This window comes from Schistocerca americana, chromosome 2 (genome assembly GCF_021461395.2).
Source record: "Schistocerca americana isolate TAMUIC-IGC-003095 chromosome 2, iqSchAmer2.1, whole genome shotgun sequence".
Classification (NCBI taxonomy): Eukaryota; Metazoa; Arthropoda; class Insecta; order Orthoptera; family Acrididae; genus Schistocerca; species Schistocerca americana.
In genome coordinates this window covers 221,769,515-221,913,693 of record NC_060120.1, presented here as the reverse complement: position 1 = coordinate 221,913,693, position 144,179 = coordinate 221,769,515, and the positions used below count along the sequence as shown (strand labels likewise).

Genomic DNA, 144,179 nt, shown 5'->3' with positions numbered 1-144,179 from the left:
GTCCTCTTCCTGATTTGTTCCTGTGTGCGTTTGTCCTCTGAGAGCTTGACGCCGTTGCGCACAGTTACTCTCCACTTGACACGGTCATCTGCAATGCTTTCCCAGCGACTTGGATTGATTCTGCTCTTGGTCAGGTCTCTCTTGCAGACATCCTTGAAACGAAGATGCGGTCGTCCCACTGGCCTCACACCTTTCTGAAGTTCTCCGTACGGTATCCGTTCAGGATCCATGCGCCTGACATGTCCCAACCATCTTAGACGTCAAAGACTCAGGAGTGCAAAGATGCTGGTTGTGCTTGCACGATGAAAGACTTCGGTGTTGGGTACTCTATCTCTCCAAGAGATCTGAACGATCTTCCGCAGACAGCGGAGATGGAAGCTGTTGAGTCGAGATTCATGCCTAGAAAGAGTTGTCCATGTCCCACAGCTATAGAGAAGGGTGCTTGTAACACAAGCGTTGTAGACTTTTAATTTAGTTTTTGTGGTAAGCAGTCCGTTGTTCCATACTCTGTTTTTCAATCTAGCCATGACAGATGATGCCTTTGCGATTCTGTTAGTATTTTCAGTGTCCATGGACAAGTTGCTAGATATTGTTGATCCTAAGTAGGTAAAGTCATCAACTACCTGGAGAGGATTGCCATCAATGCTGATGGATGGAAGGTTGGTAGTGCTCTGCGCCATGATCTTAGTCTTTTGACGGCTGATGAGTAGACCAAATTTTCCACAGCCATTTGATAATTTGTTGATTATATACTGCAGCTCATCTTCTGTGTTCGCTACTAGAGCTGCATCGTCCGCATATAACAACTCACGGATAACAACTGTATTTACTTTGGTCTTGGCCTTGAGGCGAGTAATGTTGAAAAGATTTCCATCACACCTCGTATGTAGATACACTCCCTCCTCACAGTCTTCAAAGGCAAATTTGAGCAGAAGGGAAAAGAAAATCCCAAATAATGTGGGAGCTAACACACACCTCTGTTTCACACCGCTATTGACAGGGAATGCCTCTGATGTTTTACCGTTGAAGCAGATTGTTGCTTGTGTTTTCTCATGGAAAGAGACAATTATATGTAGTAGTTTAGGTGGGCATCCAATCTTCTGCAACAGTCTGAAAAGCCCATTTCTGCTCACTAAATCAAACGCTTTAACAAGGTCAATGAAAGCAATCTAAAGTGGCCTCTGCTGCTCACGACATTTCTCTCGTAGCTGTCTTAAGGAGAAGATCATATCTACGGTTGATCGGTCGGGCCTGAAGCCACACTGAGATTCAGGGTAGATTCGGGAAGCTAAGATTTGTAATCGCATTGGGATGACTCTTGCATAAGCTTTCCCGGCTACACTTAGTAATGAAATGCCTCGGTAATTGTTACAGTCACTTCCGTTCCCTTTCTGTTTATATAGAGTAACTATCTTCGAATTCCGCATACACATCGGGACATAACCTTCTTCCCAGCTGGTTGTGATAAGTGAATATAAATGTTTGAGAAGAGCAGACGTGTTATATTTAATAACCTCTGCAGGGATCCCATCTTCACCTGGGGCCTTTCCGTTAGCAAGAGAATCTATTTCTCTACTAAGTTCTTCCATAGTAGGCATTGCATCTAGTTCTTCCATAACTGGCATTTGTTTGATGGCGTCACACGCATCCTTGCTAACTTCATTCTCGGCTGCAGACAACTCGAGGTAGTGTTCAACCCAGCGTTCCATTTGTTTGCCTTCATCAGTGATGACTTCACCCGCCTTGGACTTCAGAGGAGCTGTATTTCTGACAGTTGGTCCAATTGCTTTCTTAATACCATCGTACATTCCCTTAGCATCCCCAGAATCTGCCGCTTTCTGTATAACTGCACATAAATTCAGCCAGTAGTTATTTGAACATCTCCTGGATGTTTGCTGTGCCCTGTTCTTTGCTTTTCGTAGGTTCAAATCTGTGTGTGAAATCTTATGGGACTTAACTGCTAAGGTCATCAGTCCCTAAGCTTACACACTACTTAACCTAAATTATCCTAAGGACAAACACACACAACCATGCCCGAGGGAGGACTCGAACCTCTGCCGGGACCAGCCGCACAGTCCGTGACTGCAGCGCCCGAGACCGCTCGGCTAATCCCGCGCGGCTTTTCGTAGGTCATCTCGAGTTCTTTCATTTGGGTTTCTTTTGTAAGCAAGCAGGGCTTTCCGTTTAGCCTCAGTGACTGGTTCCAGTTCTTCAAAATTTTGCTCGTACCAGTTCTTATTTCTTTTTCGTATCATTCCATAGGCCAATACTGCTGAGCTGTAGATTGCACCCGAGAGTTTTGCCCAATTCGTATCGACATTCCTTTCTGCTTGCACGTTTCCTGGGAAAGCACTTTCAAAATTACTGGCAGAATCCTGCTTTCTTGGTGTGTCATGAACATGATCTGTGTTGATACGGGGATGACCTCTCGGTTTAGCGTGGTGACATTTCTTAGGAGTGAGCCTCAATGTGCACGCCACCAGGGTGTGGTCAGTGTTGCAATCAGCACTATGATAACTTCGTGTCAGTAGCGCATTTTTGAGACCAGTACGCCTAGCTATGACTAAGTCTAGTTGATGCCATTGATGAGAGTGCGGGTGTCTCCAGGACACCTTGTGCTGATCCTTAAGCTGGAAATATGTGTTTGTAATACAGAGTCCATAAAAGCAGCAAACTTCAAGCAGTCTCTGGCCATTTTCATTCATTTTTCCCACCCCATGGTGTCCCAGGCAATTCGGCCATATGTCATTATCTGATCCAACTCTAGCATTAAAGTCCCCTAATACAGAATTTTCGTAGAACACATCAATTACTGGTCCGAAGATTTCGGTAGAAACTGCCTTCTGACCCTGGAAGAAATTTACTGAGGATTATGCAAACAGCATCACGTTGTCTAAATGTGCTAGCTGAAAAGTCGTTCTTATAAAATAGACAGCGATGCTGAATGCCAGACAACACATTACTGAATAGTATACGAATAATCAGATGGTTCGTGACACCTTCACAAAAACTAAGATGTTAATATATATTTTTAATTTAATCAAGGTACAGCAGTGAATAAATATTTCCTACCACTTTATAATTATTGAAACTCAAAATATACCGTCAGGTTACGTGAAACAATATAACTAATGTTACAAGAGCCACGTGGGGACTAGGCCACATTAAGACAAGGATTTAATTTGCAAAGCAATGAAAGTTATATGAATGAAGAATGCATTTACTCTGCTCGGTTATGAGTCACATACATCGTATAGAGATTTACTATAGAGAGAACACAATCTGGCATACTCTAGATATATTAAACTATCGTCAACGGCTTACCCTTCTACAACCGGAAAACGCCGGATATGTTCTTGCCCAGACACAAAAAGTGAAGTAAGTACCGCATAGAGACACCGAGAACTGCCCCACTATAATCAAAATTTGTGGTGCAACTTTGTTGGTCTCAACGGCTCGGTATTAACAAGACGTCCTCGCCTGCATATGGCTCGTCAAACACGCATTCCTAACAATCCTCATCCAAAGATAGATGCTTTTTGCAATTCTCATGACAATCTCTAACATACAAAACCACGGCTACTCTCCTGCATCACACTCCTTCTTCTCAGTATAATTCGTAGCAGCAACGGTTTCACGCACAAGATCCGATAACAACGAAACCCATAACTGAATAGGAATCATTATTCGTGTTCAAAACCAACCCAATGCTGTGTACCCAGCCGCCTCCACTTCTTACTGGTTGAGCAGCCGCTCGCCCCATGGACCTTAGTTAACACAAACGAGCCTAACTGAGCCAGGAATGAAAACGCAGATATCGACAAGTGCGCACAGACATTGCAGCACAGACCTCTCGCGAGCAACAGACGTCAAAAACACGATAACTGTGAAAATGACCATAATAATAGGCAACTCTCTTCCCTGGCGAAACTGTTACTGACTAAATACATTTTCTTTGGACTGATGTATCATTTAATGTGGAACAGAAATTTGCGATGAATATTTACGCAGTATCTGTTTCCACTCTTACCTCCGAAACCGACGTCTGCGTCCTGCAGTTACACTATAAATGCTACTACTTCTCCCTGTTTACTTTACACCATCTACTACACGTATTTTCTAACTTCTTCGGTATCACAGAGATCATAAGAATCATAATTATTTTGTAAAAGTAATTGTTTTGAGCATCAGAGTCCATCTAGATGCTGCACGCATTTTTTGCCTTACCCAGACTCATTTCAGCGAGATTAAAGATCGGCTTCAATTCCGAAAAACTCACAAAAAAGTAAAAATGTATTATGCGAAATTAACACTTTCCTGAATGTCACTTGGTTCTCTTTGTATGTGGATATATTTCATTACAACTCCCTTCACATGTCAAGGCGACATTAATTAACACTTATTATAAAGAGAATTCGAACTGACAACAGTGTATGACATTTAGACGTGCAAAGCGAACTTTAAATCTGTTGTTTGCTTCTCCGTTATTATTAGAAAAGCAGAGCTTCTAAACACTGATAACTGATGTTGTGTCGTGCCTGATGGTAAAACGCGTGCCGTGAAACCGAAAGACCTCGGGATCGAATTATGGTCGAAGCAAGGATTATTTTAGTCCGCCATTAACGTAGACTTACTCTCTCAATTATGTGAGAATTCGCCAGGAAAGATACGTGGTTCTTGTTTCATGTTTAACCGTAGGTCCTATTTCCCTGGTAGGATCAATTAGGCAGCTTAGGAACACACATGTCACCGACGTGGAGTCCAGTTGAAGGTCTTATACCCGACCATTGAGCCACATGGAATTATTATTATTATTATTATTACCATTAGTATACTGTCATTATCATTATTGTTGTGTGTTTCGGTCACCTGTATTCTGGTAATTATCGATTCTGAAAAACAGCCCATTTTGTTATTTTCTTCTAAACACCAAATCATGAAAGTTCTCTGTAATTAACCCATAACATGGTGGGTTTATGGATACGAATAGTATATTGAAAAGTGTAGTATCTGAAACTATTTCAACGTAAATCTATGTAACTTAGGTTGGCTAATTTATCTTTGTTATAACAACTATAGTACTTGTCAGAGGATGTTAAACCGCTGGTGTCATTATTGTGGGTCAGCAGGATTACGCTAAACGTTGAACCTGCAGTGCGGTGTGATTTAATTAAACTGAAACTCAGACTAAACGGAAATAAGAACAGTTTTTCTTTATAACGTAACTTAATTTACAACATAAATCTTTATTTTTAGCGCACTCTACATAGTTGACCACGAAAGGACGCGTAAAATTTATCGTACAAATACATGACCTTTTTCCGTAAACGTTATTGTATATCTGATATATAGGTTTTTATCGTTTTCATGCTGTATCATAATACAAAATTAAACGGTAGGAGAGAAGAAAAGAGGAAGGAAGTAAACCATGGGTTGACTAATATCGATAAATTGCAAATCAGGACGAGAGGAAAACAACGTGAACCGGTGGAACAAATAATAAGTGAGAACATTCCCTTTACAAAACTTTTGGTTTTCGCAGAAAGCGCTAGTATTTCTAGATTTCACCTGGAGACAATACTCAAAATTTATCAGGTCAAAACTGATTTGTCCCATATCACCTTCAGTATTCCGTCTAGTGGAGGAGAACAAGTGAAGTTTCTACAACGCGAGGTAGTCTGACATTCTTTGCTGTGCTTTGTCCTGTACGTCGCTGATGATAGAGTGAGACATACGCGTAATAAATGGTAAAAATCCCAAGAAAATTTCATTTCCATGTTGTATATAGTACTTGTAGTAGTCCAGAAATTGTTTCATTACTCGCTTCGAAACAGATAAAAGAGTTAATTGCCAACACGACACAGCAGTAACTACATTAGAAGTACTATAGTGCTGTACACAGCATTATTATTGTTATTACTATTAGTGGCTGTGGTCGGAAGAAACCATTATCAGCCTGAAGTATTCCAATTTCTCCTAGTTCAGAAGTAAGGAGCGTTGCAATCAAGTGATTTACGATGATTACGTATGGGGCACATATTTTAACTTGACCGATTTTAATGGGGTTGCAGTGTGCTGGTCAAGCAAGTGCCGCAATGTAGTGAAGTAATGCAGGGGAAGTTTGTTTTGTAACAGGTGTTTACCTCACTTTGGGTAGTTAGCTTTCTTATCTGAGAAGGAATTGCTCAATGCACCACGAATTCCTTTGTAATTCATTCTAACACACAAACACACACACAGATCCTGTAATATTTCTGGCTTTATAGCCATCGTTTTGAGCTACAAGAAGCTCTTCTTAGGGCAGTTGAGAAGGCAGATGTAGGAAGATGACGTAACGTGGTGTGAGGTACCGATGGCAGATGTTTTGTTCGGTACGGGTATCGTGAGAAAGACCGCCTATATAGCGGTCCTCCACCGCGATTGGCTATTGAGTTCGGAAACAGGGCTCCAAAATGATAAACTTCTGTTGTTAATATTAGCAAAACTAAACAATGAATTTACTTGCATTTCATGTAAAGTGCATATAACAGGCTACCTTCTCATTATTTCAAAAATGTTAATAACCGGCAGTATAAAAGACAATAGATAAACGAAAAGGCAGTTCAAGCACTTGGGATATCGTCGGATCGCGCCTAACTTGGATTCTGGGCGAAGTGTTCGGCTGTAAGATCACAGCTGGTTCTGCAGTCTCTGAGGACAGATATATTCTCTGCCTTCGTCGGTATTGGTTGAGAACTTAACTAGCAGTCTCTCATTAGTTGCTCATTTAATTTTTTGAGAAGAGTTTGATAGTATTTATGCTAATATGCAGTTCGTTATTTTGTTTATTTTCTATGAAAAATTGAAGAATGGAAATTATTTGTGATTCATAAAGTGGACTGTAATTGTGCACTTTCTCGTGTTCTCCTAAAAAAAAGCGAGTGGCATCCCTTTTAAAGAAATCAGTTCAAAATTTGTTTATTTTTAAAATACTAGTTTCTCGGTTACATTTTATTTCAGCTACGAGATAACGAATTCACGACCTAAATGTTGTTTTCTGTGCAGGGGCAACAAGTATAGAAGACTGCTGGTTGGTAAACATTATTCAGAACTTATCCGTTCCACTCAGAGCGATGGAAGCAACTAGGCACCTCGCGTGTTCTGCAATCTTAGTACAAATGAGATCAGTAACACGGCGTACGCAGAGGAGGTATGAAGGAGGAAAATTTTCCAAGGAAGGCATTTATCACATATACGTAAGACCCACTCACTCAATAAATCTCGCTCCCACTCTTCCACTTGCCGTAAAACATAAACGAAAGATCATTCATATTTCACCATTTAAAATATAAAAGTGTACCAAGAAAAATATTCCATTCTACAGTTTAGTTAGATGCTAAATGTGGTTATAATGTGGGGGAGGGGAGCGGCAACAGACAGTAGGAGGGGGTAGGGGGTACTAGCTAATGTCGAATTGCACTCTTGGGTGTCTAACAAAGGTGGGGAACCAGTGGCCTAGTCCCATGAAAGAAGCACCATGTCCTCAACGTGAGGGCATTCGTTAAATGTATCGATGGGTTGCGCACGGATTCATCGCAATTTTTTAATGATTTTCTGAATCCTAATTCGCTTACTGCTTGTAAGAGGGTCACGCGGTCATGGCACATCCTCCCAAAATGTTTTAGAACACACATACACACACACATTTTGCCATGTCACCTTGTGTCACTCAGAAAAGCAGAGCTAGAAAGGAAAATGTCTGCCTGTTCGAGCCCTAATATTCTCATATCGTACTTTGGTTGTGATGTCAGTTCTCAATAGCGTTTATACGAAAAGTGAGTAGTAGTTCGCTTTGAATTCACGCTATTCCTACGTGTTGACTAAATATACTAATAACAAGTACAGCATTGTGTTATTGGTTTTGGGAGAAAGGTCCTCTATTTATTAAGGGGTGTATCACAGAATTTCCACGAACAACAAAATATTCACTACTGCAAACTCCTGCCACAAGCCTGAAAAGCCACATTACGCAATTTGCAAGTCAGTCTGAGAGCCACACCTGCTTGGATTAATAGATGTGAGATATGATTCTCGTGCAACCTATCTTAAACGTGTGGTCCCCAAATAAATTAAGCAGCAGAGAGCTAAAGAGGAAAACGTCACCTGCTGTGTTTATGGGCATTTTACAAACCCATCGTCGCATTTATCACCGTAAAGGAGAACGAAAAAAAAAGGATTGATTAGTAATATGCTATTCACAGCGTTCTCCTCTCGGCAGCATATGGCTGTGAACTTGTCTCCAATATTACCTGACTTGCGCTTCGCCTTCAATGACAATTCCGTCAGTTGTGGTAAATGATTTCAAGAACAGAACAAGATTCGTGGTGAATTCTTTACGTCCAGGACTTTACACCTGATGATTTTGTTGTATCGAGTAAATATAGAAATATATCGATGTATTTTCGTTAGTAATAACATGTGGGTAAATCCAGCAACTCACAGACGTGCTCAACGACATACATGAGACGTTAATAAAAATGATTTTAGAAAATTTCACACGTGCCTGCATCTGCTGGTTGCCTGGCGTCTTTGGCATGCGACACACTGCCTTTCTAATCAAGCACCGGCTTGCTACCCTTACGGATGACGCCAGTACGTGGACGTATAACATTTCATTACTGGCTACAAAGCAGTCTCCCTGTTCCGTCCGTTGGGATGGAGATATGTGGTTAGAGGTGAAGGAATTTGACCTTTACCGCTAACAGCCGACAGGGCCGGGCTTCTATGACGCGGACGATGATTTCCCGTGGTTACCATTAACTAATGTCCATACGGCGAGGTCATGCTGAATCTTCCTCGGGGATTGGCGTTTCATTTACGTTAGGCGTGTAGTTGCGAGGACACCTCTGAACTACCTGGCGATTTGCGGTAGTGGCAAGAGCGTTAACTCCAGGAAGTTGCAGGAACGGACAAGCAATGATTGTCATTCAAGCCGTTTTCAGTCACTGAGCTGGTGTTGTCCACAATTTAATTCCTGTTTGCAGTTATGTGTATTGTTTGGAGATTTGGCTTATGGTCAGATGGAGCGCTAAATCTGAAGCGCTTTAAGGTCGTATTTCATCATATAACGAGGGAGGTTCCATTATCTCTGTGACTGGATAAGTTCGTGTATAGAAACATTTTGTTTTTGCTGCACTGTTGCCATTACTCAGTCTCAAATTTGGTGACGGGGGCTTATACATATAATCCATATCTATTTACGAGTCTCAAAGCGAAGTCACACAGTCATCACACAGTCAAACTTTATCCCACGTTACATATCATTTTGCTCTACCTGGGAGCACTGACAGATTTTACCCACTATCAGTGGCCTTGCAGGATTATATTTTGTCATTAATTTTTGTTTCTATGGTTCACGGAATATAGTAATTACTCCACTCCTGCCCACATTTGAAGGAAGCTCCTACAGATAGCCTTATGTAGTGAAAACGGAGAAGGATCTGCAGCTGTGCTACTGGGATACGCTATGTGTCTTCTGGCAATCTCACACACTCTATAGCAATGACAATAATAATGTAGTAGTTTATATCGTGTTATATGGTTTTTTATTCTGGCTGGAGGCACTGCCTGACCAAGACAGACATTGCACGTGCGTTGAAAGAGTCATTCTGACTGGTGCAGAGTGAAAGTGGGGAGCACGTGGTGATTATATGCAACGCAGCACACGTATTTCCACTAACGTGTTCGAACATGTTTGTCGTTATTACCGTGGATGGGAGGCCTCTCGCTTGATACAGCAGCGGTACTTTTTGCGCCAGCACGAAGGTCGAAGACGGATAAACCTAAAAAAATAAAAAATAAATTAAAAAAACACTGCAAATTTCTCGGTCATTGCTGAGTTTGCGCAACGTAAAGATGACAATGTTTCTGTGTTAGATGGGTGGGTACCGTGCAGGCGACGTGCTTTTTGCTGGGGATGGTTACGCATACTGGTCTGCTCTCTCTAGGCGAGTATTTTGTAGCACTGTGCTAATTTTTATGCTCACAGTATCTTTGCTTGGAAGCATCAGAATTTTGCTAAGAATTCACACAATCCATCATTGAATTAGCAGGGGTTTATCCATCATCGTGTATTGTTTCTGTGGTGTCACCGCCAGACACCAAACTTGCTAGGTGGTAGCCTTTAAATCGGCTGCGGTCCGTTAGTATACGTCGGACCCGCGTGTCGCCACTGTCAGTGATTGCACACCGAGCGCCGCCACACGGCAGGTCTAGAGAGACTTCCTAGCACTCGCCCCAGTTGTACAGCCGACTTTGCTAGCGATGGTTCATTGACAAATTACGCTCTCATTTTCCGAGACGGTAGTTAGCATAGCTTTCAGCTACGTCATTTGCTACGACCTAGCAAGGCGCCATTATCAATTGCTATTTATCTTGTGATGCATGTACCGTCAGACCGATGTTCACCAATTATGGATTAAAGTTAAGTATTCAAGAAGCAACATACTTTTTTTACTAGACTCAACTCCTTTAACTGTTCCAGACCTCACGCCAGCCTGCGTGAGCTTAAACGCGTGCCTTTCGGCTACCTCATAGTGGCTTGGCTGTCTCGCCAAGTCACAACAGTTTCCTTTGGATGGAATTCAGTAAATCTGTTGTGCTTATAGAATTTACTATGACGTCATTACTTCTACCAATCAACGCATTCGTTTCTAACACACACACACAGTATGAAGTCTCCTCCCTGCCCCCCCCCCCCCCTCTCTGCCGGCCATGGTGTTCTAGTGGTTCTAGGCGCACAGTCCGGAACCGCGGGGCTGCTACGGTCGCAGGTTCGAATCCTGCCTCAGGCATGGATGTGTGTGATGTCCTTAGGTTAGTTAGGTTTAAGTAGTTCTAAGTTCTAGGGGACTGATGACCACAGAAGTTAAGTCCCATAGTGCTCAGAGCCATTTGAACATTTGAACCCCCCCCCCCCCCCCTCTCTCTCTCTCTCTCTCTCTCTCTCTCTCTCACACACACACACACACACACACACACACACACACACACACACACACACACACAAAATTTGTGTGTTGCATTGCTATGTCGACGTAATGTGAAGAGCAGTGAGATGGAACTAAAATAATCGGATAAAATTGAGGAAAAATAGGAAAAATGTGGAAAATAACAAAACATTGGAAAATGTACAAAATTGTGGAAAACACGGAAAAATATGAAAAATACGGAAAATGAGTGAAAAACACGTAAAATATCTATATCGATGTGGTCTCTGCTGATGTCTCAAGATACGACTATGTATGTGGGTGTTGTCTCTGCTGATGCGTCGAATGATGAAAATCACATATATTTAATTTGTTATTAAAACGCAGACGTGGAGTGATGTGTCTTAATGTAATAACATTAACTAGTTATCAACAGACATAGCCTCATTTCCTTCCTATGACGTACAGTCTTGTTGTGGACCCCCTGCACTCACATGTAGTGACCTCAAACAGTTGCCGAGGTTTCCCCTGGGGGACCTTGAGTGACCTTGTGTGACATGACTCCAGAAATCCTTATCAATGACCATGAAACACTGATAATCTACTGCTTATCAGTGACAGCATTATCACATCAACAGAAGTGATGCATCACCAGACGTTTAGCTGCCATTGGTAAATACGAACTTGAAAAAGCGAATGTTCTAAATGAAGTACTTTGTCAAATAGGATATAATTAAAGTGACACAGCTAATCAAAGCTGATTTCTTATCTAAAATAGAGATGTTAACAATACAGCCAGTCTGAACAGTACTGTTCTACCATGAGCTGGACTAAGCCACAGTGTTCTGACGAACAATGGTTTAATATTCAGAGTAGGTAGCACTTCGTTGATTGGGAATACAATCATGGAAGAAAATATAATATGGCAACAGGTGTCAGATATTTCAGCTTTATTCATCTGATCATTTAAGGGAATTCCACCCCAGTTCTGGAACGAGGTACAGAAAATGCGATTCGTAATGGGATACATGCAGTGTGGAGCAACACACTGGACAACAGAGGCTACAAACAACTGCCAGAGACACAAGGAGTTCGAAAGGTCGTTTCTTACTAGATAAAGGTCATGACGAGTCCAAGAATGCCGTCAACAAAACCTTTTAAATTCATAACCCAACAGTAAGTGTCAGGCTAACTCTGCGATGCTTAGAAAAATATATTAATAAAATGCAATTTTGGGATGAGGCAACAACTAACTGTGATACGTTTCGTATCTTGAAAGCAAAGTACCTTGTCAAGTAAGGGTAAAGTTAAAAAAGTTGTCCGACAAAGATCTGGACAATTTTATGTCTATACTTGACAATAGTTCCTTGATCCATGAAGACGCAAGGACAGCACAAAATCTGCAAGCCCACAAAACAGAAAATCACAATTAATCGCACAACCAAGATAACCAAGACAAGAGCATGAAGGAGCACAGATCGAGTGGACGATTTTGTTCAGTCACAGCTTACAGAGCAAGAGACATAATTACAGTAATAACTGTTAAGACAACAGCAGGTGTGATGGCTATGGCTCTATTGCCCTGCGAACAGAAATTGACAGCACCTGCATGGAAACAGAATTGAAGAGAGAAACCATGAATCAAGAGTGACTAAAACTAAAGATCACTTCTCAAGTCGCAGTGTGTTGGAAAATTATATGAGTCTGGAAGTTGCCCCTCTGGCCGAATCTCTGTGAATGGTAGGGGTATGTGACATACGCTGCATGTAATATGGTGCAACACTGGAGTAATCATGTGGGACAAGTTGTGCCAAGAGTACAGCGATTGTATTGGAGAGGTAAAGTGCGGAGTGCAGTCATCAATTAATAGAACAGTTACAGGTTACCGGTAGTAGTAATTTTAGATACAGGTGCACAATTAAATACTGTCTCTGTTGCACTGGTAAGAATGATTTGTGTATAATAATAAGCACTTACACTTTCTGTGAGTGGGGTGGTTAGCCCCAAATTTAGGCACATAAAAATTCAGGTCCAGTTGAAAATCGTCTTCCGGGAAATGATATTTTCCTACACAACCCTCCATGTCGAAGATCTGACAACTGAGTGCATAGCAGGGAATGATTCTTAGAGTGACGCAGTAAACGACCTCCCTAATGACAAACTATGTGTTGCAGTAGATTATCGCGACACTAATGTAGACTTGTTTAAGGCACTAACGGGTCACTGAAAATCTTGACAGATGGTTAAAACAAGATTTGTTAGACAGTCCGTAAGTACTAGTCAGCCACATGACGACAAGAGTGTGAATGTATTGTGTGGCATAAATGATAAAGGTAAAATCTCATTGTTTCCATGCTGCAAAGAGAGTGGAAGTAAAAGAATTAGTAAAATTGTATGGTACTGCCTCTGAGAAACATACCAGTGTTATCGCTGTGATATGAATGTAAATTGGAATTGTATCCTCATGGGACCTACTCTGACATCTCCTACAGTGTTCCTGGAGCCAGAGATTAGAGAAATTCTAGACTGTGCCACAACTAAACATCCATGAATTCCGTATTGCAGTCTACTGATTTCATTCCCTAAGCCAAGTAGCATACGTCTAGTGACTGATGCAAGAGCCATAAACAGCACATTAGTTCGGGTCAAACTCCAAACACTAAAACTTGGAAGAAAAGATTCGAAGTTTCCATAGAGCAAAGAATTTGTCAAGTATTCGCTTACGAGCTTTCTACTGTCAGATCCTTCTTGCCAAGAAGTCAAGCAAATACAGTGTTTTCATATATTCTGACTGAAGCTACCAGTTTACAGTTCTTCCATCATTCTGGTGTTCTGAAAGTCAGAGGTTTGGTCTTCCTTGATGCGATGCTCTGCCATCACTTACTTGTATGTGTGTCCCAGTGCTTCATGCCTGATGTGCTCCTCAGAGAGTTCCGAAATGCAGTGATGTGATTGCCCAATGTATTGTGGGCCACATCCACTAGCCATGTTTTATATCCCAGGTACCTTCAGGGTTAGTGGCGTTTTCACCGAGCCAAGATACTCTTTCGTCCAAGAAGATGGTCATAAGAAGGTTTTTATGTTGTATTATTCATGTAGTCTTCCTGTTTCGGCTGAGAGTGATATCAAGTACGGAAGGAAAGCCGGCCGCTGTGACCGAGCTGTTCTCGGCGCTTCAGTCCGGAAACCAAGCGGATGCTACGGTCGCATGTTCGAATCCTGCCTCGGGTATGGATGGGTGTGATGTCCTTAGGTTAGTTAGGTTTAAGTAGTTCTAAGTCTAGGGGACTGATGACCACAGATGTTAAGTCCCATAGTGCGTAGAGCCATTGGAACGGAAGGAAAGCGAATATCTTGTCCTCTTCCTCATTTTTGCTGCATCTTTTCTCATTTTGAATGCACCACTAATCTGTGCTTAACTGTGCTCATTTCTGCTGAATACTTCCATCAGATGTAGTACTGAGTGTGGGAGTATATTCTATATTCAGATGATGTGCGCCCTACATACCAGGGTAGTTAGCACTGTTTGCCATTGCGGTGGATAGTATCAGCTCGTTGCATGCAGAAACAGGTCTGTGTTGGTCTTTTTCCTATATACTGCATGGCCAAGTGTGCCATGTGCCTCCTTCTATATTACTACTTTCAAGAAAGGAAGATATCACCCTCTTCTCTTTCCAAGGTAAAATCAGTGTTCTGAGGGATGCTGTTAAGCTGGTTCAGAAACTCATACAGCACCTGTCTGCCATGCTCCCATATTCAAGAAGAGAATAGGTGCTGTAAACTTGGAAGAAGACGAATGGTTTTCCTTCCATACTTTAAACCTGTCAGCCAGGATTAACAGGCCTCATGGAAAACTCAACATAAAAACTGTCTTGTCACCACGTCCAATGAAGAAACAGTATCTTGGCTTGGTGAAAAACGCAACACAAAAAGCCACTCCGACCACAATTTGAGACGAAATAGTATCTAGGCACAGCGAAAAACAAACTGAAACTGAATATATCAGCAATATACAGCACCACATGTAAAGGCAGCGATTTATTTCGAAATTCTGCAAGGAGCACATCAGGCTTTTATAACTGGGACAAACAGAGAAATTAGTGACAGATGAATATAGCATCAAGGAAGACCTTTGACATTCATATGCCGAGCAATTTGCTATTGGGAAGACATTATAAGGGAATTGATTAAAATAAGGATCCACCAGCAACTCTCAATAGAGACGAAGGATACCAGTTGAATGTGGCATGGAATACCGTGGCAGCGCCAATACGACAGTTAGTGTGCCCAGCATCATCCGGCACCCAAGAAGCATTCATAATCCACAGGCACGGACAATAATGGCACATCTGCTTCCCCCCCACTGGCTGGACAGCAAAAAACTGCCAGTAACCAAAGGCTGAGGGGGCACGCTGCTATTATAAATGTTACTTCTGCTATATCTCGATAGTTAACCATCTGTATGAAACTCTTCGAAACGTCTCGATATTTTAACAGTACAAGCACTACTGGGAGCCTAAGAGCTTGTCGTCGGTAGCATACTTTTCGTAACTAGTATACACTCAGAGCTACAGTCACACAAATGTATATTGTGACAATCAGGACCTCAGTTTTCTATTAAATTACAAGTTACTGCCTGCAAAAGTGACACAATTTGCACCAGACTTGCAGGGTTATAGTATTGAGATTGTATGTATTTATTGAAGGATGAGACCAATGGGAAGTACTTCTTCGAACTATGAAAAATCATGGTCTGTTGCAAGATACTGACCTAAACCGACCAAAAGCGAAACAGCACTTGCTAAACAATCCACTATAAAAAGGTAAGCTCTCATTACAAAACACATAATGGAGTGTTATTTTATTGGAGACATCCTGAATCTGATGGTTGGTGTGTCTGTATACCTACTGAGCCAGAAAGGAACTCGTCTGTTGTAGACCTCAGCAAGGGATCACTTTGGAGTAGTTAACTGTTCTGAAAGGTTTCGTGAGATCGAATCAACTCTTTCAGACAATGTTAGTTGTTTCATTGGTAGTAATTGGAAGTACTTTCTACAACATTAATATCTAAATAACATCCAGAAGCCATTCCTGCCATGACAAGGTATTTAGAAAAATAAATCAGTTCATCATAATTCACTGTCACCACGAACGCAGCACATGTTGTCAGTATCTAGGCCAGTTAAAAGAAATAATGGATGACTTACCTTATATCCCTACCAACTGCACAGCAGAAGTTACACTGGACCATCCAGAAAGATATAAATCATGTTGACCAGCTCCTAACCTTACCTGTAATGAATCAGCATTGGAGGTGAAAATTAGGTGATCTGTACATATGATTATTGACAAAGTGTATGTAGTGTACCATTTTCATGTTTCCTTACTATAGCAGAAATGTTTTTGTCAGTCTACGCAGATCTAGCACACGTATAAACAAAGTATATTTGAGGGGCCCAGTCCCAGAATCCTAGAGTCGTGTGGTGGGAGCCAGGTGGGATGCTGTTTGTGAGGACCTAATTACGCTCGAGAGGGCCAAGGAAACATCATTGACAGTAACACACTTGTTGGGTAGTAATACAGGATTGTCTTCCAAAACGCTTTGCCACAACCAGGCTGGTGGAGTGGCGCCTCATCAGCAACAGAAGGCTGGCTTGCACTCCCCTTGCAGTACAGCTTGCACAGAGAAGCATTTGGTGGCGGCTACTATGTCACTTGTGGCCGTTACCCATGAAAGCGGACGGCCTTCAGCTCTGTGTATCGATCAATAAAATGCTCTTGTGGACGTCGAAGATATGCAGTCAGGAATCTCGACCTATGTCCACCTGAAGTTGGCGCTGCTTGAAGGGGTCGGCCTTCAGCCCCTGTTTAGGAAACAGTAGCCAGCAGCATTGGTGTAGGCTTCATAATGAGGTATGCAAGAGCAGTGCTGCCTCTCTCAAAGGCAGATGACGGGCAGCAGCCAGGTCAAGCCGGTCAGGTATATAGCAGACGTGCAGGGTTATGGCGGCTTCTGTACTCTGTCAGTGTTACTTTGGAAGCTGGCAGTGTAGCTGGCAGCGGCAGCGTGGTTCCAGACAGATTCGTGATTCCACAAACGATCGGAGACTGTTAGGCACGCCGAGAGTCGACCTCCATAGCTTCTCTTTTCTCTGGATAGCTGCAATGGCACAAGAGCTGAGACTATGCCCTGGTCAGTTGGCAATCGACACTCAACAATGAGACATTTTTTGAGTTGGGTATCTATGTTGGCGCTTCCAGTGCGCTCTGCGGCGGTCGAGATAACTATGACCATCATGTGTCCTGGTTTTACCTCGCTGTCAGCTCTCTTAGTGAACTCAAACTTTCGCAGCTTCACCTTCCAGATTCTCTTTCCTGCTGTCTTTGCTCTTAAATACTTAAAGTTGGGTTGTACCCAGCCCACCTTACGAAACTCTGCTTTGCCATTAGTCTCTGCTTTCAAGATACTATGCTTCACTCGCAGACTTCGGCGCTCGGTCGCTCCCCTTATACTCCGATAGCTTCTATGTTTGCCGCAACTCGCTCAGTGTTGCCCCCTGACAGGTAGACTGTTGGTCGTTGACAGAGGTGGCTTGCCTTCCAGAGTTGCCAAGATAGAACATGGACGAAATTTCAGTGTCTGCTGGGGATACCATCCTGGGGAATACGTTCCAATTTATGTTAGCTGTAAGGATATTATGTATAGTGTGATTTGTGACTTGAGTAACAGCGATTGTAGTAACAGCTTAGAAGAAATTAATCCTGGGATTACTATGCTCTTGATTGCATTTCACATGTGGTTTAGAAGAGTGTGATGGTTTTTTGTTAGTTTTGCGAAATTTATTTGCTTTTGTTTGAAGAGGTTAGTGGATGTTATGAAATTTTCGTAGACTAATAGCTCTCCTGTTTCAAATGTCACAATAGTCTTCATACTTCCATATATATGTCTCCTGATAGATACACTTTCTGCAGAAAGTAGAACATAGTGATGAGAGGAAAAACTGAGTGCTTAATAAGTGGCAAAATGTCCAAATGTGTGTGAAATCTTATGGGACTTAACTGCTAAGGTCATCAGTCCCTAAGCTTACACAGTACTTAACCTAAAGTATCCTAAGGACAAACACACACATCTATGTCCGAGGGGGGACTCGAACCTCATCTGGGACCAGCCACACAGTCCAGGACTGCAGCGCCTTAGACCGCCCTGCTAATCCAGCGCGGCTTAATAAGTGATCCAGGACAAATATTCAACATATGTAAAAGCTCATTCAGCGATCGTGGGGCATGAATAATTTCTTTTAATAACCTTTTATTCAGACAGAGTGCAGATTTAATTACACTTAACTTAGTTACTTTCAAGTTTGCTTCATGTTTTATTTTGCTGTAATTAAGGAGGTGCAGTTTCTTCTCTCACGAAATTTGTTGGAAATTTATAAATAAAGTGAACGTTGTAGACAGCGATGTGGAGATAGTAAAAAAGAGTGCCGAGGCTGCTCCACTGAGTACTTCTGCAAACACTACTCCACCAGAGATAACTGACAGTACTGTAAGAAACCGAATGTTTCCTGTAGCCATGTGATGTTACGGACACTGCCTGCTACCGTCAAGATCTTGTGACAACGCAGTACCCTCCACTGCACTCCTGCTTCTTAGCCGATCTACTTTCTCGAGGCAATGACAGGATCCAGGAAAACTGACTGATCTTTGGGAAACTTTCTTATTAGTAAGGGATTTCGACGACAAGGAGCAAAAGAATGTGACAGTGATAATTTTTCCGCATGTTCAGCTTTCCAACGGAAGTATTTACACCACACAGGGCCAACCAGTCATCACTGGATATCTGAGCTACGTTACGATGGCCAGTCTGTGTCGTAAACCGCCGTGAAGACCACAATGTACTTACGATGGAGTCACCATCACCGTCGCCGGGCCTCGAACCCTCCACTATTACCTAACGTCCCAGGCACTTGGCAGCACTCACACGGAGGACTCCACAGCCCTGCACCGATGACGTCTGACGCAGCCACCCAACCTGCGGTACAGATTTTGGGGCGCTGTGGTGCCGTGACCTCTTCCATGAGGTGACATCAGACACCGCGGCTTGGCTGGCTTTGGGACCGGTTGCTCGAGATATCGTCAAGGTCCCAACGCAGCGGTGGTGGTGCTCATTAGGTGCTACCACTGACAAAGCCGGTGCTGTGAGGTCGATGCACCAGGAGACGTTGTGTCGGTGTATTTTCTGCGCTCGTCGAGATTCCAGAGACCAACACATGTAACACCCGAAGACCAAATCAATACAAATAATTAACAATAAATGGATTTTGTATCCAACGAGAGTGCCTTTCATCTTTATGAATCGTTACATTTTGATGTCAGAAGAGGGGTTCGGAGCCAAGCGCACAAGTTAGGCTGCCACCAGAAAAAAGTCCCAACATTTTGATGTTTCCCTCGACAAAGGTAGATGAAATAGCAAGTTTATTTGGCACCAGACCTGTTCACGTCACTAAGAGCTATTCTAAGACATAAATAACATTAATTTTAAAAATATTAGACAGCATAATTCTTCTTGGAAGATTGCAATTATCACATTCTGTTAGTATGTGCACAGTGCCATCACCAATGAGGATGGAATCACCGTTTGGAGAGAATATTTATGATAACAAATGTCTCGTTGTAACAGTATTCATGTGGCCAGTTCTTAGCCTGTTAATAGTAACAATTTCTTCTTTCGTGAACGCCGAATTGGGAAAACAAGTGTGGCTTGGCATCTCTTGCTTGATCGCCCTGTACCATGCGCCATTCTGTTTTTGTTTGGTTTGTGAGTCTATTACGAAAACCACTCTATGATAGTCAGAAACCTATTCATTCTTTTGATGAGTATCTTCAACACACTTGTTTCATCACCTATGATTTTCAGTGGTTGCCTATTTCGTACTTTATCTGTCCCACTAATTTGTAATTTTGTACTTTGTACCAGCACATTTCACATTCTTCCAGTCTCCTCATCTGCAGAATTCTGATATTTGCCATTTAATTTTCATAGAATCTTGTGCCCCAGTTGTACACTTTCATCAACTGCTTCCGCATTGTTACAACGATGTCTGATAGCATTACAGATACACGATGTGATCAAAAGTATTCGGACACCCCCAAAAACATACGTTTTTCATATTAGGTGTATTGTGCTGCCACCTACAGCCAGATACTCCATATCAGCGACCTCAGTAGTCATTAGACATTATGAGAAAGCAGAATGGGGCGCTCCGCGAAACTCACGGACTTCGAACGCGGTCAGGTGATTGAGTGTCACATGTGTCAACGTCTGTACGTGAGATTTCCACACTCCTAAACATCCCTAGGTCCACTGACTCCGATGTGACTGTGGAGTGGAAACGTGAAGAGACACGTACAGCACTAAAGCGCACAGGCCGTCTTCGTCTGCTGACTGACAGAGACCGCCGACAGTTGAAGAGTGTAGTAATGTGTAATAGGCAGACATCTATCCACACCATCACACAGGAATTCCAGACTTCATCAGGATCCACTGCAATACTATGACAGTTAGGTAGGAGGTAAGAAAACTTGATTTTTCATGGTCGAGCGGCTGCTCATAAACAACGCGTCACGCCAGTAAATGTCAAACGACGTCTCTCTTGGTGTAAGGAGCGTAAACACTGGACGACTGAACAGTGGAAAAACGTTGTGTAGAGTGACGAATCACGGTACACAATGTGCCGATCCGATGGCGGGGTGTGGATAAGGCGAATACCCAGTGAACGCCATCTGCCAGCTTGTGTTGTGCCAACAGTAAAATTCGGAAGCGGTGGTGTTATATTGTGATCGAGTTGCACCCTTTGTTGTTTTGCTTGGCACTGTCACAGCACAGGCCTACATTGATGTTTTAAGCATCATCTTGCTTCCCACCGTTGAAGAGCAATTCAGGGGTGGCGACTGCATCTTTCAACACGATCGAGCACCTGTTCATAATGCACGGCCTGTGGCGGAGCCTTTACACGACGATAACATTCCTGTAATGTGCTGGCCTCCACAGAGTCCTGACCTGAATCCTATTGAATACCTCTGGGATGTTTTGGAACGCCGACTTCGTGCCAGGTCTCAGTGACTGACGTCGATACCTCTTCTCAGTACAGCATTCCTTGAAGAATGGGCTCCCATTCCCCAAGAAACGTTCCAGCACCTGATTGAACGTATGGCTGCGAAATAGAAAGCTGTCATCAAGGCTGAGGGTGGCCCCAGTCCATATTGAATTCCTGCATTACCGATGGAGGGCTCACGAACTTACAAGTTCGTAAGTCATTTTCAGCCAGGTGTCCGGATACTTTTGATCACATAGTGTATTTTACTGAAGAAGGGCTTCTATTCCAATGCTCTATCCTCCGTATTCAGCTATTATTTTATAACTGATCGTTTATTTCAAAGTTATGATTTACTGCCAGCAGTTACTGATTTCGGTGGTTATCGACCATCTTCAGGTCTACTCGGTTTAATTTCAGTGCATATGTCTCGGTTTCGTCAACATAAATATACTATGTTACTCACGAGAAAGGTTAATTGTTCAGCTAGTATCAGTTCTGTGACGTTTTGATATTAATCGCGTCTCTATTATCCTTTCTGCTACTCATCGTCACCCCCTAGTCTTTGTTTCATCATTAATCAGTATTCAGAGGCAGATACTCTGACCAGTCTTTGCAGCATATCTTTCCAATTTTTCTTACATCTAACCTGAAAGTCTGTATAATGTACAAGCCACGGAGGGCCTCGTGACCTACAATATATTATTTTCTACATTTATAAAATGCAGGGAGAAGACAACCATACGGAAATTCTGAAAGCACAACACTTCATCGCTCCCAATAGGGAAACCAATGGCACTGAAAACAGCTTCCAGTCCTCCCGGAATCAATAAATACAGGTCACGTGTGGTTTTCAAGGGTATTATACCTTTTTCTTCCTGTGAAACAATAGTGAGTTCAAATGATGGAAGTAGATAGCGATCATGCACCCTTCTCTCCAAAATACCACAAATGCTAAATAGTACTGAGATCCGATGACTGTGATGGCCGTGCTCACAAGATCATTCCTGAACGATGCGACCTTTGTGAACAGGGGACATATCGTCTTGGATAATGGCATCAACAGTGACTAAAAGTAATGTACCATAGGACAGAGTTATCAGGCAAAATGATCATTTGATACTTAGCAGTAGTGCGACCTTGTAGTGTAACCATGGGCCCGATGGATTATCGGTATATGGCACTCTCGGATAGTAAACTTTCCCAGAAACTGGAAGCAAGAGTCATCCTACCAAAACACTGCTTTCTATTACTCCTTAGTCCAGGATTGTGGCTTCGACACCGCGTTTTCATGTTACTGATATCTGCATATTGGTGAGTAGTTCTGGAATTCCAGCTCGCCCTGCATTTCTTTGTTTTCGGTGCTCGCTTCCTGTTATTTTGGTGCTAGCAATAGTAGCAAGTGCGACGGTCAGTTGCACAGTGAGTATTACAGTTCTCGTCCCCTTTATTATTCATCACAGTCGTCTTTAATAATCGTCTGCAGTGGTCACTCGACACACACTTTTTTCCGCGCTGTGACTTAGTGACTGATGTTTTTTCTGCTTTTCCTGTGTACGGTGTAAGTCTGTGATGCGCTATCTCCTGGTTACTGAAGCACTCACCATACAAGCACCAATAATCTGGCCACATTAGAATTCACTTAGCACCGACAGAATGCTCTCACAAGTACACAGAACACTGTTCTGAACACGACTGATATTTGTAACAGGACACTGCACAGGTACCGCTCGTAGTTGAATACAACAGCGCAAACTTGGAACTTGACTATCGTCTGCAAGTTCAACAAAAGCGTTACCGCACCGTGCTTCTCAGAGGCGAAATCGATAAGTAATGCAACACTTTTTTCTGAAAACGGGTTGGTTTTATTCAGTATTTCCCACTATTTTGGCTGTAAAGCCCTATTTTTCAACATAATCTCCGTTCAAGACGACGGCCTTACGCCATCTTATTGGGAAGGTCTGTATGCCTGCAAGGTACCACTTTACTAGTTAACGTCGTAGGCAGCATCTGGCTGCACATAATCCACGTACTGCTTCCCGCCAAGTGCATCTCCCCTTGGGCCAACGAAACGGAAGTCAAAAGGTGTAGGATCTAAGCTGTAGGATGAATGACAAAGAGCGGTGCAAAGAAGCTTCGTAGCTCCTCTCGAGTGCATAAACGTACGTGAGGCCTACCGTTGTCATGGGGAAAGAGTTCGTTTGCTTTTTGATAGCGACCAACACACTGAAGTCCGTCCTCCGATTTCCTGAGTGTTACGACGTAAAGACAAGCGCCGGCACGCCAATCGGGAAAGATAGAGAAGAGATGGCTGTGAGGAGAGGTCAGCCAATAGTACGCTGACCAACCCCTCTGCAGGACGACAACGCAACAGCAGCGGCTCCTAGGTGAAGAGAAAATTAGCGCCACGCTCGACTGGTCGCGGCCCAGTTCTACAGAAGCTTCAAGGCTGGCGACCTGAATAGGAGAGTCAACTGTATTAATTCTCGTGTATTAGGATTGTTTATTCTGAAGAAACTTGCTTATTTTGTCTGTCGGCCTTTGCTTGCGACACGCATGTGTAATGAACAGAATTAATTATTATAATCTTTACCATTCGTAATAACACTCATTAATACGATTTGTTTGCCACAATGCGATTTTCACTCTGCAGTGGAGTGTGCGCTGATATGAAACTTCCTGGCAGATTAAAACACTGTGCCGGACCAAGACTCAAACTCGGGATCTTTGCCTTCCTCTACTATCTGAGCTAACCTAGCACGACTCACGATCGGTACTCACAGGTTCAATCTGCCATTACCTCGTCTCCTACCTTCCAGAAGCTCTTCTGCGAACCTTGAGGAACTACCACTCCTGGAAGAGAGGATATTGGGGAGACATGGCTTAGCCACACAGTTTTAGCCTGCCAGGAAGTTTCACGATTTTTTGGAATTGTGGTCCAACGATCCATTCATAATAAGAGTCATTAATACGGTTTGTTTGACTCGTTATCTAGAGGTCCGAGAAAGCAGGTTTCTTGGACACCCGATACTCGACGAGAAGGCAGAATTCAACACTGAGGGTACCACAACATTCTTCACAGTTAAACGTGTTCCATAAGGGAGGACATCAAACAGAACGACCCTTTCAGACTCCCAGAAGACCGTCCCCAGACTTTACCGGCTGAAAGTGCTAACTTTTTCTTCGGGAGAGAGGTAGTGTGACGCCACTCAGTGGATTGCCGTTTTGTTTCCCACGTTCCATCACCTGTGACGATCTTCGACAGTAAATAGTTACGATCTGCCTGGTAGCACGCATGCCATTCCGCACACGTGTCCTTCGTTGCTCTTTATGGTCTTCTGTTAGGCAGCGAAGAACACACCCGGCTCACATCTCTGAGTCCCCCAACTGTTAAACGAGTTTGTCCGCGCTGCCAACAGAGACGCCCTGTTGATTGTTCAGGTGTTCCATTGTGATCCATCGATAACCTAGAGTGAGAGTGTCCGCACGTTCTGACACTGGAGGAGTCACACCTGCGTGCGGTCGGCCGGTAAGCGGTAGATCGGACAGGTTTTCGCTACCTTGTGAAGATGATAGACTCTCGCCCAACGAGTCTCCGTGTTTTTGTTCACTGCACGTATCCGTAGACTTTTGCAAGTAACTACAAATAACAGTGATGATCTGGTTTTCTGCCAAAAAAAAAATCCGAGGATAGCTCTCTGCTTCGAGCGGTACTTTGAAGGCTACATATAGCTCCGACGCATACTGGAACTTTATGAAACTACAGGGTGGTCCATTGATCGTGACCGAGCCAAATACCTCACGAAATAAGCGTCAAACGAAAACACTACAATGTCCAGCTTGAAGGGGGAAACCAGATGGCGCTATGGTTGGCCAGCTAGATAGCGCTGCCTTAGATCAAACGGATATCAACTGCGTTTTTTTAAAATAGGAACCATCATCTTTATTACATATTCGTGCAGTACGTAAAGAAATATGAATGTTTTAGTTGGACCACTTTTTTCGCTTTGTGATAGATGGCGCTGTAATAGTCACAAACATATGGCTCACAATATTTAGACGAACAGTTTAAATTAAAATACAGAACGTAGGTACGTTTGAACATTTTATTTCGGTTGTTCAGATGTGATACATGTACCTTTGTTAACTTATCATTTCTGAGAACGCATGCTGTTACAGCGAGATTACCTGTAAATACCACCTTAATGCAACAAATGCTCAAAATGATGTCTGTCAACCTCAATGCATTTGGCAATACGTGTAACGACATTCCTCTCAACAGCGAGTAGTTCGCTTTCCGTAATGTTCGCACATGCATTGACAATGCGCTGAGGCATGTTGTCAGGCGTTGTCGGTGGATCACGATAGCAAATATCCTTCAACTTTCCCCACAGTAAGAAATCCGGGGACGTCAGATCCGGTGAACGTGCTGGCCATGGTATGGTACTTCGACGACCAATCCATCTGTCATAAAGTAAGCTATTCAATACCGCTTCAAGCGCACGCGAGCTATGTGCCGGACATGTGTTGTAAGTACATTGCCATTCTGTCATGCAGTAAAACATCTTGTAGTGACATCGGGAGAACATTACGTAGGAAATCAGCATACATTACACCATTTAGATTGCCATCGATAAAATGGGGGCCAATTATCCTTCACCCATAATGCCGCACCATACATTAACCCGCCAAGGTAGTTGATGTCGCAGATATCGTGGATTTTCCGTTGTCCAGTAGTGCATATAATGCCGGTTTACGTTACCGCTGTTGGTGAATGACGCTTCCTCGCTAAATAGAACGCGTGCAAAAAATCTGTCATCGTCCCGTAATATCTCTTTTGCCCAGTGGCAGAACTGTACACGACCTTCAAACCCGTCGCCATGCAATTGCTGGTGCATAGAAATATGGTACTGGCGGAATCGATGTTGATGTAGCGTTCTCAACACCGAGGTTCCTGAGATTCCCGATTCTCACCCAATTTGTCTGCTACTGATGTGCGTATTAGCGGTGACAGCAGCTAAAACACCTACTTGGGCATCATCATTTGTTACAGGTCGTGGTTGACGTTTCACATGTTGCTGAACACTTTCTGTTTCCTTAAATAACGTAACTATCCGGCGAACGTTCCGGACACTTGGATGATGTCGTCCAGGATACCGAGCAGCATACATAGCACACGCCCGTTGGGCATTTTGATCACAATAGCCATACATCAACACGATATCCACCTTTTCCGCAATTGGTAAACGGTCCATTTTAACGCGGGTAATGTGTCACGAAGCAAATACCGTCCGCACTGACGGAATGTTACGTGATACCACGTACTTATACGTTTGTGACTTTTACAACGCCATCTATCACAAAGCGAAAAAAGTGGTCCAACTGAAACATTCATATTTCTTTGCGTACTACACGAATAAGTAATAAAAAATAGGGGTTCCTATTTTAAAAAAAAAGCTGTTGATATCCGTTTGACCTATGGCAGCGCCATCTAGCTGGCCAACCATAGCGCCATCTGGTTTCTCCCTTGAAGCTACACGAGTTTCATTCTCTGTAGTTTTTTCGTTTGATGCTTATTTCGTGAGATATTTGGCCCGGTCACTATCAGTGGACCACCCTGCATAGGAGCTGGAGCGGGAACATTGTACGATGTCGCAGAACAAGTTCCTCAGTTTTTCAATCGAAACTGGTCGGCAAGTTGTGCATTACTTATTGAACGTTCCTCGCATATTTTTGTCTGATCCCTGTACTTGTGCGTACAACCTTCGTTGGAATCGATTGTTATTGGAGCTTCATTTGGTAAATAAATTGGACTCTGTAGTACACCTAGCATGACTGACATGCACAAGTGCCAGGTGGGTGTTCCTACATTGCTGCGCACTTCCTGTACTGGTGCCCTCCCTTTTCTTTCTCTCGCCGCTGAAGGCGTCGGAAACTTCCCCCCGCGAGGGCGCGGCCGTACCCATTGTTTCCTGAGACGGTCCGGCAGCGGACACGTGGCGTGCGGCGCACACGCGGAGTCCTGCGCCGCCTGGGACAGGTGTTACGCAGCTTCGCGTCGCCGGGGCGGGTCCACGGCTCGCCGGCGGTACTGCCCACGCCACGCCGGCGCGCCGCTACACCGGGCCAGGTCGCTACGCCCACCGCCTGGTCGCCGTGTAGCCGCTGCAACAGCCTGCCCGCTCCAGCAGAGCCGCGCTCAGTGCTTCGCCTCGCTCCAACCGGCAGCGACCGCCGCTGCCCGCGCGCACCAGGTACTCGCGTGTCCGTGGCGAAGCTCCGCGTCCGCTCCCGTGACCGCGCGCGCGTGCTGCTCTTTCGTGTGCTTTCAGGTGTGACCCATCAGCCGCAGACTACGATTCCAGGCTCCAATCCGTAAGTAACATCTGCAGTATACAGTACACTGCAATGCATATCGTCACCACTTGCTGTCAGTCTGTTCCTGTATCGAAATAAATATTCGTTTTTTATACTTGTCCTCGTAGATCATATGTGTTAGCTACTATCTTAAATGGACACAGTGGGTGCTATATTTCTGTATTGATAATATTTTTTACATCTGTATTACCACAATTCTTGTATATAGTTATCAATATATGTGACCTAATTGTTTCCCGGGCACAAAAGAAAATTCCTTACGGCATTGCTACAATGTACATCTGATCAAGGCCGTCTCGATAATATTTTTCCAAACAAACGACTTACAATTTGGCACATCTTTCCCCCTTTTCCCTCTCATACTTTCACCCGTCTCAGTTGGCACTTGCAATGAGCGCCCGAAGCACCTCCCTCAGTTTGTCGCCTCAAACGGCCGCTACTAAGTGCGTTTAAGTCCAGTTTAGACATCTAAAAAACTATGTCGCCGGTGGTGCGCCTCGCGGCTTGGCGCCATAAGTTGCGACTTGTTTCGCTTGTTACTTAAAGCGCGCCCTGCATCTGATTTAATCTACGTATTGCAATCAAACCTTGGTCTTCCTCTGCAGTTTTACCTCCCCGTCCCCACACATACACAAGCGCACTGCATCCTGTTACCAAAATGACGCTTACCTGATACCTGAGAATCAGCCCCGAGAACCGTTCCTTTTCATTATTCAAGTTGTTCAAATGGCTCTGAGCACTATGGGACTTAACTTCTGAGGTCATCAGTCCCCTAGAACTTAGAATTACTTAAACCTAACTAACCTAAGGACATCACACACATCCATGCTCGAGGCACGATTCGGAGCTGCGACCGTAGCAGTCGCGCGGCTCCATACTGTAGCGCCTAGAACCGCTCGGTCACTGCGGCCGGTTCTCTTTTAAGGTTACGCTCCCTACCAGTATCTTCAGAAAAGATTTCCTGACATTTAAATTTACCGTTATATTCGATGTTGACAAATTACTCTTGTTCGTATTTTTTTTTGTCATTATAGCCTTCCTCTTGCGGCCATTGTCAGTTATCTGCTACCAAAATACAAAACTCATCGATTCTTTTTTGTGTTCCATTTCCTAACACAATCCTATCGGCATTACGTTATTTACCTGGACTACATTTCAGTAACATTGACTTAATTTTGTTTACATTAATCTTACAACCTATTCCAGAACAGTGTCCGACCTTGCCGTCTTTGCCAAAATTACAATTTCGTCGATAACTACAGAGTCGAGTTTCTCAGTGAATTTTAATTCCTTTTCCAAAATTTTTTCTCGGGTCTCTTTAGCGCTTGCTCGATGTATGGGTTAAATAATGTTGTCTCACTAGTTCTCGTCTGTTGCTTCCCTTTCCTTCTCTTCGAGTTTTAATTCCAGTGTGGTTTCTCCATGAGTTATAAATGATCTTTTCACCCCTGTATTTTACCCCTGCAATCTTGATAATTTTGAAAGAGTGTATTCTAGTCAACATTGTTAAAAGCTTTTTCTAATTCTAAATGTAGTTTCACCTTCCTGCAACTCTTCTTGTAAGGCAAGTATTAGGGTCAGTATTGCCTTGCGTGTTTCAGAATCCGAGCTGATCTCCCCCGACATCGGCTTCTATCAGTTACGCAATTCTTCGGTAAATAATTCTTGTCACTATCTGGTAATCAAGACTTACTAAACTGATAGCACAGTAGTGTTTACACCTGTCGATACCGATCTCGAATAAAAGGTGGAATGGTAATGTCATGGCGAGCCTTCAACGGATATCAGTAATTGTATGAGAATGTTTACTTGAGAGAACTTGTTCTGTCTTGCTCTTCCAGAGCTCTGTCAAAGTCATCTCACAATATCATATCTCGCACCTCATTTTCATTTACTTCCTCTTGTATTTTTGTAATACTGTCTTCACTTTTGTTCTCATTGTACAGACCCGACCTTTCAGCTTTGCCTTCTTTGTTTAGTACGCGATTTCCTCTTACTTTATGCGTTCCTGCGGTACGAGTACGAGTCTCCACTAATGGTCACTGCCATTGTATAAATTCTTACTCTACATCAATCCACATCCGTGCTCCGCACGCCAACAACGGAACGATAGTGGTAATGATATCGTGTTCTAACTCTATTTGATGTTTATCTTGTCTTATCGACAACCATAATCAAGTGTCACTCATTACTCTAGCAATTCATCGGAGTTATCACTTGAATATATTTTTTCTTTGGAGTTTTCCTACACGAGAATAGAAATTTATGTCTGGTTCTGCCTTGCATATTTAGTGGTAACGGCTGTTCGCGTTTAGGAATTCTTCATAGTAATGGATTATGGAGCAAACTTCCCCGAATGTGAACTCTTTTGGCAGAAAATGTAAGAAAAAGAGAAAAAAACTAAGGTGTATCGTTCCAAATAAGAGCAATTACATACCAAGTATTACGACCATTAACCAGGTCTGAAGCAGTTTCGATGCCGAATCGATGTCAACATTTGGGATAAACGAGCAAATTAACCCAATGTGGGTGGACGCGTAATTGAACCAGCCTCGTCCGATTACGAAGCGAAGATGAAGTTTATTGTTATAAATCGATGACAGACACAAAGCGCGAGCTCGTACTTGGAAGCGTGATGTGAGGTATGTCGGATCTGCAGCAAACAATGATGGAAAGACGCCGAGATAGTTTAGGGGAGAGTACACGAAACCTCAGTTAAGATTAGGCTGCTAGTAACGGCTACAAATGTTCAAATGTGTGTGAATGGCGAAGATACCAAACTGCTGAGGCCATCTGTCCCTGGACATACACACCACTTAAACTAACTTATACTAAGAACAACACACACACACCCATGCCCGAGGGAGGACTCGTACCTCCGGCGGGAGGGGCCGCGCAGTAACGGCTACAAATTTCGTCTCTAACGGCAGCAGCTGCGTCAATGAAATATTCACTCAGGGGTATGCTGTACTGTTGAGAGGACCACGAGTATTCTACATTTCAAATTATTAGTACACGCCACAGTACAATGGAAAGTTCCTATTCAACGCGTACGTCCAATCGTAGCAATTTTCCGTATGCAGATCTTGTCTTGATGGTACGTTCTATCATTTTTACGCTCTTTTTCTGGGTTTACGAATTTCGTTATAAGAATTTATTAACTGCATTGTGGATGAATGGAGGACTCTTGAGACACTTTCGTCTCAAAGAGCACAACAGTGAAAATGCTACTGTGATAATACGTGGTATAATTGTCGTTCCATGCATACAGGAGTGGAATGTTAAAGAGTACATTGTTTCTGACCTTGGGTATCTAATTCGTATCACATGACACTCAAAAGGCAACAGTGAAAGTTAAATGGCAAGTGAGAACGTTTCGTACCATCAGCACAAAAAAATGGCCCTGAGTAGTATGGGACTTAACATCTGAGGTCATCAGTCCCCTAGAACTTAGAACTACTTAAACGTAGCTGACCTAAGGACATCACACACATCCATGCCCGAGGCAGGATTCGAAGCTGCGACCTTAGCGGTCGCGCTGTTCCAGGTTGAAGCACCTAGAACCGCTCGGTCACTTCGGCCGGCTGTACCATCAGCACATATCGATCTCTTTACGAGTGCTGAAGTGGCTGCTGATCGCCAAGCTGGTGACCTTGCTGAGCTAGAAATGAAGATGCGGTAACCATTTCTCCGTATGATGATTCATAACATGTGTAGGCAGATAATAAGCGGACACTAGTGGACTGACGCAGTTTGTTTCATACTGCCATAAAAAAGAGTGCTTGTACTATAAGACAGCGCTTACGCTTGTTGAATACAACACTTATGGTACAAAGGACAGAATTTTCAAAATGTTATCCAATTTACTTTTCTGAACACTGCTTCTTAACCAATCTCATATTGTTTTGCTCCTTCCAGATGTTGACTCAACTCTCAGCTCAACACATTATTTGTGCTACAGTTAGTTTCTTGTGAATGAAGACATACCAAACACATTATGAATGAGGTTTCGTATTCTCGCGGCTCAGAGACAAATTTGGGGGGGGGGGGGGGGGGGAAATGTTGCTCAGATATACCGCTGCTGTCAGTACGTGAAACACTTTTCAAATTACAGAAGGTTCTTATTTCTCAGTTTTACCGCAATTCACATTTCGCCGTAATTCAATGCCCTTTTTTCAGTTATGGAAGACAGCATTACCTGATTCCACGTTGCTTAAGACAGATTGTATACTAACGCTATCTATTAAGATACTACGGCTATTGCGCAATATTTACAAAATCCATGTGTATTATGTCCCGTTGCCTAGAGGAGAAGTTGTCAGTTTGTTTCTAGATTTCAAAAGCCCCTGTTATATTGCTGCCTTGACAGCACTAGGACCTCCTGGCACACTATAGGCTGCCCATAGTGGAGGTTGCATTGCGGCAGCTCCGATCTATTGTGCTGTCACAGTGGAATATAAAACTCTTGTTTGGCGGAGTAAGCGCTTACAGGCCTTGCAATTTCCTCTATATGGGCGACAAAGCACTCGCAGTAGAGGTTGTTAAAAATGTGTCCCATATTCTCAAACGAGATAGAACTGTAAAAAAGTTTTGCAGGCAAAGGTCCTGAATATGTTGTTGAGATACGTACCATTTCACTTGCGTCAAGAATGTTTAGTACTCAGACGTGGAGGCTGTCTCCCTGTTGATATTTATTGCACATGTTTCACTGGGTACGTTTGTACCTTGTCACCTGCCTGCGATGCTGTTGTCAGATACTACCGTCTCCTACATCATCTGTTCTTTACGTATCGTCTTTGCATTGTATTGCCATTAGAATATTGACTAGTGATACAGTGGAGGGTGAACAAGGTAAACAGTAAAAGGGGGTACTATCATTCATCGTGGGACATGGCAGTCTTCGTACTCTGCTATAGTTCAGCCATGGTGTTAATCGACATCCACTTGCCATGTATTTATCATACCAGAGCTTGGACTCGGCAAGGGCTGCTTTACTGAGAGTGCGTTTTTACACGTTCACGCAACAAGTTTCACAAACCTTGCACAATAAAATACTAGCAGTTATCATTTCTACTGATCTTCTAGTGAATTGATGGTTTTACAACCAACTGGTTTTAATCATACTTAACAAACAAAATGCAAAAAGTAGTGTTGTTCCAAACTTTTCCGAAGTAACAACTGCCTCATTGATTCACGGGCGTAGCGTCGGATGATATGGAAGCGCCACAGTATTTGAACGAGACAACTGCCTGTCATCTTCAGGTGCTTACTGACGTGTTGCTGCATTGGCCCGCCAATATGTATCCTGGCTGGTTAGAAAAGCGCAGGTGGGGCTGTATCGTCATCGTAGACGAATCATTGAGGAAGGCTGCATCTAGTGCCCCCTTCCGGAGAAACGGACCACGGTCTTCGCAAGTGCGACGCGGCAGATGTGCGACCGCAAATCGCGACCCAGCGCGCGCGCGGGCGGTGTTGACGCCTAGTTTGAGTGTGCGGACTCCGAATCCGCGTCGGTGTTGACTCTGATTTGTTCGTCTGCTTCTTACGATGCCTTAGTACCGTAAATGCTGGTTCCCACGCCTTGCTGAGTTCAAATCCAGTATCTCTGCAAATCAGATCGTTACTAATACATATTTCGACTGCCTGTATAAATATGTAGTCCCAGTACGTGGAACGGCACAGATAAACAACTGAGTAACGTTGATATATATAGACATTAGGAAAAGGAGTAAATTTTGCGCCCACTTCAAAAACCTTGCCTATAAAGGATATTACAGTGCCGTGGAACAAGATGTCTTGAAACTTTCCAGTAAGACTGCTGAAGGAACAAGGCGAGAGACTTGTTGATGCCCACACCCACGCAGAATGTCAACACTGAAGAAAGAAAAGCTCTCTCGGTGCCTTAATAGAAGACACAGAAATAGTGATTTTACCTGCTGACAAGGGAAACTGTACTGTTCTTTTGCCTGCAGCATCTTACTTCTGCAAGGTGACTGATTTACTGCAGGACTCAGCGTATCCTCGTCTCCACAATGATCCAACTGATGCAGTACAACTGAACATATCCGCGCTCCTCAAACCTCACCAGTTTCCTGAACATCTTAAAATGGTTCAAATGGCCCTACGCACTATGGGACTTAACATCTGAGGTCATCAGTCCCCTAGACTTAGAACTAAGTAAACGTAACTAACCTAAGGACATCACACAAATCCATGCCCGAGGCAAGATTCGAACCTACGACCGTAGCACCCGTGTGGTTCCGGACGGAAGCGCCTAGAACCGCACGATCACAGCAATCGGCTGAACATCTTAAAAAGAGCTTAAGGGTACAAGCGCCAGTTCGACCAGCACTTTATGGGCTTTCTAAGATCCATAAGGAAGAGGTTTCACTTCGATCCACTGAGAGTAATATAGGAGCTACAACACAGTATTTAACTTCTCTTTTGAATCCTTTGGTAGGAAAATGGGAACACCACATTGTACACTCAGAAGATTTTATACAACGACTGAAAACTTTGCCTTTCGAACCAGCTGACATATTAGTGAGTTTCTATGTGGTCTCTTTGTTCACACGAGTACCTTCGCTGGTGTCATTACAGCTTATAGGGGCTAAGTTGGAGGCGGATAACTTCCATCTATTCAAAGATGTGCTTACCTGGACTATTTATTTAGTGGAAAAATTTGGAAATTTGTGGTAAGGTCTTATGGGACCAACCTGCTGAGGTCATCGGTCTCTAAGCTTACACACAATATTAAACTAACTTATGCTAAGGACAACACACACATCCATGCCCGAGGGAGGACTCGAACCTCCGACGGGGCGAAGCCACGCGGGCCGTGAGAAGGCGCCCTAGACCGCGCGGATACCCCGCACAGCTTTGTTTAATGAATAATATTTTGAGCAAATGCACAGTGTTGCTACGGGAAGCTCTTTGTCTCTCATAGTAGCTAACTTTTTGTGGAAGACTTCGAGGGAAAAGCATCTCAATCAGTGGTGTTGAAACCTAAATGTTTCTGAAGATATGTGGACGACACATTTGTGGGATGGCTACAAGGACAGCAACACTTCCTGCATTTCTGGAACACCGTAACTCCCTTCATCGGAACATTTTCTTTCCATGGAAGCGGAGAAATAATGGAGACCCTCCGTTCTTAAATCTCTTGCTCCGCAGAAAAGAAGACGGTTCCTTGGGTCACAGCATGTTTCGTAAACCAAATCACACTGACGAGCTACGAGCTGCCGTCACCCATCTCAACGCAGTGGCGTATTAAGGACTCTCGTTAATAGAGCTAGGGCTATCTTAGATGCAGGGAGACTATCAGCAGAACTTAGCCATCTTCGCAAGACAGATACTCTAATAAACAGATTCGTAATGCATTTCAGCCTGCATGCACTAAAGCTCAAGAACAGCCAGGAGAAACGGAAAACTCCACAGGATGGTTTTTCTATCCTGTGTTGGTGGCGTGTTCCTTAAGATTGTCACGCTGTCCGAGAAACATCAAATAAAATTTGTCTTCCGTCCTTCAAAGCGATTGCAAACGATGATGGGTTCCGCTAAAGACAATCTAGGTCTAAGGAGACCAGGAATTTATAAAATTCCGTGTCAATGTGGGAAATCATACATTGGCCAGACGTGTCGCACTGTTAAGAACAGACGCATTGTAGACAGACGTCACACCAGATTGGATCAGCGAGAAAAGTCTGCTGTGGTTGACACTGTCTTGACAGGGGACATAGATTGAACTACGGAGAGACAAAGGTCGTTTCGTCCTCTTCTACATACTGGGACTCCTTCATTGGAGAAGCGGTCTAAACACGAGTGAGTAACGACACGGGATTTCTTCTCTGCAAGGTATGGGAACCAGCACTGGCGGCACTAAGGCATCGTGTACCGCAGGCCAACGAATCCGAGTCAGCGCAGACGGGAAATCGGAGCCCGCACACTGAAATTGGGCGCCAGCACACTGCCCGAGCGCTCGCTGGGCGGCGATTTGCGGCCGCGCTATTCCCGCGTCGCGCTTGCGAAGACCGTGGCCCGTTTCTCCGACAGAGGGCACCTGATGTCGCCGTTCCCATGATACGTCTTTCATGACGTTATAGCCCCGCCCCTTCTTTCCTGCGTTTTTGTTGCGGCCTAAGAAACACACAGTAAGAGACACACGGCTAAGAGACAGACAGTCAACACATGAAGATGACGGACAGCTGTCTCGTTGAAATATTGCGCCGCTTCCACAACAGTATTCGAAGCGATGCCATTGAAATAACGAAGCAATTTAAACACTGTTGGAGGAGTAGAACATTTTAGTGACTGGTGAGAAATGACAACGGGAGTTCAACAGGGTTCAATTTTGTGTCCACTCCTATACCTTTTATTTGTAAATAACCTTCCACTTAACAGTCATAAAGCAGAAACGGTACTTTGGCAGACGATACTAGAATTATGATGAACCTTATTAAAGAGACAGCAACGGAAACCATGGTTAATTTTGTTTTTCCTAAATTTTGTGAAAGCACCTCTGTTTAGTTTTGTATGGCAAATAGAATTAGCAACAATTGATGTGGCACATAGCAGGAGTCAGTAAACAGGGTAGAATTCTCCCAGTTTTTGCTTGAAAATACTGATGAAAACTTTAAGGCACATATTACTGAGCTACTCAAACAATTAATTTCAGCTCCCTTGGTCTTCGTATAATTGCTAGTTTTGGAAACAAACAAATACACCCAATACTTTTTCTACACTTCGTTCAATGGTTTTCTGGGGTATGTTATCATATAGACAAAATCGATTGCACAGAAGCGAGCAGTATGGACAGTAGCTGGCAATTATCCCTGACCATGTACCTATCTCTTGTAGGAGTTAGGCATCATTACAATACATGTATTTACTAATGAAATGGCTCAGAAAGGAGTTCAGTATGCAACAACAAAATTTTTGATTATTCACCCATTGACAATAAATAGCTAATAGATATAAAACCAAGTTGAATCTAATCTAAAATCATTTCTTCTGCACAGCTCCTTTTAATTACAGCATATTCGTTAATGTTAAAACTAATCAACTGCAGATATCCTGTAAACAAATTTGTTTCACATCACTTCGATTAAAAAAAGTCGTTTAAATTATCTATGGAGATTGGACTGAGAAACATCCTCACTGTCACCTTCTGTCTGAAAAAAAAATCACCTAATCGTTCCAATGACTTGCAGGCGTTGGATTTTTTGCAAGAAAGACAAAGGGAACGTGGTAAGTCTCGCATGGCCAACTGTGCAGAGGCAAGTGTTGCAGCGAGCAGAAGAAGATTCTGAAACAGAAGAACTGGAGTCAGGAAGGCATACACCGAGCACCTGGATGATCAATTCCACAGAAGCAGAAAAAGGAGTGGTAAAGGATGTGGAAAAATGAGTATTAAAGCCATTGTACACCTACTACAGTCTCAACAGACAAGGGCAGAATTGCCCATATCTCGGCAAGTATTTGCTACCTGACAAGTGATCGCAGGAATTATTTTCTGGTTTTGACGAGTATTATCTACTGCAAAAAAATGTAACGTGTTTCTGGGAACACCCGGTGTCGCTAGTGTGTGATACCAGTGTTGGAAGCTCTTACGACAGCTTCGGTGACACTCGGCAAATTCTGGGTTCTCCGGCAAATATGGAACATTTCTTTTGATTCCTCCACCACGAAATGCTTTACCTACTCATCCGCTGCTAGGTATGGCCGACCTTATTAGTTGCCTAATCGATACCTCGGCAGATACTTTGCTACAGTCTTGGTTATTGTTTGGTATTGAGTTCAGAACATTAGTGACTCAGTAAAGCAACGTAACATCATCGAGGATAGGACGGCTGCAGACTCCCGGCTGCCAGCGATATCGCAACTACGATCTGTGATTGGTTGTTGCCGCGAACTCCTAATCAGTCTATGACGGCCGAACTGGGGCCCTTTTTCCAGGTCTAGCAGCAGTAAAACACAGGAAAAAGTCAGTCATGTCTGCGATTTACATATTCTTATTAGTATCAGAAGCGATAGAGTACAAGCTGAAGAAAGAGGATTACAGTTTATTTTAATAGAACCCTTATGTATTTATGGCATTAACAATACAAATTGTATATTCTATGCGGTGGGAAAAATGAAACTGTGACGGAAAATGTTTCATGCACCTTAATATGGGCAACGCAAGTTACATCATATACCCCTGGTGCAGATGATAAAAGCCCGGTTGCAGGACATCCGTTGTAGGATGTTAGTCATGCATAGGTCACGAACATTCCACAAATTATGAGCCGTGATTTGCTGGCACCGAGCTGGTTTCCTCATCGCATTGTGATATGAATTACAACCAAAGATTCCATAGAAGTCCATGTGAATGTCCCTCAATACTGTCGCCACTGGTTTATGCCTTTCTATCTGGTGTGGCGAAAAGCGTTGTTTATCCGACAGTGCGACACGTTTTCTTTGATCCACATTCTAAGCTTGATCATGCCATACACAATAGAGTCTTAATTATTGACACTGCTGGGATCTTCACGACAAGACGTAGGGGTCATCTACAGCAAAGATCACGTTCAACACTGTGCACTGAACGGTTTTCTCCAAAACACTTTAGCGTGCATAATCGCTGTATACCACAGATTGCGGCCTTTCATCTTTACAGAGTGCACCACAAGTGGACTTCCAACTCCTTCTCGCCAACTCGTGATTTCACTCCCCCCCCCCCCCCCCCTTGAACTAATTTCCATAGATGATCACGACAGTAGTAGGCGAGGCCTCGACCGCCTTCGCTGTTTCCGAGATGCTCCTTTCCAGTTGCTGGGCTTAACAATACGCCCTTTGTCAAAGTCGCGTATTTCTGTGGAGTTCTCCATTAATGGCCCGTTTCATTACTAGAATTATTCCCCACTCGTCTTATATACTTTCTTTTCCACGTCACGTAGCCACAATGCACCCAGACGGTAGTGGCTCATAAGTGTATGTCTGTACTGCCAGTAGAATGTTTCTGTGTTTTATGTTTTACAAACTTTAACCAACTGAGGTGTGCGTTTGTGGGTGTGCATGTGTGTGTGTGTGTGTGTGTGTGTGTGTGTGTGTGTGTGTGTGTGTGCGTGCGTGTACGTGTGTGTGTGTGTGTGTGTGTGTGTGTGTGTGTGTGTGTGTGTGTGTGTGTGTGTTGTCAATCAGTCAACCACAGTGCCAAGCGATTTAAGGTAACAGACTCGTTGGGTGTGTCCCGTTTTTCATATTATTGGTCAGCCAGCCTGAGAAACCATTTAAAATGCTTTTATGCTTTATGACTCAGCAGTCACCAATGAATATTATTTTTCACTGACATCGAAATTGAGTGTCCTGAATCCAATAAAAAATAAGGAAGATAGTTAATTCTTGAGAATTTCTGGCAACAACGGACTTCACTTTGAAACATGACATGACAAGGAAATGGAGAAAGTCTTACAAAGAATGCCGTCAACGGAAAACTTCGTATCAGTGGCGTGCTCTGCGTGTATCTTTTAAGCGCAGATGGCTGTTATCAGTAAGTGTAAAATTTAATTCAATACTTTCATTGTTATTGACGGAAAGAGACAATGCTACCATCTCACGACATATGTGTACCGCTAACTTAATGATCTAAACCTCTACTGAACAGACGTTACGTAAGGTGATAGTCCACGACACTTAGCGGAGAGGAACTGTCTCGTCTGAAGCTTCGTGTCACCTCTTCCACCGTCCTGCCCCCCCCCCCCCCCTTACTCCCCACTTATCGGATAAATCTGACAAAAAGAAGTTTTCTTTGCCTAGCACCACTTGTTTCGCCAGCTATGAGGAAGGATGGTTGAATAAACCGGTGAAACACGTGGCCTCTCTGCTGCAGTCGCAGTTGGTAAAAACTGACATATACATAAAGGGCTAAGGACATTTCCTTGAGAAACTGAAGAAGCAAACTTGGACGAAACCACATCCTGATCAGCTTTAACGATTATCTTTGTTTGCCAAAGCGCCGATCAGAGACTCTCTGGGGTATATCGGTTCTCTTTTCCTGCAAGACTACACCAGGCTCTCTAATGCATGTCTCACCATGAGCTGTTTCATCTGAAATGGCAGCTTCTATAAACAGCTGGAACGCGTCGCCATGGGTGGTGGCCAACATTCCAAAGCACAAGTGCCAGATTTGGTACCTGCAAAACGAAAGTGTGGTACAGATACATCGACAATACCTTCGTTGTGGGAGCCATGGTGGACAACAGCTCGGTGACTTCCTAAGACACTTGAACGGTCTCCGTAGCAACATAAAATTTACTACAGAGGTAGAAAAGAACCAGTAGCTACCCTTTCTAGATGTTTTGGTCACGAGGGATGGTAGAAACCTGGAACACAGCGTGTACCGAAAATAGACATAAATGGATCAATACCTGCACAAACTGTCAAATTACCATCAGAGCCAGAATAGAGGCTTGTAACGCGAGTAAGATGAATATGTGTCCCACAGCATTTCAGAAATTAGATGCAACCCCTAGAAAACGTTCTGAGGAGCAATGAGTACTCAAGCAATTACATAAGGTGTCACAGAATCAAATATTTGTTGAAGTGACACATCGGAGAAAGAAATCTCTGGTACGACCTTTCTGTCAAACGAACAGAATCGGCCGCCCATTGTACAGATACAGCGTAATAGTAAAACCGATAAAGAAGATCAAAAAGTACCTCAGATTGGCAATGGAGAAAAGAGACCCACCTGCAATGTTGGGAATATAGCGCGTACCATTTAGATAAGGAAAAGTCTGTGTTGCAGTGACTGGACCATCAGTCAACACCGGGATCGCCGAATGTTAGCAGCATTACAGATTGGGGCAGTTGGAGAAATCTGGCATGACGGAGCACACGCTGTGTGAGACAGACCACATGGAAAAATTCAGCAACACGGAAGTTCTTTTTTTAAAGATAAGCTATCGCACCCGCTTATTCAGGGAAGCTGTAGAAGTACACGAACGTGACAATATCTTCAAAAATAAAAAATAAAGCCTCAAGGCCTAAAGGTGTCAAACAGGTAACACACCTTACACTGAATTCCTGAAACAATTCCAGTAAACTAAATGTGTCACTCGACATAGTTACGTAAAACTGAATTAATGTTATTAAAATGCTGATCTAGTAAATAATCCAGCATTTTGTGTATATAAACCACTAGAACACACACTAGTAATTGCGTACAAGTAATTTCCCTGACCCGAGATACGAGACGCAGTTCTGAGGGAAGGAGAATTTTAAAATGGCAGTGCCCGTCCCATGTAGGCCGGCACCTTTCGCCATGGGGCATCTAGCGGACATAATGAGATGCCCACTGCCACTGCGTAGACCATCGGCAAAAGTCGCACCTTGTCCCTGCTTTTAACGACAACCCTTCGGGAAGCCTTTCTACAGGAAAACGGTCGGAGATGCCAGATCAAACGTCTGGAGATAAAATGCCTTCAGAAACCCAACTCAAAGCCGGCCGGAGTGGCCGAGCGTTTCTAGGCTCTATAGTCTGGAACCGCGCGACCGCTACGGTCGCAGGTTCGAGTCGTGCCTCGGGCATGGATGTGTGTGATGTCCTTAGGTTAGTTAAAGTAGTTCTAAGTTCTAGGGGACTGATGACCTCAGAAGTTAAGTCCCATAGTGATTACAGCCATTTGAACCATTTTGAAACCCAGCTAAAAACATAGGTGACTCATTGTTGCCTCCTGCTTTAAAAACTTGCATGAAAGAAAAAGCTGTTTGTCTCAGTATCACACGGCAAAAGTTAAATTCTGCCCTAGGAAGGAAACGATGCCTGTGATAGGCTACAGAAACTCTGGTGGGTGGAGTTATAACAAAATACGAACGCTCTGATTGGCCAGAAAGAAAACACATGCCCACCAGCTTTGATATAGGACAGAGTAATTGGCTTTTCTCTTGCAGAAACTGTAGAGTGTTTGAGTAAGGCAACTCGCAACGCGTTGAGATCATTGTGAGAGTCATTACGTGAACATTTGTTCACAGGTTCGTTTTAACTCCTAAGGAGTTAAACAGCAAAGTCTCATAGTATGTGCAATTGCACCGACCACTGACATTTAACGCTTGCGAGCGATTTTAGGTTAATGATTTACGCACTGTTCCAGCAAATAACGCCTACCACTGCCAGTTGATGTAGCTACGGAATAACTAGGAGTTTCGGCTTCACTGAAGACGTAGGAAATGTATCTGACAGGTGTCTAACAGTCGAGAGAGATTTAGAATAGAGTCACAGGTTCACACATCGCGCCAACAGCTGCCACTGCCGCCGCTGATGCAAGATAAACACATGACCACTCATGCCATGCTAGCAGGTGATATTCAATTGACACTCACAACTGCGGTCGTCTCCGTCTCTGCTATGTTTTTTGTACATTCAACCGTGACCTGTAGCTAAACGTATTCATGATTCTCAGGCCTAATTGAAGCAGAAACGCGGGATGTCCGATCTCACGTAAAGGATTGATCAACCACTATAGGGTTATGAATTGATTTAATTGTTTACGTCTTTTTGATTGCTCTTTACAGACCCCCATTCGATTTGAGTATTTTCATTCTGCATTTTAGCGCAATTAATATCTATGGCCCCAATTGTATTAGTTCGTATTTTTATCTTCTTCCAGACATGGTCGTGAACTATCTTATCACTAAAGAACCTTGTAATAGGAATTTCGCTTCACAGTTGTGATCACCCAGTATCAGTATTTTACCATCCTGTACGTAATGTTGCTAACACTGGAGTCATACTTAGAGTAAAAATAAATCTTGATAACGAAAATCTAAGGTTTTTTGCTAAGATATAGCTACGCCTGAACCCGTACACTAATTTCTGTTAGCGATAACGTTTCGTTTACAGGAAGTGTAGTGGAACCGTCATTGAGATTATTGTCTGATTACCTGACTGTCTCTAGTGCTGCACTCATCTGAACTCTGCATGTGTGAGGTGGTGTCTTCCTACCTTGCAGACTGTAGGTTCAACTCCAAATTCCTAAAACACTCACAGAGCGACCTCGCACAAATGTGGTAGGATGATAGATCAGAAACAGTCAAACACGTGTTACAGTTGAATAGATACTGGTTACCCGTGCTGCAGCAAACGACCGATGCCGGTTGCAAAGGGAGAACGGCCGCTTAATGAGTATGGGAAAGCCCAGGACCTGCGTCCGCGAGCGCGAATACAGTCCACCGCCAGCACTGGAGGGTGGAGCTTTGGCAGTGTCAGCCATTTGTGATGACGAAACATCAGAAAAATCACCAAACAAACGTCAGCAGAAGAACCCGAGACAAGAGGCCAACAGATAGTTTTGTGATCGAATAAAACCTGATCTTAGACACGAGCAACTTCTTTGCACTGAAAATATTTTAGGGTTTTTCGCACGATAGTTGATATTTTTCTGTTGCAGTACATTGGAGTTATTCAGAAAGTAGAATGGATGAGTGCATAAGCGCCCCTTTCCGACCGCTACACATTCCGGAGATCGATTTCGGATGGGTGGTATAGTTCACTCTCTGATTGAGGGCCAAGAACTTTGGACAGTAAGTGTATGAGCATGTCGTGGACACCCCTGAGGCCGAACAGAATTCCCCAACATGTGTTTCACTGCAGCCTGTGAGCTATCTTCCACACAATTATAGATCACATATAGCGCTGTCCTCCGTTGCCTAAATTGTCACAAGCCAGACCGCACTTGTTTTCAGACTTTCAAACTGGACTGTATGAAAGGGTTATTCAGGCTGTCGATACTTGAAGTGACCCCATAAATACACTGATGGACATCGAAACTGCAACATAGTGAAAGACAGCAACTAACTTTTTGTTACTGTTCGAATGCAGTAAGGGAGGAAGAACACATAACATGATTAAAATTCTTGATTGCGTTGTACTGCATCATTGTAACAAATATAAAATACTTAAAATATATAAAATACTAAATAAAGTTTTCTACCATATTACAGCGGTCTTCTCCGGGACGACTGGTTTTAATGAAGGAAAGGTGGCCGTATTTATTATAAAATATCGGTATTAATACGTCATGTTTATATATGTTTATTAGCCCTGGTAGATAAGCTATGCTTCTTAATTTCATGAATGAATTAGTACCCACAGATATACGATGGTTGTCGAAAGTAAGTTCCGATCGGTCGCGAAATAGAAACCACAGTGAAAACCAGAAACGTTTTATTTGGAACAGCTAGGTACGCCTTCCACCTACTTGTCTACAGAGTCGCCACTCCCACTTCGTGTGTTGTCGTAGTGTTGTATCAACTTTCCAATATCCTCGTCATAGAAAACAACCGCCTATGCTTTCAGCTAGTTAACTGCGGTGATCTGCAGCTCGTTGTCTTCATAGCCAGAAGTTCTTGTGAGCAGAGATGAGACTCAGGGGGAACAAATTACGGACTGTATTGTAGGTGATTAAACACTTCTCATCGGAAACGCTGCGGAAGCGTCTTCATTTCCCCTGCAGTGTGCGGCCGAGAATTGGCACGAAGAAGGAACTGCTAGACAGTTGTGTTATGTGGGCTGCATGACACAGGCGAAATCTCTAACCAGGCCCTCATACTTGGTGGGAGACGCTATTTCCTATGCATCTTCACGTGCTCACTGTTCACGCAAAACTTAAAAGAGCGACGCGACACGATCGACGGCATACTAGAGACACTGCACAACACACATGTGCAAAGCTTTACTGGATTTCCCAGTGGTTTCCATTTCGCGACCGATCGGAATTTACTTTCTGGACAACCCTCGTATTAAATTTAAAATTTAGCACAGTGTCTAGTGTGATAACATAAGAGAAGCAACCGGTGCAGAGAGCAGTTAAATTCATGAATAGCATTAATCCAAAATCATGAGTAAAGACCCCTAGAAATACGTCTGATTAAACTATAGCGCCATGTTTAATTTGATAACATAGAACACCAACTAATCCAGCAAGCAGGAGAGCTTCTGTGAAGTTAGGAAAGTAGGTGACGAGGTACTGCCGGAAGTAAAGCTATGATGACGGGGCATGAGTCGTGCTTGAGTTGCGCAGTTGGTAGTGCAACTGCCTGCGAAACGCAAAGGTCCCGACTTCGAGTCTCGGCCCACCACACAGTTTTAATCTGCAGGAAGTTTCATATTAGCGCACACTCTAATGCAGAGTGAAAATATCATTCTCATTAAGGTTGCAGAATAGACGTTGCATATTTTCGATAACCATAAACATAAGCAAATTACACACTCTTGACATACACAAGCATAAAATGTTGTGAACACTTGTGAATATAACCAACTGCTAACATAGGTTATCGACGTAGTTTTGGTGCAATGTCTAGCAAGACAGCTGTCCGGTTAGAACATTCACATAACAGTGCGATTCTGATTAACGTTTAAAAATCGTCGAAGCGATGTAGATGACACTGAGACAAGTAATTTAATACGAGACACATTGAGCTGCAAGTGTCGGGGAAAACCACAAAAGTGGATGACAAATGTTGAACGTGTGACGACACCAGATGACTTACCTCACCACAAGTGCAGTGGTTGGGTTTGTCGACCTTACCCTCGCCAGTAAAGGGCAGTGCTACATATCACTCTGGTAGCCTGTTCTGTTTTCGTTCTAGCTCTATCCGATGTGACACTGTAGTGGTGATACAAGACTTTTATCAGTCCGCTTACATATACAAAAACAGGGTAGCCTGCCAAAGCGATGTGTGGTACTGCCCCTACCAGCGGAAGTATTATCGACAATCCCAACCGCTACACGTACGGTGAGGTATGTCGTCTTGAGACGTCCCATGTTCAACATCTGTGATCCACTTTTAGTGTATTTTACGATATTTCCGGCCTCATGTGTCTCGCATTAAATTAACTACTGCAGCATCACCTACGTAGTTTCGGTGTTCTGAAACTTTAATGAGAACCACCCTGTATTTGCGTGCAGGTGTGTAAGATTACACAACACACGTGAAACATTGTGGGAGGGGGGCCGTAGGGCAAAACAAATAGACCCAATTATTGCACCCTATATTGACATACTGGATAGTTCTGAACTAACCGCGGTATCGTATTTATAATATTATAGTACTTGTTCACTTTATTTTAAAGGTCAGTCTTGATCACTCAAACTCTTACACTTCACTATTACCAGTTCCGGATACTCAAGATCTGGCTCTTGATAGATAAGAAAAATAAAAAATATAGTTACGTGATTAACAGTCTCGCATGCCATCCATACATACCATAAAATATTCTGATGTAGGCACCAGCGTCAAATTATACAAGTATTTGCGTAGTAGGAGCTGGTGATGACCTAGGTATGTCTGGTATTTACACAAATAACCGAGGCCAGCAGACGGCAATATAGCTATTGAAAATGAGTAACCAGTATCGAAAAATTTAATACTTCAGATGGCTCTGAGCACTATGGGACTTAACATCTGAGGTCATCAGTCCCCTAGAACTTACAACTACTTAAACCTAACTAACCTAAGGACATCACACACATCCATGCCCAAGGGAGGATTCGAACCTACGAGCGTAGCGGTCGCGCGGTTCTAGACTGAAGCGCCGAGAACCGCTCGTCCAGACCGGCCGGCTAAATTTAATACTTAAAATGCAGTATGCGAAGTCACTAATTCAGATTTATTCATATGGCAAAATAAGCCTCTGACAACAAAACATGTGCTGATATGCAGTATGTGGAATTAGATCCATACTTAAAATCCACAAAAAGGTTGCAAATAAACACACCAAAAAAGTTTTGCATCACCTCTGTTCCGGGAGTTCCGGAACCTATACAAAAAATTGGAATAGAGATTAACACAGACATCATTTCCGCCCTTTTTATTGCATGTTGTACCACCATTCGGCTAGACCTTCACAGGTGGTGGTCCAAATTGCTGTACACACCGGTACCTCTGATAACCAGTAGTAGGTCCTATTGCATTTATGCATGTCTGTATTCGCCATGGCAGACTATCCACAAGTTCATCAAGGCACTGTTGGTCCAGATTGCCCCTCTCCTCAACGGCGATTCGGCGTCGATCCCTCAGAGTGGTCGGTGGGTCTCGTCGTCCATAAACAGCCACGTTCGATAGGGTTCATGTCTGGGGAACATGCTGGCCACTCTAGTCGAGCGATGTCGTTATCCTGAAGGAAGTCATTCACAAAATGTGCACGACTGGGGCGTGAATTGTCGTCCTTGAAGACGAAGGCCTTGCAGTATGGTTCCGATATGGTTGCACTGTCCGTCGGAGGATGGCATTCACGTATCGTAGAGCCGTTACGCTGCCTTCCATGACCACCAGCGGCGTACATCGGCCTCACGTAATGCCACGCTAAAACAGCAGGGAACCTCCGCCTTCCTGCAGTCGCTGGACACAGTGTCTAAGGCGTTCAGCCTGACCGGGTTGGCTCAAACACGTCTGCGACGATTGTCTGGCATATGCGACAGTCATCTGTGAAGAGAACCTAGCGGTTCAGGCGCTCAGTCCGTAACCGCGGGACTGCTACGGTCGCAGGTTCGAATCCTGCCTCGGGCATGGATGTGTGTGATGTCCTTAGGTTAGTTAGGTTTAATTAGTTCTAAGTTCTAGGGGACTGATGACCACAGATGTTAAGTCCCATAGTGCTCAGAGCCATTTTTTTTGTGAAGAGAACGTGATGCCAATCCTGAGGGGTGTATTCGGCATGTTGTTGGGCCCATCTGTAGAGCGCTGCATGGTATCGTGGTTGCAAAGATGGACCTCGCCATGAACGTCAGGAATGAAGTTGCGTATCATGCTGCCTGTTGCGCACAATTTGAGTCCTGTGGCTGCACGAAAAGCATTATTCAACATGGTGTAGTTGCTCAGGATTCCTCCAAGCCATAATCCACAGGAAGCGGTCATCCACTGCAGTAATAGCCCTTGGACGGGCTGAACGACTCATGTCATCGACTGTTCCTGTCTCTCTGTAACTTCTCCATGTCTGAACAACATCGCTTTGGTTCACTTCGAGACACCTGAACACTTCCCTTGTCGGGAGCCCTTTCTATCACAAAGTAACAATGCGGACGCCATCGAACCGCGGCATTGACCGTCTAGGCATGGTTGAACAACAGAAAACAGAAGCCGTGTACCTCCTTCCTACTGGAATGACTGAAACTGGTCAGCAGTCGGACCCGCTCCGTCTGACAGGCGCTGCTCAAGCGTGGTTGTTTGACATCTCTGAATAGGTCAAAGGGACTGTGTCTGTGATACAATATCAGCAGTCAACGTCTATCTTGAGGGGTTTTGGGAACCGGGACGATGCAAAATGTTTTTTGGTGTGTGTTGTAATAATGGAAAGCTCTTAGCATGGCAAAGTAAAAATCTCAGCTTTCTAAATGCCAGTATGACATGTTCTAAATCAAATCTATAAATCAAAATCTTCTAGCGTGACAAAGCAGTTGAACCATAACCGTAAGTGTGGGGTAATTATTTAAACAGGCACTACCAATTAAAATGTCGGTAATTGATATAAAATATCGTGAGTGGTATCGCAATCGCGCCGCCTCGTGCCTTCTCTGTATGAAGTTGTTGTTTTCTGAGACAGGACTTGCGGCAGCAGGCGCGGTCTCCTGGCCGCTGGTGGCCGGCGGCTGGTGGCGGGCGTACACGACAACGCGCCGAGCTGCTGTGGCCATCGACACTGCTCGTGATTACATAAAATAACCATTAAAGTTAAACTCATTCCGTTCATTCAGCAGTAATTCCGGTTGCCACTTTCTGCGTCGATTTTAGACTTTATGTCTTCAAGTGAGTACTTGTTCACTGAAGATTCCTTGTCACAGTCAAATATACAGTCATCACGGCCACGCACTAGTTCCATGTATCGGACGTTGACTGAACGTAATCACACCACCGACAAATTCATCAGCCACATGTTACTATACCTACATACTGGTCATCTCAGCAGGCTCAGAATAACTTCGTGCACGCGAGCGACTCTCAACTTGCAGGCCAGCCGCCGAGCATAACCTGACTCGAGACTCCAATCACTGTCTTCAGCATATCCACGATAATTCCGTGCATGCGAACTTCCCAACAGGAACAAACCTGCTCTCGAATCGCGAGCAGACTGCCGAGCACAACCTTCTTCTCCGTGGGTACACTGACAGTCACTATTCTCTGCACGCAGGTGAAACACTCGCTGTCCAGAGAGACAAACTAAAGATGGTAGAGCACTGGTCTGGATAATATGCGTCCTTAATTTCTGATAAGCATGAGCAATGGTGGGAAAATGCGGGGTCCGCTTTTTCTCCGACATCCTAAATGGTGGATCATTTCCCAACGAGCTAAAGAGAACGAAAATAGTGGCAATTTTGAAACCAGGTAAACCAGCTGACCATCCTCAAAGTTTCAGACAAGTTTCCCTTTTGACCTGTATTCACAGACTCTTGGAGAGGCTCATTTACAGCAGAATTAGCTGCTTCGTTCGCGAACATATCCCTGCTGAGCAAGCAGATTTCAGGCCACAAAGAACTTTCTGCGACCGCGTACTGGTGCTAACAACTTTCATAGAGGCTGGCTTCCAAGAAAACGTGAAGACGTCTGTCGCGTTCGTACACCTAAACGCGGCATATGACAAGGTCTGGAGAGAAGGGATTGTATACAAATCACTAAAAACAATCTGATGCCGAAAAGCTGTAACTCTCATCAACACCATGATAAATAGCAGGTAATTCCACGTCTACTTTGAAGACAAAGTGAAGGAGACGAAATTAAGTAATGGTCTGTAACAGGACTCCGTCTGGCCCCCCTATTTCTCAACTTATATACCTCTAATCTCCACAATAACACGTCAACAAAATTCTGCTAAGAGGACGATATCGCTCTTGCTTGTAGAACCAAAAATCTCTGAGAAGCTGAGACAGTTCTCACTGAAAAAATGGTTCAAATGGCTCTGAGCACTATGGGACTTAACATCTGAGGTCACCAGTCCCCTAGAACTTAGAACTACTTAAACCTAACTATCCTAAAGACATCACACACATCCACGCCCGAGGCAGGATTCGAACCTGCGACCGTAGTGGTCGCGCGGTTCCAGACTGAAGCGCCTAGAACCGCTCGGCCACACCGGCCGGCAGTTCTCACAGAAGATCTAGCCATTATGAACTCCTATTTTAGAAAGTGGTGACTTAAATCCAGTCAAAGTAAAACTGAAGTATGTATCTGAATAACAACCAAGGTAATACGGAACTCACAGTGAAAAGTAACAGCAACACTCTTCGCCGTAGCAAGTACCATAAGTACCTTCGTGGCACCCTTAACCTTACACTTTCATTTAAAAAACATCTTGAAAATACTTTTGCCAAGATAAAAACACGTAACAATATTTTTCAAAAATAGTGTGGAGCTTCAGCAGATACCTTGCGCACCGTATCCATTGACTGGTCTTCTCAGTAGCTGTGTAATGTGCCCCATTGTGGCTAAACAGCTGCCACACCAACTTGATCGACGTCTAGCAGAACCACTCTATATGGTTAATAACTGGGATAATGCGACCAAGACCCAGTCATTGTCTTTCTCTGCTGAGCAACATCTATCCACCTGCAATCCGTAGAAGCGAGTCCTTGCGTAGGGAATACCGCAAGCTGCATGAGAACCGGGAATTACCCATACAGGATAACATACCAAGTCTATGACGTAATACACTTCGTTCAAGAAACCCACCGTTACTGCAAGCCGAAGAGCTAAATGCCAGTAATATCTACGTGAGAGTCCTGTGGGATCAAAACAGTCAGCTTATAGAAAATTTGAAGAGCATGAGTGGTTTCGAAAATACAGGGTGTTTGGGTAGGAAAGGTTAATATTTTACACAGTGATAGTATAAGTAATTCTGAAAAAAAAGTTATATGAACATAGGTCCGCAAATGCTTCGTTATGGAGGTATGAGCCGGCCCTGGTGGCCGAGAGGTTCCAGGCGCAGGTTCGAATCCTGCCTCGGGTATATATGTGTGTGATGTCCTCAGGTTAGTTAGGTTTAAGTAGTTCTAAGTTCTAGAAGACTGATGACCTCCGATGTTAAGTCCCATAGTGCTCAGAGCCATGTGAACCATTTTTTAGGGAGGTATGAGTATTGAAACTAACTTGAATGCAGCAAAATTGATGTGCACAACGTGAACGTATATGCAGTACAACTGGACCGTAACGTGATTTTTCTTGAAAACAATGTTACACTGAAGTACAGTTGTGTTACACGTTTTTAAATAATGTTTATTTACTTTGAATTTAGTACATAATGCATTACAACATCTATGTTACATGTATTCAGTTGAAAAGACGTACCTCGTCTTTTACAAAAGGCTTTAACACTTATTGTACAGATGTACTGTTCACAGAACAGGTTCGAATATCCCACCATGAAAGTCAATCCACTTGTGAGCTCTAGCGATAACATGTTGTGTTGGTTGTTCTATTGCCTGTAGTTGGTTCACAATCGATTCAGCAGCGTGAATGATGCGACGACGCAGTTCATCTCGTGTATTTACCTACACTTTGTGCAAAAAAATTGGTTCAAATGGCTCTGAGTACTATGGGACTCAACATCTCAGGTCATCAGTCCCCTAGAACGTAGAACTACTTAAACCTAACTAACCTAAGGACATCACACACATCCATGCCCGAGGCAGGATTCGAACCTGCGACCGTAGCGGTCGCGCGGTTCCAGACTGGAGCGCCTTTAACCGCGCGGCCACTCCGGCCGGCACACTTTGTGCACCTCTGATTTCATCCAACCACATGAACATAAGTCTAAAGGTGTAAGGTCAGGTGATCTTGGAGGCCAGTTAATGGCACCGTCACGGCCAATCGAGCGATTAGGGTAGGTGCGGTTGAGATGGTCCCTCACATGTAAAGTAACCTGTGGAGGGGCTCCGTCATGTTGAGGGTACATTCCCGTTCGCTTGGCTAAAGGAATATCTTCCAATAGTACCACAAATGAATTTTCCAAAAAATGCAGGTACCTCTCTCCCATCAATCGCTGGGTGATAATAAATGGATCTATCAAAAGGTTACCGATCATGCCGCACCAAACATTTATGGCAAAACGAACTTGAAAATTTCCATCCACTGAAGCTTGTGTTTTTCCCGTGACCATCAATGATTATTGCGTGTGTTGTTTATTCCATGTTGTGAAAACTGGGCTTCATCAGTGAATAGTATGTATGGAAGCAAAAGACTATTCTGAATTACCCAGTGACAGAATTGAAGTCATTTGGCATTGTCGCAAATGTGGAGATTTTGGACATACTGTACGTGAAACGGATACAGGTTTTCCGCATGAAATATTTCCCGTACGCAGGCTTTCTTCTTATGCTCATACTGGGACTTTTCTCAACACTTGCGAAAATTTCTTCCTGTTCTTGCAAAGTTTGTTGACGTGTACCCTTGAACGAAAAGTGTTTACTTCGAAGAGAGCCTGTTGCCGCGCGGGATTAGCCGAGCAGTCTCAGGCGCTGCAGTCATGGACTGTGCGGCTAATCCCGGCGGAGGTTCGAGTCCGCCCTCGGGAATGGGTGTGTGTGATTGTCCTTAGGATAATTTAGGTTGAGTAGTGTGTAAGCTTAGGGACTAATGACCTTAGCAGTTAAGTCCCATAAAATTTAACACACATTTGAACATTTTTTGAGAGCCTGTTGCACACAAATTGAAAAACACCCTGCGATCAGGCAATCGTCAAGTCTTAAAGCGCCTGTGGTATTCTTCTATTGCAGTGGCAGCAGTACCGTCGCAGAAGCCATAAACATACACCACATCTGCGTATTCCTCATTACTGTAGACGTGTGGCATTGTTAGCAGCGCTTGTATGAACGCAGTTAACACCATACGCTACACAGCTAACCGATGCGTCGCCGGCACACTACACAGTGCAGCTTACACGGACAATTGCGCTAACAACGGGTAATTGTACTACATACTACGTACGTCACATGACCATAATACGTGGTAGGTTACATAGCGTAAACATGGCATGTACTCGTCCATTGTTTGCAAGAAAATCAAGCTAAGATCCAGTTGTACTGCGTATCAAATTGAACAGACCTCTCACTGGGCATGGTCGATGCGCAGACTCACTTTACAAATGGGGTGCTACAAGGTCTCCGTTTGTGACTGTGGGGTTCCGAACCAGATAATACACATCAGAGATGAATTCCTCTTGCGTTTTTATCAGCGGACTAGGAGTAACTTCATTAAATCTGACGATACAGCCCTTATATTGATGAGGAACTTAGAGATTGACATTTAGTTAGTTTTATATGTAGTTTCGTCTTTCTGTATTTTTATTATACACATGTACTAATGGTATATACCTGTATATTTACACCGCTTGTGAGCCGTACTAATAAAAAAATAATCCAGAGAGACAAAGTACAAGCAATGGTGCCAGCCCGGAAAGCGACATCTATAAAGTGTTACACACGACACGATAGTATTAGCATCCCTTACCCGGTGGATCCTCGATGTCTAACAATATCTCTCCAGGTGGCCGATAAAAGACAGCCAGGCATCTACAAAAACATAAGACATTAATAGATTTATTTACAGTCTGTGTACTTAACAAGTGGAAATACACATAACTTTGTATAGCTTTGAGGTCGTATTGTGGTGCTTATTTCTATACTGTGGCAATAATATTCTAGCTAGAAGCAAACAGAGTGGTGGCACAATCAGGTAAGTCAGTGATAGCTAATAATTCAAAGTAGTGTTGTCCAATGCCGATATAATTTCCTCACTGCAGCCTTCTGTACTAACTGTTGATATGAATCCCCAGATTCCCTGCATCTGAGACGAAGCTCCAACAGTGGATGCTTAGAAGGCAATGTCGCACAACCAAAGTTGCAGGCAGTAAAGTCACTTCAATCTAGCGTGCAATGGAGGCGTGTATACACTCCTGGAAATTGAAATAAGAACACCGTGAATTCATTGTCCCAGGAAGGGGAAACTTTATTGACACATTCCTGGGGTCAGATACATCACATGATCACACTGACAGAACCACAGGCACATAGACGCAGGCAACAGAGCATGCACAATGTCGGCACTAGTACAGTGTATATCCACCTTTCGCAGCAATGCAGGCTGCTATTCTCCCATGGAGACGATCGTAGAGATGCTGGATGTAGTCCTGTGGAACGGCTTGCCATGCCATTTCCACCTGGCGCCTCAGTTGGACCAGCGTTCGTGCTGGACGTGCAGACCGCGTGAGACGACGCTTCATCCAGTCCCAAACATGCTCAATGGGGGACAGATCCGGAGATCTTGCTGGCCAGGGTAGTTGACTTACACCTTCTAGAGCACGTTGGGTGGCACGGGATACATGCGGACGTGCATTGTCCTGTTGGAACAGCAAGTTCCCTTTCCGATCTAGGAATGGTAGAACGATGGGTTCGATGACGGTTTGGATGTACCGTGCACTATTCAGTGTCCCCTCGACGATCACCAGTGGTGTACGGCCAGTGTAGGAGATCGCTCCCCACACCATGATGCCGGGTGTTGGCCCTGTGTGCCTCGGTCGTATGCAGTCCTGATTGTGGCGCTCACCTGCACGGCGCCAAACACGCATACGACCATCATTGGCACCAAGGCAGAAGCGACTCTCATCGCTGAAGACGACACGTCTCCATTCGTCCCTCCATTCACGCCTGTCGCGACACCACTGGAAGCGGGCTGCACGATGTTGGGGCGTGAGCGGAAGACGGCCTAACGGTGTGCGGGACCGTAGCCCAGCTTCATGGAGACGGTTGCGAATGGTCCTCGCCGATACCCCAGGAGCAACAGTGTCCCTAATTTGCTGGGAAGTGGCGGTGCGGTCCCCTACGGCACTGCGTAGGATCCTACGGTCTTGGCGTGCATCCGTGCGTCGCTGCGGTCCGGTCCCAGGTCGACGGGCACGTGCACCTTCCGCCGACCACTGGCGACAACATCGATGTACTGTGGAGACCTCACGCCCCACGTGTTGAGCAATTCGGCGGTACGTCCACCCGGCCTCCCGCATGCCCACTATACGCCCTCGCTCAAAGTCCGTCAACTGCACATACGGTTCACGTCCACGCTGTCGCGGCATGCTACCAGTGTTAAAGACTGCGATGGAGCTCCGTATGCCACGGCAAACTGGCTGACACTGACGGCGGCGGTGCACAAATGCTGCGCAGCTAGCGCCATTCGACGGCCAACACCGCGGTTCCTGGTGTGTCCGCTGTGCCGTGCGTGTGATCATTGCTTGTACAGCCCTCTCGCAGTGTCCGGAGCAAGTATGGTGGGTCTGACACACCGGTGTCAATGTGTTCTTTTTTCCATTTCCAGGAGTGTATAAGGCTTCCCCCCATCGAAGACTGCGAGAGATGGAACCGCGACCCCATTCTGCAGCGTGCTTGTGGGAGATTCCAGTGTGTAGTGGCGCAGCGCACTTGGTGCAGTCGACGAAGATTCTGCATCTAGGGCCAATAAAGATCCAGAAATATGACGTATTAGTTTGCAGTAGACAGGAATAATTCCTTCAGTGAAAACATTAGCCACCTGAGGAAGGCAGCTGTGATATGGTCGAAACGTCGGTTTTATATTTTACACACTTTAAAGTATTTTATATTCGATTCATTGACGGAGTACAACACCCAGAAGAATTTCAATCATCTTGCCACCACCCGCGAAAGCCTAAGTAGATACATTACTGAATTTGTAAGTGACTTCGGAGAAGATAGAGTGCAAAATTTAGTACACAGGGCAGCCACTGACAGTTCTAACACAGATGGACAAATTTAGCTTGGACGACAGGTACCAGTGCGCCATTGTATCCCACTTCAAACCTGTGACAGAGTTCATCAGTCTGATATCCACGATCAGATATTTTCAGCCTGTCAAAGATCTGGCGACTATGGTGGCAACCACAGCAATAGTAGGCCCTCTGTATCGAGGTGGATGGGGACAGCACGGATCACATGCGACATCGACATCGTCATTGGCATCTATATCAACTATACAATCTTTTGGCTCGTCCCGTCACTTTCAAAATTGGCCAATCCATCTTTTCACTGGTATTCCTAAGGATCTTCTTTGTTTTATGGCTTCAGTGATTCTTGCAACTGGCATATGGTCTATCTGTTCTTTCCGTCTTAACTGATATTGTTTTATTATGTCAGTTACCTCCTGCGTATTCAGTTGAGCTCGGATGACAGCATTTCTCTTTTTATCCATCAAAGTGTAGCCAGGCAAAATTCATTTCACAAGATTCTGTTCTGTCTTAATCCATCATCTTAAGAGTCAAGCTTTCGCATCCCTAGAACAGTGCTGATATAACCATAACCGTATAGAACTTTAGCAGAGTATCTATATGGACTTACTTTCCCATGTTCCACTAAAATAATTAAATAGGCCTAAATTTTTTGTATTTTATTGTTTTTCCTGTATGTAATACTGCATCCTAAATATTTAAATGCATTAACGTGCTATGTGATCTGCTTGCCAATTTAGATCTTACCTCGCGTGGCTGTTGTCCTAAAAATTGCCATTGGTTTCGTCTTTGTCACGGAGACGTTCAGATTGCATTCTCTGGATACTTTACGTAAACTGAAGACAACTTCTTGTAAGACATTTTCATTCAGACTATTAATTACTCGCCGTCAGGTAGTGTACTATCATCCACATCGTTAATTTTAAAATGTTTTGTAGTCTGTAACCAATTTCTGCTTACATTGTCGACATAAATATTAAAAAGACTTTGTTAGACGGGGCACCCTTGTTTAAATGCTTGGTTTATTTGGGTTACATTATATCTGCTTCCTGACATTTATATTTGTATTTTGTTATTCATTTATAAACCCTTTACAACTCTTGTAAGACGAAATGGAATTCCTCTGCTTCTTAAAATTTCCCACAGCTTGTTTTGATCTACTTTATCAAACGCCATTTCGTAACCGATGAAGGCAAGAAAAGTTGGCAAATTGTATTCACAAAGCTTTTCTATTGTTTATGTCGTGGCAAAAATACGGTCCAAGTATGATCTGTCTTTTCGAAAATTATTTTGGGTATTAGATAGTACAGTTTCAGCAATTGGCGACAGTCGTTTGGTTAAAATTCTAGCGTACAGTGTACGAGTGATGAATTCAGAAGGCTTATACATTAGTAGTTCTGACATTCATGTCTGTTTCCTGTCTTATAAATTTTTCCGATACAGTAACTTTTCTTATATAGTAACTTGATACTCTCTTCTTGAGGCAAATATACTTTAAATGTTGCATGAGCATTATTTTGTTTCACTTTGGAAGATGTCTTATTTTCTAAGTAGTTTAGTAGAAGAGCAAGAAATTATCTGAAGAGATATCTGGATCTCTGAACCCTTGTGTCTTAAACTATTGCAGTTACGTAGTCTGTAATTGTGGTAGAACCTCTGGCTGACAACTTATTTTTGCGGATCTGATTATGTCTGAAGAATGAGCTTTTTATTCTTAGATTATTATTTAATAAGAAGCCTTCAACATCCAACATTCATCCATTATTATTTACTACATTTTCCCCTTCATTTGCCACGACTGTGTTACATACCACTGCATTTAAGTCTCTTGCTAGTGTAAGGTAATCTTTTTTGCTTATCTTATATAGAGTTCTTTGTGAGATGTCATACAAGTTTTCAGAGCCACCAAACCGCCCCTCTTCTGGGGCTTATTCTCCAATTACCAATAGATAACCTCTTGATGTCTTTATTCTGGCCATAATTACCCGTTCATTGGCGCTGACACCTGTTTCTCTTTGTAAGTTGTCTGCCTTAGGTGATAACTATCACTGCAGTTATGGATCCATCTCTCCAGGTTTTATAGGGTGTACTTCCATGTTTCTCATCGAGATTTTCCTCTCTTCGACAGCTCACTTCCCTACACCTAAGAGTGGCCCTACCACCCCCCCCCCCCCCCCATCCCCACCCTACGTTGTAGATGGCTCTACGTTTGACTACTGCCCAAGAGACCTGTCTGGGTTGGGTGGCTATGCCAGGAAATTAAGCTCCAACCGGCATGGATCATAGCAGAGTTCATGAACCTGGTAAGGCAGCCGTCTCCGAGGAGACCGATAATATGATGCCTTGTATTCTCTTATTGCAAGATAATGCCTCGGAGACCTCGAAGATAGCCACCGACCTTAAGACGTCAGAAATATGACGGCTGTTGTCCACATTGCAGGCTACCCGAACCTCAGCTGCTCGTCTTGTGTACCCAGAGGCACCACATCTCACCAATCAAGGTACTGGTCTCCTTGAGGAAGGATGCAATCTGGCAGCCTTCACACTGTTCGGAGCCTCCAGACACGGGTACGTCCTCTGTGGTGGTGCACATGGAAACCGAATTCTTCTGAAAATATTTTTACATGTCTGTCCTTCTCATTGGGTGGTCGAGGGGCTTCGGCCGTTCACTTATGTAATAAAATGGAACTCCTACAGCTACCATTTTCGGTGCTTCAGTACACCTTCTTCAGGTCTTAACTGACGCCGAGAGGGTTAATTCCAATCGTATACAGGATTGGCCAACAAGTATTAACTGGTTTTCGCAGACTACCGTGTAGTAACGATTTGTATCTCCAACCATCAACTACCAGGTTGGTAGAGGCCTGAAGATGGTATATTGAACCAGCGAAATGGTAGCCATACAATAAATGACATCGTAAGGAGGGTTCTAGGTGTTCCTTTTCATTACACACGTCCGAAAAGCCGACGTGATTTCACTCCTGTGTTCAGTGTTGTCGTTAGGCACACCACTGTCGACGTGCTTCTCTCTTTTCTACCCCGTCAAAGGAAGCCGCAACGATGGTCGGCATGGCGACAGTCTGTGGCGCTCAAGAGGTCTTCGTAGCAACCATGTTATCACTTGTCTTGCTGCAAAACAGTTTGTTTCCCGTATCAAAGTACGTGATGTGGCTGTACGAAACTGCACATTATTTAGACTCTAAGACAAAAAAAATCGAAGATCCCTGAAGGAATTATTCGAATAGAATAGTCAGGTTAGCACCTCGGTGTCAGTCAGGAGATCCAAACAAAAAACAGCGACATCTCTTAAAGACGAACCACACACTCGGTAGGGCCCAGTATTGCCACCATCGAATTCCGACACGTACTTCTAGAGCCTTCTCCATCTTACACAGGCATAGCAAAATCATCTCGCACCACTATTCGAATGCGATTTCTGCATGAGAAACCCGCTGCGTAGTTTTTCTTTACATACAGACCTATAATTTTCGGTTCTGCTTCAGTGATAATCATGTACATTTCCAACCACGTAGCCCATCTCATACCAATTTGAAGTTTGTTGTATGTCGCCGTCGTAAGGTTACAATCACGACCAGTGTAGAAATATGGCGACCATGCAGTCTATCCCCAGAAAGTGTTTATATATAACGAAATACACCAACACTGCTAGGTCCTCCTTTTCCCATTTACGACATTCTCTGCTCCAACAACCACGCGATAGGAGCCGTCTCCTTTCCGTGAAACGACCGTTGTCATTGACAGTGCAACTTCCAGTTGAAACCGCCATAAATTTACCACATCGGTCACATATAACGGTGAAACGATACAATACTGAAGTGTCTGTCTTACTCAGAATTACGATGTGATGTTCCTTCGGATATTTATGTATGTCCGAAAGAACATTGAATCGTAATTCGGATTAACACAGGTACTGCGATATCGTATTCATCCGCCGACACCGGGCAAGTGACTTAAGTAAAATATCTTCCGTGTACGGGAACACACATAATGGATGTACGAGTACAGGTCGTTGACACGTGGCTGACGACATACGAATGTTATGGTCTGGCGACGAGTCATTCTCGGATACGCAACGAGCAGTAACGAAAAAAATTAGGTTTTAAAAATAGTAATAAGGCAACCGCTCGCAATAACCGGAAAATCCGATTTCGGGTCCCAGTGCGACCCAAATTTTTACTGTCGTCATTCCATTGTACAGCTGATGGTTGTCCACATTCGCTGCTGCAAACACATTTATTGTACAAAGATGAAGCGGTATGAGCTACTTGCGAGGTGTATCGTAAGCAAATATTTTGCACTACGGTGTTGAAAACCTGCACAAGAAGTTACCAGGTGGCATTGGGTCTGTGACTGTTGTAGATGACCTGATAAGACGACACATCTTACCTGAGCGTTTGAATTTTACACGGTATTTAAACATTCTGGAAAACACCTTCTCTAGACTTCAGTACGTTCCCTTTATGGTTTCACAACGACGGTGCTCCGTGACAGAGCATATCTCACAGACAACTTCAGGCAGAGAGTAACTTGAGAAGGCTGCCTAGTCCTTTGACCTGCACAGACCGTGAGCTCTCCCCATCCGACTTTTTCTCTGGTATTATGTAAAGTCCCTTGTGTACTCAACATCAGCAGGTACAGTAACTGAGCTTATTGAGAGCGTCTTTTTGCAGCGTTTGATACCTTGAGAAGGGCAGCGCGAAATCTTACAGAAAATCAGACATAACATAGTTCATTGCTGCACATTATGTAAAGCTGATTGTCGTCACGCTTAACATTTACTCTACAATAGTGAACCCACACAAGCGATATACTGTATTTCATTGACCTCTACCATCAATAAACGCTTTCCAAACAACAGTACTCTGGTGTTTCATTTAGCCTGCCGAACGCGTAGAGAGTGTATAATTCTGTGAAAATTATTTCACATTTCCAACAGTAGGTTTCTCATATCAAAACGTTCAACATTTCGTCTTCTACGATCTACAAAATTTTTAAAACGTCGTTCTGTAACTGCCTGCATACGATAGGCACGAAAATACAACGATGCATAGCTCGACGAAGGTGCTACTCCTGATACTAAACTACTATTTTTTTTAAAAGTGCAAACCTAACGCCAGTAATCCATTAGTAGCGTGTTACAGATATGTGGTTGAATAGAAGTTCTTCCAGATAACAGCATAGCGAAGCTCATGACAGCATGAAACAGTACCAGTACGCAGTTGCAAACTCTGCCCTCACGGAATCACAGACACGTAAAAAGATTGAAAGACATTCCATTTTACATAAACCAGTAGTTGTTCTACAAAGAAGCATGTAGTAGAGTAACTCAACTATGAGCTCCGCACCCTGTAAGCAAGGTGGCAACTGATTACTGACTACTGCTCGAGAGCTAGCGCACCAACATTGAAGAATGATCACATCGGCTCAGTAGTGGTTAAAGCAGGTGGTAGACTTCGGTTTATTCGTAGAATAGCGGGACAATGCAATCAGTCCACAAAGGACAATGCTTACAAATCACTCGTGCGACCCATTTTAGAATTTTTCCCAGGTGTGTGGGATTGTATCAAGTACGACTAATCGGGTATTCTAAACATATACAAGGAAGGGCAACACGTATGGTCACAGGTTTGTTTTAACTGTGGGAGAGTGTCTTAGAGATACTGAAGAAATTGTAGAGACAGACTGTTGAAGAGAAACGTAAATTATCCCGAGAATGCCTAGTTATAAGGAATCAAGAACCAGCTTTAAAATAACGACCCTCGGAGTAAACTACAACCCCTATGTATCCCTCACACAGGAATCACTTGTATAAAATTAGACTATTTATAGCACTCACAGGGGTATCTAAACAATCATTCTACCAGCGCGCCATACGTGAATAGCACGGTAAGAAACCCTAATTACTGATATAATGGGACGTACTCCCTGCCATGCACTTCACAGTGGTTTGCAGAGTATACCAGTAGATGCAGAGGTATTTGTAGAACTTTAACATCTGTAAAGTGTTGCTGGATGCTCTTTCTCTTCAAGAGTCTTTCGTATTTCTCTATTTGGTATGTCTATTGTAGAACAAAAGCAAACTGGTGCTTTTCATTTAATATCTCTTGCAAATACTAATATACTTTTTTGCTGGTTATTTATTGCCGATGTGAAATAATTATGTATAATTTACTGCCATTTTCTTCAACAAAGGGATATCTAGAATATAACTACGAGTAATATAGAAATATCTCTAATTCGTTTTTTAACTTGTTAAGAACTTTTTTACTCAGGAACTAAATTTTCATCTAATAGAAATTGTTTCTTATGTAATATAAGGGGCTCAATTTAAACAAATCTTGGGCTGCTACACTTATTTCTTTAAAATCTCTTCCAATGGAGGTGGTAACCACTTAGAGAATGCTATTCATGGTATAACTGTAGACGGTCTTAATAAGAAATGAGGATCCAAGGGCCCTAGCGAGCGCCGGGGTTCGAAATCGCCTGTAAATATTGGCGCAGCACCAACAACGCTTGACATTGTAGGTGCAGCCCAGGCAGGCAGTGCGCATAGCAATGCAACCTGCAGCATCTGAAGAAGACGACTACAACGGTTGCCGAAACGTTGTGCATAAATTGGGATCAAGAACTCGGCTCGACACACGAAATCACATCACAAAGGAATCAATTTTCAGTGACTGGATGACGATGTGGCAGATGTAAAGAAAGCGTTTGTCAAAAAAAGGAAAGAGAATTCATTAGTCAACTGCAAATCCAATCTATACTTTTATTGGTCTAGATTTATGGTACTGAGTAGCTATTTTGAGTGCTAAAAAAATATAACAAGGTATACACGAGCCAGTGCTTAAAAAGGGGAAATTAAAACCACAGCGTACAACAGTAGCGACAAATGTAGGTAATGTGCCGTTTACACCGTGTTATATAGTCTCGTCAAGCTTGTGAATACACACTTTAATACACGACTTTAAGACATCAGTGGCTGTTGTGTACAGAGCAGTACAAGCAACCGCACCTTACGTCAAATGACTAGCAACGACCTCTGTACCACTAACGTCAACTCAAAGTTACCAGTACAATTTTTGTATCAAATAGATCTTAAAATAAAAGCTAAAACCAAATAATCTTTATTAATCCTTAACGTCCCAGGTGCAGTCTTACAGGTGGCTAGGGTTTATTGTTACTCCGTTGTTAATGCATAGGAGTGGGATATGAGAACCTTATCTAGTTGTTCTTCCTCGAAGCTGCCGTAGTTTCCTTTGTCAGCAATCACGTGAATGTGACATGGGCCTATATTATCACTGCTTCTTTTTTACTAGAGGTCTTTGAGACTGCATCTGGGACTTTCCGTTGCGGTTTCAGTAGCCAGATCTTTGTCTGCTGACTTCGAGTCTACTGTTTTAAATTGGTTTCAGGACAGTTTAGGAGGTGATGCTGGATTAGAGAAGATGAAATCGGAAGTGAGAATAATTCAGAATAGGGACAGTGAGAAAGTGAAGACTAATTTGTTTTGCCACTCGTAAATTCCTTGAAGGAAACAGATGATGAATGTGATGACGACAGAAGTGTAGAGACTGAATCTTTAGCTACATGTTACGCTACACATAAATTTAGTTTAGTTGAAGCAAATATTGCTGGTCGTCGAAGATTCTTCCAAAGAAGGCCAATGACATTACTTTTCCGTATAACGGACGTAAGTTGGATGAACGCGTTTGTCGTTCACAGTTCCTACAAAGACAAGACTCAGGTGAGCCGTTTAAATTTTTTGAAGAAACTTGCAAACCCATTTGTGACACCACAGATAAAAGGCGAGCCAACAACTATCACATACCCTGCGAACTTCGTGCGACCATTCATCGTGTTTTGGGTGTAGCAGAACCTAGAGTAAGAGATGTTGTAGAAAGATTGCTAAAACGCAAAACATGCTCCATCTGTGACCCAAAGATGAAGAGAAAGACAGCTTATATTTGTCATTGTTGCAGGAAGCAAATCTAACTTGATTCCTCTAAAAAATATTCCATGAGTGAAAAGTAAATTTCCGAGAAAGAAACTAAAAACCTGAAAAGCACTAGTGTAATTATCATCTTATGAATGTTTTATGGAGGTTTTGTATGTTTTTTATTGTAATAAACAATAAAAATACAGCAAAAAGTAAGATTTAGGGTACAAGGTATTAGTTTTCATTGCTTTAATGTTATCATGTAATATGTTCGTTTTGTGTAATTTATTTGAATATATTTTTGGTGTTGTATTAATAAAAGCTTTCACATAAAAAACTGAACTGTTTCACTGAAATTGCTGAATGCAATTTTTGTGGCTATTTAAATACAAATATATCGCTCTGTCAGAATGCACCTGGGAGAGAGTGCGACGAAAAAATGACCTAGGTAGCCAAGGGTTAAAGTCAACAGTCTTTCATCAAAGTTCACTTTAGTAAAAGTGTTTCACAATAGTCTGGAGCGTATTTACACGTTTGTTTCGTGCGTTAAACATCCACCAACTCCTTGTTTTGTAATATTTTGACACTTACTTAGCTTTATCCCAAAGCTGTTTACTTTAATAAAGAATGCGTGGTTTTAGTTTTTATTTTAATATGTGACTGATACAGAAATTGCTCTGATTACTTTGCGCTGATGTTAGTGGTGTAGAGCCGCGTTGCTCTATCCATTTGACGTAAGCTGTGGCTACTAGTACAGTTCTGTAAACATCAGCCTTAGTTAGAATCTCGCTATGTACGTGCTAAAGTCGTGTATTAACATGTGTTGTCACACGGTTGACGAGTCTATATGACTCGATGTAAAAGGTACGTTACCTAAATTTGTCACTAGTGTTGTACAATGTGGTTTTAATTCACATCGTTTAAGTACTGATTCTTGTATATTTTCTTGTACTTTCGTAGCACTGAAGATAGCTACTCAGTAGCAGAAATCTAGATTTGCAATAAAAATACAGATTGGATTTGTGGTTGTCTGCTGAATTTCGTTACCTGTTTCGAGAATCCTTTCGCTCCATCACTCACGTTGTCATACAATTAACTGGAAATGGATTCCTTTGTGTTGTGGTTTCCTGTGTCCAGCCGAGTTGTCACTTCCATTTCATACTCACATTTCGGCAACCGATCTAATCGTCTTCTTCAGGTGCTGCTGGAGGTATGCGTACTGACTGCCTGGGCTCCAACCAAACTGTCAAGTGCTGTTGATGCCACGACGCTATTTAAGGCCGAGTCTAAACCCCGGCAACCGTTAAGGCCATGTGATGTTTATATGTTCTTGCCTATACAGTTATACCCTGACACGCACATTCTCTCAGCGTTATGAAACGAAATGTCGTGAGACTAGGGCCTCCCGTCGGATAGAAAGTTCGCCGGCTGCAAGTCTTTCGATGTGACATCACTTCGGCGACTTGCGCGTGGATAGGGATGAAAGATGACGATGAGGACATCACCCAGTCCCTGAGCGGAGAAAATCTCCAACCCAGCCTGGAATCGAACCCGGGCCCTTAGGATTGACATTCTGTCGCGCTGACCGCTCAGCTACCGGGGACGGACCTCTCAGCGGTTACCAGCTCTAGTAGGTGACAAACATGTTATATTTTTATAGTTTAACTTTTATTTTTGTGATTATTTAAATTTGACGAGTGCTCTCTTGCTCAAATTTTTTTCACCTATGATGCGATTACATGTAAGAACACTGCTTGTACAGTATCTGGAAGTAATCCTATTAATGATATTGGCATTATTGAGCCACATCATACTTTCTAGGTAATCCAATGTAATTTTTATTCCGATGAAGACCGCCTTAGAGCTGTCGAAACCATGGTCAATTTGACAACAATTTTATGCTATATGTACTTTCTGTAACTAAGTTAACGCACGGTTGCTGGACTGCAGCCTATAACAATGTTTAAAATTTCAAGATTCCTACCTGCCGAGTTCTCTAACGCTGTGACGAAATAGAAAGAGATGTAAATGAAAATTCTGAATACAGGTATGGCAATTAATTTCAATAAACAATATGAAACGAGGGGACTTGTGCCTAATTATGTGAAGTGTTATATGAACTTTAAGCAGTTAAAAAAAGAACCTAATACTTTCAAACGTTTAGTGCAAAAAATTATGTCTGGAAAAATAAGTTCCTCATATGCTAAGAAAGATGTTTTAAATAAAAATACATTTATTTGTATTTAAAATTAACAAAAATTTTAAGGCTCATTATAATATTCAAACTGATAATTTTTGGTTTCACATTAACGAACAATTACAGAACAATAGACAGAACATTCTCATTAGACATGAAAAGAAACTAAGCCAACTGCAATGCCTTCTCTGTACAATCATGTAATACACATAGTTTTTTTTAAACTGATCGTATATTCTATGACAGATTTTTAAATAAGATTGACATTAATTTTACAAAAGCTGACATGTCGCTACTGGAGAAAGGCTTAAAGTATCCAGCCAAAATGTACCTGAAAAGTTTATTGTTGGTTTAAAAACAGGCATAGATAGTGTAAAAAAGGACAGTTCCCGCCAGAATAGAGTAGCACGTAATGTTTGTAATATTGTCAGCAAAAACCTAACCAATTCTGGTAATATTGTTAATTCCGATAAAAAACTAATTAAAACCGTAAATACCAAGCTTGTAAAAAGAGAAGCTTTGGTAACGAAGGCTGCTAAGGGTAATACCATTGCCATTGCTAGCAAACAAGAATATGTTACAAAAACTCTACAGTTCTTTCAGGGATACGATATTTTCTAGCTACATGAGGACCCCACGCCAACTTTGCAGAAAGAAGTCAGAGCCGCTATTATCGATGCCAAAGCTCATCTTAAACCTTTCCATAAAAAGCAGTTAATCAACATGAAACCGCAGTCGCCTAAGTTACGAGCTCAGTTTAAAATCCATAAAAAGGACAATCCGATCCGCCCTATTTCCAATAGTATGAACAGTATTTATCACGACTTAGCCAAATTCTTGCAAGATATATTGAAAATCGTTCGTTTCCCACAGCAATTATTCTGTTTCCAGTAGTCAAGATTTAGTTAGTAAAATTAGACATTCACTGTGATAGAGATACGAAATTAATTTCCTTTGACGTTAAAAATTCTTACACAAATGTGCCGGTACTTGAAGCCTTAGACATAGTAGAAAATAGTTCATGTTATTTCAAAATAGATTTATCTGATGAACAAGTCACCGACTTCGAGAACTCACTTCATATTGTAGTAAGATAGAATTATTTTGAATTTAATGGAAAACTATATAAGCAATTAGATGGCCTTGCAATGGGGAACCTCTTAGCAGGAATCCTTGCAGATGTGTTCATTAATTCTGTAGAAGTAAAATTGTTCAGTAATTTTTCAGCGTTAACAGTAATCATTCTTTCATACGCTAGATACGTCGATGACAAAGGGCCTAATGACGGTATTTATAAACTTTTTAATATGCTCAACGAATTTCATGAAAATATTTCTTTCACCTTTGAACGCGAAAACGAGTTCCGGCAATTGAATTTTCTAGGTCTCACTATTACGATGATAGATGACAAAGTTAGCTTCAATATTTTCCGCAAAGAAACCAGGTCTGATCAAATTATTCCATTCAAGCCGGCCGGAGTGGCCGTGCGGTTCTAGGCGCTACAGTCTGGAACCGCGCGACCGCTACGGTCGCAGGTTCGAATCCAGCATCGGCCATGGATGTGTGTGATGTCCTTAGGTTAGTTAGGTTTAAGTAGTTCTAAGGGACTGATGACCTCCGAAGTTAAGTCCCATAGTGCTCAGAGCCATTTGAACCATTTATTCCATTCACGTCAGAACACCCGCATTCTCATAAGATAGCCTTTTTTCATTCAGCTATTCATAGAGCCATCTCCACACCCCATTCTTATGAAAATCTCAGTTCTGAATTCAATCAGATTAAAACTGTGGTTGCCAATAATGGCTACGATCCTTCTACAGTAGATAGTAGGAAAACCAATAAGAGAGTCGCTACCCCAGTCCTTTCTAATAACGAACCTAATGAAAAGAATAATTATTCTTCATACCTTTACTGGGTCCAATTTCTTACGGAATACAGCGTTTACTTCAAAAGTACATATAACTGTAGAGTAGCCTTCTCCACAAATAATTCTTTAAAAAGTAATAACTTGAAACCTACGCGTTCCCCTCTGTATAATTCTGGTCTCTATAAAATTATTTGCGGCAATTGTTCTGACTATTACATAGACCAAAAAGGCCGAGCTATTGCGACAACATTCAAGGAAAACTTTCTCGGCAAAAAGGCACCAATGTTCACAATTCAACTTTCACTGACTATTTGTTAATCGCAGGACATAATCCTAAAGATGTACAAGAGGTCCAGATCTTGCACCCGGAGAAAAAAGGCTTTAGGCTTAACATCTCAGAAGAGCTAAAGATTTTTAAACACCTATCTCTGAAGGACGGTCTAATTATGAACGAACAGTTGCAATTACGCAATAAAAACTTTTTTCAAGGTATAGAGCCGCGAATTAAAAATGAATTAAAATTATCTTAATGGCGATACTCTCCTCAATGTAGACTCTTAAACATCGTTGTCCTTTCCAGCTTCACATTTTTTATGTACATTAGAACTATATTTCATTTATGAAATAAGACCGTTACGGTATGTTGTAACTTTCATGCACTGGTTCCTGTTGTTGCCTGTAATGTTAAATTGTCTGTGCAGTGTCTCATTTGCTCTTGTCTGTAATTCGATCACTTCTTCCTAGATGGCGCGAATCTGTTTTTGTGTCCAACTCGTGGCTGTCTTGGCGTGTTAGCCGTCTAGTCTGACGGTAGCGGCGATTTCATGCAGTTGTTTGGCTCTAAGTAACCTCGTGACTGCTTTTGTGTTTCGATGGAACATTTTATTCGAACTTACAAACATGTTACATTTTTACGGTTTAATTTTTATTCTTGTGATTATTTCAGTTTGACTAGAGCATTTTGGTACAGATGTTTTTCACCTATGGTGCGATTACATATAAGTACCCTGCTTGTACAGTATCTGGAAGCAATTAATTGTATTATTGAGCCAAGTCACTAAATTTTGTAGGTAATTCAATGTAATTTTCATTCTGATGAAGTCCGCCTTGCAGCTGTCGAAACCATGGTCAATTTGACAACTATTTTATGCAGCTGAGGTGGCAGTAGGTGCATTCTGTAATTACGTTAACGCACGGTTGCTAGACTTCAGCCTATAACAATGTTTAAAACTTCTAATAGATGAGATCTTAATTAAATAAGACAACACTAAATTTCAGGCTTTTCCTCTCACCGCGGACAACACATTGGGTGATGGCCTTTACTTAACGACCGAGAGCAGTGGCTTTTGCATTGAGTTGCCAGTACTAATAAACAAGCAACACTGCTTGAAATGACCGCAGAGCTCATTGTGGGGCGTTCGACGAACGTATCCGCTAGAACTATGCGGCGAAATTTGGCGTTAAGGTGCTATGGCAGCAGACGACCGTCGCCAGTGCCTTTGCTAATAACACGACATCGCCTGCAGCATCTCTCCTGGGCTCGTGACCATACCCTTTGGACCCTAGGCAACTGGAAAACGGTTTCCTCGTCAGATAGGTCCCCATTCCAGCTGGTAAGAGCTGACAGTAGGGTTCGAGTGTGATGCAGGCGCCACGAAATCACTGACCCAAGCTGTCAACAAGGCACTGTGCAAGCTGGTACTGGCTCCTTGGTTGTGTGGGCTCTGTTTTCATGGAACTGACTGCTTCCTCTGGTCCAAATGAAGCGACTGTCGACTGGAGGTGGTAATGGTCCGCTACTTGGAATCCATTTGCCGCCATTCATGGACTTCATGTTTCCAAACAATAATGGATTTCTTACAGATGACAATGCGCCATGTCACCGGGCCACAGTTCCTCCCGAGTCGTTTGAAGAACAGCCTGGACAGTTCGAGTGAATCATGTGGCCACGCCGATCGCCCGGCACGAAACCCAACGAACATTTATGGGACGTAATAGAAATGTCAGTTTGTGCACAAAATCCTGCACTGCCAACACTTTCACAATAGTGTGTGGCTATAGAGTTAACGTGGCTCGATATATCTGGAGAGGACTTCCAACGACTCGTTGAGCCGATGCCACCTCGATTGTAAGTACTACGCCGGGCAAAAGGAGGTCCGACACGATATTAGGAGGTATGCCATGACTTTTGTTATCTCAGTGTATATATCCTTTTTTTAGCACTGAATATAGGTATTCAATAACGGAAACCTAGATCCGCAATAAAAATACCGATATGATTTTCTACTGGTCGTTGAATTCTTTCACCTTTTTCGGAATATACACTCCTGGAAATGGAAAAAAGAACACATTGACACCGGTGTGTCAGACCCACCATACTTGCTCCGGACACTGCGAGAGGGCTGTACAAGCAATGATCACACGCACGGCACAGCGGACACACCAGGAACCGCGGTGTTGGCCGTCGAACGGCGCTAGCTGCGCAGCATATGTGCACCGCCGCCGTCAGTGTCAGCCAGTTTGCCGTGGCATACGGAGCTCCATCGCAGTCTTTAACACTGGTAGCATGCCGCGACAGCGTGGACGTGAACCGTATGTGCAGTTGACGGACTTTGAGCGAGGGCGTATAGTGGGCATGCGGGAGGCCGGGTGGACGTACCGCCGAATTGCTCAACACGTGGGGCGTGAGGTCTCCACAGTACATCGATGTTGTCGCCAGTGGTCGGCGGAAGGTGCACGTGCCCGTCGACCTGGGACCGGACCGCAGCGACGCACGTATGCACGCCAAGACCGTAGGATCCTACACAGTGCCGTAGGGGACCGCACCGCCACTTCCCAGCAAATTAGGGACACTGTTGCTCCTGGGGTATCGGCGAGGACCATTCGCAACCGTCTCCATGAAGCTGGGCTACGGTCCCGCACACCGTTAGGCCGTCTTCCGCTCACGCCCCAACATCGTGCAGCCCGCCTCCAGTGGTGTCGCGACAGGCGTGAATGGAGGGACGAATGGAGACGTGTCGTCTTCAGCGATGAGAGTCGCTTCTGACTTGGTGCCAATGATGGTCGTATGCGTGTTTGGCGCCGTGCAGGTGAGCGCCACAATCAGGACTGCATACGACCGAGGCACACAGAGCCAACACCCGGCATCATGGTGTGGGGAGCGATCTCCTACACTGGCCGTACACCACTGGTGATCGTCGAGAGGACACTGAATAGTGCACGGTACATCCAAACCGTCATCGAACCCATCGTTCTACCATTCCTAGACCGGCAAAGGAACTTGCTGTTCCAACAGGACAACGCACGTCCGCATGTATCCCGTGCCACCAAACGTGCTCTAGAAGGTGTAAGTCAACTACCCTGGCCAGCAAGATCTCCGGATCTGTCCCGCATTGAGCATGTTTGGGACTGGATGAAGCGTCGTCTCACGCGGTCTGCACGTCCAGCACGAACGCTGGTCCAACTGAGGCGACAGGTAGAAATGGCATGGCAAGCCGTTCCACAGGACTAAATCCAGCATCTCTACGATCGTCTCCATGGGAGAATAGCAGCCTGCATTGCTGCGAAAGGTGGATATACACTGTACTAGTGCCGACATTGTGCATGCTCTGTTGCCTGTGTCTATGTGCCTGTGGTTCTGTCACTGTGATCATGTGATGTATCTGACCCCAGGAATGTGTCAATAAAGTATCCCCTTCCTGGGACAATGAATTCACGGTGTTCTTATTTCAATTTCCAGGAGTGTAGTTCAGTCACTGCAATCAAACTTTATTAACTTGTATTGAAACGAAGTGAACCAAATGCACTGACCGAGTACACTCATCCATTTTACACACTACACGTAACGCTCATACATCTTTGGTAATCAGGACAACCGGAGACGTCCGCCAGGGACGATAAGACAGCTGCCGGTGTATGGGAAACATTAGTTGGTCCCGGATTTGTTCTGGCACTACTGCGGAAGACGTGGGGCTCGTTCACGTGTAATGGCTGACATAAATCTGTAGATTGGAGGCCGGGGCGACCGCCAGCGCCGGCACGAAGTGTGTCGCCAGGCGAAAGCAGCGGCTGCCGCTCAGGCGTGGGCGACCCACCGGCGCCCGTCTTCTGTCGCGAGCGGCGAACGTAGAGGTCGCGGGGAGACAAACAGAAGCGTGTGTGGGTGTACGCGTGCTCCTCATAAATGTGCAAAGGGAGAGGCAGGTACGCAGTTAAACGTAGAGCTGTCTACCACGATTGCATCTTCTGACGCCTTTGTACGTTTCGTACACATGTTAATGGCTCATTAGCATTCGCTGACTTGTTCCTGGAGCTGAGAGGGCTACGCAGTATAGGAGAGCGAGTCCAGTTTCCTGCCGAGAGCTGGATGCATTCCCCATCGTCAGTTGTCATCTATATATACTACGCTATATTCCTTAAACAGGCGGTGCTACAGAGCTCTTGAGTAATTCAGGAGAGAAATCTAAAATACGCCAATGTTTGGTATCTCAATAATGTCTTTATTACGCACATCAAAAAAAGTTTTGCATCACCCCGGTTCCCAGAGTTCCTGAAGCTAGACCTTGACTACAAGGGCAGCGCAGTACGTGTGGAATGCACATGTGGATTTTTTAGGTTAGAGAATTCCCTCCCTAGGCCCGACAAGACTCTTCCTGAGACGCGACAAGGTAGTAGTAGGCAAAACGCAACAGGGAATAGCAATGTTAATGTGGTAATAGTAAACTGCAGGAGCGTCTATAGAAAGGTCTCGGAACTGCTCTCATTAATAAACGGTCATGACCACATAGTACTACGGAAGGGAAAGTTTGTTGAAACCATATGCAAACAGTAATGACATTCTAAACTCAGATTGGATTGTATACCGCAGAGAAAGGGTGGACAGTGAAGGAGGAGGCGTGTTTATAGCGATAAAAGGTGCAATAATACAGAAGGAAATTGATGGAGATCCGAAATGTGAAATAATTTGAGTGAAGGTCACGGTTAAAGCAGGTTCACACATGGTAGATGGATGACTCTATAGGCTCCCTGGCTCAGCACCTGTTGTGGCAGAGCACCTGAAGGATAATTTGGAAAATATTTCGAGTAGATTTCCCGAACATGTTATAGTACTGGGTGGAGATTTTAATTTAGACTGGAAGACTCAAACGTTTATAACGGGCGGCAGGGACAAAGAATCCAGTGAAATTTTTTTAAGTGCATTATCTGAAAACTACCTTGAGCAGTTAAACAGAGAACCGACTCGTGGCGATAACATATCAGACCTTCTGGTAACAATCAGACCCGAACTATTTGAAACAGTTAAAGCACAACAGGGAATCAGCGATCATAAAGCGGTTGCTGCATCGATGATTTCAGCCGTAAATAGAAATATTAAAAAAGGTAGGAACATTTTTCTGTTTAGCAAAAATGACAAAAAGCAGATTTCAGAGTACTTGACGGCACAACACAAAAGTTTTGTCTCAAGTACAGATGGTGTTGAGGATCAGTGGACAAAGTTCAAAACCATCGTACAACATACGTTAGACGAGTATCTGCCAAGCAAGATCGTAAGAGATGGAAAAGAGCCACCTTGATACAACAACCTAGTTAGAAAACTGCTACCGAAGCAAAGGGAACTTCACAGCAAACATAAGCATAACCAAGGCCTTTGAGACCAACAAAAATTACACGAAGCGAAATGTAGTGTGAGGAGGGCTATGCGAGAGGCGTTCAATGAATGCGGAAGTACAGTTCTATGTACTGATTTGGCAGAAAATCGTAAGAAATTTTGGTCTTATGTCAAAGCGGTAGCCGGCCGGTGTGGCCGAGCATTTCTAGGCGCTTCAGTCTGGAACCGCGCTGCTGCTACGGTCGCAGGTTTGAATCCTGCCTCGGGCGTGGACGTGTGTGATGTCCTTAGGTTAGTTAGGTTTAAGTAGTTCTAAGTTCTAGGGGACTGATGGCCTCAGATATTAAATCCCATTGTGCTTAGAGCCAATTGAACCATTTTTCAAAGCGGTAGTTGGATCAAAACAAAATCTCCAGACACTCTGTGACCAAAATGGTACTGAAACAGAGGATGACAGACTAAAGGCTGAAATACTAAATGTCTTTTTCCAAAGCTGTTTCACAGAGGAGGAATGCACTGTAGTTCCTTCTCTAGATTGTCTCACAGATGACGAACTGGTAGATATCGAAATAGATGACAAAGGGATAGAAAAACAATTAAAATCGCTCAAAAGAGGAAAGGCCACTGGACCTGATGGAATACCAGTTCGATTTTACACAGAGTAAGCGAAGGAACTTGCCCCCCATTTTGCAGCGGTGTACCGTAGGTCTCTAAAAGAGCGTAGCGTTCCAAAAGATTGGAAAAGAGCACAGGTCATCCCACGAGACTCAGAGGGGCTGAGACACGGGTTTCCAGGTAGATTCCGTGTTTCTTGACTTCCGCAAGGCATTTGATACAGTTCCTCACAGTTGTTTAATAAACAAAGTAAGAGCATATGGACTATCAGACCAATTGTGTGATTGGATTGAGGAGTTCCTAGATAACAGGACGCAGCATGTCATTCTCAATGGAGAGAAGTCTTCCGAAGTAAGAGTGATTTCAGGTGTGCCGTAGGACTGTTGCTATTCACAATATATATACATGACCTTATGGATAACATCTGAAGTTCACTGAGGCTTTTTGCGGATGATGCTGTAGTATATCGAGAGGTTGTAAGAATGGAAAATTGTTCTGAAATGCAGGAGGATCTGCAACGAATTGACGCATGGTGCAAGAAATAGCAACTGAATGTCAATGTAGACAAGTTTAATGTGCTGCGAATACATAGAAAGAGAGATCCTTTATCATTTAGCTACAATATAGCAGGTCAGCAGCTGGAAGCAGTTAATTCCATAAATTATCTGGGAGTAAGCATTAGGAGTGATTTAAAATGGAATGGCCATATAAAATTAATCGTCGGTAAAGCAGATGCCAGACTGAGATTCATTGGAAGAATCCTAAGGAAATGCAATCCGAAAACAAAGGAAGTAGGTTACAGTACACTTGTTCGCCCACTGCTTGAATACTGCTCACCGGTGTGGGATCCATACCAGATAGGGTTGACAGAAGAGATAGAGAAGTTCCAACAGAGAGCAGCGCGCTCCGTTACAGGATCATTTAGTAATCGCGAAAGTGTTACGGAGATGATAGATAAACTCCAGTGGAAGACTCTGCAATAGAGACGCTCAGTAGCTCGGTACGAGCTTTTGTTGAAGTTTCGAGAACATACCTTCACTGAGGAGTCAAGCAGTATATTGCTCCCTCCTACGTATATCTCGCGAAGAGACCATGATGATAAAATCAGAGAGATCAGAGCCCACACAGAGACATACCGACAATCTTTCTTTCCACGAACAATACGAGACTGGAATAGAAGGGAGAACCGATAGAGGCACTCAAAGTACCCTCCGCCTCACACCATCAGGTGGCTTGCGAAGTATGGATGCAGATGTAGATGTAGATGACTGCGGATATTGTTTCACAGACACAGTCTCTTTGACTATTTAGAGATATCACTAAACCCGCGCAAAGATGTAAACAACCATGCCTGAGCAGCACCTATTTAACGGATGTGGTCCGAGAGAGCCGATCAGTTCCAATCATTGCACCAGGAAGGAGGTACGTGGCTCGTGTTGTCTGTAGTTCAACCATGCCTAGACAGTCAATACCGCGGCTCTATCGCGTCCGCATTGTTACTTTGTACCGGGAAGGGAAGTGTCCAGGAGTCTCGGAGTGAACCAAAGCGATGTTGTTCGGACCTGGAGGAGATACAGAGAGACAGGAGGAACTGTCGATGACATACCTCGCTCAGGCCGCCTAAATGCTACTATTGCAGTGGATGACCACTAACTTTGGTTTATAGCTTGCAGGAACCTTGAGCAACGCCCTCACGTTGAATAATGCTTTTCGTGCAGCCACAGAACGTCGTGTTCCGACTCAAACTGTGCGCAATAGCCTGCACGATGCTCAACTTCACTCCAGACGTCCATGGCGAGGTCCATTTTTGCAACCACGACATCATGCAGCGAGGTACAGATGGGCCCAACAACATGGCCGAATGGACCACTCAGGATTAGCATCTCGTTCTCTTCACCGATGAGTGTCGCATATGCCTTAAATACGACAATCGTCGGTGACGTGTTTGGAGGCAACCCGGTCAGACTGAACGCCTTAGGCACACTGCCCAACGAGTGCAGCAAGGTGCAGGTTACCTGCTGTTTTGGGGTGGCATTATGTGGGGCCGACGTACGCCGCTGACCGTCATGGAAGGCGCCGTAATGGCTGAACGATACGTGAATGCTGCCTTCCGACCAATGCATGCATCAATACAAGAGGACGTGCTACTGGGTATTAGAATCTGGATCACCACCTCTGAAGGTCTCGCTGTACGGTCGTACAATATCCAAGGTATGGTTTTCATGAGCAATAAAAGGGGCGGAAATGATGTTTGTGTTGATATCTATTCCTCGGAACCGAGGGGATGCAAAAGTTTTATTTGATGTGTGTATTTTAGATTAGAAGATCGATTACGAGGTCTATAGCAACGAACACGTGTTCCGAAAACAACAGTCGTGTTCGTTCACGAATCATAGAAATCGACAGATACAAGCACTCAGGTAGATAACGTGTTCCTTGACTTCCGAAAACATTTCGTACGGTTTCACACGGCCGCCTAATGAACAAAATACGAGGGTATACTGCATCAGACCAACTCTGTGATTGCACTGAAGAGTTTTTAGCATACAGAATATGACATGTCATTCTGAACGGACAGGAGTTTTCAGACGTAAAACTCGGGAGTGACACAGAGGAGAATATACGATATAGTTTCTGACATTGTAAAATCCATGTTGTTCTTCGCATATGATACTGTTGTATGGAGAGAAGTTGCGACACGAGAAAATTATAGCCAAAGCAGGAAAACTTCCAGATGATCAACGCTTGGTACAGGAGGCGGGGGGGGGGGGGGGGGGGGGGGGAGGAGCCTTAAATCTACAAAAAATGTGACATGTTTCGAATACATGGGCAGAAAGATCCTTAATGGTGGAATTACAATCACTGGTAGTAGATACTTCTGTGAAATATGTAGGAGCATGCATACGGAGCGATTTGAAGAGGAACGATCACATGAAGTTAATCGCGAGTAAGTACGGTGTCAGACTGAGATTCATTGGGAGAACGTTTAACAAACGTAGTCCATCAACAAAGGAAGTAACTTAGAAAACATTCGTTCGACCAATACTTGATGTTGTTCATCAGTATTTGATCCGTACCAGACAGGACTGACAGAATAACTAGGAAGGGCCCAAATAATAGTGGCATGTTTCGTTACAGGTTCGTTTAACAAGCTTGAAAAAGTCACGGATGAGCTGCAAGAGAGGCACTTTAAACTTCGGGGAGCGCACATTTCTGCAAGAGTCAACTATTGAATTGCTTCCTCCAGCACATAGCTCACGAAAAATTCATGAAGATAAGAGAGATTCGAGCCGAGGCAGTGGCTTACCAGCAATAGTTCTTCCGGCTAGCCATGCGCGACTGGAATAGAAAAGAGAAAGTGAAAAATGGTTCAAATGGCTCTAAGCAGTATGGGACTTAACATCTGAGGTCATCAGTCCCCTACACTTAGAACTAAGTAAACCTAACTAACCTCAGGACATCACACTCACCTATACCCGAGGCTGGATTCGAACCTGCAACCGTAGCAGCCACGTGGTTCCGGACTGAAGCGCCTAGAACCGCTCGTCCACCGCGGCCGGCAAAGACGAAGTGACACTGGTACACAAAGAACCCCCCCACCACCACCACCACCCACCGTAAAGTGAATTGAACAGTATAGATGTAGTGTCGATGCAGAAATGCATTTTTGAGCCAGAATCTTATGATCGCCTTAACAGTCTATTGGACCACCTTTGAAATACAATACCGCAGTGGTTCTACGTAGCACGGATTCCACAAGTCCTCAGTAAGTTTACGGAGCTATGTGGAAACACATGGCTGTACACAACCAATCCCCAAAAATTACGGACCGTGGTCTGTGCAAGCAGAGCTGGCATCCATAGAGTCCTTGGTGTCCTTCATCAAGTTCACTGAAACCCAAGACATCAAAGTGAGTCCATATTATGCTCCTCAAAGCACTGTGACACAATTCTAGCCTTCTGACGAGAACAGATATCCTGCTGCTCGACATCGGAATGACATCAAGCATTAAGAGATGGAGGCGAACTTCAACAATGCAAATGTAAGACTGAAAAATCTTTCTTCGCAAATATACGTCTTCTCCATGAATTTCTACCAGTTGAAGTCTAAAATGATACTTAAAACAACGTTTCACCCACTTTCTCGGCACCAATAGTAAACTTTGCTAATACTGATAACACATATGTTAAGTACTACATATCCAGGATGATTCAGCTGCCCCTACCTAAGGGTTTTACGTAATCTGCAAAGCCTTCAAATTTACGATTTTCATATTCTCTCGCTCGCTACATATCCAGGATGATTCAGCTGCCCCTACCTAAGGGTTTTACGTAATCTGCAAAGCCTTCAAATTTACGATTTTCATATTCTCTCGCTCGCTACAAGCAAACTGTTAGTCCAACAGAAAAACGAACAGTACTTTCTTGTACGAAATTCAACATAGTTAAATTTTGTACTGAGATACGTTTTCGCTATAGGCCCTAGATATCGAATTATCCAAGAAAAACTTTCAAAAGTGACCTTGAAATGCATTTTTCTTGGATAACTCAAAAACGGTGGCCTCCAACAAAAACGTATCCCATAGCAAAATTTAACTTCATTAAAATTCCTACAAAACGGTCCCATTGCGGATCGTCGATGGTCGAACCCGGGACCTCAGATGGCTGAGCTGAAGCCAGGACCCACCGCGCCGTATTTCGTCAGGAGGCTGAGCAAGTTTAATAGCGTTAAAGGCGGTATTCGGAAGTATTGTCAGCGTGCCGACCGCCCGCTATTCCGCGAGTCCGGCTGTCTCAGCCCTCCTGGACTGCCGACACCACTGCTGCTGTCATCAAGGCAACACGACGATGGAATTCAGCCGCTCTCACCCGGTCGCCGCCAGCCTAGGCGTCACGTCTTGTGCTGCGTAGCTGCTCGGTATTCCGAAGACTGCTACAGTCCTTGGTCCTCGCCGCCCTCTGCCCCATTTGGCCTGCTCTGTCCGACCATGGGACGAAGGTGGATGTACTGGTCACCTGAGGACCTCGGCAGCCGCTGCTCCCAGGACAGGCCCGGACTCGAACCTGCGCCTGTCTGGATGCTATGCCGCGACTTCCCCGGACCGCTGTAGACCGCTGTCACTGCCCTCCTTCAGGCAGACCGTGCAATCTCCAAGTACCCAGCTGCCACCCCCGTGTTGTGTTCCCGGAGGAGGAATACAAAATGGTTCAAATGGCTCTGAGCACTATGGGACTCAACTGCTGAGGTCATTAGTCCCCTAGAACTTAGAACTAGTTAAACCTAACTAACCTAAGGACATCACAAACACCCATGCCCGAGGCAGGATTCGAACCTGCGACCGTAGCGGTCTTGCGGTTCCAGACAGCAGCGCCTTTAACCGCACGGCCACTTCGGCCGGCGGAGGAATACAGCCCGAACAAGTACATAGAAATAAAGTACAGATTTACACAGAAAATTTACAACATCGCTGCCAAACTGGCCCCTATAAGCGTGGACCAGCACACGTGTGACTCGTCTCTCGACTGGCCTGGCACACTCTTGTCTCTAGCTAAAATTGCCCGTCTATTTATACTGTTTTTTCCCTCGCTTCTGCCGGCCGCGGTGGTCTCGCGGTTAAGGCGCTCAGTCAGGAACCGCGCGACTGCTACGGTCGCAGGTTCGAATCCTGCCTCGGGCATGGATGTGTGTGATGTCTTTAGGTTAGTTAGGTTTAAGTAGTTCTAAGTTCTAGGGGACTGATGACCACAGAAGTTAAGTCCCATAGTGCTCAGAGCCATTTTAGAACACAAGTTTAAAACAACAAAATACTGAAATATGCTATAGTGAACCAATGCGTACAGAAAATGTAGTACAAAAGTCGAAGCTACGTCACTCATTTCGTTCTTTCTTAGTTGTCTTGATGTGGCCTCTGCTTTTGCCGTTATGGGGCATTTCTGTGTGCTCACGGTGAAGCATCCAGCAGTAGTTGTCTACCATCCAGACATCCCATCATTCCTCACGCACTGAATTCGACTTTGGAGGCAAAAATGGGAATTTAAAAAATGTAACTTTGAACTCCTCGAGCATCCCTGCATTTCGAATTTCGTCAATATGTGCTCATTTGTGTCGATACACACTTGGCAACGACTGCTTCCCATGAAGTTTGGGACAACACATTGAAAGGCAGTCCAGTCTTCTCACTCCTTGGCATTCACTGAATGAAGGGAATCTTCATCTAACATTAAATTCCTAATATCTAGGGCAGTGAACATGTTCAACTTACCATCCGACAGGCTGGGGGAACTTGTAATATAGATATTTGAAACAGCTGCCACATTTAGTTAATGTGCATAGGTGGCAAGAGTATTCTGTCGCTTTCCAAGAGACGGTCACACCTGATGTTTTCGTCCCCTGGAATCAATTCCAGTCTTAGAGTCCACTGTTTTTGTTCCCAACGTTTGTTACGAGCGCGACTGTACCCTTCACAGGGAACTTATTATATCCTGATTGATGACTGATATCCTAGAAGCATACCCAACGCTTTCAAACCACAACACACCACCCTATTTAGATGAGTCAATAAACAGTCGCCAGTAATGGGAAGCGTACGGAATAGTGAACTGACCCATCCAATCTCTTATATCACTGCGATACACTAACAAGTCTTCTTAAGAAAAAGGTTGTGTCAGTATCAAGTCCCTTTTTCTGTAAAATGTAAAGGAGATACCAGCTGCTAAGAAACGTCTTCCCTGCTGCGTGCTAGGTGCTCTGCTTTATCATTAGTCAGTCACGGACTAAATCGTTTAGATCTTGCTGTGTGATGAGGACTCTCACATGTGCGTATTTCAAAGTCAGTTCATGTAGTTCACAGCTTCCTCGTATCTTTGAAAACAGCCATGGACGCCGAGGTAGTTGTACTACGAAGAATAATAATGCCTCCACGACTGTGCGTGTGTTTTGAACAACAGCTGGCCGGGATGGCGGCGTATCCGTACACGACTATTGATCTGGTGTGACAACATACATGGTTTTGGAAAACGATATTCCGTTTCCGGAGACGACGATTCACTTATTTTAATGTATTACTTTTTTTTTTGAACCCATCGTTTGTTTATGATACAACCATAACTGGTTTCTACCTTCAAAGGCCATCTCGAGATAGTATGGGCGGTATCTGATTAAAAAGTGTTCATGCGTTGCAAACTCATGGCAACGGGACCACGACACGCATGAACACTTGTTTATCATTAACTTTTGAAAACATTACTGTAAATTAACAGTGGCTGATAGGGATAATTAAAATACTAATCCGTCCATATCGCAAGGATTTATTATAAACTAAAAATTACACTTCTTTTACTAGTTCGTCAAGCACATAGCGTCTGAAGATGGCCTTTGAATGGTGAAACCGGTTATTATCGTATCATAAGCAACTGATTGAGTCAAACATAAGAAAATAATACCTTACATACATGATTCATTCTATCATGTGACAAGTGATAGCGTTACGGAGAAGTATAGCAAACTCAAGTGGCACTCTCTGCAAGAGAGGCGCTCTGCATCGCGGCGTAGCTTGCTGTCCAGGTTTCGAGAGGGCGCGTTTCTGGATGAGGTATCGAGTATATTGCTTCCCCCTACTTATACCTCCCGAGGAGATCACGAATGTAAAATTAGGGAGATTCGAGGGCGCACGGAGGCTTTCCGGCAGTCGTTCTTCCGGCGAACCATACGCGACTGGAACAGGAAAGGGAGATACTGACACTGGCACGTAAAGTGCCCTCCGCCACGCACCGTTGGGTAGCTTACGGAGTATAAATGTAGATGTAGATATGTACCTACGCTCCCATCTCGTGCACACTGCAATCACAAGAAAGATACATGGGAACACATTTGGCTCATCTGCTGCGGAGCCCCATATTCAGCAGACTGTGCTGAACTATCGGCTCCGAAACACTTGTGCCTGCATTAGCTCTCTGAGCTGTCGTCAGCTCTCCCACAGATCGCAGCTTATCTGGCATCACAGGGCGGGCAAGTAATCCACCTCCGCGTTCTGTGACGCGGCGTGGATACCCAAGATTTTGTCGCCTGCACGTGGGTTCACAATGGTTCAACACTTCCCGTACGCACTCACGACAGTAGTTCGTGAACAGTCGATCAACTGCGCTGTTCCCGAATTTTTTTTCTTTTTTTCCAGGAGCCCGGTCTTAATAACATACCCATTGTCTCTGAAGTCAGAGTAGTTCCCTAGTCTCAGCCGTTACTATAGCTACAATGATTCTCCATTTGTCTATCCTTTGCTGATACATAATAAGTTAGGTGGGGAAATGCTTTCGGGGGGGGGGGGGGGGGGAGGGGTGCGGACGGGAGTTAGTGATAGTACTGAAAAACGTCAAACAAATATATGCCCTTTTCTTAATCGTGTCCGACGTACAGCTGTTAGAAAACCACGGGCGTCAGTCGTATTCCCAAAGCGATATCATCCAAGTATTCTGTCAACACACTTTGAATGAATTAAGATACTGTACTCCATTAAGACGGTTATCTAAAACAACTGGGCCGATTAGTTGGTCATCAATAATAAAACACCATAATTCACCAAGAAATGTCGTCGAAAATACGATTACACTATCGTGCATATTTTCACTTGCCCCCACGGGAAAGTTACGCTTGTTGTTGAAGCGTTGCGGGTAAATATTGGCTCATTAGAGAACAGAAAACATGGAATACATCGTTCCGTACGGATGAGCTCAGATCAGCGACATAGCGGCTGTATACGAAAGATGCAAAATGCATTTCATTGGAAGGTGGGTTTCGAACATCTTTCCTGAGGAAATGTGTACGATTAAATGAAACATTAGAACACAAAGTTTCATTACTATGACCCGCATTTATTCTGTCCCCCGTTGTATCCATCGGTATCCTCGGAAACTGTTACGAACATGACATATGTTCATATGACGTTTCTGTGAAGAATCACTAATACTATAATCCCTCAAAGCATATACCTGTCCTCCTGATTCACCCTGTACACTTTCCTTAACTGCGTCAAGTACCAACAATGCTACCATACTTGCTGTGGACAATGGTCATCATTTTTTGGGTTCATCTGTGTATCTTATCATCGTAACATTGTAGGACCGTTCGTTGATATGACAAGGATCGGCAAACGCAAAGAGTTCCGGTGCATCAAGCATCATGATTTTGCAGTAGATTAAATGGACGCCATGTTTAGCTTTACAGCGTTAAACGGTTTCATAGTTTTCGACATTTTTCCAGAGATCCTTTTGCACTATTCAGCTGATACTCATCAGATGTCAAACAGCTGAACCATAATGCAAAGTCATGATGCTTGAAGCAGTGGAATTTTGTCTCCTGCCTGTAGTTTCGATGTCAGTTAGTTGTCTTCTCATCTTATGTTGATGGTATTTGTTAACCTGATGATGTTTTCATATCGAAACTAGTAGAACATAATTTCTTTCTCTGTATGTAATCGTTTTTTACATGAAAGAAGTGCGTGTTACAAAAAATGAACAACACGGCGTACCTGTTAAGGTGTCACCCTCTTTTAGTGAAGCCCGTGTTTAGCGATGCAGCCATCTACAGACACATTTATACTCCGGAAACCCTCTGATGTTGTGAGGCGTGGGGCACATTGTGTACCAAAATGCTTCTCCATAATTCCTTCCACGAGACCACCACAAAATCATCGTCCACCAAATCGATACCTGCCCGTCACCACTAATTTCAAAGCCAACAATGTTGTGATGCATTCCTTGTCCTCTTACAACACCTTTTAATGAGAAAAGGTGTTAAAACACGAGAAACTGTGGGGTGCAATGATACACCAATCTTCGCAGGATCTCATATTTTCATACAAGTAGATACACAATTTATGTGTATTTGCGGGTGGGTATATTCAGCCACCATAGAATTGTGAAAATTCATGGTGAAACCTTCAGCTGTAATTTATTTTGGACAATTCGCTACTAGTTTCGGCCAATGACCATCACAAAACGTAGCTGAATTAAACGGTAGGAAAGTAGTACCTTACATTCCTGCCCTTTATGCCAGGTAAGGTAGATAATGTCATTGACCAAAGCTAGTAGCGAATTCTGTAAAACAGTTGGCAGCTGAAGGTTTCACCACGAATTTTAACAGGACATACTATGGCAGTAAACTGAATCCGCCTATAGTGCATTTTTTGGTTACCAATCTGAAATACAACAGACTGTAGCGAAAATCAGTTTGTTTTGAAGTGATACATATCATTCCATCTCAATTTATAAGATCATTGGGCCAAAAGGCAACAAAAGCTCTATTCACATTGGTGTACAGAGTATGTGAAGGAATAGATAGCGCCCGCATCTCGTGTCGTGCGGTAGCGTTCTCGCTTCCCGCGCCCGGGTTCCCGGGTTCGATTCCCGGCGGGGTCAGGGATTTTCTCTGCCTCGTGATGGCTGGGTGTTGTGTGCTGTCCTTAGGTTAGTTAGGTTTAAGTAGTTCTAAGTTCTAGGGGACTGATGACCATAGATGTTAAGTCCCACAGTGCTCAGAGCCATTTGAACCATTTTTTTGAATAGATAGCATTCCATCAGAACTTCTAAAATCATAGTGGGAAGAAGCAACGGAACGTCAGTTCACGTTGGTGTATAGAATGTGTGAGTCTGGCGATACACCATCTGACTTTCGGAAAAAACATCATCCACACAATTCCGAAAATTGCAACAGCCGACAAGTGCGAGAATTATCACAAAATCATCGTAACAGCTGATGTTTCAAAGCTGCATGTACAGATGAATGGAAAAGAAATCTGAGGATCTATTAGATGGCGATCAGTTTAGCTATACGAAAGGTATAGGCAACCGAGAGGCAGTTCTAACTGCGGTTAATAACGGAAGCAAGACTAAAGAAAAATCAATCCACGTTCATAGGATTTTGGATGTGGTAAAAGTGCTCGACAGTCTCAAATAATGCAAGATGTTCGAAATTCTGATAAAAATATGGGTAAGCTAGAGGAAAAGACGGGTAATATACACTATTACAAGAGCAAAGAGGGAACAGTAAGAGTGGGAGACCAAGAAAGCAGTGCTTGGATTAAAAATGGTGTAGCACGGGGAAGTTATCTGTCGCCCCTACTCTTCAGTCTGTACATCGAAGAAGCAGTGAAGGAAATAAAAGAAAGGTTCAAGACTGTAGTTCAAACTCAAATGACATCAATGATAAGATTCACTGACGACATTGCAACCTGCAGTGAAAGTGAAGAAGAATTACAGTATCTGTTGACTGGAATGAACAGTTTGATGAGGAAAGGGTATGGAATAAGAGTAAATCGAACAAAGATGAAAGTAATAAGAAGTAGCAGAAATGAGGATAGAGAGACACTTAACATCGGAATTGATGATCACGAATTAGATGAAGTTAAGGAATTCTGCTGCATGACAAAAGGAGCTGGAAGGACATAAAAAGTAGACTGGCAATCGTTAAAAGGACATTCCTGGTTAAAAGAAGTGTACTAATATCACAGAAAGGCCTTAATCTGAGGAATAAGTTTCTGAGAATGTAAGGTAGGAGCACAGCATCGTATGGTAGTGAAATATGGACTCTGGAATAACCGGAAAGAGAGAGAATCGAAGCATTTGAGATGTGGTGCTGGAGAAGAGTGTTGAAAATTAGGATTACTGATTGAAAATTAGGTGGACTGATAAGGTAAGGAATGAGGAGGCTCTCCGGAGAATCAACGAGGAAAGGAATATATGGAAACACTTACGAGGAGAAGGGACAGGATCTGTTAAGACATCAGGGAATAACTTCCACGGCACTAAGGGAACTGTAGAGGGCAAAAACTGTAGAGGAAGAGAGAGACTGGAATACGTCCAGCACATCAGTGAGGACGTAGGTTTGAAGTGCTACTCTGAAACGAAGATGTTATCACAAGAAAAAAATTTAGTTTCAGGGAGTACTTCTGAACACTGGCAGAAATGAACACACAGAATCCAGTGTACTTCACGTTTATCTACCTTTAATTCACATTTATTTTCATCAAACTATTTTCATCAAAGCTCTGCGTTCTGTTAGACCAGCGCTATGTCATCGATATTTCTCGGTTTTACCCTTTGCCATCAATTTTTGTGAGTAACTATCTGTTATCTGCTGCTTCATTCGTATGTCAATAGTTCTGTATGGTGGGTAATGGTGAGTAAGTAAGCTAGTAATTTTACGAGATTTCTGTGTACGTAGTGGTGTAGAGACGTGTGTATAAAAATGTATGCTGTGCCAGTATGTAAGTACAAAATGAAGGAGTTTAAATTATATTGCTGTATATCAAATCTGAAAGGATGCATTATATTTTCTAATTATATTTAAAAATACCTCCATTCATTACATTCGTGCAGAAGTAGTGTTTTTATGGGTTTCTCTGGATCACCTAGCCACCAGAGCAACACATGTCAACAATTTGTCCCATCAGTTTCAATGCGTTAGGAGCCTACATCTTTGATACATCCCCTATAATGACTAATCAGATGCAGCCTTACCATAAGCCGCCAGGTTACACATTTAAAGGTACGACTCTCTGTTTGACGTATAGCCTTTATGTGAATGATGATGTCGTGAGCCTTCAGACATCTTGGAAGCCATCGGAGGCGCGTGATGGTCAATGTCTAAAATGCTACGGGTTTGTGGTTCTTATACGTCCCTATAGCTCTTAAGGCTGCCTGAAGTTCTGCATTCAGGTTCCGGCGGACATGAGATTGCCCGTAGGTCTGTCGGAGTCGAGCCCTCCTGCAACTATGCGCTAAAACAGACTTACGTTTGCGAGGCTTATAGTAATAATTTTATATGGTTCTCGGGGTTACGGTCCGATATTATTGTCTCACCACCAAAATTCTGCAGGTATTCCAAATGGTGTTGGAACTCAGTATCATAAACCAAGCGCACTGCAACATTGGATTGACACTGCCACGGAACAATATTTTTTTGAGAGGCTGATATTGTTGTCGAATGCATTTACTAACTTCATCAGTTATCGTAGATACGCGATTGTCTCATTTTTCTGATTACAAATCATGCGTTTATGTGAATGTTGAAAGTATCCTATATTAATTTGTCGATTATTTAGCTTTATGCTTTGGCTCTGGCCATCCAAATTTTCATATTTCATTTAAGACCGAGCATCTTCTATTCGGTTGTTGATCTGTTATTGGGCCCTAATGCGCAATTAATTTCTCGATTATCAACTATCAAATACTTCAAAATAATACAAATACGTCTAACATAAGAAATTCTTGCTCTGCAGCACTACTAAGTTTACTTAACAAAGTAAAGTGGGTATGTATAACATTCGCATCTGTTAAATTCCAGCTAATGCCTCAGCTTAAAGTCTCGCTGAGAAAATACATTTTCTCCCAATTTCATAACTAACTGTTTCAACTACAAACATGAGCCTCTCAGTTCCCGCCCTAAGACGGAATAAATCAGCCATGTTAGAAAACAAATGAAACATTTCTGGGTGGCCTGCTCGCGTGTTGGGCGGCAGTAGCAGGGGAGCGCACTACAAGCCGGCTAATTAGTCTCCCACGAATTTAAATGGCGCCCGCTAGACGCCAGCGCGTTTCCTAGCGCAAGGAACGCTGAACAAAGAATGGGCTGCTTTTGTAAACAAGCACGAGGAAAATACTTTGCGCTGTAATCAAAGTTTGCTGACTTCTCAAACAACGCCCGCAGTTAACTGAAGTGCTCTTGAGTGCATGCGCTATGGACGGAATTACTGGTATTGACCTGTTTGCTGAGTATCTGTGGACGACAGTATTCAGCAGAATACACGTCTCGTTGTGGAACAAGCCCAATGTCCTCGAGCTGATTTTGCAGTCGATTAATTGTTTGCTTACAAATGAATTTTCGTATCATACTTGAAATTGGTCCGCTAATCTGTGGATATCCATGCATATTATAAAAATGTATGTACGTGTGAGTGTCTGTGTGAGCGCGCGCGCGCGTGTGTGTGTGTGTCTATTTTCCACACCTCCTTGTCACCAGTGGACCAATTTCAACCAAACTTAGTGTAGACAACAATCGCTGTAAGGATAAGAACATCCTACCTATAATAGTTCAGGATACATGATGTCATAATAAATAAGAATAGTGAAAAACTACCGCATCGTTCTTCAGGTTTAAATATTTTACTTCTGTGCTACTATGTTCGAAATAAATTTCGCAAGCAATATCCATATATGCCGCTAACTGCACCTACCACATATAGCTCAGGAGATATGACGTCACAAACACCGATTTGCGTGAAATGTCGCATTATGCATGAAGTTTTAGGAATCTTCTTTTCTAATCTTCTGTATGTTATTCTTGACAGACACTTGATGCATGTGCTCTTAAGGAGACTGCGCGGTAATTTTCGCATTCGTCAGCTCTCACATTCTTCGGATTTGTTTGAATGATATTTTTCCGGTAGTGAGATGATATGTCGCCAGCCGCCTATATTCTACACAGTAACGTGAATGGTCGTTTTGTATCCACGTCCTCAACTGATTTTAGAAATTCTGATGCAAAACATCTATCCCTACTGCCTCATTTCATTTTAAGTCTTCTAAAGCTCTTTGAAATTTTGATTCTAATAGTCGATCCCGTATCTTTTAAGTATTGACTCCTGTTTCTCTTCTGTCACATCATCAGATAATTCCTCTCCCTCATAGTGGCCTTCAGCGTAGTCTTTTCTATCCACTCCCTTCTCTGAATTTAACAGTGAATGTTACCACCCTTGCTTTTAGTGTCACGGAAGCTTGTTTTGACTTTTCTATTGGTGAGTCAGTTCTTATGACCATCATTTCTTTTTCGATTTCTTTTTCATCCAGCCATTTCTCCTTAGCTTCCCCGCTCTTCCTGTTTATTTCACTCCTAAGTGGCTTATATTTCTGTATTCTCAACTTTTTGTACCTCCTTCATTCATCGATCAACTGAAGTATTTCAACTGTTGCCTATGGTTTCTTCGGAGTTACCTTCTTTGATCCTACTGTTCTCTTTCCAACTTCTGTAATCGCCCTTTTTAGGGATGTCCATTCCTGTTTAACTACCTACTGAGCTGTTCCTTATCGCAGTATCTATAGCCTCAGAGAACTTCAAGCCTACCTCATCGTTGCTTAATACTTTCGTACTGCACTTGTCAGCGCGTTGATCCTTCCTGACTAGTTTCCTGAACTTCAGCCTACTCTTCATCACTACTAAATTGTCATCTGTGTCTATATCTGCTCCTGAGTATGCCTTACAATGTAGTATCTGATTTAGAAATATCTGCCTGACCTGAATGTAATCTAACTGGACATATTCCGTATTTTCCGCTGCGGCTGAGCCCGGCGGAGGTTCGAGTCCTCCCTCGGGCATGGGTGTGTGTTTGTCCTTAGGATAATTTAGGTTAAGTAGTGTGTAAACTTAGGGACTGATGACCTTAGCAGTTAAGTCCCATAAGATTTCACACACATCTGAAAATTTTTTTTTTCCGCCCTTTCATATCACACCTCCTCCTTTTGTGTTTCTTGAACTGAGTATTCGCTATTAAGAGATGAAATTTATTGGAAATCTCAAACTTTCTCCTTTCTCATTCCTAGTACCAAGTAAACCTTTCTTCTATTCTTTCACCTACAGTTGCATTCCAGTCACCAATGACTATTAGATTATCATCTCCCCTTATGTACTGAATTACCCGTTCAATATCCTCATACAATTTCTCTATATTTTCATATTCGGCTCGTGACGTCGGCATTTATACATGAACTACCAGTTAATAGTAAATCACTCTCTGCCCTAACTTGCTATTCATAGCGAAACCTAATCCCGTCGTGTCATTTTCTGCAGCTGTTGATATTGCCCTGTACTCAACTGATCAGAAATCCTCAAAGAAAAAAAAAAAGGGTTCAAATGGCTCTGAGAACTACTTAAACCTAACTAACCTAAGGACATCACACACAACCATGCCCGAGGCAGGAAGCGAACCTCCGACCGTAGCGGTCGCGCGGTTCTAGACCGAAGCGCCTAGAACTACTCGGCCACTTCGGCCGGCCAGAAATCCTCGTCTTCTTTCCAGTTCACTTCATTGGCCCCTAGTGTACCTAGTCTTAACATTTCCCTTTTGAGATTTTCTAGCTTCTCTACCACTTTCAGCCTTCTTTCATTCCAAGCGCCGACTCGTAGAACGCTGTCCTCTCGTTGATTATTCAACCTTTTTCTCGCGGTCACGTCCTGTTTGATAGGAGCTCGCAGAGATCCAAAGGACGGACTAGTCCGGAATCTCTTGCCAATGGAGAAATCATCGTGACACTTTTTTAAAAGCAGGCAACGGACCTTGCGGGTACGCATTATGCGTCTTTAATGCAGTCATTTCCATTTCCTTCAGCATCCTCACGTCTTTCATCATTGCTGATACTTCCGCTTTAGGAGGAGTTTCCCAACCGAAGTGCAAGAGACTGCACTTTACCTCTGTCGGCTCCTCCGCTTACTTTGACAAGGCTGTTGGCTGAATGTAGGGTGACTGCTTGCACCGGAAATCTTCTGCCGCCACTGATGATGACTTTTATTCAAAAATTAAGCAATATCTGGCTTCGGATTCGAGATCGAGAACGTTTTGCTTGCTAATCAAAGTTGCTGCTCCTAGACCACGGGTGAAGTCTACAGAGATATGAAGAAGCATTGACATACAGAGGTTTACAGAATCGCGTTGCAGACACCCTTGAAGTGTACCAGTTATTGATTCATGAATTTAGGGACGAGGAACTGACACTTGCCCTTTACCAGCAAGATAGGAGACGTGCCACACATCTAAAGCGGGCACGTCTGCTGTGAACTGATCTTTTCCTGACAGGGTGAAAATATTATGGGCCCCAAGGTCACGTGACTTGGGTCCCCTTGTGAGGACGATCATAAATCTTGCTGACTTCAGTATACTCGTTGTTTTTAAACAGAAGTTTCATTTCTGTTCGTCTCATTGTGTATTCCTATCGTTTATGTTATGTACTTGAATGTAGCAGTTCTTGCTACGTATGATCCAAGTCCCACCAAGCTATGTTACTTAGTAGCGACACAAGAGGAGAAAGCTAGTATCGTCCTTAAGTATTTCACTGGAAGATCATCATATACGAGAGCGTTCATTCCATGGCCTTTGCCATCTTCATTGTAACTTTTGCGGTTCTGGGACGGCGCAGTAATTTTGTTGCAAAGACAAGCGTTGTGGTATTCGTCAAACTGATAATCTGTATCTTTCAAACTCTATTCAAATTTTATTTCACCAACCAACGAAGGGTTTGGCTTTCGTCTGGTGGTGGCAGTAAGGGGGGGGGGGGGGGGGGCTGTTACCAGTGTGGGGCGGGACGTTGTCGTCGTAACACTACTGAACATGTTTCTTTTAAGTGTGACCAAAAGACTGATGAAAATAATGAACGCTTTACACATGTCCCTTGATTCAGACAACATACATTAAACAGCTGTAGCAGGTTACGTTATTCATACTTGTATCATCACCAGAGTAGCGTTAGGCCTGATGTGTAGAGGGTAAAGATCGTGTAATACGAAGAAGCAATAAATGAAGGAAATAATTTCGCATGACCCAATCTTTCTGTCTACAGTTTCGTACAATCCTCGCAACACCTAGAGCGGAGGGAGCGGGAGGGGGAGAGAGGGGGTTACGTTATGCCCACCTTTTGACGATATAGTAATCTATTCAGTTACTTTATACTCACAAATTTAGAAAAAAAAATATTTTTTGCTGTTACGGAATTGTTCCACCAAATTCCATAAACGTTTTTAAATTTTTCCTTTAAACGTAGCTCAAAACTTATTTCAGTACTAGATGTCACTTTCCCAGTGAATATAGTATTCAATATTTCAAGCTTCGGGCCCTTACTTGGACATCAGTATGTCTTTAAAAAGTGCGTTCAGTAAAAATGAACAAAAACGAACCAAATTTCAATTTTCAATTTTTTGTAGTTGCCATACACTCGGTAGAATACATTATTGAAATTGCTAAGAGTGTTCTGATGGATATTGGGTATTTTCCGGATGTGTACCCTACTTACACACCAGTACCTCTTTAAAAAATATACTGTACATCTCATTCAACAACAGTTAATCAACTTGAATTTTTTAAAATATTTGCGGGACTGTCCACCTTCCGCTTCTGTGATGGGCGTTATGGAAAACGCCTTGGTATTGATAGAGTTAATGTCCCATGGATAAGCGTAATAGCTTTTCAAGCGAACTTCTTAGTAGTTACGGTTAAGTACTGAAAGCGCTGTTGAAGAGACAAAATGCTATCCTCATGATTTTCAGTTGATTCTATACATAATTCTCACGGAATAATTGCGAGGTAAGGTTATGTGAGAATTTCAACTGACCAGACACAGCTCTTTACAGCGTCACAATACCTGAATTCGGCTCGGATTTCTTGTGCTGTTTTGAATTGGCATAGGGATGTTGCCATGAAAAGAAATTACTGTACGTCTTACTCAAACCAAGCCACTTGTGATGAACATTCGTGTAACAATTAAAACTTGTGTCTTACAGAAAAGTACACGATGTTAATGCATGCTTTAATCAAAGTGTAGCCGAAGTTCAAAAAACTCCTCTGACCCTCTTAATAGACGGCTTTCAAATTTATCACCCTGCTTTACTTACTTCTAGGAAGAGGCTGCAAACATCCTGCCTTCCTACGTCACGATAGGTACTTTTTGCACTGGTCGCCGAATTTAGTAAAATGCACGCATATTCCACCAGACTTTCGGAAAAATATCCCCCACAGCATTTAGAAAACTGAAAGGGCTGACAAGTGCGAGAATTATCGCACACTCAGCTTAACAGCTCATGCATCGAAGTTGCTAACAAAAGTAGCATGCAGTAGAAGGGAAAAGTAAACTGAGGAGGTGGTAGATGACCATCAGCTTCGGTTTTGGGAAAGGTAACGGCACTGGAGATGCAATTGTGAGGTTGAGGTTAATAATGGAAGCAAGCCTGAAGAAAAATCATGACACGTGGTAGGATTTGTCGACCTGGAGAAAGGGTTAGACAAGATGTACGGATTTCTGTGGAACATATCAGTAGCTATAGGACTAGCGGAAGGAATTAAAATTGAAGGTGAAAGGATAACAATGATACCATTCGCTGATGAGATGAAAGTGACAACGAATTACATGATCTGCTGAATGGAATGAACGGTCTAATGAGTATAGAATATGGACTAAGTGTAAATCGAAGGAAGACGAAAGTAATGAGAAGTAGCAGGAATGAGAACAGCGAGACACTTAACATTAGGATTCATGGTCTCGATGTAGTTGATGTTAAGGAGTTTTACTACCTACCAATGACGGGCGGAGCAAAGAGGTCATCAAAAGCAGACTAGCACTGGCCAAAAGGGCATTCCAGGGCAAGAGCAATGTACTAGTATCAGTCACAAACCTTAATTTGAGGAAGAAATTTGTGAGAAAGTACGTTTAGAGCACAGGACTGTATGGTAGTGAAACATGGACTGTGGGAAAACTGGAACACAAGAGAATCGAAGCATCTGAGAACGGCTGTTACAGACAACTTTTGAAAGTTACATGGACTGATAAGGTATGGAATGAGGAGGTTCTGTGCAAGAAGAAGCGACAGGATGATTGTACATCTGTTAAGACATCAGGGAATAGCTTCCACGGTACTAGAGGGAGCTATAGATTGTAGAAACTGTAGAGAAAGACAGAGATTAGAATACATCCACCAAATAATTGAACACATAGACTGCAAGTGCTACTCTGAAACGAAGAGGTTGGCACGGGAGAGGAATTCATGGCGGTCCGTTTCAAAGCAGTCAGAAGACTGACGACTCAACAAAAAAAAAAAAGAAAAATGGTGACGCAACTTACATTATTTGCACTCAGAAGACATGGTTGGTTTTCAGTGCAGCTTCGTACAACAAAAAGCAGGGATGCAAATGATTAGATTTGCATTCCTCAGCGACAGTTCACCAGAGCGTATTAGCGTTGTTCTTCTTCTCAGGGCTGGAAGGGTATATCAAGTACGTGAACAGTGTCAGATGTTGAACGATCACTGTGAAGGACTTGCAAATGCTGCGTACTCATATGAGATACCGTTATCAGCAGCCAACGAAGTTTGAAAGGTACATCATTATGAACCTGTATTTGGCAGGGTGGTAGAATACTGGAATATTCAGATTTGCCGGAGATTCGAATGTGACAGTGATACGATACTGGACAGCATGGGGAAGTGAAGGTAGTCATACTCTTCGTCAAAGGACTGGCCGACCACGCGTGACCACCACAGGGGAGGAACGCCGTATTGTGCACTGAGCACATCGTAATGCCTTCACATCAGCGCCTCCCACCCGAGAAAATGTAATGTATTTTCTGTAACATTCTGTGTTATCTCTCACCATTCGTCGGGAACCAGCAGCAGTCAGACTGGGGAAAAACCAACCCTAAGGGATGGCTGCCGTTAACACCACAAAACAAACGATTGTGTTTGCAGTCACGCCGTGAACCGGAAATACAGGTTGCTCATGAATGAAATCGCATTATTTTCAGTGATTAGTCGAGGTTCTGCTCTGTCCAGGATACCTGTTGTCGTCCACTATAGCCGCAATCTATAGAGAGGTCACATTCTTCCAATGTTTCGGAGAGGTATAGCGGTTTTATTAGTCGACCACAATGTTATTTCACCTGTGAGTCAGCGTACTTCGTTCAGTTTACTGATACAGGCATGCGTATACAAACACAGACATATATAAACAGGCAAAATACGGCGCTGCGTTCAGCAACACTTGTATAAGACAACAAGCGTCTGGCGCAGCTGTTAGATCGGTTACTGCTGCTACAATGGCAGGTTTTCAAGCTTTAATTGAGTTTGAACATTTTGTTATGGTCGGCGGACGAGCGATGGGACACAGCATCTCCGAGGTAGCTATGAAGTAGGGATTTTCCCGTACGAGCATTTCACGAATGCACCGTGAAATTCAGGAATCCGGTAAAACATTAAATCACCGTCATCGCTACATCCGGAAAAAGATCCTGCAAGAGCGGGACCTTCGGCGACTGAAGAGAATCGTTCAACGTGACAGAAGGGCAACCCTTCCGCGGATTGTTGCAGAGTTCAATGCAGGGCCATCAACAAGTGTCACCGTGCGAACCATTCAATGAAACATCAAAGATACATGATTTCGGAGCCGAAGGCCCACTCGTGTACCCTTGATGACTGCACGACACAAGTTTTATGCCTCGTCAGTACCCGTCAATAGCAACATTAGACTGTTGATGATTGGAGACATGTTGACTGGTCGGACGAGGCTCGTTTCCAATTGTATCGAGCGGATGGACGTGTACGGGTATGGAGACAACCTCATGAATCCATGGATCCTGCATGCCATCAGGGTACTGTTTAACGTGGTGGAGGCTCTGTAATGCTGTGGGGCGTGTGCAGTTGGAGTGACATGGGACCCCTGATAAGTCTAGATATGACGCTGACAGGTGACACGTACGTAAGAATATTGTCTGATCACCTGAATCCATTTATATCGATTGTGTAATCCGATAGACTTGACGAATTCCAGTAGGACAATGCGACACCCCACACGTCCAGAATTGCTACAGTGTGGCTCCAGGAATACTCTTCTGAGTTTAGACACTTGCGCGGGCCTCAAAACTCCCCAGACATGAGCCGGCCGAGGTGGTCTCGCGGTTCTAGGCGCGCAGTCCGGAACCGTGCGACTGCTACGGTCGCAGGTTCGAATCCTGCCTCGGGCATGGATGTGTGTGATGTCCTTAGGTTAGTTAGGTTTAAGTAGTTCTAAGTTCTAGGGGACTGATGACCACAGCAGTTGAGTCCCATAGTGCTCAGAGCCATTTGAACCATTTTTTCCCCAAACATGAACATTATTGAGCATATCTGGGACGCCTTGCAACGAGATGTACAGAAGGGATTTCCACCCCCTCGTACTCTTTCGGATTTACGGACAGCCCTGCAGGTTTCATCGTGTCAATTCCGTCCAGCTCTACTTCAGACATTAGTCGAGACGATGCCACGTCGTGCGGCGGCACTTCTGCGTCCTCGCGGGGGACCTACGCGATATTAGGCAAGTGTACCGGTTTCTTTGACTCTTCTGTGTATTTCGCGAAGACAGGCTGAGCCACTTGCTACTATATGCACAACTGTCTTGAAACTATTCACTGAGTGATGTGTTTTCATTAGTCACCAATGGACTTGTTTACCGTAACGCTACCGCATGTTTTCGACAACGGTCAAAGGAGGCCAAGTGCAATAATATACTGTTCGGATAATACTCTTACCGTTATGGTGTATGATTCCATCAGGTATGACGTCAGACCATGACTGGTAATGGTTGAGGGTACTCTGACGGCACAACGGTGCAAGACGGACATCCTGAGTTCTTGTGTGTTACCTCTCTTGCGACAGTACCACGGTGCGATTTTTCAATAGTATAATTTTGGTACAGTCGTGGAACGTGTTTCGATGAACTTTCAGCGTCATGATGAGTCACTAGCATGACCAGCAAGATAAGCAGATCTGTCCTCGATAGGACATATATGGTAGCAGGTCGGACATCACAGGGCCGGTATCAAAGACATGGAAGTCTACTTGCTATAGTTGTGGACCAGTTTGCCACACGAGAGGATACAACTGGTTTATATCAGCTTTCCCAACCGAGTCTACGTATGCAGCCAGGCGATATGGAATGCAAAGTCACACCGATAACTGGGCTCACACTGGAAAGTTCTTTGTAGTCACTGGAGTAACGTCACATACCCTCTCAAACCGAGAAGTTCTGTTCCGTTCTCTCCTCCTCTTCTGAGTATTACACTTTTTTATAAGGAAATCTATTTGGTGGACCATTTTTATTTTGCCCACCCTGTATATGTTCCGTTTAGCAGAGGGAATGCTTCAGTACGAAGATGGAAATTTAATTCAAAGCCATATTGGTCATATTTCTTTATGCACCTTCATCCGCAACTAACGACTTCGACGTCGCGGGAAGTTAAACCATAGCCTTTCTTCCTTCCTTAAATTATGTGCCTTTTATTTTGATTACATCTGTAGTATATGAGTCTATCTCTCTGCCTGTCTCTCTCTCTCTTTCTCTCTCTCTCCTCTTTCTCTATTCTGTGTGTGAGTTCATGCAGAGTCATTCTATGTACATAGTCAAAAAGCAACACTCATTAACTCACAGCGAGTAAAACTGTAACTCATTAATTTGTCTGTGTCATTAGCAAATATTGCAGTACTTCATGAATTAATACAGTCTCATGTATGTGGATTTGAAACAACATAGTCCCAGTACCGAACTTTTTGAATGTTCCGTAGAGGTATCGTTTGAGTGACGTAAAAAGGGGAAGATCTCAAAACTAAAAAGTTGCAAGGCATATGAACGCGGCTTTTGAGGTAAATGCGTCAGATTAGGGAAATTTATACAGACCTGATGGCAGCATACACAACGTAGCTAAAGAGACCATCATCCCAGACGAACGTCGTGAGTTAGAATTTATCCTTTACAAAAAGTGGCTTATTATTTTCAGAAAACCGTCAATGGATTTGAGTACCTGTTTCACGGTTCACTGTCTTAGCAACGATGCACGATAGAATCTTTTATATATGCAGCACCTTTCTCGGAACTTAGCACCTAGAACCACATTTCCTATTTCGCTAAATAAGAACAAAAACTGTAGCAACCAAGCTCTTATGGACATACTGAGGCTTTTGATATGGTGCATCTTTGTTCTCCTGAGGTTCTTGAACACACATCTTCAAGCATTTTCTCGTTGCTTCGCAATGTGCCAGTTATTGATCTAGCACCAAGGTAACGCGCCACAGCTTATTATACATGCTCCCTCTAGACCACAAGAACGGGCTTAACTCACAGCGGCTTCTGCTGCTCTGAACTCCTGCGCTAATGCCTATTTAAACAATCAGCTAATTTCGGCACCACGAGACTCGGAGTGCAGGCGAGGAGAAACTCGGTGAAATTTCGAATTCCGTCGGAGAGGGAGAAGTTGTACCGGGCTCATTCTATGCTGCATCGTAGCCCTGAAGGGGAAACACGAAACAGGTACTCAAATCTGTCGACACATTTCTGAAAACAGTAAGCCACTTTTTCGAATGGATAAATACTATACCCGCAAGTCGTTAGTCTGGGATGATAATCTCTTTTGCCATGCTGTGTATGCTGCCATCAAGTGTGTATAAATTTTCCTAATTTCATGCACTTGCCTCAGAAACCGCATTCATGTGTCATGCAGTCTTTTCAGTTTCGAGAGATTTCTCTTTTCACTACGTAACAACGGTAACTTAACTGCACGTTCACATAGTTCATTACTGGAATGATATTGTTTCTAACGACATACATGATGCTATATTCGTTCTCTAAATACTACAGTATTTGAGAATGACACAGGCAAATTAATGAAGAGCCTAAATTCAAGTATAGCAGATACAGGTCACTTGATTTCTGAACATCTCTGAGAGTGGGTTGTATTGAACAATTTATACCCTAACCCTTCAAGGATTCAAACAATTGCAAATAAACAAATATGGTTTGTACGCAATAAGAAACAGCCATTACTAGATAGACCAAATGCAACATTTCGTACAAAGTTCCAAGGGGTATAAATGGACGACATCTCAAAGTGGGGGTAAAACATAGATAAAGCAGAAAGTCAACCAAGTGCAGCATTGTTTGCTCTTCATAAGTAGCGTCTCTCTCTCGGCTTGTTTTGCCTTAAGGTGAGAGAGACGGTGAAGTAGTGAATGAAGACTGATGTTGTATCCACACTCCTTGATAAGAGAAACATAAAGAGTGACGATGTAATCTTCTGTTCACATCAACTACAACAAAATAGCGTGGAGTATCTCATAGGTAGTTTCAGGGTCTGACGAAAGATAACACAATTTTTACTTCGTTATTATCGAATGACTCACGAATATTTTCGTCTCTAGAAACTATTACATAATCTTACGAGGCAAAACACCTCATTTAGGAAAAGCGTTGTCTTTCTTCCAACCTGCACTGTTTTTTGAAGGCCAACACATCCCGTTAGACAGAAAACGACGTAACAGTATCAGTAGATGACAAGAGGCACTTTGAAAATTTGACTTGAATAAGAGGTAGGTGTTGCACGAGTCTTTCACCCTAAGATACCATATCAGTAATTATTTTAATGCTGCAGCAGCTTCAACAAATTGGCAGCCTTGCAGTGTTTTCAAACACAACGAAGACAAAAATTGTGAGAAGCATGGAAAACGACAACAACAACAGTGTATATATATTATAATCATTTATGTGTCACAGAACAAGTGAAATAAATCTTATGCGAAGGACAGACACGAGGTGATAAATTAAAAATAAAATGATCAATTACCATAACTGAAGAGAACTGACTGCAGTAGGATAACTGTACAAAGAGGACAGATATCCAAGAAAAAACTAGGCAATCAAGTTTAGAAGTCGGAAGTATGGTTTGGATGATTGGAAAGAAGGACGCGTGAAACATTTTAAATATTCTTCCACGGAAGAAGGTTAAAAATTGTCTGAAGAAGAAACAGGTTATGGTAAACTCTCATTAAAGGAAGCAACAGAACTGTAGAAGTTGCGCCAAGGTAGCTATGTGAGAATTGGAGTGGTCGTCAGAATACAGAATTGTGGAGGGTGACAAAGTAACGTAGCACGTCGCTCTATATAGCAGAGATCCCGTGGGAAAAGGTGTACTACAGAAAATAAAGAAATGCGTAATGTCACATCGACCGAAATACCATGATTGCTAAAAAAACTTACAAACACGGAACATGAAACAAGCGGAGCGTAGTTTTGTGGCCGAATAAATCGTTTTAATGAGCAAAATGAAGATATGTCTAGTGGCAATGGTAATAAAAAGCATTTTACAGCAGTGGAGATTTTATTTTGGTAGATTGCACCTCAAAATTAATTAATTTTCAGAACCGGAATGGCAAATTCTTTGCTTTGCTTCGTAACGTCTTCCCAGTACAACGTAATTACCAACATGTCTCACAAAACTGTGATCTCCGTTGAAATAATGTATCAAGAAACGTCTGGATCACTGTTTCTTTTTCGTTTTTTTATCAGGTATGGCCGATTCCGATCTATTTAGTACATTATCCTGAGATATAAGACGGGAAAAGGAATATCGAAACGTGACATTACAAACATTACGTATGTGTAACTCTATAATACCGACAATGCAAATATAAATAACGTTAAAACATCAAAAACTTATTCGTTCATAGGGCTGCAAGGTTCAGTTTGTCAGTAGTTCTAACCATGTAACCTAGAACTACTAAAAAGTACAGAGTATGTAATGAAGAGGAATACATAGTCTCTTACATGGTGTGTTCCAGGACACTGAAACTGTGGAAAGAAGAAAATATATAACATACGAACATACGTCTTCCAGATTCGTATTTTCACTTTTGTCTTATGAAAGATCAAACATGCTGCAATGTATCAGGTTAGCGTATTTTTAGTTTAATATTTATTTTTAATTTATGTTGGAAGAAACATCCTTACACTGTATCGATGTACAGGCCATAGACGTGTGAAATGTAACACAATTTAATGTGTAATACTATCCCATTGCATCCTCTGTATCTTTTTACGTAGTTTCAAGACGGACTTTTCAAAAGAAAAATACAGTTTCTTCTAACATTCAGTTTATTTTCCATTCGTTTGATACTTTTACATTGTATTGATACATTCTTCCAAAACAAATGTCGTTTCTTCCACATAATCTCCGTCCGTTTCAACTACCTTACGCCACCGTGGGAATGAGACCAGTATACTTGCACGGTATAAGTCACAATCAGTACGTGTGAACATCTGTTTTGCAGCTTTCTCGACGAGATCATCATCTTCACATCTTGTTCGGCGTTGGGTTCCTTCCGTTTACCCTCACCAGTACGACGGTGAGCTCATTGCAGGACCTCTTGTACAGTTCCAAAACTTTGCCATGCGCTGATTTCCGTATTTCTTTGTGGGCATCCGTCAACATTCATGGAACCCTCCTGGCGCAAACAATATTCGCCTTCCGCTCTCTCAATTTTCTGCACAAATTCGCTTATCCTACTTACACTCGTATGGAGAATTTGTTCACTGTTGTGCGCTTGTCCACCAAAATCACATTGTGGATACCTACAGATTGTCAGGAGTCTGTGTAGTAGTTAGTCTGCCACCAAAGCCTCAGAGTCCTGTAAGTGGTCCAACATGAACAGCGGTCTATTTGAAAGGCTCCTCGTCTTCCACTGTGGAAGTGAAGTGAAGTAACTTTGGTTATAAAACATCTTCCTTTCAGTTATACTACAAACATAACGACTCATTTCACTGTACAACTACAAGACAGAAACTTAATGTATGAAAAAAAACAGCAACTATACACTGTTTACCAATTTCTTTTTAATTACTGCAAGAAATTTTCCGTAACTGTTCGTTCAGAACTAACTGCAAGTTATTACGTTATCACGAGTGTGAATTCTAGCATTTCGTTGTTAAGTGCTCCAGATTTTTAAAATGAAATGATTTTCCTGGTATCTAGCACACAAGATTGTAGCCGTTTCGTGCCATTTGCTGTACGCGCGTGAATCCTGATACCTGACTGTGTTGTGTTCTCATCAAAATCTGGGCTATTTTAGAGCACAAGGAAAGAAAAATTTTAAGCATTCATGTTCATCAGTAGTTAAAAATAAAGTCTAGAAGCAAAAACAACAGATACTAAAAGAATACGGTGCACAACTCTTCATCATTTTCCTTCCCATAGACTGGAATGTACAGAAATACAGTTGCGACTATTAATAGCATATGTTTGCACTAATAAGTATGTAATGTTCGATCAGTGGCCTTACAAGCCGCAATACACGTCAGCTTACTAGACTCTTAGAACCACATTGGCATCCATCTGAAAGTTAAAACTATCCCGCGCCTGTAGCGCCATTGCGTAGTCGAGTTAGTTTTACAAGGTCTTTGTCTGCCACTGTGCAGGGCGTCTCGAGTACAGGTGTGCCCACTCGCATCGGATAATCAGCAGCTTGCTCAACGACTAGCTCTACTGCCTTTTGTGAACTTTCGTCTTTCTCTCATTCTCACAACACAGGAACTGCTATAAGAACACGCTGCTTCAGGAGACCATCAAGCGGAGCAGCCTCCTTGATGGAGTGCTACGACATCTCGCGGGCACATGTTTCTTTACTACTTCGTATTTAAAACTACATCTATTGAATAGAGGAGTTGTTATTCAGCAATTCTTTTAATTTGTTTTTAAAAACTGGTTGGCTATCTGTCAGACTTTTAACGCCATTAGGTTAATGAACAAAGACTTCCGTGGCAGCATAAATCGCCCCTTTCAGTGCTAAAGTCATATTTAATTCAGAATAGTGAAAATCATCCTTTACTCACTAGGTTAGCCGAGAGCGCTAATGCACTGCTGCCTGGACTCGGGTAGGCGCACCGGCACCAGATCGCATCAGGTCCAGTGTGCCGGCCAGCCTGGATGTGGTTTTTAGGCGGTTTTCCACATCCCACTAGGTGAATACTCGGATGATCCCCACTTCCCGCCTGAGTTACACGCCTCGCAGACATTTGTAACACGTTCACACTCTTTTATGGTTTACACTGGTTGCAGACTGCTGGGGTACACTCACCCCATCCCAGGGGGTATAGGGTGGTGGCAGGAAGAGCATCCGGCCCTCATTAAAATTATCCACTTTAAATCTGACTTAACCATGCTGACACTGTGCAGACTGTGTGCCAAGACACTAGCAAAAGAAGCAAGAGAAGTGAAGATCATCCTTTCTTCTTATGTTGCAGCTATGCTATTGTTTTTGAACTGGGTATATGAGAAAAAAAGGCAATTCTCGATAGTCTGGGTGGATGGTTCGATTGTTAGCGAAATTATGTTGTTAACAGCGAAAGATGATGTAGGGGTGCAGGTTCTGTCAGTAGATTGTAACTTTAGCGTTGTCTCTGAGCACTGACAATGTCTACTGGGCCAACTGTAACGGTATCGATCCTGTAAGTGCCAAAATCTTCATCAGAATTGTCAGTTTGATTATAAAATCAGTCACTCACTGAAAATTATTATGTAGCATTTGACTCTGACTCTTTGTTACTGAAAGTTGCTGAGAACGTCAAAAAATATTCTTTATGACATTATAGAGAAGTCAAACATATATTTTCCATTTTAAATCATCATACAGCTTTAATTGAAAACATTTTTACAAAATTGACACATTGTGAAAAAATGAAAATGTGGTAGTAGTGTGGGCTACCGTATATTTCCTGTAAATTTTTATAGAGTGATTAGACAACAGCAAACCTTTTATACTAGGACATGTTTATCATAATTTTATCATTTAGGGTCGGCAGAAATCACAAATATAATGTTCTGTTTTGCAGCCAGCGCACTCATGCGCCCACATCTTGCCCATTAGACACTGGAACCATTGCTCTCCTTTGGTGTCTTTGGAATATAACCCTTACAAAAAAGGCAGGTAGCATCATCATCTCCAGGCTTTTCAACATCAATTCTAGGATCGATCCCCTCTCTGAGCTATCAGATGATGATTGTACATAGATGATCAATTTTCACTTCACTGATGGCGTTTTGCTTTTTATTCCTTGTTTCTTTCTTTTGTCAGCACCTGTCCGACATTTCATGTTCTTCGTATTCTCTTTTATAGCATCACTTTCGATCTTCCTTTTCTTCCACTTTTTCCCTCCCTTATTTTCATTTTCCTTTTTCATCAGCTTTCTTTTCTTTATGATTTTTTTGAGCTTCTTCCAAATATATTTTGTAGGATAATGCTGTAATTACAGTGCCTTTCCTGGCTTAGGTCCATTGTTTGTTGTTTTTTCCTATTTTTTGGAACCAGCAGAATGTCCTTGGGTGATAACGTTTCCTATTGAAAAGTGGGGTGCACTGCTAGGGCCAGCTTCTGCTAGGTCTATGGCACATGGTGCGTGGTGGCTCTGGTCGCTGGTGTGAGCCTTGTGTGGACCAGTAGGGGCCTGGCGAATGTTCTGTGTTATCAGGCTGGCTTTCTTGAGGCAGGAAGGTTGGTCTTGTTTTAGAACACTTCCTTCCTTTGTGTGTCCGGAGAGCGCTAACATCCAACTCTTCCATGTCTGAGCGCCCAAAGTCGACATCTGTGAAATCACTTCGATTGCAAGGGAAAATCCTACAGCTATTTGACCACTATGGCACACCTTAAGTATGCTTTTCCAAACAGTTCAGCTATCATATAAAGACCAAGTGGTTTATCATTATGGAGCATTCATTGCCTTACAATCTCACTATAGTGTAACTTGAGAAGGGCCATGAAAGACTTGTCCAATGGTTGCATTTTGTGTCACATGTGGGGCGGTAGACTTGGTTGCTTCTTGCCAGAGCCATGGTATTAATATTTTTGGTATGTGTGTTATACCCATCCAAGGTAAGAACAACTGGTCATTCTTCCGTAGGCTTCTGTAAACAAATACCCTTGTATCCAACCAGATGGATGTCATCGTCCTATGGAGCCCAGCAGAGTACCTTTCATCAAAAGGTCAGACATATTTTCTCTGGGAAAAATTAGCATTGGCGGAACAAATGTCCCACCAGCACTCATGCAACAGTCAACCAGAGATCCGCTTTCGGCAGCACTCAAAGCACCAACCTGCTCGTTACCTTTGAGACTCACGACTTTAGGCACTTTAGTCTGGACGATAGATAAACCCGTCTCATCCACGTTGAAAATGCGGTCAGGAGCATACTTCTTTTTTTGGTATTCAGCTTCAAGAATATCACAAAATTCGTCTGCTACATCTTTATTGAAACCTTTAGCTCTGGAGAATGACGTAGCTGTAGGTTTTAGAACTGAAAACAAATATTTATGACGATTTATAAAATGGTCAAACCATGCGTCCCTACAACTCCGCCACCAGTGAAAGGATGATCTACTCCGTTTCTGTCGAACAACTGATAAGCAAAACGTGTAACATCGTTTCTTGTGAGGCCATAAAACTTTTGTTCCATTACCACCAAATAATGTACAAGTTCAGCTTCCATTTTGCTAGACATAACTGGTGTCCTCCCCATCTTCCTACATACAGCTCTTTCAGCTGGTATACCAAGATGAACTAGCCTTTGCAAAGTCGTTCGCGATGCAGAAAACTGTTTTGAAGCTTTCAAAAATCACTGTGTCTTTTCTGAATCTGCTTTAATCTCAGATAACATATCATCCCGATTCCAACATTGCCTGGAATTTTTTTCTTTCGCGGATGCAGCACTTTGCGAGGCATCTGAAACAGAAAACCACACAGTATTTGTAGAGGTTGTAATACGGGCTAGTTCAGTTGGTAGTCCATATAACCACCACAGCGATTGTCCATATTACCACCGTCGCCATCCTGGAAAGTGAAGCGTCGCTATCCGTTATAAATAACCTTTAATTAACCAACATCATAAGCTTTAGAGAGTTAAATACTAATGTAATACGTAGTTGATAAATTAACAGCTAACTACGCCATAGCAGTACGTCTAATATAACTGTAAATTCTTACCTTTCAAAGTTTTGAAATGAGAAAAATCACAAAGCAGCTCACCACTAATGTTCAACGTAACTGACTGCGTCAGGGCATTCTGTGGTGCTTGCCCCAACTAGATACTAATATTTATCTACGTTGCCACTAGAAAGCGCGGGCTTGCTAGTCAGACACTGAAACGTCCCCTTAGAAAAATTAATGAATTAGTGTGCTGGAAAACCAACTACGTTATTTGCTTTTCAAACAGCTGACCAAAACTGAACGTACTCAGACATTACTCTCTTTACTTATTCTGATCAACACTCAACTGACACACAATATTTTTAGCGCAATGCATTCTGACTTTCAATAATCCCTACAAAAGAATGGCCCTGACTAAAAATAACCTATACCTTTCATGAATCAATTACCTCACAAAAATCTTCGTTACTCGAACTACTGCAATACAGCGAGCGCCAATACTGCCAGCTAAATAAAAGATTCTAACTACTGAAGACACTAACTACAGATAGTCATAGTCAGCAAATGAAAGATTTTGATAGAGAACACACAATGTATTTACCATAATAGTGTATTATATATATATATATATATATATATATATATATATATATATATATATATATATATATATATATCAGTTCATGACATCCAGTCTTACAAATTTACTGTCTGTGATGGACACAGATCATCCGCTCTCAAAACTCCGCCATCTCTCTCCCCACATCCACCACTGCTGGCGGCTCACCTCCAACTGTGCAACGCACGCGCTGTTCACATCCAACTGCCCAACATACAATTGCGACTATTCCAACAATGCCACCCAGCCACAGACTGCACACATCACAGCCAGTGATTTTCATACAGAGCGCTATGTGGCGTTACCAATATAAAAACCTAAACAGCCTACTTACAACACTATACAGCCCATAATGCAACCATCTTTGCCTCTACGATGTACGAATTACACAGTAGGTGAAGCTGACATATGGTATCAGTAAGTTCAGTTTATTGATTATCTGAAGCGTTCGATATCGCTGCATTAACTCTTAACCAGACTACAATTTTCCAACCTAACCTAGGCTACAGACCATTCACCACAACGTACATTACAAAAAGGAATACAGACGCAAAGGAAATACTGTCAGTGTTTTGTTCACTCTCGGTTTTCGCACCTGTGACATCACACGCCAGATCGTCTGGACTTTCGGTTCCGGTTGGTTCAGTATGACCCCGATGCCATCGTCAGAGCAGTGACGAACTTTGTCTGTTTGCAGGGAAGTGCTGGCCTTGAGACTGCTCCAACGGCCGAGGAGAGGAGCGTGGCGGCGGGATGAGCTGGGACCCGCCATGCCGCCCCTCGGCCCGCTGCTGTCACCGCTGCTGCTGGTGCTGGCACTGTGCGCGCCGCGCGTGACGTCAGCGTCCGCCGGCTGCGGCGACGCCGAGGCGCTGGTGGCGGCGGTGCGGCGCGCCGGGCTCGTGCTGACGGGACGCGTCGAGGCGCTCGCAGCGGACGGCGCCTCTGCCCAGGTGTCGGTGCGGCGGGTGGTCGCCGTCGCCGAAAGCCATCGCGACGCCGAAGTCGCCGTCCCGGCGCCCGGGGACCGGCTGCGCGTCGCGCTCGGCCGCGCCCCAGAGGCCCTGGCAGCATTCCCTTCCGCAGGCAGAGCGCCATTGCAGGTACGAAACACCATCCAAGGCTCGCAAACGCTGACAAAAATTCATTAGTTACACCTTTTTGGGTGAGCATCCTAGTCGTGCCGTCGTGTTTTCAGAACGTTTCAATGAGTTTTCTAGATATATATACGTCACAGACGTTTGAGACCTGGAAAGGTTTCATTCGATTAAAGCGCCTATGCCTGGGTTTCAGGCAGGATCCCTATTTCGTTCGATGATGAGGTGCCATTCTAATACTGCTGGAGAATCTCTACATTGCTGTTCGATTATAGAGGGAATAACAAATGGGCTGGGCTGTGAAAGGGAATTTGAACTGACGAAATCTCCGCGCTGTGGTAGTGCATGTAGATAGCCAGAGCCACTGCAGCCGGGTGGCGTACTGGTAAGTGCATCTGCCTAGTGAGTGGGAGACCCAGCTTCGAGTCTTTGGCTTGGTAAAAGTTTTCACTCGTCACTTTATTGTGCATATATTCATCATAGCCATTTGAGACTTGAAAAGTTCTCTGGAAGAGTTTTCCACTCGTCTATGCCTGAAGGTAAGAAACCATGTTCGAATAATATCCTGAGAAGATATCATCAAATAAATTCGCTGAGAAAGGCTACACTCCCATGTAAACAGGTCATTCTAGCTGCATATATGGACCAAGAAGCGAAAACAACCAATAATAATAATAAATAATAAACAAAATAATAATAAATAATAAACAAAACCAAACATTCAACACAAACCAAAAGAAATTTTACGAGACAATAGATAACACACACATTAAAATAGACAATCCACCAAACATAACAGACATGGAACACTTCTGGAGCAACATATGGGCAAACCCGGTACAACATAACAGACATGCACAGTGGATACAAGCAGAAACAGAAACATACAAGATGCTACCACAAATGCCTGAAGTGATAATTTTGCAACATGAGGTCACCTAAGCAATTAATTCTACACACAATTGGAAAGCTCCTGGAAATGATAAAATAGCAAATTTCTGGCTAAAGAAGTTCACCCCAACACATTCACATCTAACTAAATTATTTAACAATTACATTGCAGACACATACACAGTCCCTGATACACTTACACAAGGAATAACTTATCTGAAACCTAAATATCAAACAGACACAGCAAACTCAGCAAAATATCGCCTCATAACATGCCTACCAACAATATACAAAATATTAACATCAGTCATTATACAGAAATTAATGACACATACAACCAGAACAAAGTTATAAATGAAGAACAAAAAGGCTGCTGCAATGGAGCACGAGGATGTAAAGAGCAACTGATAATAGATGCAGAGGTGACATATCAAGCTAAAACTAAACAAAGGTAGCTACACTACGCATACATTGATTACCAAAACGCTTTTGATAGTGTACCCCACTCATGGTTACTACAAATATTAGAAATATACAAAGTAGATCCTAAATTAATACAGTTTCTAAACATAGTTATGAAAAATTGGAAAACTACACTTAATATCCAAACAAATTCAATTAATATCACCTCACAGCCAATACAGATTAAGTGTGGAATATACCAAGGAGACTCATTAAGTCCTTTCTGGTTCTGCCTTGCTCTGAACCCACTATCCAACATGCAAAATAATACAAATTATGGATATAATATTACCGGAACATACCCACGCAAAATCACACATTTGCTATACATGGACGATCTAAAACTACTGGGAGCAACAAATCAACAAGTCAACCAATTACTAAAGATAACAGAAGTATTCAGCAATGAAATAAGAAGGCTTTTGGAACAGACAAATGTAAGAAAAATAGGATAGTCAAGGGAAAACAGACTAAACAAGAAGATTACATATTGGATAACCACAGTGACTGCATAAAAGCGATGGAAAAAACAGATGCCTATAAATGCCTGGGATACAGACAAAAAATAGGAATAGATAATACAAATATTAAAGAAGAACTAAAAGAAAAATATAGACAAAGACTAACAAAAATACTGAAAACAGAATTGACAGCAAGAAACGAGACAGAAGCTATAAATACTTATCCTATACCAATACTGACCTACTCATTTGGAGTAGTGAAATGGAGTAACACAGACCTAGAAGCACTCAATACACTTACACGATCACAATGCCACAAATATAGAATACATCACATACATTCAGCAACAGAATGATTCACATTAAGCAGAAAGGAAGGAGGAAAGGGATTTATCGACATAAAAAACCTACATTATGGACAGGTAGACAATTTAAGAAAATTCTTTATAGAATGAGCAGAAACTATCAAAATACACAAAGCAATCACTCATATAAAAACATCTGCTACACCACTGCAATTTCATAACCACTTCTACAACCCTTTAGATCACATAACATCAACAGATATGAAGAAAGTAAATTGGAAAAAGAAAACACTACATGGCAAGCACCCGTATCATCTAACACAGCCACACATCGATCAAGACGCATCTCACACTTGGCTAAGAAAAGGCAATATATACAGTGAGACAGAAGGATTCATGATTGCAATACAGGATCAAACAATAAACACCAGATATTACAGCAAGCATATTATTAAAGATCCCAATACCACAACAGATAAATGCAGACTTTGCAAACAACAAATAGAAACAGTAGATCACATCACAAGCGGATGTACAATACTAGCAAATACAGAATACCCCAGAAGACATGACAATATAGCAAAAATAATACATCAACAACTTGCCATACAACATAAACTAGTAAAACAACACATTCCCACATACATGTATGAACCACAAAATGTACTGGAGAATGATGAATACAAATTATACTGGAACAAAACCATTATAACAGATAGAACAACACCACGTAACAAACCTGACATCATACTCACCAATAAAAAGAAGAATTAACCAACTTATCGAAATACCCATACCCAATACAGCAAATATACAGAAGAAAACAGGTCAAAAAATTGAAAAATACATCCAACTGGCTGAGGTAGTCAAGGACATGTGGCATCAGGATAAAGTTGACATTATACCAATTATACTATCAACTACAGGAGTCATACCACGCAATATCCACCAGTACATCAACGCAATACAGCTACATCCAAACTTATATATACAGCTACAGAAATCTGTAATTATTAATACATGTTCAATTACCCAAAAGTTCCTAAATGCAATGTAACATATACCGTACAGTTAAAAGGAAGTCAAACTTGATCAAGGTCTGCGTCACTTTCCATTTTTAACCAGAAATAAGGTCTGAGAAAAGGATAATAATAATAATAATAATAATAATGCTAACCACAGACAAAGAGGTGATAAGGGGTACTTACTTTTCCGCTTCTTCCTGTTCTGCAGGACTGCTGTTGACACTTTATGGTTCTTCTTCTTCTGCTGCTGCTGCTGGCTGACTGATCCAGACCGAGGTACTAGAGCTGCTGAGCCTGCCCTATACCCTCTCTAATGATGTTACCAGATACCGCCATCCTACTGGCTAACACGTGACATTAAGGTTTCCTATTGGTTTCCACCATTTCTCCCCCAGATCGCTATCTTGGATTATGTCACAGGAGAGACGACAGCGCCCCCTGGTGGCAGTAATATGTACTAGGTCAGTTGGACTCCGGACCTCACGATGAACACATTGGATGGAGCTACTGCCTATGACAACTCAAAAATAAACACTGCATGCAAAATGAAGACTTACATCCATCCTATCCAGTACAGGCTAGGTCCTTTTCCCACCTATTCCAAGAGAGAAGTGGGGGTCAGATGACTCGTTAGTGGAGGTAGCCCAAGTGAGCTTCTTTCCTACCATTTTGTAAGACGTCGTTGTCTCCTGACCTTCACTGCTTACATATTCTGCCCTCACAATCATATTCCGCACATCAAGATGCTTCATTCGAACCGAAACTCGATAAGATAAAGTCAATGTTGTATGAATTCATGTAAACGATGTTCTAATAACAAGTAAGCGCACCATGGTTGAAATACTCGAGGCTGGCGTACACATATACATTCCAGACATGACGGTCACAGGAGCTTTAAGTTCGGGAGAGCAACCGCACATCAGGAGGCTGGTTCCAACCTATCTACATCGGCCAGTGACCGCCCGTAGAACAGACAGCGTTTGCCCGAGTGAAAGGACAACCTCGTGTTCGGCTTAAAAGCAAATTCCGCAACATTGTGTGGGAGCGCCCAGCCTACGCATTCTTTACAACATAGCATGCAGTTTCAGACATTTTCACAGGGAGACAGCAAACGCCAAACGCCGATACTACAGATTTCCGGATTTGTAGCCTTAAACGAAACGTCATTCTCCCGTTTTAGAAGAGCAATGCTGATTGGCAAACGATATTCCTGATGCCTTGAGCTGAAGGAGTAATGGAAGAGGCCAAAAGATATACCCCTTCATGTCTGGCATGGAGAGGGGCCATTCTGTTGTCACGCTTGGAGTGAGAACACGTAACGAGAGCATGCGCGCTCGTACGTGTACTCAAAGAGCGAGGAATAAGTCTCTCCTCAGTACTTCACTGGGAGAGCACCTCTGTCGAGAGCGAATCGAAGTGCGACTCTATATTGAGTCCTTGTGATTAAGCATTGTTCACAGTGTTGGCCGCCACACTTTTTGTGTGGTGTGAACGGACAGAGTTATTGTTAAATGCCTGAAAGCGAATTTTTGAGTGGCATCAGGGTGGACTGGTTATCTGACCGGCGGACCACGCCAATAGTTAGACTAGGGATGAATAGGAGTCCTTGACTTCATCAAGGCATCGGGAGAGCTTTATTGGCGAAGGTCAATCCAGATAGAACGAGAGTTATCTTATTTGTCAGCAGCGAGCGGCGCAGACAGCGTCATCGCAGCTTACGGTATTGTGCGCTACAGCTGTTGCGAGCCCCATATTTCCTCCACAACAGTACAGTTCTCTGCATTTCACACGCGACAGCCTGGACTGTACCTAGCAACGTTCTAACGGATAATTATTCAAGTTGAGTAGGTGCGGCTCTCAGCCATTCTGCCAAGTCAATAGCAATCTTAAACTTTGTATAGAAATTTTATTAGCGAAACCTATCCTTGAGAGGTAACTTCACATTCCGAAAAGAACCAGGAAATAACGTTTGTAAGTAGGCTGTTTATGTTTTCTTATTGGCAACGTTACGTAGCGCTCTGTATGAAAATCACTGGCTGTGCTGTGTGCAGTCTGTGGCTAGTTTACATTGTTGTCTGCCATTGTAGTGTTGGGCAGCGGCAGCTGGATGTGAACAGCGCGTAGCGTTGCGCAGTTGGAGGTGAGCCGCCAGCAGTGGTGGATGTGGGGAGAGAGATGGCGGAGTTTTGAAATTTGTAAGACTGGACGTCATGAACTGCTATATATATTATGACTATTAAAGTAAATACATTGTTTGTTCTCTATTAAAATCTTTCATTTGCTATCTATGTCTATCAGTAGTTAGTAACTTCCGTAGTTAGAATCTTTTATTTAGCTGGCAATAGTAGCGCTCGCTGTATTGCAGTAGTTCGAGTAACGAAGATTTTTGTGAGGTAAGTGATTTGTGAAACGTGTAGGTTAATTTAGTCAGGGCCATTCTCTTGTATGGATTACTGAAAGTCAGATTGCGTTGCGCTGAAAAAATATTGTGTGTCAGTTTAAGCACAGTCATGTATAATTGTTCTAAGAGGACGTTTCACGTTTTCAGATCATAACTAAAAGTGCCATTGTGATTTCTCAGAATTTTTGCAAAATAAATAATAATTTTCGTTAGTTTCATGTTTTTCTTACACTAACTAGCACTACTCCAGTACCCAAGTATCCCACTAGCTACGTAAGAAATTTTGTGAATTTTTATGTCATTTCCTTACAGCGGACGACTCTAGAAGATATTTAGTGCTGAAAGTTTTTCAGGCATTTCTCCTTAGAACGTTAGGAGCGTCTATCTGACTTCTGTAGTAGTGTGGGGGTCAAAATTGCATCTTGCAGGAGCCACAGGGTAAAGGGTACATCTCAGATTAACTGCTGCGCAGAATGACAGCATAGAAACCCCACACGCTCACAATTTTCTTAGGTTCGTGGAGGTAGCCCAAGTGACCTTTCCTTCCTGCTAAAATTTGATCTTCCCCCCAGTTTCTTGGGGAGGGGGTGGGAGGGGGCGTGGGGAGGGGGTTAGGTTAGTGAAGGTAGCCCAACTAACCTATTTTCCCGCCAAAATTTGAACTTCGCGTCATGACGTCATTGCAACTATGCCACTTCTATCACCACCATCTTGGATCAGATATCTTGAATAAATTTGGCAACAACGTAACGTGGCGGCTTTACCCCCTTATTTCGAGTTGTGCCCATTTACTGTTCAGTATTTTAGCATCAACAGAAGTGATTGTTTAATTAATTCGTGCACAAAGGGAACCAATACCATTGATTGGTGTTATGTATAGTATTCGCGTTTCCTGACATAATTCCACAGAAAGGAGTCTAACGGCCCGACATCGGGAGGTCGCAAATACCATGTGATAGGACAATCATAAACCATCCAACTCTCACAAAATATGTAGTCATGTACTGAACTTTGAAACACCATTGTTGAGGGTGCACCAGCATGTCGAAAGATGATGCACGGCTGCAGCTCATTGATTTGTGTCAGCAGGAGCTGTTCGAATATGTCCAGCTAATCACCTCCCTTTTCAAGTTCCTGAACCACTTCTTTAGGCTTGTTTTGTCTGGTTCTTCCCTCTCATACTGGCATAGATTATTCCACAGTGTCATTTATAACGGGATTGGATTTTGCATACCAGATGACAAATTGCTATTTTGATTCACTGCAGATCAAATCCACAGCAAAGGCAAATTCAAGACTGTGAGAGCTGTTACACGTTTTACAACAAACCACGATTCTGTGTGGCTAACAGTTTACAAGTTATGATTTTTCGAAATGTGGTAGTATATGAAACCCTATATCTGATGCTGGAAAGTCTAAGACAACACACCTGCCGGCCGCTGTGGCCGAGCGGTTCTAGGCGCTTCAGTCTGTAACCGTGCGACTGCTACTGTCGCAGGTTTGAATCCTGCCTCGGGCATGGGTGCGTGTGATGCCGTTAGGTTAGTTGGGTTTAAGTAGTTCTGAGTTCTTCCTGCGCCCGGGTTCCCGAGTTCGATTCCCGGCAGGGTCAGTGATTTTCTCTGCCTCGCGATGAGTGGGTGTTGTGTGACGTCCTTAGGTTAGCTAGGTTTAATTAGTTCTAAGTTCTAGGGGACTGATGACCGTAGATGTTAAGTCACATAGTGCTCAGAGCCATTTGAACCATTTTTTCTGAGTTCTAGGGGACTGATGGCCTCAGATGTTAAGTTCCGTAGAGCTTAGAGCCATTTGATACGTTTTGATACACCTGTAAACTCTGGGAACCTCAGTCTAGCTTTTCTGCCTGTTAGTTATGCGTCACGTTGTCTGTTGCCAGCAGGTGAGGCTGGATGGGTCCTGCGGCAGCCCCCTGCGACTGCACGACACGCGACTCTTTCTGCTCCAGCCGGAAAGGAGGCGCAGTGCCACTGGAGATGACTGGAGCTGGAGGCTGTCCGTGCCGCTGCCCATGACTCTGAGGAACATCCTGGTGGCAAGGGTCGCCGAACAAGGTAAGTGCTTCCCGTAGATGATACGTGTCGCGGACTAAATACTATTTGCCGTTGATGAAAAGTTTTATTGATGAAATGTGTTTGAGCAAATGTGTTACTACTGGAAAGACAGTGTGAAAGACATGTGCATCCCGCCATCACTTGTTTCTTGTCATACGCGTTTCAGTACTTTTATTTGTGCTCCATCTTCAGTACTCTGTAGTACTTATTTGTTCTTTGTATATAATAAATGTGTATAGCGTAGTTACAAATATGTTACTATATTACATTTCCTCTCATTATTCTCCTGTTAAATACAACTACTGTAGCACAGTTTCCGTGAGTCAGAATCAAACGAAATTTTAATCTCACGAAACCAGTGCTGCAAAAGTTGTTTCTACCCTTAAAACAAGAAAATAATAAGAGGAAACGTAAAATAGTAATATATTTGTAGCTATTATGTAACGCATTAGTTGTGTACATAAAACAAACGGAATACCTCTCGGTCTTTGCAACTAAATGAAATTCAATGAATTTAGAATAGGGGTTCCCAACAACATTTTCTCGAGGAACCCCTCATCGAGCATGATTGGTACCTTGTCATATCACAGTATCGAGTACCTAAAAAAGCCAAATTAAGAGTCTTTTTATACGTTTTCTATTTTTGGTACTTAGAAACATCATTGACATATTCATTATTTTAAAAATATTGAGCTTAAAACTTTGTCAGTTTATCCATCATTGTTATTGTTAAAGTTTTGATTATTGCTCAAAATATTCGTCTTCAAATCTGGGTGTTTAGTATAACAAACTCCTTAAAAAAATAAAAATTGAGTATGAACGGAGAATGAAACGAAAAAATTGAAACTGAATGTATTGGCCTTTCAAGTGCACTACACTTGAGATTAAATTGAGTATACATGTGTGAAAAATAAGAAAACATTAATTTCATACAAGGTATTATTTATTTGAATAAATACAGTTACAGGAGAGTACTCCATCAGTGTACAGTTAGTTTTAATTTTAATTTCTTAATGAGATGAGCTCAATCTGACATTTGAGTCCATTATTTCTGAAATATTGGGTTTCAAACTTGAAACTTTCACTCTGAAACCCGACCGCACGTCGAGCCGATTCCTACATTTGTTTTTCATGAAACACATGGAAGAGAATGCTTGCTCACACCGATATGTGGTTGCAAATGGAAGGATCTTTTTCATTGTCTTATCTCCAAGTTTCTTGTAGTCCTTGCGTGCTGATGCCCAGAAGTCTGTAATTTTATCACCGATGAAAATGTTTATCATAGTACCACAGCTGGACAGATCCACAAGCTGATCTTGCTCTTCTTCAGTGATGCCTTGGATTTTGTCTATTTCTTCACAGCTGAAGGAATTTCGAATCCATCTGTCGTCAGAGTCAGGTTCAGGGAAATACTCTCTAAAAGTGGTGGCTAGGCTGCGCAGATGCTCGGCTACATTGATCTTGCTATGGTCAAGCAGACTCTCCTCTGATGACTCCAAGAATTGTTTTAAAGTAGAAAAGTTAGTTGGTGACTCGTTTTCTATCCTTGAAGCCCAGATCTGACACTTTTTGACCATAGCACTAATCTTATCCGCAACTTTGAACATGTCTACATTTTTTCCTTGTAAACCAAATTTTAACACATAAGTGTTGAAACACATCAGCTAAGTACGCAACTGCTCATGCAGGAAGCGGCCAAACAAAAGTTCTGTTATCATACGAAAAATATTTAATATATTTTTTACTCTAATAGCATCTTGCGGACTCCTCTGGCATAGCTTGCGGACCCCTGGAGGTCCGCGGACCACCTGTTGGGAACCACTGATTTAGAAGAAAGTAGGGAACGACGGAAAGCGGATAAAATGCCGAGTTTACTTAATCTCTCACCACTTTCGATAACCACTTCTAGCGGAATTTTGTGAAGAGTTCGGTTCCGCCGCCAACTCTATTTTCAGATCATTTCTCACAGAATGTTTGAGTTAAATGATCTTCAGTTTTCATAAATTTTGGTATGTCAGATTCAGTGTCATTTCAGTTTTCACGTACTGCATGAACATATGCATCGCACGAGTGTGTATCCTTTCTTCACAGACACGTGAATATATTAGATGATCCCGAGATGATTTTCTAAATTTCCAGGGATAGCGGAGAAGGTTAAATGTCTCAGAGAAGTCTAGAAAACGTGGGCTCTAAAATCCGTACCTTAAGGATCATGAACACCATTCCTGTACTACTGGAAGCTGCTCCCTTTACATATTTTGGGAGGAGCTAGCATGGACCAACACAAGAAAAAAAATCTGATAAACATGGGCTCTAAAATGCTTATGTTAAAAGCTATGAACACTTGACCAGTAGGAAAGTTGTGCTTGACAGTACCGAAGATGAACAAGTGCTCATAGCATGCATTTTACAGCCCATCTGTCATGGAATTTTGATACATTTTTGGTTAGCGACCATCCCTGAAAGTTTGTGACATCACCACGGAATCACCCTGTATATGTTACGTTGTGTACACGAAAGTTAATCGTGATCACCAAGTAACTTAGAGTCAGATGCTTGATCTCAAAGGCTTGTCCGAAAAACGGCTATAAACCTGTAACAAAATGTTTCAAAATTACGTTTTGAGTATTTAAAATCTCGACTGAGAACAATGGTTAGCTTTCAAGTGCCAAGGATTCTCCAATATGAGCAGACAGTGAACGCAGGGTTGCGAGCAGCTAGTACTGTACCCCTTTCATCGCCACGGGGAACAGGATGGGGACCCGCTTGGAGGCTTGAGTAAACGAGGAAGTCGATGCTGAGGGAAATGGTAGAAGAAATCTGGTGTGTCTTTATATTCCCTGTCGCATTACGGATCAGCTGTATCATTTCCCCACTTAGTTGCGCTGCGAATCCTGAAATTTTTTTTTTTTTTTTTTTTTTTCGCATCGGGACTAGTACTCCGTCTGTAGACAAATCTGAATTTTCTGCAGTTTCTTCAACACTGCTATGACTGTCACTGTAGTTATGTGCCTGCGGTATCTATACTTCCGTAGAGAGCTACGGAATATGCTACGCACTCTTTACAAAGATTTTTCAAGCTGATACTAAATATCGTGGGCCATACCTGTGTGGGATGCGTGATTGTCATGTTTGATAACGCTTTCACGCGAAACTTTTCTACCCACAGTGGACATAAACATTCAGATGCAATTGGCAAGTATCCTTTTAATCAACCATCATCCACGGTGAACGTAGCAGGCACGTCGTAGGAGAGTAGAAGGTATTAATTCCGCCGGTCTATCTCTGTAACTGGCAGAATGTAATATTATTTTCAAATCTCAAACGTAAATACTTTTGAATCATATCGACTGGATCTCAGTGCCCAGTTATTTGAATGCTAAGGTGCCACTCTCTCATTTACCGGGGCGGGCAGAATACCAGCTGGCATCTCATGTTTGTGAAATACCGCGACCACCACAGACCATGACGTCTCACCCTCTCGTTCAAAAGGCAGTGAAGGATATCCCTGGTAATCCACTCTCGTAGGTAATCATCCAAATCTTAATCATATTCAGGTTGCCCGTGAAGTCTGACTGGCTAGCCAATAATAAAAATAAAAGAACCTTAATAAACCTTCAGATGTTACTGAGAGGAGCACTGTTCTCTAATAAACAGCAGTTACAATAGCGAGGCATTCATACTTGCAGTTGTGTTTGGCACCTATCGCTTAAGACGAGAGCACACGAAAGACAGCGGTATCAGGCCACGTCTTCCGCTACGTGTTTTATATGATACTTCCAATAGTCACTTTAAATAAGATTTTTCTCAATAATGAGGAACCCAGTACAAAGAAAACGTTAGTCACGTTAGCCATTTCTCGACTTCCAGAAATCTGTCTAAAGCGCTTTTTACTTCAACACAGTTATAATACGGAAAAAATATCTAAAGATACTTTCTCTTGCATTAATCAGTTTTTCACTACCAAGCTGGTATTTCAATAGTTATTCTGAATTACATTCTTTCTCGTCTGCATTTAATAATCGGAATAAGGGATCGGGATGCAATAGTTCCATCAGTGAGCGGTCGGCTTTCTGCATATTTAAACTTTTGAAGATACAACCATCAGCAATCTCTCAAGCGCCAAGCCACGCGCCGAAATCAATCATGCTGGGGCGGTATACTGACATGAGGAAGCAGTCCCATCGTCGCTTAATAATCATCACAGGTGAAACTGATACGTGTACACACATTCGAAGTCACTTCGTTTTCGCACAATTACTATGTGCAGTATTTGAGGAATAACTTGTCGCTACTCAGATGCTGTGTCGGACAGTTGGAGCAGGTCCGAAAAGCAATATAAGTCCGAAAGTACTATAGTACATCAAAATTGAACAGTTTTGCAGTGAGTTCCAAGGAGCCCACTAGCGATTTGTTTCAAGCTCGTCAACACCTTAGCTGGTGCCCCGTCCACTGGAGATACATTTCTGCACTCGTGAGTCACACTTGATGTATTCGCTTTCGAAAATGAATGAAGACGTGTCAACTGAAACAGAGAAATCTGACCCATTAGATATTGTCCTCAATTACCTACTTTAGATCAAAATTATAACAAATAGTTTTTAAGCTGAAGGGTTACGAGCTCATGGGACTTGTAACACGCCCAGGGATACAACGGGTGAGGGGCCATTAAACTGTTTTCGCTTTGAACGTGCGCCCTGTCCACGCCACGTACCTGGTACTCTCGTGTCGATCATATTATTTCTGCTCCCTACTGCTCCTGACTTGCCTGAAATTATGTATACCAATATGCAAGCGGGTTTAGGGGAGCCACTCAACACTAAACACAACACTGTCCTGCGTCTGGTATGAACAATTATATTCTGAGCCGATGAGAATGTCGTAGGTTTCACTGTTTACACAATAAGTCATAAGTGTTGATGCCAGTTACCATTCTTGCTAATTAATGAGCGGTCATAACTATCATTCCCTTATTATTGTACAATATTCTTGACGATTTTAATGTCTGTCACTGTTGTACTTTACACCGTCACACGTATTTCACTGTCTTACCCTCGCCGAACCTTCCGTGATAGATATACAGGCAATGATGATAACTGTCTGTCCACAATTATTACTTGGACGAGCGTACGCGTAACCGAGGGTGATTGTTGATAATGCGGAAGCCGAATGGTCGAACATAGCGGAAGCCGAATGGTCGAACATATCTGGTACCAGTTTTTCTTGACACTTGTAATAATATAACGCTATTCATAAAACTTAAAGTTCACAGTTCTCACTTGAATGAGTGTGCGCTTAACCCTCGCGACGCGGCTGATTGTTGATGATGCGGAAACGCGATGACCGAACGCATGTTCTCGTGCTCACTACAACACACTGGCACTTGATTTCTCTCCTTCGTGGTAAACTGTTTTACAAGTTCACGTTAGCTTCATTCTGGGAGACCGAACACGACGCGGTTGTATGGTACGACACGCAACCGGGAGGATACTTAAATACATTATTGGTGGCAGAAACACTACCATATCTCATCACTTCACAATAACAGTACTTGCAGTCACACTTGAACCTCCATTATAATGCCTTTCCCATGCAGAGCTACCCACAACACAGCAAAGCACTGAAATTCGTTACTATAAATGTTATACTATGTGGGCAAAATAAATCTGCCTGTGTTACACAATGCCAACTCGCCAGTTTAGTTATTAGATGGCTTCGCCGTCAACAATGACCCTCCACTATTTCACAAAATGGTTCAAATGGCTCTGAGCACTATGGGACTTAGCAGCTATGGTCACCAGTCCCCTAGAACTTAGAACTACTTAAACCTAACTAACCTAAGGATAGCACACAACACCCAGTCATCACGAGGCAGAGAAAATACCTGACCCCACCGGGAATCGAACCCGGGAACCCGGGCGTGGGAAGCGAGAATGCTGCCGCACGACCACGAGCTGCGGACCACTATTTCACAATTGGCCCTTCTCCCGTGTTGTGGCAACCACATGGAACGCGCTCATTTCCCTCACTCTCAACCACGTCACAACTGCTCAGCTCGCGAGCAAGTGTACGAGCAGGCGCGAGTGTTGACGCTCAAAACCAGCCGGTTGTTAAACAAAAAATTGTTCAAATGGCTCTGAGCACCATGGGACTTAACTTCTGAGGTCATCAGTCCCCTAGAACGTAGAACTAATTAAACCTAACTAACGTAAGGACATCACACACATCCATGCCCGAGGCAGGATTCGAACCTGTGACCGTAGCGGTCACGCGGTTCCAGACTGTAGCGCCTAGAACCGCTCGGCCACAACAGCCAGCGGTTGTTAAACCATGATTTATATGAGTAAACATTACGATTAACATATTATCCTCTGAAACTTGTCTTGCAATGAAAGATAAATACGACAGTGACGATGCTTTATATATTTCAGTAGAATTAAGTTAATTTAGATGAATACAAATCAGAATGGAAGCGTAATACTCTGAAACACCTCGCTGAATATATAACAGTTATTCCAAATTCTCACTTCCTGTCCGCTGCTGTGTACTCATCCTGTGGCTGTTGTATAGGCAATATCGCTTTCTCCATCCTGGTGTTAATGCGGTGATCAATCCCTCAGCAAGCCTTTTTTTTTAAATTTTACAATTTCGTATGCTCTAATCTGACTGCAACAGAAAACTGTGGTAAGATGACCTGCAATAGGCAATATTTATTTTTGAGCACTGAGTCCCATAGACTTTCCGTTAAATGGTGTGTCTTGATTCGTCTTCTCTGCTCGATTAGATGGTTTCTGGAGCATGCTAATAACGTCCATGAGGAGGACAGGTAAGAGGAAGAAACTTAGTTCAAGAAGACAAACAAAGTCTGAGGATGTCTTTCAGGCCTACCTTCTAGAACGAGAAAGTCAGGAATTTCTATCAAAGTCGACTACGAAAATAGCTGCTAGACACTCGAACAGTTCAAGAAATATAGAAAGGATGGCAACATACAGAAAAGTGGCATATGAGGCCACTGTAGAAAACGACAAGGACCACAAAAATCTCCTGGTGAATAAAACACCAGTGGCTGAAGAGGAGTATAATCAAAATCGAAAAAAACTTTTGTCTATAAACTAATGAAACACTTAAATAGAAACTAGAAAGATACTGCAGAACGAAATATAATTAGCGAAAATCGGGGGAAAGAATTGTTAAAAAGAAAGTGGCAAACAGAAGATCTAGAATTAAAGGAGGAGGAGGCAATCATATCACTCAACAGTGCAATGCGTTCAATCACAATAGAAGAGCTGCATGTAGCTTTATAAGGTATGGAAAAAACAGGAAAGCTTATTGACCAGATTATATTAACACAGTGCTTTAAAATAAACTGGATCCTTTCGCGATAATAGATTGCTACCTTTATTTAATGAATGCTGACACTGGTGTAAAATCTCAAACGTTTGGAAAATATCAGAAGCAGTATCAGTTTTTAAAAAGGACAAAGAAACATGAAAATTATGGAGTACTGAGCCTCTTAAACTCAGGTTTTAAAATGTTTGCAAAAAATATTCAGTAATCGTTTAAGAACGATTACAGAGACTCTCCAATTAGAAGAATGATACGGATTCTGAAAAGGCCGTTCATGCAGTAATAATATATATACAACAAATATCTTTAGAGAAATGACGAGAATTGAATTTACCGACACATGTAGCTTCCGCTGACTTCGAAAAAGCTTTTGACAACGTGAAAAGAAAGAAACTATGATACATACTGATTAAAGGTGACTATTCTAGACACCTTATTGACTCTATAAAAAGCCTACATATGGACACGAAAATAATAATGAAAGTTGGTAATAATAAAACAGAAGGTATCATCACTAACAAGGGACACAAATACGTCTGTAGCCTGTCATCAACCTTATTTAATATACAAGTAAATGATCTGATAAAAAAAACTGGAGATGGAAGTAAATCCGGGTACACAGATCAGGTTGCCATTTTGAAATACAGTGAAGGTGAGCTATAAAAAGCAGTCCAAAATTACAAAAAATAGGGAAACGAGAGTATAGCCTTCGAATATCAACGAAGAAAATTAAGATTAGGTCTCGTCGTAGGAAATAATACACACAACATTTGAGTAGATGTAGAACTTTAATTTTTTAGGATGCTGTGTAAGCTTTGACATGGACAAGGACATAGAAAATAACAAATATCAGTCAGTATGCGGAATGATAAACAAAACTTTCCAGATCAAAATAAGGAAGGAAACAAAACTAAAATTTTATGAAACGATAGCAACATCTGTTTTGTTGTACGAAAGTGAGTCATGGAACGCCAAAAAAACGCGCTAAAAGCAAACTACAAGCAGCAGAAATGAGATTTCTTATGAAAGTGGGAGTTGTTAGCAGCGGAGACAGTATATGAAATAAAGATATTACGAATGAACAAGTTATTTATATTATTCATGGTAAGACTGAACAAAATAAAACATTATGTGATCATCACCTAGGAAGAATGAGTGCAAAGAGAATCACACGTCTTGTCATACTGTGCCAGCCAAGAGGAAGAAGGGATCCAGTATGAGGTGGCAGAGAAAAGAGGAAGACGTAGCAGGCGTAAGTGCCTAAGCTTAGAAGTGCAGATTTAGAAGAAGCTAATAACGTGCTGCGTTCTGTAACATGGCGGCGACTCCTGGTCGATCATGTCTTTACTTTTATGCAGACATTTATAGAAACAGGATTAAATCAAATAACAAACCCACAATTCGTCGTTTTGAGCTGTAAATTAATACTGTTGACTTTCCTCCATTAATTATGCTTGATATTTTGTCGAATCTTGACATAGCTTCTGTACTTTTTTTAATTATTTTATATATGTTGCGTCTTACTTGCACCCTAGTAATTCCATCCTAAACGTTAACTTTCTCAATACATTGCACACACTCTCACGCCATCCATTGTCTCTTCTTTCACTATCTCATTGGATTCGCATTGAAATGGCGTCCCGTACACTGGGTGCGTCCACTGGTGTCGCACACTGTGACAGAACAAAATGTGCGCTTTTCAAGTGGCCGTCAGAAAAGTGCAATATTCTTCTAGATAATTCCTTTTCTTTACGGTACTTTCATAACCAAATAGCTACATCAAAGAGGCTCTAATATGAGGAGTGAACTGAGGTATTCATTTATACGTACTTAAAGAATTATATGTACCCTTGCATTGCTCTCGTATTTTCTTGCACACATCTTCTTCCATAATCGCGTCGAACTGCACGTTCTGCTGCGTATTTAGTGGAGGACATCGATCACCGTCCTGACGCAACCATGTCATGAGTCACCTTTTCTGTTTGAAGAGCGTGATGATATACCGCCAAGAGCAGCCGATATATATATATATATATATATATATATATATATATATATATATATATATATATATATAAACTGAACAACCAGTTTCGGTCGGTAGACGATCATCAGGTTCACAAAAATTTTTACATCACACTAGGTGACATAAAATCATTGGCGTCAAGTAATAAAATCCTTGAATTTTTCACTGTCGTCATATATTAATAGAAATTACATCTTCAGTCACAAACTGCGTCAAATAGTGCGCTCATCCATGCTGCATCAACAGTCAGCATTAAATTTACGAACGGGGGCATTCTACATACGCAGAGGACGCTACTTATCTTAAATATTTGATTTTTAGAATTGTGTATATAACCGTCAGCTTTGTTAACCATTTTGAAGTTATTTTTAAATATTCCTTTCACTACCGATAAGCTGTATTTTTGAAAATGCTGTGGATTTTAAGCATGGTGATTTCCATATGTTAGGTTGCTTCTAAATTCTTAAGAGTTTTAGCTTCATTGCTTATAAGCCTTCTTTTTTACACGTGTTAATGAGTTTTACATTATGTCTTTAATTTATTGGTAATCTGAGGTCAAATTAAGTTTTCAGAGTGAAATTGTAATTTGTCGTGTATTCCAGTGGTTGGAAGCCTCAATTATTGCACTTTATATTCCAACTGAACCAATCGGTCCCAGGCTTACACCATACGGGTCCAGTACAGCAACAGTAGTAGCACACTCTGTAGGGGTTTTTCTTAATCATCTGTCGATCAACGTTACACAAATGTTACACATGTTACGGCATTATATGTTAAGAACAAAAACGCAACTCAATATGTACAGGCGTTTGCTTTCTTTGACATCTACTTTCACACGGATTGAACAGGAAGATTACCGTTGCCTCGTTGTAGGTTATATAGGGTGTGCAAAGTAAAACTGGTCCGGAAAATACTTCACGCAACTTACTGTAGGCAATCCAACTTACATCATAGACACCCGGGGGCGATGATGTAAGTTTGGTTGCCTGTCTTAAGCTGCATTAAATATTTTCCACTCCAGATTTATTATTCCCACATAGTATAGCATTTATAGTAACGAATTTCAGACCCACTTTCACGCTTGATCCATTTGTTCCACCCATTTGTATTGAGAATTACCTACATTTGAGACGAAAAGTTCACTGTCATCACCACAACGAAAGTGGATGGTATTTTTTTTGTAAATAGCGCTGCACAACTTCATTGTACTTAATGAGAGGCCTCACGAAACCATCAAAAGCTGCCACAATGTTTATTTGTTTATCTACAAACAGTTTCAGTCAGGCTAGCGTCTGCAAGTCACGAATGTCAATCAGCAGGTTAAAGAAAGGCTCCTTCGCCTCAGTTACGTAATTATTATCAGTTGCAGCAACTATCACTTATACATGAATAAATTAATGCAGAAACAGAAGTACAATTTTGAACAGCCAAGATCGCTATTTTACGTATTTATTGTGATGACCATTTTCGGCAAACTACGTTAGCATTACCAGATCTTCCGCAGTACGTTGCCCAAATGAATGCTATATTGGATCATGTCACAGAACGATACTTCATGAACATTAGAACAATAATATCACAGCAAGTTCATAAATGGCTCTGAGCACTATGGGACCTAACATCTGAGGTCATCAGTCCCCTAATACTTAGAACTACTCAAACCTAAGTAACCTAAGGACATCACACACATCCATGCCGAGGCAGGATTCGAACCTGCGACCGTAGCGGTCGCACGGTTCCAGACTGAAGCGCCCAGAACCGCTCGGTCACACTGGCCGGTGCAGCAAGTCAAACAGAGAATAACTATTATATAAAACAACATACGTACTACACTGATTATACAAGTTAATATTCGTACATTAGCAGAATGAATACTGAGTTTCTCAAGCGAACATCATAAATGCTACAACCAGCCACCTGGTAGCTGTACATTGACATGTTCTTGGAGATGGAAATGGGTTCCGTCTGCCCACAGAATTCCATGATCACTCACTGTCCAATTACATGCGAGCAAGAAAATCCAGAGCGACCAGTTTGTATGGACAACAATGTTGGATGTTTCGTAGGATTTTATTCACCGTGGTCGCTGGGATGTCCATCGTTCGGGCAGTTCCCCCCCGTGCAAAGCATGTTTGCACACCACCACTCGACCCCTCCTTCAGTGTTGTGGCGACATCTTCGACAGACGTTGGATCAACTGCTTTCCTCCCTCTAACACATTGCACTTCAAAAGAACCTGCATTGACGAATTTTTTCTCCAAACCCTTAACGGACATCGGACCAATGCCTTTACTCATACGTGAGTGTCCGGAACTTCTGCAGGGCTACTGCCGCACATTCACTGTTCTTACAAGAGAGCTTTGGCAACAGCGCGCGATCTTTCATGGAGACATTTATGTTAAGCATATCGTACAAAAACCTAGGAATAGTCGTATGCCGCGCGTCTTTGGTTTACTTATTCTGCCACTTACAGCGCCATCTGGGTCAAATTTCCACCAAATTCTTTTCTTCCATGACGTTTCTTCCTGAGTCAGTAATATGCTGTTCAAATTTGTCGTCATTCTGAGTAGTGGTTCTCTTTCTACAGTGTTTTGAAACTGGAACTTTAATTATGGAGACCCTGTAGATACCATACATTATGGATGTAAGGCTGATACTTCTGTTGTTTTATGTATCTTGTCTAATCCCTATGTTATGAGAGAGAACAATTACAATATTTTTTCCAGTTTTGGGGTTTTTTAATATGGTGCTTTTTATACGCAGAGTTCGGTTTAGACACTGGCTGAAACTTAGGAGTAGGAGGTTCAAAATCTTTGTGCGGTACACCTCATTAATGTTTTGTTAGCTTCCTATACGCCAAAAGATTCGTCGTTGGAACGACGAGCGAGGCCATTCACGTCTAAGTGAGGTAAAGATTTATCTCTAATGACATCACTGTTAACATTACTTCCGGTTCCACAGTTTTGACATTTCACAGTAAAGAGATACGCTACAGATTGTATATCGGTGTCTGGTTCCGAGAAAGCTGACTCCCGAGTAGCAACCCAGCCAGCAGTCTGTCCCTCAGGGCAGGGACTGCCTGCTACCTGCTGTCGCTTGCGTAGCGGTAACAAACCGGCGCGCCTCTCCAAAGTGACGGCGGGGCGCCTGAGCGGCTATTTCACGGCACACGGCGCTTTCCGACTGCGCGCGATAGCATCTGGCCGCTCTTCACTCCACCCGACGCCGGCTCGCGCCGTCTGCTTCGCTTCCCAGAGCACACCGGCCACGCCCACGTATGTGCCGGCGGGTCGGCCGTAAAGCCAGGGCGAGCCCGTAGTTCTGAGAGTGCTCACATACCTCCCGCCGTAGCTGCGGAGCGGAACTTTGCGGCGAATGGTCAAGGAGCAGACATCTCTACCAGTATGCTTGCTCCCGACAATGGAAGCTCCTGCCTGCACGCAGATGTTTCTTATTTTCTGGCCACCAACGGCGATTTCGATGTAGTATTTCCCGATTTCCGAAAGGTACATGACTCAGTACCAAAGCTATACTTACTATCGAAGTACGATCGTATCGAGTATGAAGCGATATTTGTTTCTAGACTGAGGATTTCTTGGTAGAGAGGATGCAGTTTGTTATCTTGGCTAGAGAACCATTGACAGATGTAGAGGTAATTTTCGGTGTGGCCCAGGGAAGTGTGTTGAGACCTTTGCTGTTCACGTAATATAGTAACGACCTTGCGGATAATATTAATAGTAACCTCAGATTATTCACAGGTGATGCAGTTATCTATAATGTAGTACTGTATGTAAAAGCGTCATAATTGTCAGTCAGATGTTGATAAGATTTTAGAGTGGTGTAACTATTGGCAACTTGCTGTACAAGCTCACAAATGTAAAATTATGCACTTCACAGAACGATAAAAACGTAGTACCCTATGACTGCAGTTGGACCTGATCAACTCATAAAAGTACCTGGATGTAGCACTTGATAGGGATGTGATATGGAATGATAACATAGGCTCAGTAGTGGATAAAGCAAATATCACACTTCGGATTGGTGGTAGAATACTAGAGGAACGTAATCAGTGAAAACATAGTCAATTATAATGTCAATTTTTTAAAAAATTCAGTATATGATAGAGTCGTATGAGAACTACTTCCCAACATTTTTTTCTATCAATATGAGAGTATACATGCTAAAAGCATTGCTGCAGTGGTGACAACGGCTCCCGTCTTGTCGCCGAAGTTAAGCGATGTCGGGCTGGGCTAGCACTTGGATGGGTGACCGTCCGATCTGTAGTGCGCTTTTGCCAAGCGGGGCAGATTGAGGAGCCACGTGTCTGGGATGTAGCGGCGCCGGTCACGAAAACTGACAACGGTCGGGAGTGCGGTGTGCTAACCATACACCTCTGCATATCCACATCCAGTCAGTCTGTAGGCCGTGATGGCTCTGAGCATTATGGGACTTAACATCTGAGGTCATCAGTCCCCTAGAACTTGGAACTACTTAAATCTAACTAACCTAAGGACATCACACACATACAAACCCGAGGCAGGATTAGAAACTGCAACCGTAGCGGTCGCGCGGTTCCAGACTGAAGGGCCTAGAAACGCTAGGCTACAGCGGCCGGCTGTAGGCCCGGATGACAAGGCGGTCGGTCCACACCGTTCTGTTTTCCGAGACCTGTTAGGATGGAGTTTAATTTGGTTAATACGAATATATACAAAGGATACTGAAGGCTGTTTATATTTTGCGGAAAAGCTAGTGTTTCTACTAAGTCACTTGGCGCACAATGATATATCTTTGTAGGCATCTTCAGAGGTGTGTATGGATACTGTCTGAAAAATGGGGAGGTAGTGGAACTAGTAGTAAAGGAATAAAAAATCAAAATGTCATGCTTGGTGCAGCCGGTCGCTGTGACCGAGTGGTTCTAGGAACTTCAGTCCGAAATCGCGCTGCTGCTACGGTCGCAGGTTCGAATCCAGCCTCGAGCATGGATGTGCGTGCTGTCCTTAGTTTAGTTAGGTTTAAGTAGTTCTAAGTCTACGGGACTGATGACCTCCGACGTTAAGTCCCATACAGCTTAGAGCCATTTGAACCATGCTTGATGCTGAAGCGTGATCGCATGAACAACGAAAGTTTAGTACGTGACAATCTATTTTCCATTCATTACTTTGGTGAACAGTAAAGAAGAAAAAGTTTAGAAATTGCTTGAAATTATGCTCAAAGTATGTAGAGAGCCGACAAATTCTCTTACTAACAAACAATTGACGAGAGTCTTAAGTAATTAGCCCTCTGTCTTAAGAAAACACTAGTTTTCCACGCATCTCAATGTTTATGACGTCATATATCCGGTACTACGGTCGTACAATGATATAACTTTGTTGGTACATTCAGTGCTACAAGTGGGTACTGTGTGAAAAATTTTCTGCGAATGGAGTAAATAGTGAAGACGTAATATGCCTGATACCGAAGTGTTTGGAATAAACAGTGAAAAATGAAATAAGCAACCAATTTTTTCCCATATTGTGGTGTAGCAGTTTTTCTTCTTATGTTCATGCTTGCTATAAAAGTAGGACGAAGAATTCCGCCTTATGCAAGACACCTTTTTGGTCTTGTTTTACCCAGGCACGTTTCAGTACTATTCGTGCTATCTTCAGTGGTTTTTTTTTTAATTTTATTTTCTTACTTACATGATACTATTGGACATTTCTGTTGGTAGCTATTCTGCTACACAGTTACAACTTCTCATGACTTTGATGTTGTGGTGCGTTCTCATATGTTCTTGGTGAGGTGAATAGGCTGATTTTGTGACCTACGGTCGCTTGACACTGCACTTTCTCCGGCGAAAACTCTACCAATGTCTTGAGAAACTGCTCTACAAAAGAAACCGCTTTTAGCTCAGAAAATCATAATTTCAAACCTGCGAGAGCCGATGTACTAATACAAATAAAATACATGTCGGTAAGCTTTCGTGTCCATTTTCAGTGATGACAGAAACTTCTGAGTGTTCAGCCATTCACGGACGCCAGTGGAACCCTGCAGAACATTCCAGCGGAGGGATCGAAACGTTTAGCAGTGAGGACGTTTAAAGAAGAATATGATGGGGCCTAATGATCCAGATAAATTTTGTACCTGCTTTTTACGTAATACGTAAGAGGGTAAATTGGGAAATATCCGAGTACAGAGGGAACAGTTATTCTGATACGCCATCTACCCTCCGCCACCAAAGTAGATATGCAAATGTTTCGACCCCGTTGCATGAGCATTCCTCCTGCAGTATACAACCATTCACAATAATTTATTCCCCTGAACTTCTGCAGTACGACATTGAGTTCGCAGGGTGACGTTATAGAATGAGACCAGCTCGCACTAAACTGAAGTTACAGCTTTCATTGGCACAATTGTACACTGCTTGTTATTTGTCCAGATACCTATTTCCCTCGATACGTGCAGCCACTGTAGGGCGAGAAGTTGACAGATACGGATGTAAATTACTGTTTGTTTACAAACGTTCCGTCGTCGCTGCCTGGCTGCTTAACGCCTCTGAATGTTTACATTGTCCCATCGCCGTGGCACAACACGGGCTCCAGCGAGCATGTTGTTGTTCTGTCGCTAGCTAGGAGCTGCGCTGCGGGTAATTCGAAGACGTCTTCCCTGCTTGGGCATGAGTTATTTGAGAAAGTTAACCATGTTGAAAGGGTACAGTACCGCCCGACATTGAAAATAGGTACAACATACTTCATTATTTTTGTCAGAAGAACACATTTTTTTTGTAAAATAACTCAATTTCAATTAATACAGCGAAGCCGGATACCAGTGTGGGAAAGAATGACAATTTATTTATTTAATTGATCACATGTGCACTCCCACAAAGTAAATCCCTACATCCAGTTTGGTTAGATCTGTGAAATGAATGAATGTATGGTCGTCTGCTAACCGCAGATAGTGAATGTGAATATATGATCATCTTTGAGTCGATCCTTTGGCCACCTTTGGTGGGACCAAAGAGATGAAATTTGCCTGAGCTTTGAGCGCCTGAAATGTGGCTGACAAATGCGGTAGAAAGGTGCTCCCCCACTTCGACAGAGGTGGGAGAGAACCTCAAGACGGCCATGTTTCAGCACTCTGCTGCTGGATCTTGTGCTGTTAAGACCTGTTTTAGCTGTGCTCCATAATGACGAAAGAGTGGAGACATGGTATGCATGTGGAATATTTAAGAGTAGTTTGAAATAATAATTTCTCTATTTCAGGAACTTTTGTGGGGAGAATTAAATGTCAGGCAGGTAATATTAATGGGATTGTAGGAATCTTCGGAAGTGACCAACGGTCACAATGAAACCACGTGTAACAATAAGTTAAAATTCTTCCGTGTGCTTAAGTTAAGCTGAATTACTAGCGTGTGTACAATAAGTTGAAATATTTAAGAAATAGCGTGTGTACCATAAGTTGAAATATTTAAGAAATGGCGTGTGCAGGACTTGAAATTAGAGACGAGTACTTCCACATGGTGAGTACTGTGTGAGTCTCAAACTGTGTATGAGACAAAAGATAAAGAGAAGTACTCGTCCATGGTATCAGTTGAGGACTCGCGTGTGTGATGAATACGTTCTTAATATTACTTTGCGTGATATAATTCCGTGTGACACTAGATTCAAACTCTGAGAGAGAAGCAAGGTGAGTTGGCCGTCTATCCAGCAACGCCACTTGGCTTGCATTGCACAGGAAGACGTGCATATATCTCCAGAGTTCGTAGTAGGAAAGTAGAATTACGAAGTGGGGCAGCGTCGTGTGAAACTGGGATAAATATTAATTGAAGTGGGAAAGCTGAAAGTGATAGTGTTGTGACTATTTAGTGTTTTATATTTCTTATTGCAGTGTGATGTATGTCATGTAATTTGGGTATGTGTGGTTTGCATGGGAGAGTAGCAAGGTAGTTTCAAATAATTTGTGGGTTATGCTTGTTCCTTCTGTATCGCTCGATCTGGAGGAAAGTTTCGTGATGATGGTTGTGAGAGTCGAAGTGTGATATATAATAAAAGATCCACCATCCTATCCAGAAAGTGCTCTGTACCGTTAAATAATTACGAGACCATTATATAGAGATTCACCAATGTAAAGCTGCGACCACTGGGCGGAATTTCTCATGTGTTATTGTTGTAGGTTATAGAATTTGTGTGTTTAGGTTAGATAATTTATCGGAATAAATAAGATAGTGAAAAGAAAAAGATTGGTGCACTTTTCCTTCGAATTGCATGTTGCCATAATGTCCCGAATTTATAATGTGTGCGCCATTCATATTCAGTGCGGTGGCCACGTGTTGACAAGAGCCGTTAAATAAAAAAGAAAGAAAATGTGGTATTGCCAGTGCGTAGTGTACAGTCAGAGTTCTGTAAATTACTGATAGTCAGATGTGTGTTTCCGTTGCGTATTAATCATATAGGAGGATAACTTGTAACTTAAGTGTGAGTACTAGAGTTCATGTTACTCGATAAATAAGAATGAATCCACTCGCTTGGCAGACCACTCATCTTGCAGGCCTGACTGCTTGATGCCACAGTATGAGCAAGGCATGTGGGTGCCTCTCATAATTTCGACCCTGCCAGGATTTTTTTGCCAGGATTTTTTTGCTGTTAGGGTTTGCTATTAAGATTTTTTTTTATCGAATGTATTATGATAGCGCTAAGAAGTAAAATTTTTTCTGTTTGCAATTTCTTTCTGGATTGGTGAGGATCTTTTATTTTTTTTATGTAATTAATTGCTATATCGCCCAAGGCTGGAAGATCCTTGTATAATTTTTTTTGCGTAATGTCTGTAGTAACTAGGTTGCAGTCGAAAAGTGTAGTCACTATGGAGAATAGCGATTCTGGGGTGTACGTAGCAGTGCAGCAGGAAGTAGCTGTTGACCATGGGTTAATGAGCGGGGACGGCAAACACTCGGAAGGGGCTGAATTGTTCAGTAGACCGCGGCTAGGTGATCCTTTATGCGGCGGGCTTTGTCCACAAACGGGGGCTTTTCCCGACGACGCGGGCGAGCCGGGACTAGGTCAGGTATGCAGTGAAAGTGCAGCTACCCTTAGCGAAGCTACGGTTTCTCAGGCGAACGAGGTGAGCGCACCGAAAGTAGCAAATGACAGTGTGCTACTGCAGTTTTTACAGAGGATGGATGGAGATAATATGGAAAGATTAGAAGCGATGAATAGAGATAATAAGGAGAGAGATAGGGAGACTAAGGAGAGAGACAGGGAGAATAAGGAAAGATTGGAAGCAATGGATAGGGAGACTAAGGAAAGATTGGAAGCAAATAAGATTGGAGGCGATAGATAGAGATAATAAGGAGAGAGATAGGGAGACTAAGGAGAGATTGGAAGCAAATAAGGAAAGATTGGAGGCAATGGATAAGGGAAATAAAGAGGCAATGAGGAAGCTACACACAGTTATTGATGAGCGTCTGTCCGCTGTTAATAATCGGTTAGATGAGGGGGAGAAGAATCTGGGTGCGTTGAAGCAAGTATGTGCTGCCGTGAAAGAAAAAGCAAATAATTTGGAGGTATGAATAAGTGCAATAGGGAGCGATATTACAGAACATAGGGGCGTGTGGCCGGATGAGCGAATCGAAGAGATAGTGGAGGACTTACTTGCAGATAAACAAGGGGCATTAGACAGCATGGAAGCTCAAGTCACACGGCAGGAAATGGCGCTAAATAAACACAGGGATGAAGTTGCGGAGGTAGTGGTCAGAATGAATACGATTAGCGCAGATGTAGAAAAGATCAGTATAAGAGGCGAAACAGGCTCTGACAGTACGCAGTGAGAGGTTTATGCCGACCAGGAGGAGATACAATCACTATTACAGTTTAAAGAGGCACAATTAGAAACAAATAGGAAACATAGGGAAGAACTAGCACAGTTGCAATTAGTGTGCAGAAGCGAAGGTGAAACACTGCCAGGTAGACTGCAGAGGGAGAGTGAGATAAATTCAAAAAACGAAAATAGGCAGAAAGAGGAAGACGAACTCAGAGAGTTAGAAGAACGGTTGTGTTGGATAAAACAAGGGGCAAACCCAACTGGGTATAGTCCAAGACTGTCTCAATTTCAAGATTCATTACCTTCATCGTGGGGACCGCTCCTCAAAATGAAATATGTGTGTAACCATTTGAGGGACGAGGCTAGAGCGAAAATGCAGGAAGTTATTAAGGACTGTAGTAACTACGAGATATTTTGTCACAAGTTTTTAAATGCATTCTGGTCGAAAAGTAAGCAGGACCAGGTTAAGCAAAGCATATTGATGATGCCAAATTGCAACGAAGGTGGTATAAGAGATCCAGTGTCGTGCTATCAGGAAATCCTGAGACCAAATAGGTATTTGGATGGGACATACGAACCTGGGGAGCTCATTAGGATCTGTACAGCGAAGTTGCCAGTGAAATTGCGCAGAGATATAGCGATGGCAGGCAGAGGCTTAGACGATTCCGCGTCACTTCAGCACTTGTTACAGGAACTGGGTAATGAGAGGAACATCGTGAACGGAGACACGACTCATAGGTCAGACAGAGTCGAGGATAGGAACGGCAGAAACTATCAGAATGACAGGAGAGCATGGAATCCTGGCATTTCATTCATGTCATAATGGATTGAAGAATAGGAGAAACTAATCCAACATATCAGCCCTTAGCATCTTGCCTTAAAACACATGCAGCTGGCACTGAAAATTGTCTATGTAGCAGACACACTCAACTAATATGTAGGAATGCAAATACCATACTTCTGATCAGAGAATAATACACCAGTAATGGAATCTGTTAGGCTGGTCTCTCAGAGCAAAATTTGAAAATTTTTATTTGGAACACTAAAGTAAAAGGACTGTTTCCTCAAAGACCAGTTGCTAAAAATGTTATGTAATAATGCCAATGAGTCCACTTTAATTAGTGCGATTTGACTATGGCAGGTAATTAACACGTGATGTAATAGGTCAACATTGTGACCGAAGTTTTTTGATTAGCTGCCATCTGATCGGTAGTATGTCATTGTCATAGTGACAATTACAATGAGGTGCTGTGTATGGTTGTTCGGAATCCGGTGTTAGTGAAAAAGGCCACTAGCACCAAAGTTTCTAACACTTGGGCTGTCCCATCTCTCCCAGCTTGTATATTCTCAGCACACATTTAATTATCAAAGAAAGCAGCTAAGAATAGGCGGGAGAAGCAGAAAGGAAAGATCCGTAAGATCGAATTGGTAGTAGGAGACAAGGTTCTAATTAAAACTCATCTATTATCAAAGAAGCACAGATTCCTAACTAGCAAATTCTTTACGGTGTATAGTGGACCATTCAGAGTGAGGCGGATTGTCCATGAAAATGCTGTACTGATTGAGACGATCAAGGGAAAACAATCTCGTGGGCTTCATCACATTTCTAACATCAAATTATGGAAAAGTTAAGGATAGATCGAAAGTAGGCAAGTTATGGTAGATAGTCAGTGTATTTATTTGTGGTGTGTAACGTTGTGCAGGGTCAAATCGAACATAACAATTTTCAGGCGGGATGTCAGGAAGTATAACGGAATAGACTGGTCGAATGAGTCATGAACAGGAGTCGACAGAGTGGTGTATGTACGTCGTTTTTGTCATATGAATAAGGATCAAGCAGAAACGACGTGATGATTAATGAGTGGATAAAGATGGTAGATAGAGAAGCGACATGATAAATAGTAGTGGATAAAGGTGATATTTAAGGAGAGAAGCGACGTGAAGCAGTGTGATTAATAAAGAGAGATTCGACGTGATGAAACAGTGGTAAATAAAGGTGAGTAGAATTGAATAATGTGGAGATGTCTTAGATGTATGTTACAGAGAGGCAGGTGTATGCTGCAATCGAGATAGATGCGAATGGCGAACGAAGACCAGGAAATGATGGAGTAATGGACGGACGGAGAGCCGAAATACGAATGAAGAGATGAGGACAACTGCACAATGTGAAAGGACATAAAGGGAGTATGAGATCCAGATGGTGAACGTTGTGGAATACTGACGTAAGATGTTATATAAGTGTAAATCTAATTCTTACCATAACAGTTGCTTTGTGAAAAAAAAAATTTTTTTTTGTTGTTGTTGAAGCCTGGAACCAGTATAACTAGTCAAAACGGTACCAAGAATGTGTACAGTTATTTTGCAACCGAATCACTGCCTCTATCCAGGCCAGAAAGCATCCAGTGTCATAGACGAAAGTGGGCTCACGGTGCTAGGTAATTTGTAGATTTGACTCGACTTTGCTATCACTGAAATAACATCAGGTACTCCCTTAAGCCGCGTCGTTTCGTTTCGTTTCCTACTGCCATACTGGGTGACTCACTTTTTTTTCCAGGTATTAACAATGACTTTTTTCTGAGTCATCAGTCTTAAGAGTGGTTTGATACTGCCCACCACGAATTCCTTTACAGTGCCATCCTCTTCATCTCAGAGCAGCACTTGCAACTTATGTCGTCAATTATTTGCTGCACGTATTCCAATCTGTCTTCCTCTACATGTTTTGCCCTCTAAAGTTCCATCTAGTACCATGGCAGTCATTCCCTGATGTCATAACAGATGTCCTTTCATCCTATTCCTTCTCCTTGTCAGTGTTTTCCACATATTCCTTTCCTCTCCGATTCTGCGCAGAACCTCCTCATTACCTACCTTACCTTACCACATCTTATGAAACTGATAATACGGTAATACACGCATAAGCACCTGCTTTCTGTGGAATTCGGATTATTGCGTTGAGTGATCGTATTTATTGCAGACGAAACTAAAACTACAGCAAGCTGTAGCAGACAATGCGATGTATTCGCTTTCCGTCTGGCGTCGAACTGCGGCGAACCGGCGAGGAATGCCGCTGTCGAATACTGGGGCAGGCGGCAACAAAGGCCATTCATTGCCGGCTCCCTGGAGACGCCCTCTGCGTCGATACAGCCGGCAGCCGAGGTTGCTGTAGGAATGGTAGGGTGGAGGCGGGGGAAAGGGATGGCTTTATCCGCTGGAGGTCTACAGGGCGCTAACGACTCGCATTAGGCCTACCCGCGTTGCGTTCTCTGGGGAGTGGCCTACCATCTGACGGGTCTACACACGTTTAGGCGACCGACTTTTCCCTCTGGACAAGTACGGTTATCTACAGTGACTAAAGTTCTGACAAGAGGAGCGGCACGAAGTTAAAACGACGTGTCAACAGCTGTCCTTCTACATTCCCAAACTGGCATGTACTGAAATTATGTTTTAAACACCATAAATATCAGTTGTCGATTCGCAACATTTGTACACGGAAGATGTCGCTCAAGTCGTCGACTTTACTCTGTCATAAACATAAATCATACCTCTTCCACTTGCGATATGTTTCCATATTTTTGTTTGACACATACCATTATGTGCATTCCTTCTCAAATTAATATCCCTTTTTCTCAACACACACTAATCGTACAGGAATGAATGAAGTATCGCTAGAAAGTTTTTTTAACTGGCTTCTGGCACTGCATACCCATTTTGCCGTAAAATGTACTATTTGTGGTAAATATGAACACAGACAAAGGGGCATCACGGATACCGAGCTTCATACCTATATTTTACAGAGCTCACTCGTTAATCGGGAATAAGAGACCCCCTTTCCATATTATCTTATTACAAATATCATTTTATTTGATTTTTAAACGTTTATTAACCCATTAATTTGTATAAAACATAGATAATAATCGTGACCACTGCGGTAGTCAATTACTCTTCCTGCCAAACAACACGACATTTCTGAACAATTATGCTTTCCGAAACGACAAACATACTTGTCATTCTCGTCAGGTACCCTCATCCCAACGACCACACTTATTCCACATACTGTCGCTATTTTAAACTATAAAAGTTTGAATGTTTCACACGGGTTCCTGTTTAAAATTAATGCTCAGTTAATTGACACCGGAAAACTGTTGTAATAACACGGATAAACATATCACCATCAGCTCGAAACATGCATATTCGATTGACTAGAAGACAGATACCTATTAAAATTACCTTTACGATCACCATAAACAAATCAAAGGTACAAACGCTTCACAGAGCAGGATTTTATTTAGCAAATCCCATCTTAACTGATGGACAATTGTATGTAGCCTTTACAAGGGTAACTAAACCAGCTGATACTTTTGTATCTTTCAATGTATTGAAAACAATAGCCAACTAGCTGTAAGACGCTCGTTTAATGAACCTTAACCACGGTTTCAACAGTTTTAAAACAGTATCCTTCAGGAAGTGTCGTACGTAGAATGACATATTATCTGTATCGGATGTGGGAGCCATTGACTCTGCCTAGTACATTGCATGTCATCCCCACTTAATCACCATTTGAAGGACATGATATAAAAATAGTAGCTCTCTGCTGTAAGGCATTGTCTTATAACTTTTTAAAATGCTATACATGACAATGAATCTAACTATCTGTAGTGTGCCACGTGCAAGCTTTGTGCATATATATACATATGACACTTAAATATAAGACACGGGATCGGGTCCTACAGAGCGTATGTATAACACGAACTGGAATAGTGACATGTTTAAAATCTTAAATTTTTCCCGTAAAGAAAATGAAGCACAAAAAGTACACACAGATTACATTCTCTGTAATTCATTTTTTTTTTCAAAATGATGTTCCTGAACATGTGTCCACTTTTTCCAAAGTTGTTTCACAGAGGAAGATTGCACTGTAGTTCCTTCTCTAGATTGTTGCACTGATGACAAAATGGTAGATATCGAAATAGACGACAGAGGGATAGAGAAACAATTAAAATCGCTCAAAAGAGGAAAGGCCTCTGGACCTGATGGGATACCAGTTCAGTTTTACACAGAGTACGCGAAGGAACTTGGCCCCCTTCTTGCAGCGGTGTACCGTAGGTCTCTAGAAGAGCGTAGCGTTCCAAAGGATTGGAAAAGAGCACAGGTCATCCCCGTTTTCAAGAAGGGACGTCGAGCAGATGTGCATAACTATAGACCTATATCTTTAACGTCGATCAGTTGTAAAATTTTGGAACACGTATTGTGTTTGAGTGTAATGACTATTCTGGAGACTAGAAATCTACTCTGTAGGAATCAGCATGGGTTTCGAAAAAGACGGTCATGTGAAACCCAGCTCGCGCTATTCGTCCACGAGACTCAGAGGGCCATAGATACGGGTTCACAGGTAGATGCCGTGTTTCTTGACTTCCGCAAGGCGTTCGATACAGTTCCCAACAGTCGTTTAATGAACAAAGTAAGAGCATATGGACTATCAGACCAATTGTGTGATTGGACTGAGGAGTTCCTAGATAACAGGACCCAGCATGTCATTCTCAATGGAGAGAAGTCTTCCGAAGTAAGAGTGATTTCAGGTGTGCCGCAGGGGAGTGTCATAGGACCGTTGCTATTCACAATATACATAAATGACCTTGTGGATGACGTCGGAAGTTCACTGAGGCTTTTTGCGGATGATGCTGTGGTGTATCGACAGGTTGTAACAATGGAAAATTGTACTGAAATGCAGGATGATCTGCAGCGAATTGACGCATGGTGCAGGGAATGGCAATTGAATCTCAATGTAGACAAGTGTAATGTGCTGCGAATACACAGAAAGATAGATCCTTTATCATTTAGCTACAAAATAGCAGGTCAGCAACTGGAAGCAGTTAATACCATAAATTATCTGGGAGTACGCATTAGGAGTGATTTAAAATGGAATGATCATATAATGTTGATCGTCTGTAAAGCAGATGCCAGACTGAGATTCATTGGAAGAATCCTAAGGAAATGCAATCCGAAAACAAAGGAAGTAGGTTACAGTACGCTTGTTCGCCCACTGCTTGAATACTGCTCAGCAGTGTGGGATCCGTACCAGATAGGGTTGATAGAAGATATAGAGAAGATCCAACGGAGAGCAGCGCGCTTCGTTACAGGATCATTTAGTAATCGCGAAAGCGTTACGGAGATGATAGATAAACTACAGTGGAAGACTCTGCGGGAGAGACGCTCAGTAGCTCGGTACGGGCTTTTGTCAAAGTTTCGAGAACATACCTTCACCGAAGAGTCAAGCAGTATATTGCTCCCTCCTACGTATATCTCGCGAAGAGACCATGAGGACAAAATCAGAGAGAGTAGAGCCCACACAGAGGCATACCGACAATCCTTCTTTCCACGAACAATACGAGAATGGAATAGAAGGGAGAACCGATAGAGGTACTCAAGGTACCCTCCGCCACACACCGTCAGGTGGCTTGCGGAGTATGGATGTAGATGTAGATGTAGAGATGTAGATCATAAACTCATGATTATCATTTCCATTTGTTCGGTTTATTTTTAAAGATGTTTCCCCTTTTTTCCCACAACTACTCTTATCCTAACTACTACACGTATTACAAATACTGATATTATTTAAAACTATAAAACTGTGAAACTTTTTCACGGCTCCCCTGGTTTCTAAATTAAGTTAAAAATATAGAACAACGTATCAGCATAGCACTGTTGGATCAGTCGTGTTATCGGATCGACGGCTATTTTTGAAGTGTTAAAAACATGTTATGAATCTTTGTAAACAGCTGAGGTCGCGACTATTTACTGCTCATACAATAGCTAATTCGGAAATCAAATGAAACAACATTTTGCATATTTTCGCTCATTGATGGTATACGTAATGTGTATACAGGTTGTGCAGATATTTTCACTGTTGACTGAAAATATACCTAACAACTTTGCATTAGCGTTTACTTCATTTAGATACTAATAACTATAGCTATTAGGAGTAGTATGTTTTCGGTTGGCTGGTTCCTCCGAGTACATGTGGCAAAAGCAAGCCATTAACGCTATTTTTTCCCTGGACAACAGGTCAGGTGTTGGAGTGCGGACACTTAGATGCAAAGCAATCCATATTACCTTTCTCGAGATTATGCAACGGCCCTTCAGAGTACTGCTGGGGGTTTTCTGGCAAGTAATGGCACGTGCTATGTGAGTTCATATTCTCTGACTTGCTGTACCAGACCTTGTTTGAAGAAACGAGAAACTCTAGAAACGAAAATCCTGATTCTACTTCAGTCAGAAACTACCGGCAGAACTCAATATGAGGAAGTTCGTCTAGACGCATGAACTCCTGCACGGAGGAAATTTGTAAGGAATCAAATGCAAGTTCTTTTTGATACTATTTCGAGACGATGACACCATAGTTACCTCTCTCACAAATAAAAGGCGCCAAGATTTCCTCGGACTGTGCTCCACACCGCTAGCTATGAAGACAACATTTTGGCACCGACAACGAGCTGAAGGTCAGCATAGAGAATTGACGGAAAGCACTGGCAGCTGCCTTCTATGACGAGGGTACTGGAAAGCTGGCACAGTACTACGACAAATGTATAAGTAGGAACAGCGACAATATAGAGAAGTATCTGGAAAGTGTAGCTAACTCTTGCAAATAAAATGTTTCTGATTTTCACTGTGGTTTCCATTTATTGACCAATCGGAACTTACTTTCTGGACAACCCTCGTATTTAAGCAGTTATGTCGGGGGGTATGGCATTTGACATACAGGATATTTCGCAATTAGTATTACAGGGTTCTAGGGATTGTAAAAGGGACCTAGTAGATAATAGTTCCGGTAAGGAACCCAAGTTCAGATGTGTACTCCTCGGATGTAAAATTTGTTTGAAGTTCAGATCACTGTAAAATCTGTTGGATTGTTGCATAAGTTCGTTGGTTTTTTTCCATAAGTTTAATTAACACAACAGAGACCCTTAACAGAATCTATATTCATTAATAAAATATTCCCCTTCAATATTTATAACAGTCCGCCAACGCTTGTTTAACTTTTAGATTCCACGAATTTAGAAGTCATGGGCTTAAGGCGAAGAATTCGGTGTGCGTTTTCATCCAAAAAGGAAGTTCTCTGAAGGTTGTTCGATAGATAGCGGAAAAGACGAAAATCTGATGCCGCCAGATCAGTTGAACAAAGTGGGTGCGGAATTATTTCACATCTGTATAGCGTTTTTTGTCAGTCTGGCAGAATGCAGGTGGGTGTTATCGTGTAGTAGTATCACTTTAGACAGCTTCCTGGTCGTTGTTATTGGACTGCATTGGAGGACGTCTCAGTTGTTGACAATAAATGTCAGCTGTGATGGTTACACTTTGGAGAAGCGATTCGTAGTAGTCTACAGCACACAGTCGCTGTTCCACGAGATGCATAACTTTATCCTTTGGGGATGCACGTATGTCATTGTATGGTGAGATGCTGCTTGTTTGGGCTAAACCATTTCTCTCTTTTCCTTATGCTAGCACAAATATACCACTGCTCATCACGAGTAACAATTCAGGATATAAATGGTCGGTGTTGTTCATGAGGCAATTAATGGCGAGCATGTACAGGTTCACATTTGGCCACCCACTGGTTTTTGGAATTTGGGCACACAGCAAGCGGTGCCCCATACACCCGACTTTTGCTCCTTCCCCAGTGTGTGCAAATGTAGCATGACTGTGGAATGATCCGAGTTCATCACATTTCCTAGTTGTAGACAGCACTGACGTGGATCACTGTTAATTAATGTGAGGTTAAACGGTCTTCCTCAAAGCCAAATGTCTTCCTGAACATGGAGAGTCAATAATGTACGAGCCGTGTTGCGGCTCGTGTTGGTGCCATTGGTAGGTTGGCATCGTGTAATAGGGATAGCGGCGTCTCGTTTTCTTCTTGTGTTTACTGGCGCCACTATATTTGCTAGCATTGTCTGTCCGCAAGTGGCAGCAGCAGTGGCTATCGACATCTAGTACAGTCCTACTATCTTTGGACAGACGTCTAGTGTTTCCTGGGTCAGAGTGTGTCGGGGAGTTCGATTGGGACGGAGCAGCAGTGAGGTCTGGCAGCGTCAGGACATGCCGGGACTGCTGGCAGCATGCAGTCACTGCCTGATTGAGGGGCTGTAGTTGCGAGGGCCAAAACCTCGTTATCCACCGGACCCAGGACGTTTGAGCTGAGTGAACATTAACCCAGTAGTGAAGCCTCCACTATTTTGGGATCACGCCGTTTGTCCATGCTTTCCTGCTCTCAGGGCCGCTCAGACGAAGAGCAATGAGTGGAGTGTTTGGAGTTGGCGAAAATAATTAGCCGTCCTCCATTTATTATTATTTATAATTGAATTCCTTTGTAATGTTGTTGGTTTAATTTGAGGTGTAAGCGGTGCTGCTATTCAAGACCATAAAAGTGGTTTAAAAGCTGTAAGCTGTCTGGGGAAGTTAACCTTGCATTACTGAGCAACTGTTTCACCAAGTATCCAGTCTAGCTTACCAAAGTCCCAACCAGACTAACATTGTTGTATGTATGGTTCTCGGGCGAGACGTCGGATGTCATAGTGAAAACTCCACAATATTTCGTCAGCGCAACTGGCCGACATCTTCAGGTGCGACAGACACACTGCTAAGGCAGCACCAGGGCCCCCTATTTATGGCAGTTTTAGGCAGGAAGTGCGCATGCGTGGAGGCGCCAAATTCGATGGCCAATAGCGACGATATCAACTGATAGCTGGAAGGACAGTAACGCCACCTACAGGATGAAGGACCAAATACTTCGGCGCACGCGCGGAGGCTGCCGCCGCTGCTCTGCGCTGCCGTCGGTAGCCCCAGCGACCTCTGTCGGAAGCCGCAAGGGCGGAGGCTGCCGCTGTTACTCTGCGCTGCCATCGGCCGCCCCAGCGACCTCTGTCGGAAGCAGCAAGCAAAACTGCGCGCCCACGTAGGAGCCTTGATTATCCTCCCGTTGTCAACAGAATATTTATGTTTCTGGCGAATCGTCGTCCGTCTTATTACCAATAGTATTCGTCTCTGCCCGAAGCGACTTCAATATGGCCATTGCAGGATCCCATGCTGAACTAAGCTGAAAGCCCGTGTCTCTGTTTACAAGATTCGTTGAGCTACGTATTTCCACTGCTTCCTTAATAACACTGTCCCAGTACGAACTCATCGATGCGAGAATTTTTGTATTTTGATAATTCATAGAATGTCCTGTACTGAGACAATGCTCGGCCACTGCAGACTTTTCTGGTTTCTCCAGACGAGTGTAGCGTCGGTGTTCAGTGCATCTCTCTTCTACAGTGCGACAAGTTTGTCCGATGTACGGCATGCCGCAGCTACAAGGAATCTCGTAAACACCGGGACTTCTTAGGCCAAGGCTGTCCTTAGATGAGCCCAAGAGAGCTCTGAGTTTTTGCTGGCGGACGAAAAACACATTTAACTTTATGCCGCTAAAATAGTCTTCCTATTTTTGAAGAGACACCGCCGATGTATGGCAAGATGACCATTCCCCTTTGTTCTTCGACTTCTTCCACTTCCTCACGTTGGGTGTAAGAATGGATTAAACACCCTGAAGATTGTATAAGCATTGTATTCGTTATTTTGAATCGCATCACATTGCGCGTATTAACAATCAAAAGCATCTTCGCAGATATGACAAATAGGACTGGGCGAACGATACTGGCGTTCCAACGGGTTTGAGATTTCTCTATACTCCGC

General features: G+C 42.8%; 1 protein-coding gene across 1 annotated transcript; it reads left to right on the top strand.

Annotated features, from left to right (window-relative positions):
- Nucleotides 1-26,892: 26,892 nt before the first annotated feature.
- LOC124593906 lies at nt 26,893-126,454 on the top strand. Its single transcript, XM_047132257.1, has 6 exons — nt 26,893-26,916; nt 27,102-27,436; nt 106,279-106,450; nt 106,535-106,684; nt 114,124-114,295; nt 126,432-126,454. Exons 1-6 carry the CDS (start codon nt 26,893-26,895, stop codon nt 126,452-126,454), a joined length of 876 nt encoding a protein of 291 aa, XP_046988213.1.
- Nucleotides 126,455-144,179: the final 17,725 nt, after the last annotated feature.

Bases quoted from the DNA above. Each gene is read 5' to 3' on its own strand.
- LOC124593906 (XM_047132257.1), top strand. From the start codon at position 26,893: ATGACTGACATGCACAAGTGCCAG. The intron at 27,437-106,278 runs GTAAGTAACATC...GTCTGTTTGCAG, and splicing joins ACGATTCCAGGCTCCAATCC to GGAAGTGCTGGCCTTGAGAC. The intron at 114,296-126,431 runs GTAAGTGCTTCC...TTTTATACGCAG, and splicing joins GGCAAGGGTCGCCGAACAAG to AGTTCGGTTTAGACACTGGC.